This window comes from Taurulus bubalis, assembly GCF_910589615.1.
Source record: "Taurulus bubalis genome assembly, chromosome: 18".
NCBI classification, from domain to species: domain Eukaryota; kingdom Metazoa; phylum Chordata; class Actinopteri; order Perciformes; family Cottidae; genus Taurulus; species Taurulus bubalis.
This window is the reverse complement of record NC_136606.1, coordinates 13,768,819-13,912,997: the sequence shown is the minus strand read 5'-3', so window position 1 is coordinate 13,912,997 and position 144,179 is coordinate 13,768,819. Positions and strand designations below refer to the sequence as shown.

Genomic DNA, 144,179 nt, shown 5'->3' with positions numbered 1-144,179 from the left:
CCTGGGGGGTAGGCAGCATTAGCCGGGAATTAGACACACTCACGCTCAAACTGGCACACTGGCCATCACGACTGCTGCAATGGCCCCTTGGTTAGTCCACAGTGTAGCTGTGTGTGTGTGTGTGTGTGTGTGTGTGTGTGTGTGTGTGTGTGTGTGTGTGTGTGTGTGTGTGAGTGTGTGAGTGAGAATGAGTAAATGCTGCCAGTTGCCAGTGGTGTTTTTAGTGTCCCCAGTATCCTAACCAAAACCACAGCATCAAACTATGATGTGGCTTTCCACCTGGGTGAAGAGATATTTTCTGAGAATAGCAGAAGTCTGGCTTGTCCTCCTGAGACACACACACACACACACACACACACACACACACACACACACACACACACACACACACACACACACACACAAACACACGGATAGAGTATAATCCAGGAACTATTGATTTACCTTGTTTTATCATCAAAGACTTAAAATATAAGCTCTGTCTTATTGGCAAGCAAAAAAAAAGCGACCCACTTAACATACCTTTATGCTTATGATTCATCTGATCTTCATCTGTCTGTAGTCATGCAGGTAATACTTTGAGTTGCTCAGATGTCAAAATAAATCATGCACCTTTGAAGTAATTTGACCGTATTCAACGTTGTGTCGAGACATGTTTCTAATACACTACTCTGCACCACACTTATAATGAACCAACACCTGAAAAAGTGTTGAGAACATTGAGGTACTGATAGAGGATGTATGTCAATCCCTGCTGGGTATTTGTGAGTATTTAAGCTGTGTGCCCTTCATGCAGGATCACACTGTAGCACACATGTGGTGTAAAATACACTGATCTTTTCTTTAACAGTTGTTTAATTTATATTTCCATTGGCTCATAATCTGGTTAAAACATATATTGCAGACCTCAGCTCCCCCCATCTCTCCTCCCTGTCTTTTCTCTCTCCTGCCCTCCCTCCATATAGTATACAGTGTTAGAGAAACAGTGTGGAAACTGTTGTCCCACCTGATAATGGATTTGGTGGCCCCCCTGCAGGCATGCACCATTGGCAGATACTGAATGCCACCGAGAGATCAATGGGAGAACGGGAGGACAGAAAAGGAGGGAGTTACGGAAGGGAGGGTGAGAAAGACGATGAAGAAGGGATGGGGCGGATAAAAACAGAAATCCTGTGGCTTCTCCTGTTTGCGAGCGGTGTAGGGTAAAGCCGCCGCCGTAATCTGTTGTCAAGACACAAGGCCGCTGTAATGTCTACCATCAGCAAGTGGATTATGTGCAGGGGAATTGTAATTTACACCAGCTTCACTTTTATGTGTCGCTCGGCTTAAAAGTTAATAGCATTTAGCTCAACAATAGCCCAGCCACATGGAAACCGGTCTGCAGCGCACCAATCTACAAGTGAGGTGCCATTGAAGTGCCGTCGTCCCGAACCCGAGACAATAGGGGGTTCCCACTGAGCTAATTAGCTGAAGCCTGCCTATCTCCACGCCACACATGTCCATTGTTGCTGTCACTGCAAGAATCTCCGTCTTACTTTATCCGTACAGTCTATTGTCTGCTCAGGTTCTCTTCAATAATCCTATGTAACGCCTGCATGTTTTGTCTTTAGCTTGCTAGATCTGAGTCCTGAAATGACATGACCAGACATGGCTTTATAGACCATATTTGATTGCCTCTAAATTCCTCCGTTTTGTCTTTTGTCTCGAAGGAATTATAGGCCTTAAGAGGTAAAGCCTCATGTTCACAACTTCGCCTTATTGAAAATAACCTTCAAGGAAAATGCAGAATTGTGATTTAAAATAAGACGGTGGCATATCTTAAAGCCACGTCTGAAAGATTATCTTAAAAGCGCACCAGAAAAAAAAAAACTGTTTTGATTTGAAGCAGCGAGCTATATATACAAAGTGTTCCTATTTGACCCAGACAAGATGTAGGTCACCCTCTTAAAAATAGCGTCAATTTGGAGGGCAAGTCTGTTATTTTCAACATCCAATACTTTGCGTCAGACTATTGGCTGGGAAAATTAGTCGTGAGATCTTTAAAACAAAGTAGTTTCCAGGGTGCCGGGTTTGACCTCCGGACGAGTTGCATTCCAAAAACACACACCTCCTACAGAGTAGCAAGCTGAGAGAGAGAGAGAGAGAGAGAGAGAGAGAGAGAAAGTCAAGCCTACCGCAGATATTTTCCCAAGCCATGTTGCCCTTGGGGAAGGCAGGTGTGATGTTGCGAGGTGTCCTTGGTTTTCCTGGGAGCAGTTGAGAGGGAATTAAGAGTGGGGTGGGGGTTAACCTGTAGATGTGCAGATAATCTGATAGCATGAGTTATGAATATGGAAGAGTGTTGCTATTTGCTGGCTACAGTACCTGCACAGGTGACATACAAACCTGTCAATCACTGTGAAAGCTAATTGTGGCCTGTGGTTTTATTGCCAGAAATACTTCTCACAAGAGGACGCGCCTACATGCGAGCCAGGTGATACAGCTGAAGCCTCCCTTACTGTCATGTCATGAAGGTGGAAGGCTTACATATGCTCATCTACTATACAGTTTTCATATAAGAGAGATTGTTTGGCCTTTGCATGGCTGTCGGGACAGGGGTTTGACAACATGGCCCTGCCTGTAACACCCCCCAATTAAACTCTGTCTCCTCAAAATGACATTTGTATGTTTCTAATTTGTTTAACCGACTACTTTGTTTCATTTCGATGTAGGAAGTGATACTTTTTAGTACCACATGCACACCACACTGCAAGTGCACAGAGCTGTAACACTGGAGACTGAGTCCAGTGAGTGTGGTTCGGGTTAAGCAACAAAAACACTTCGGCTTAGAATAAGGAAAGCAAAAAAAAAAAAAATGCTCGTTAGCATTGTAATATATTGCACACGCAGCATGCTAAATCGAACATTGCAGTCTGTGTGGCTGCCTACTGTACAGGCCTCTGCTGGCTCTATTATCTACAGTCCCCCCTCCTGCCACACCCAGAGCCTAATATACTCTAAAGGTATACGAGGCGAATAAGTGCAGTCTTGAATAAGTAAAACTCCATTTCAGCTCTCTGCTCTATTATTAATACCGAGCAGGCTGATCTTTGATTAAGCTACTCAAGTGTTCTTCCTGTGTGGGATTTTGATTAAGACTGAGCTGTGTCTTGGAGCAGGAGAAAATGGCGTCTCTTTCCTCTCGATCCAACTTGTTCTTTCTTGTGTTTCTGTCTACGTTCGTCTCTGTGCATTACCAGTTCTCACTTCCCACGGATCTCAAGCTGGTTATGAAAGGGCCATCTCACTCGTCTTCTTCCCTCACCTTTTCATTTACTGTGAGTTTGTCTTTGCCAATGCAGCGACTAAGATACATACACTATAATAATAGCATCCTCAGCGACATCTCTGCAGATTGTTGTGATTGTTCTTTTGAATCATTTGCAGTGTCAGTCATTTTAAGGCCTCTCATCAATTTTTCTTTCTGGTATGCATCTTAATTTTGAAGTGACAGGTTAATTGGACAATGTTACACAACCAAACTGGTGCGGCATGTTTCACGTGTTCTGTCACATTCAGACAAAGCAATGACCAGTGATGTGTGTATTGCTTGCCAGGACACTGAACTAAAGTCACCTGTCTTTCTGTATGATGTTTTGAACTGTATCTGAACTTTGAAAGAAGCAGCATTTTTTTAATTTTTTATTCCTGTCATGGCACATCAGCAACTGAAACTCCAAGACAAACAGTTCAGTTTGTGAGCAAGCAGGCCGATGAGAGATTGTTGCAGAGATACGGTCAAACTTAAACAACGTACCTCCGGAGGAACTGTATGATCAACATTACATGTCTTATCCGTGTTTTCTTTTGCAGCTCAACTCAAATGCATTTGTTACTTTTATTTAGCATTGCTGAAAGATTGTCACAAGAAACCTGTTTGAATTCCTAAATCTGCGAAGAAACACCGGCTATAAGGAATTAACCAAATAATGCTCGTTCCTCTGCTCGTGCCCAACAGTAGAATATAAGGCATTGCAGAATCCTTTGCATATATATATAATTGGTAAATCTTCACAGGATGATTACAACATTAAAAGTTGTCATCTGAGTATACACCCAGAACAGAAGCTCAGTGATCTTTGGATGCTGCTACAGAGGATGTGAAAAATACATCGACATGCATGTGTGTGCTTAGAAAGCAGGCGTAACCGTTTTTTCTTCAGCTGTGATGCCAAGGTCTCTTGACATTCATCGTTGCATCTGTCGTTAATTTGAACGGCCTGTTTGTCGCACTGAGCCAACAGATCAATCCCTCCTCACGCATTACATGCAATGCACACACACACACACACACACACACACGATACGGATGCACAACTGGGGAGAGATGTCAGCTGTCTTCCAAAGTCTTTTTCTTTTCCTCGAGGTGCTTTGAACAACATCTCAGCGTGCTTTTGCTCTCCTTCTATCCTCTTGCACCCCGTTTTCCCATGATCCTTTTATGAACACCTCCTCATGCAAAGCTTCCTTCTCCACTTGGGGCTACTTCTGTTCCATTATGCATGGTGGCAGGATTAAAACTGTAGACGCGATGGCTTCCCCCTTCCTGTGTCACGTGCAGGCACCAGGCGTCCAATGGCGTTCGAGGGTGGCACGCAACAGGGCGCCCCGCTTGGCCACCCACACATCTAGGGAAGTGGGGAGTATGTGCGAGGAGCACGGTATCAAACGGGGAACATCTGTGGCCACTGGGCTGTGGAGACCGGGGACAATGGTGGCCCCGGGGCAGCCGCAGAGCCCTGGCCCGTGCCGCAAAGGCTAGACACAGGCTAGGGAGCCAACCATGCACACACAGACATTAACACACACACACACACACACACACACACACACACATGCACAGGGCTGGGAACCCATGCACACACACATCCCATTTGAGCACGAAGCAAACCAGGCCGGTGCAAACTAAAGCCTTTTTAAGGGCAAAACTAATGAAAAGTATGCCACCCTACTTTTTTCCACGAGCTGGTGTTTGTGTGTCAAAGATGATTCATTGTTTACAGCAGTTTAAAGGGATGATTCAGATTATTTGGAGTTGGCTTGTATGATGTACAAAGCCATAGTCAGTGTATTACCAACCGTAGATGGCGGTCGGCACACCTCTAGTTTGGAGAAACAGGCAGGAATACCGACAATGGGAGCAAAGCTGCTGTGGACAAGGGCAGCAGCAAAACGTATTAGCCACCTCACAGAAAGACAAAACAATCTGTATCAATTTAAGTGTTTAAGTATTTAGAATAGTTTCTGAACTGTATCAAACTGAAAGTGGAACTTATTCATAGTGGTTGAGCTAACGGAGTCTTGTGGCTTCGATGAGAACTTCGATAAGTTTTACTCTCAGTTCATCTCTGCCATCCACTGACGGTAATACACTGACTATGGCTAAGTAGTCCATTACCCACCTTCAAATAATCCGAACCATCCCTTTAGGGCTTCATTTCATCAGATCTACTCCCTATATGTACATAATGTCAAGTTTAACATGTGCAATTTAAACTATCCATCCAGACAGTGGAGAACCTGGAAGGACAGTTTACATTACTTTCCATTCAGGTTCTGACTACGGTGTCCTGTCGGGGCAAATCAGCCCTTGGCCATCCTCGCCACCTCCACTTGTCACATCACTCCCCTTGTATTTACTTTCTGAGGCCTAACCGCCATTATTATTCTTTTAACTCTGTGATTCCACTTATTGTTTCCTGTCCTGTCCTAACACTACGCAGAGTGAAGAACTGAGTCACTCATTGCCACGCTACAGCAAGAGCAGAGAGGTAAGTGATTCTCTATAAGCTCCCCGCAGAGACACATCAGTGCCGTTTATTCCTACAAGCAGAGATGATAACAGCACACACACACACATATTAATACCGTGACACACACACACAAACAGCCACACACCATTTGAATAACATATTCCACAGCTGCTGCAGCTCTCAATGGCCTCCCATGTGGCTTTTGTGTGTTGACACGTGTGAAAAGTGTGGGCACGGAGACAGACGCAGATGCACATGGACACACACTAACATAGCAGATCTCCTTATGCGCTGTGATGTCACCTTGTAGAAAAAGCCCGCTCCACCTTGTCATGTTGTGGTATCCCATGTCTACAGTCAAATGCCCACTGACATGAAATATGACGTGGGAGCAGTGTGCGGGTGTTTTGTGTGTGTGTGTGTGTGTGTGTGTGTGTATGTGTGTGTGTGTGTGTGTGTGTGTGTGTGTGTGTGTGTGTGTGTAGACCCAGGTGCATAGACCTCCCATTAGGGATCTGAAAGCTGGTGTGCTCCATCTCACTCTACCCAGTCCCTGATGTGCATACACACACGTGCACACACCTGCGTAGCACAAGCAGTAGCTGGAGCTATGCATGCTGGTCTCATCCAGCATTCGTAGCAATACCTTTTGAGATAAACAAATGCCATAATTCGTAGAAACCCCATGAATATTTTTCATTTGTTAGCCACGTAATCTAAAACAAGGAAGTATAAAGACTGCTGAATCACACAGTGGGCCGATGGCCGGGAGGGCATGTGGAAATTAAAATGTAATTGTAAATTTAATATGCTCCTATTTCTTGCATTGTGTTTATTGTTTAAATGTTATTCACCACCTGCCAAGACAAATTCCTTGTATGTAAAAACATACGTGGCAATAAATGGTTCTGATTCAGATTCTGACATAGTGCTCGTTTTGCCCGAGGACCGCAGTGGTTCCCCGTGTGTAAGGAGAAGGCAATGTTGATGTTTTTGTCGGGTTACTTGTATACTTCAATGACGGCACTTGTGTGGTTATTTCAACCCAAACGATGATCTATTCCTAAACCTAACTAAGTAGTTTTGTTGCTTCAATCAAAATAATTATTTCCTAATCTACTCCTAAGCTTAACTAAGTAGTGTTGTAGCCTTAACCTAACTGAGTTTCCTTTGAACGGAAGTTTATTTTCACCGGATGTATGTCATGAGCGGAAAACGCACAAAGAATGAGGAGTAACTTTTCCTTGGGTATCAAGGAACGGTTGTAGGAGGATATGTTGAGTTATCCCACGAGTGACAGCGCTTTACAGGGTTTGTGGAAATGTTCAATCCTTAAATGTTGAATAGATGTTGAAGAAAGCACAACATGTTCTGCATGTTTGATGTATCAGAATACACATTCAATGGTTTACCAAGGTTATTATAGTTATCAGAAAAATCCAGATACAAGGTTGCAGGCGATTATTTCTTGAAGTCTATCATTCAATAGGGTATGCAGCCTAGAAAATGATTATATCTGAATGTGTCAACTGAAGACATTTGTGCTTTCAATCATTTTGCAAGAGATGTCACGCTTTTCAGATCCTTACTGTGGAATATACGGCTCCCCGAGATATCCTGCATTGCAGTTTCTGATTAACTTGTAGTTCACCTCTGGATGTTTCCGCCCCGTTCTCACGCTTTAAATGAGTGGATCCTCTCACCACTCTGAGCCACACACCACCACAGTAATACAGGGTGATTCATTACACATGGAGACAACGGCACTGGCTGCAAGTCATTTGTTTGCACATCCTGTTTGAGTTTTGTATTTCACACCCCCACCTTAATCACACAGACACATACAAACAATAATCAGAGATGCACAAATACATTTTCTGCACACACACACAGACCCTTTTCAAACACAGTACAGTCATTTGGAGGGTTTTTGACAAGCGATTGCTTCAACTGGCCTATGGAAAGGAATAAGCATTGAGAAGGTGACCACAATATGTTGAAAAGAGAGAAAAAGCTCAATCAGGAGAAGATAACTGCGAGGCAGGATTGATGCAGGATGTTTGATTTTGTGTCAGTATTAGTTTTCAACACGTGATTGGGAGATTTGCCCAATTGACAGCTTTGTGAACAATTCACATGAGTAACATTTGACTGAAACTGTGTACAGAGTAACACAAGACCTCAATGGTATTTTAAAGAATGTGTCATAGTGGTGAACAGATGATTCTAGTGATCCGGTTGAAATGCAAATGTTTCCTGTAAAGTCCCGGTTTAGGTGTATCAAGTAAGTTAATACCGTGACCGACCCCGGATCAAGCAGATGAAAATGGATGGATGGAAGTAAGTTAATGTCTTAAATTTCATTTAATGTCCTCTTTTTTCACAGTTTTTGTCTAAACATTAGATATTAGAGGTGATGCTGCATGGTTCCAGTTTCATGGTTTGCTTCGCGGCAGAAAGTGAGGCTGATGGCACAAAACACAAAGAGGGGATCGTGCTTCGTAAACAAAGGGGAAAAAGTTTTCCAAATTCTTTTCAACTATGTGATGTGATTTGTGAAAGACTGATGGAAAAAAAACATTGTATAATTTATGAAGACATACACATTAGGAAGGAAAAAATGGAGCCCCTGAGCAAAGGTTTGCTGCCTCTGTACAGTAAATAACTCCCTGAATGTGGACCAGAAGTGCCATTTCATTTAACCGAGGCCCACAACTGATTGACGTTTGACCAATGCCATGTCTCTTTTGCCTTCTCCCCACATTAATCCCACTTCCTTGAACAAAATGCAATTCTGATCTGTTCATTTATACTGTCATTCACCGCGCAGCGCCAATAGTTCATAGATTTGAAAAAGAACAACAACAAAATGTCATTTTGCGGCTCTTTCTTTGACATCCCATAATGCGCGGCTCACCTGGAGAGTGACAGAGCGTGATGGATCGACTTACAGACGCACACTCGTGTGAACATATACACACACAGAGGAAAGACACTTCAGGAAACTCGAGGAGAGAGGGCGAAAGGGTGTAAATGTGGAGCGAAAGGGGGAGAAAGGAGAGAGGGAGGGATGGAAAGAGAGAGAGAGAGATTTGAGTGAGAGGGGTTTGATATTTCTGTGGCCGTACACTTGTAAGCTCAAGCAGTTTCTTCCCTCCGAGGGACAGGGTCCGTTAAGTAGCTCTCCAGTGCCTACAGTTTAGAAAAGGACCCAGGCAATGCTGGACTAATTTAATCAAAGGTTACAGGCCCGGCATAGAAACACAATATTATGGCAATTGTACAGGAAAAGGAAGGTGGGAGGGATGTGTCATTTCACCAGGCGAGGCTCAGGCCTGCTACTTTATCTCAACGGTGTGAAGGCTAAGTCCCTCCACAATCTCCAACTGCTGGCTCTTACGTGCATTTCCATTTTAGCTAGCGGGCCGGCTAGAGAGGTTGATATCGTACGACTGGCTGGCCAACACGCCGAGTAACTCACTGCCATGGCTGTAAGAAAGAAAAGCCTCAGTTTGAAGTAGAAATTGGGCTTCAATTTAAAAAAAAAGGTTTTATAAATAATATTTCTTAAATGCAGGTCTACAGCTTCAACACCCCCAAGTCATTAGGTATTTTCACATTAAATACTACATAAAATATATTAATATTACTGTTTTGATTAGTTACTATTTATATTTGTATTATGTTGATTTAAATGTCAAGGATTGTTCTGCTGTGTTGGAAATGCAAAATAAAAAGATCCACTAAAAGAAAATACAATATATAAAGTTTTTTTAAAGTGATTTACATTCAGGTTTGAATCTATAGAAATCCATCACGTTGTTGGTGGTTGGTCAACCCTTCATCCTTTACTTCTGGAATCATTGGATTCAAGAGTGGGCCTTTAGCAGCTGTGTGAATACTGGCAGCATTCAGAAAGATTGTAATCTGTTTAGCCCCGCTCACTGGTCGTGTCACTGTATAATAAACTGTCATAAGTGTCAGTGTTCTTCACCCCTAGGGATGTGTGTGTGTGTGTGTGTGTGTGTGTGTGTGTGTGTGTGTGTGTGTGTGTGTGTGTGTGTGTGTGTGTGTGTGTGTGTGTATGTATGTGAGAGAGAGAGAGAGAGAGGGGCTACACAACGACACACAGAGCTCACAAATCGTACAGACCAGACTACACTGGATTACCGAATCACCAGTTTGAATGTGCCGTACAGACAGACCACACATTCAGACATGTTATCCCCAACTTGATTACAACAATAATCATGTACCCAAAGCTCTGCTTACGGTACTAAATACTAAACAGATCAGCATTAATTCTTAATCATAAATCCCATAAGACCAAACCCGGCATGATAAGTTCCATTCACATTATCATGGAGAGCTGCCCACTGCTCACTGGAGAGACTTGTGTTTTGTATTACAGCCAGTGCTGGATCCATAGGCAGAATTAATACAATTGGTCTATTATGAGATTAGGCCCAATGTACACTCCATCCCAGTGCACACATCAAGCCATAAATACCTCTTGATTAAAACCCAACACGATTTGTCCCTAATCATTCTGCATGCAGGGAATAGAACTGAATAGTAAACACATGAGGTATATTTAGGCTTCGTTTCGTCATTTCAGCCATGCACCTAACGCTTTGGCTGTTTTGGCTTCTGGGCAGCGGTGGAGAGAGACGGCGAGTGAAAGAGATTATCTTGTGTGTGTGCAGTAAAGTGCTCACACAAACTGATGTGGTTTATGGGAAAAACACAAATAGACAGTATATAGCACGTTCAGTTTATGGGAGTGAATAGCGTTACACGTGCACTATAGAATATATTACAGCTAACGGATAGATAGCTGAAATGTGAACGACCAGGGCCGTGGCCTTGCTTGATGGTGATGTAGGGGTTGGGTGGGGGAGGGGGGTTGAGGTTGGGGGGTGGAGGTGTCAGGACTTTAGCCTATCAAAAAGAAATCAGCTCTCCAGCTCTCTGGGTGCAGAAAGGCGCATCTCGTCGGCTTTCACGGACCAAGATTGCTTTCACCTGCATTCCCCGGGGCGACGCGCAAAACACAGGCCTCAGCCGGCCTGCCAGTCACACACCCTCATGCATGGACACACACACACACACACACACACACACACACACGCACACACACATTCTCTCTATCTTCCATGCCTGACTACAATGGAATCATATTAACTCGCTCCATGCATTCCCAAACATACAGCATTACGTTGGTACGTCGGACGGTGCAGAAAATCACAATTATGAGCGCATACATTTAAAGTGCCTTTGTTCTGCTCGCATTTGTGAGTGTGGGTGTGTGTGTTTGTCAGCACGTATATGTGCGCTTTTTTGTGTGTGTATGTGGAGGAACATACATGTGCATACGAGTGTGTTTGCGTGTGTGTGCGTGTGTGTAACGTGTCTGATAGTCTAGTCTGAAATAGTCTGAAAGCTGCATTCAGTTGATCTTCCAGGAGGTGGAAGAATGATGTCAAAAAGGCAAATCTGTATTTACCGGCAGACAGGTATCCTTGACTTGACAGCTATACAGTCATTATCTGCCTGTCATGTGTCGCCCGGGGCCACCCTGCCTTCTCCCAAAGCCCACGGTTCCCATGCATCAGACGCAGCCCTATTAGCTTACCTGTTTCCAATTCAAAGGCCATCGCCAACCAAAAAGACGCCAGAAGGACAAAACAAGGTGTCATATTTATGAATGTGTCAGCACGGGCCCTACTGAAACCCAGGGCGCACCTTGAGCAATGGGCCTGACAACCCAACAGGGGCCTTTTCCAGTCAGGAGAAATGATACCTTCAAAAACTACTGGCGGAATGAAACCGGAATCTGTGCTGCAGCCGCCGTGACACAAGGGGGAAAAGCGCTCGTAAATGGTCTCGGTATTATTCAGCCCCAATTAGGGGAAACTCAACCTGTTACGTCGAATAGAAGACAGTGAATATCAAATGCTGGATAATGACTGGATGAGTTTTAGAAGTCGAACAGAAGACGACAGAGCTGGAGGGAGGGGGTTGTGATGGTGAGGATTACCTCAGCGCTGACAGTTCAGGTGTGTTTTCAGGTGTGTGTGCGTGCTGGGAAGTTGACATCTTCAACTCTTGAGCATATCCAGGTGCAGGCCGTGTTCTACGGTTTCTACATCTGCATTGTAAGGAAATGGTTGGGTAATTGCGGCCAATTAACTTATCGGATTGCAGATAAAAGACCCGGATTATGCCAGGGAGCCATGATTAGACAATGCTGTGGAGCATTTTAGCTGGTGATAGGTTCCCATTACTTGTCCATTGAAAACTACAACTTGAGAAATATTGACACATGGGTGGGATGTAACAGTTTGCGTGAGGCGGATGATGTTACCAAAGGACACAATGCTAATTTGTAAAGGGAGTATGGGGGTGGCAGTCCAGTTTCTGGGGCCAAAACTCCCTCTAGCTACACCCCCATGTCCGACATGACACCCAACCCTTTTCCAGTACCTGAGCACCCAGTGGAGGTTGACTGATGGAAGAGGACAACACATTCTCACTCCTAACTCGTCTATATAGCTTCAAACTATTACGTTTTAGGTACCCCTCTAGCGTCCTTTTTGGACTTGGCAGGGACGTGTCAACTTCCGTCTTCACAGTTAGGTTTTCGATAACAAAAGCACTTAGAAGAGCTTAGTTAACTTGACTAATGACAAATGACTGAAGTGACTAGTGAGTGACAATCCAGTCAGCGTCTCGCGGTTTACGTGACGAAATGTCAAGGCTTACTTTTAGTTTGGCTCAGTACGAAATTACTGTTTGTTTGTGTTTTCCCGTCGTGCCCCCTCCCTCTGGAAAAACACATATAATCAGCAGTAGCCCGATATGAAAAACAATATTAATCCTGTTTCTGGCACACCTGCACACGGTTTATTTTTTTTAAGCACAGACCCCTCATTCAGGTAAATCCTGAACATGCAGCGAATGTTAACATCTTTGGAACAAACTAGATTATCATGTATTTCTTTAGAAAGGGTCACACACCTCTGGAGCTCGTATTTCCTGAAGCCATCTAAATTGGGTTTAGAGAGTTCTTTATCCAAACTATAGATATGTAGGCCTACAATATTATTTCATTTTTTTCTTTGCTGGCTCCATCAGCCATCCTGAGAGCCAAAAGCATTACAGCAAGATCAATACAAACTGGCAGTTCAGAATTGATATCATCACCAGCGCCATTGATCTCTATCAGCAGTTAAAAGTTTCTGGGGCAAAAATAGGGCAACTATTTCCTACAGCTTCTTCCATTTATTTGAGCAACACAAGCAATACACAGACATGTAATGATCATTCAGGAACAGAAACTTTGCACATTGTTTCGTTTGGTTGCAAAACTTTATTTTATCTGCCCACATGTTGCTTTGTGTAAAACCAGAAATAATACTTCTTGTAAAAGACAAGTGGGTAGTCTACTTTTCTTAGTAGCTGCAGCATAACCAATCTGCTTAGATATTGTGTACAGTCGTCTTATGGCCACTGTATGATGCACTCACCATTAGACTTTTAGGTGTGCGCCTTTGCAAAAGATGTTCCGGAGGAGATTAACTTGCATATGAAACATGATCTGCGTTTTTTGCATCTTCAGTACGTCCCAGATTCAAATGCAGATTTTAAATAGTCAAACATGTAAATGATATATCTATCTGTCAAGTTCTCGCTAAATCAACAAAAACTCCCATAGTGCTGCTTTTGAAATGCTATCAAAATGCAGATTCAGCTACTTCTTACCACATTTCATAATGTGATTGTTGTACTGTTGTGAGTACTCACACAGCCTAGAAATTGCCTGGTGCACTTGGCTTGGTTTGATTTCTGCAACAAAAGATTTTGGTTTCAGCGACATTTCAAAGTGGCTCTTCGGTTTCATTTAACAGCATTTGAGAATGAACTGAAAGAAAACCCTCGATAAGTAGCATAAATGCTACCACTGTAGCCTACATACATGGCATCACATCCCTGAAGCGAGACTTGTTTGTTTTAACTGCATGTGTGCATATATGCACAGTTCAGTTCTGGTTGTTCCGTTCTTTATTGGCATGAAATACAACCGTGATTGTTGCCAAGGCAAAACACAAATCTCCTTCTCGCACTCTTTCCGTCTGCCTCTCTCAGTCGTGGGAGAATGACAGGTGTCCTGGTCCTGTACTGCGGCCCCTCTGGAAGACAAAGCAGCTGGTTAGGACCTCAGGCAGTGTGTGGGTGTGTGTGTGTGTGTGTGTGTGTGTGTGTGTGTGTGTGTGTGTGTGTGTGTGTGTGTGTGTGTGAGTGTGAGAGAGAGAGAGAGACAGAGAGAGAGAAAGAGAGAGAGAGACACACTTGGGACTTCCATATTTTACAATAAGATATAGGAGGCTTTTTGTGCCACAAAAAGACTCTGATGTTGTTAGTGGCACTGACTGACATAAACTGGCATTCACTTGCTAAGAACTTGGTCTGAGTGCTTCAAACATTAATTTTCATATTCAACATGTGTGTCGATACAGTACTAGGGTACTTTAACTTGACATTTTTCTGTAAAGTGAAGGATGTTTATTTGTGCATTACCAGTGTTTTTGCATGTATGTAGTCTTTCCATTAACGTTTGCACCACACTTTGATGTAAAAAGGTTCTCAATAAGCTCAGTAATGCTACTAATGCTAACATTGCTCATTAAAAGCAGTAGGGGATTGCTAGCCTCAAGCTAATGATCAATTTGCGGCCTAAGTCATCACATTACATTAGTGTTACATAATGTAATAACCTAAACAAAAAAGAAAATGTCTTTGTCTGTTACAGTAATATACCGAATGCATTTACATGACAAACTATAATTCACAGTCAAAGATGTTATGCTCCAAAAGGAAAGGAGATCGATCCATTCACATTACTCGACATAATACAGTTGAGTGAATTCCATATACTTAGCGCTGTCTTCTTCATTGATTCCCCAATAAAAGGCTTCACATTAAGTAATTAGGACTGATTAGTAAAATGGTATCTTTATTGTAGTACTCTCAGCGCCGTACATTTCATGTCCTTGCTCCAGCTCCACAATGTCTGTTTTGAACGTTTGTCTAATGGATTGGATTGTATCATAATCAATATTCAGAATGGCAATAATCACACCGCATATGAGGCAACAAAAGTTTCTCTGACGTAGATTCACTCCTGGGGGTTGAGTTATGGAGGACGTTACATACACTGGCATATGATGACTAAAACACAATGCCTCCTGGTAGGTTTCATGTGTGAGTAACTCTCCTGTCACCAGTGATGAAGGTCGCTGCTTTAGGCCCAGTCCCTTCCTTTTAAGCCCCGAATGGACCTATATAGGTCCTTTTTTTTAAATTTTAAATAAACTGTGTAAAACATTACAATAATCATGAACAAATATATTGATGCTACACATCAAATTAAACAAGAGAACCTGGGCTACAATAATTAAATAGTTATAATTTTGTCACGAGTCAGCCCACTCTGCATGTTTCCGGAACTAGCAGCCCGTAGCTTGGTGCTATCAGAAAAATATAAATATCAAAAAGCAAGACAATTCCACACAGATTCCAAATCTATTCACCAAATCCCTCTGCTGCAAAGCATCACCGAGATACGAACCAAAGAACAAAGCAACATAAATCGCTGAGTCAGCACATTTTGAAACTTTATTTTTTTGTTGTTGAAAGAATGCATTTCCCCCAGTAAATCCACACTGATACAAGTTTATTTAACACCATAAGTCATATGAAAGTGAAATATAAGGTTTGCTACATGAAAAAATTCAAATGTCACAGATGCGCGAAAATATACGCAAATGTGCCGAAATGCAAATTTTGGAAACCTCGCCTGAATTCTCTCTGTACTTTACCCAATCTGACTTTGTTCTGCTTCACTTTTTCAAGTGAAAACAGTGCAGAGAGACTGTTCACATATTGTGCTATGATTTGGGAGAGCTTCAGGGCTTAGTGAAGCATCATTTCAAGGAGATAATCATCCTGAAAGTGCTTTTTTCTATAGGCGGACCTGAAACTTCTATTTGTTCTGTGTTTCAATCTTTATTTACTCTTAGCCAGCAACATATATACTAATATTTACACATCTGACTAAAAGCTCACAAGGGTTGCCTTTATAATAACACCAAAATTATTCAAATAGCCCTTGTGGTTGCAGAGATACACCCTTTTTAGTTTGGGTATGCTATTTCGAGCTAAATCCTAAAAAATGCCTTGGTGCTTAACGGGGCTTAAAAGGTTAAAACAAACAAATGTCATTCATTAAGTCATGTTGTCCGTCCGTTTGCATTGCAGCTGGTCTGTCTATCTGCTCACGCTGCTGCCGTCATTTCCGCGTAGGTAGATAGATAGATAGATAGATAGATAGATAGATAGATAGATAGATAGATAGATAGATAGATAGATGCAGCATAGAGAAAGGGGAGACGCTAGCCTGTCAATCTGACAGCTCAGATCTCCCTGCAATCCCATTCAAGTAACAGATGCAGATTTTCCCAGGCCCTGCGTCAATATAGGGACACACACACACACACACACACACACACACACACACACACACACACACACACACACACACACACACACACACCGCTGCCTCAATGGGGACAGCCGCTCAACTGTTCTGGAACAGAACACATCACACGCTCTCCGCTCGCTGTCATTTCACTAACAGTAGTCCCAACAGCAGTTCCTCCCCATACTTGTCAACCAGCCAGCCAGCCAGCCAGCCAGTCGCTGATCGACTACCTCCTGCTACCCACTGTGGTGACAGCGAACAGTACATCCCAGTTTCCTAACGTGCAACATAATCATGTTGGACTGGTTTTTTTCTGTACCTTTTGCATTATTCTTCAGGGCCTCAAAGGCCGCTGGTTCACCCAGTGTAAATTGGTTTGTGGTTATTTGATTAAATTCAAATTTGCATGGGAATATGTAGCAGTCAAGCACAACAGTAACTGCAATGTATAATTAATATGTACAATGATAATTGCGTGGAAATGAAAAATGCCATCTTTTTCCGAACCCGGCTCTGATGATGGGTATAGGTTGTCGACACATTTTCCCGTCGAGGTATTAGACACAGTGTAGGAAAACGGTGCAATAAACTTTGCAGATATGACTGGTCACTTGTACAATGTGGCTATATTTGTAAATTACATTGTGGCGACCCTCTTCGCCCTGTCTGCCAGTTACTTTGTCTTAGCGGCAGCTTTCCTTGCAGGTGTTGGAGGAGGGCGTGCTAGAGGGTCATCAGCAGAGCGGAAACACCTGAGCTCCTGACAAACACAACGCATGGCCCTGTGTGCCAGCACACTCTGTTGAAACCCTCTCTGAGCTCAGTGGCTGCTTCTATCTCCTCCCTGAGACACCCATTTGTTTTTTGGTTGACGCTAAGTTTTGTGTTTCTACACCATACAACATTGCACACACACTTTTCCACTCTTACCCACTTACACCGTTGAACTTACTGACTCCACACGCCACTGTTAGTTTAAGCTTCCCTCTTGTGTTGCCTTTCAGTTAATAAATGATTTGTTAATTGGCTTGACTGTGTGGCTCTCCCTCTTTTGGCATGGCCGTGCAGTCCGGTTTGTGACATTTGTGACTTTTTTTTATGCAATAAAAGCATGATATCCAGAGTCAAATCCATTGAAATTAAAGGATAAAAGAGGACAATGTGACCCACTAGTATTTGGGACAAATTCAATGTGAACCGTATGGTCAGTTACAAAGAACAAAATGCTATAAATGAGCAAGAATAGCTATTATCACGGCAGTAATTTTGCCCAGAAAGAGAACACGTGTAGCGTCTCCTGCATGTGCTTTCTTACTTGCCTTTGATGTGTTTTTGGAAGATATTTTTTCACTTAAAATCCATGCGTCTGTTATAAGTGTGTCTGATTCTCAACAAAATAAATAAATAAATGACTTCATATTTAGCTGTTTGGAGTTAGCAGCTTAGAGAAATGAGGAACAGAACTAATGACCCTTTACAGCCCTATTTATGTATATGTGTGTGTGTGTGACTGTATCAGTGCAGCTATGTGTGTGACCGCGTGTGTGTTTATGTATTTGTGTGACTGTGTGTTTCTGTGTTTGTGTTGTGTGCTGAGCTTGGCACCTGTTAACGGTGCCAAATAATGTGCTCTGTTGAAATTTTAATCACCTGCAAGTGCAAAACAAGAGCAATGCAATCAGGACCTAATTAGCACAGCAATTAACACCTCTCTCTCACACTTTGTGTGTGCCAGAGCTCACACTCTCAGCTCATGAGATTGCAGGTTCTCGTTTCATTAGCATTTATGCTTTGATTGAATATGTTTTATTTATCAGCTAACATTTGTTTGTTGTTGTGGTGGCGGTGGCACTGCTAGCTCCCAGGCTCCCAGCTGCCTGTTACTTTTGACGTGTTTGATTTTGAAGTGAAATTGTGAAAATTAATTTCTTCTTTTTTCCCATTAATATATTCACATCTAGATATGCAACAGTTCACTTGATACATATTGGAAAAACATACATGCATACATAAACATACACATACATACATAGCGGCATTGTGGATCATTCTAATTTATTTTGTCAACTAAGGAATATGTACAATAATTAAATCCAAACCAGTGAAACTAATTAATATTGTCAATTAATTTGTTTCACTGGTTTGGATTTAATTATTGTATTGAATTAGATTCACTTTTATTTCAGTTACTACGAAGGCAGGTATAGAGTGAAACGATTATGCGTAGTACAAGTCTTAACTTAAGTCTGGATTCATGAATAGTCTTTACATATGTGATTGCCTCAAAAAAAAACAGTCTCAATGTGAAGTAAATCATATGGAGTCTCTGGATGAGTGAGCAGGTGGTGTCGTACATGCGCGCCTGACGGTCCATGCAATAACTGTGAAACATGAATAATTACATTTTGATTGTCATATGTGACAATTGATCAGTGGCCCAAGAAAACGATTGATTACTGTATTTTGACACCCTGTTAGTTTCCCTTTAAAAATGCATATTTAGCAATACTTTTGATTTGCAAACGCTCGCAAGCCCACACATTTTATTTCATTACATTTATGCATGAGACCTGACGAAGCACACGCGCAACTTTTAGATTTTGAAACATGTACAAGCATAACTATGTGTATTGTGCACTGGACACACATTCAGAGTGATTGCTGAGTTTGTGTCTTACAGTTTTGGTTTAAGTGGCGACCACGAGGACGAGGTCACTGATGACTATTGATCAGGCAGCTGCTCGGCCAGCCGGCCGGGTCTGTTGATGTGGGAATGGGGATAGATTTGTGTGTCACTGTCTGTCTGAATCTAGGCCTTTGCTGTGTGTGTGTGTGTGTGTGTGTGTGTGTGTGTGTGTGTGTGTGTGTGTGTGTGTGTGTGTGTGTGTGTGTGTGTGTGTGCGCGCGCATGTTGGCCTCACAAACACACTGGGTTATCCATTACAGCCTGTCCAGGAAACTAATAAGCTACACTTCAACTTGAGAAATATTAACTTTCTCCTGGATGGCAAGCTAATTATGGCCATGGAGTCCCCACACACACACACACACACACACACACACACACACACACACACACACACACACACACACCTAGCCCTGTCCTAGGTACACAGTGTCGCTGCCGGGCAGCCAAGTCAACCGAAATGACATCTGATCAATGCATTGAGCTACAGATGATCGAGGAAGGGATTTGACTTATCTGTTTGATGTCCCTGGCCTTTTGTAGCAGGACATGAGATATTTTTTGTTCAATCAATGTCAATGTTCAAAATGTTGCCTTTATTGGCTTTCGGTAATACGTACAGAATGATACAAATCCATCTTGTCATTATGAAGAAAATGTAGTTAGATTCCACAAGTTTAGGATGAGAGCGTTGTCCCTTTCATCGACAAACGAGGAAACGCCCTCTGACATTTTTGTCTCGTTCTGTTTTTAAAGCGATATCCTCATACCCATGGCATGTACAGTTGTTCAGACCCGGACAATGATGAAGGAAACCGTCTGCCGCTCCCTTCAGACAGGAAGTCTAGTTGCTTGACTCGCTCTCCGTGTAAGAGACTCTGTTAGCGCTCCATTTATTCTTGCAGATGTCAAATCATGGCAGCGACTTTGGTGGTATTCTGGGTAATTTAATGTGCCAGGGCGCCGCAGATCTAATTTGATTTGAACAGATACAGTTTTAGTAGGCAGCGGTGACATCACTTCCCTCTCAGTATGCATTCTTTAGCATCTGTGTCATCAGCCTAATTTGGGGATTCAACAGATGACTTATTGTGGTGGGATTGTGTGTCTTGAGTTGAGGATACGCGTCTCGGGGTCAACCATAACTTCTGTAACGTGAACCCCCGAAACCCCGAAACCCGAAACAAGTGTTAATGTAGGACAACGGTGCTGTTGAGTACTCAACCCCCTCGGCTACAATCCCTCAGTCTTTCTCAAAATATCTCATTATCTGTCATTGAAATGATCATTATGGCCACGAGTGATGAATGTATAGGATTCTATTATGTGAGGTAGAGCCGGAGCCTCTTCTTAAAAAGGCACGCGGACACCCACAAATTTATTTGCACACATGCACACAGAGAGCACAATTGTTCAATCCGGATTAAAGCACATTTAAAGCACATAACCACAGGAAGGGATGGAGTTAAAACAGTTCGGCGAGAGAAAAGTACCAGAGCGAGGGAGATGTTTACTTCACCGACAGTCATCTGATCTGATGCCATTATGCAAGAACCACGCTTATTTTCACGAAGAAAGGAGAGGGGAGGACAGCGAGACAGAGACTTGCGTATGCCATCAAACCCCCCGGGGGCGTCTGTGTTTTTTTGGCGTTCCAGAGCAATGCAGCGATCAGGGCCGCGTGTACAACCATGACTCCTCGACGCTGCCGCCCCTACTCGGCCACAGTTCAAGAGCAGAGGTTGGGAAGCTCCCCCACGCCCCCCGTCTTTGACACGATTTTCACAATTTTCTGCTTGACTGTGGTGGGAAACGTATGAAAGCACGCTCTGTGCGTTTTCCAAGGCTCGGTGCGTGGCTGAATCCCCCTCACAGATGGCTCTGTGTCGAGCGGCAACTGCTGCCCCACAGATGGAGGAGGCGAAGGAGAAAATGGCAGCGGCGTTTTGGACGAAGAGCCTCCACTCGCTCCCGGTTTTTGGGCTTGAAATGTCACACGGGAGATAGTCCAAATAAACAAAATCTGTTTCATGCGTCGGTGTCATTTCGACACACGGAATCTGGTGTTTGTTGTCTTTGTTCGGGCGCACGCATGTTGTGTGTCTGTTCACTTGTTGCTATCCCAACACTAATAACCAGTTTGAGGGCCGACATGGGAAAAAGAGACACAGCAGAGCAGTAAGAGGGGATGCAGGAGGAGAGAGTGAAAATATGAGTCATTGTCGTTATCAAACACATCTGTTGATGTATTTGCAGTTTATTTCCACTGAAAACAAACCTCTTGTTTTTTGGGTGATCCAGATTTAATTTAAGAGTGTTTTTATACTCAGCACTTCTGCACAGTTTTGAAATGAAAACGCACAATGAAATCTGACTCTGTTTCATTGTGATTGATGCTTTGCTGCCTTCAAGGTAAATTCCACCCTCGGATCCTTTTCCACTCATGAATCAACAATGTTCAGTGTCAGATTATTATGTCATCGAGTGCGGTGATTTACTTTGAATCTGAATCATCTATCTCAGCTGGTTATTTCCCAACAAACAACCAAATGTTCTGAATAGAGATTTGCAATAGGCTGAATACTGACCTTGATTTCCTCACTTTCCTTCATTAAAGTTATTGTACATTTAGAACCAAGGTGGTCATGTAATGATGAGGTTAAGTGTATCTAAACTATCTTTACCAACAAACTGTAAGATGTTTAATCTCTCTCTCTCTCTCTCTCTCCCTCTCTCTCTCTCTCTCTCTCCACTACGACACAGGAATAGATCTTTCCACAAACATGAGAGTTATGTAGGACTTTATTACGTCCAACACTCAAATTGAATCCACTGCAGTTATTATCTGCTTAATGACAAATTCATCTGACTTGCTATCAGATTTAGAGTGGAGGCACCAGAGACCTCTTTTTGTTTCTTAATTTGGAGCATATTTTCACTCGGGAAATCATACTTCCTTGTCTCGTTCTCACCAGAGACTTCGCTGCTGTTTTTTCTTTTTTCTTTACTAACATTAGAGCGGTACAACCGGGCCTACAAAGATGGTAGGCTTATTTGGGAGGATGACACAAGAAATGAATGGATGCAGATTATTTCATCATTTCACACACATGTTCTGCCCTGTGCGTGCTGGATGTGATTTCTGTAAATTTCTGGTAAAGAAAAACAAAAAATAATTTGGACATCAACGTGTGCATCGAGTGCTTTTAATGAGTTGATTTAGATTTTCAATTTGTCTTTCTTTTTCTTTTATTGCTTCCCTCTTTTTTACTTCCATGCTCTCTGACTATGTATATCACCGTCTCTCATCTGCAGTAAAGTCTGCCGCTTGTCTCACATTATTTCATCAACTAAACTTGTTCAGTGTATTTCCTGACCAACGCTTTTCTCCTCTCGACACCTTCTCCTGTGAGTATTGCCCAGAGACAAATATATCCTATGAGGCGGGGTTAAATCCTGGCAGAGGAACTTGGTGTGATCACCCTCATTGCTAAACCTGAATCTACACAGCACTCGTACCATTAACATATTAAAGATTTATACATATATAGAGAACTGTTCCAAAAATGCAAAAACGCAGATGCATTTTGTATTCCCTGAGTGCAGACAGTTTGACTTGTGTTGCTCACTTGCATGCACACGCACTAGCATACTGTACAGCGTCAATTAGTTTACAGTGCAATATGGAGGAAAGGAATGTGTCAAGTTTATTTAGATGCTTCCCCCGCCTCCCACACCATCTCTATCTCTCCCGCTCACTATTGGAGGTAGGTAATTAGGAGTGAGCGTGTGGGGGTCGGGGATTCGGGGGGAGGTCCTATAATCTTTTGCTGAGAAGGCACCTTGTCCTCTCCCCTGTTTATAACATCATCAAAGTTGTGCCTCTGGGGGCCCCCAGCTTCGTTAATAATTTAGGTGCACGCTGGCCTAGCTGGCTGAGGCAGGAAGCCCTTACTTATTGAGTTTGTAAACCATGTGATGATTTACGAGAACACCTTTGCGTTCGTCACGCTCATTAAATAAAATACTCTCTTTCTCTGTGGCCGTGTTTAATCAAGAACGTGGAGGTAAACAGTGCTTCTCTCCATCACATGCAGTTGTGCTTTGCAGGGTAACCAGGCTGGGACACGATGGGAAATGGAAGCAGACAGGTAGGCCTAGAGGACGAGGGTCAAAGGGGACATAGCAACAGTGGTAAGACGGCAAAAATGAGGAGGGATAATAAAAACAGATAAAAGAAAAAGCATATGCATGAGACTAATAGTGACCTTTTACTTAATGTTGTAATCAGCTGGTTTACATTTCACATTTCTGACCTGTTGAGTTTTCCCTCTTGAGCTGCATTAAAAGTTTGAAAACCGGCAATGAAATATAATTTTCTCACCACATTTTATCCAGTCATTTATTATTCAACAATGTCTTTTGTAAATTAATTCCTCATCTAAAGGCAATAATGTATCCCAGAGTTTCCCTTACGATTGAATAAATGGGGTGGGTCACCCTGCCTAAAGCAGCTGCTAACCTGCCTAAAATCATTTCATTAGTCTGCTGCGGTGGAAGGCGCTTTCACCCTGATGAGAATAACATTCTGCTGGATCCTATAATTGTTTGGCATCAAAAAGGTCAAATTTAATGATACACAAGATGAAAATCAAAACATAAATACACAGAGTATCTGCTTACAGGATCTGGCATTCAAAGAACCGGTGCTGGGTGAACCCTACAGAGCGAGGTAAGGTGCTGGAAGGTGGTATATTAAGGTTTTGCTTGGCAGCTAGCTTGGACATGGTGTGGAGGGTAAGTGCTTCACGCTCAGATGGCAGTCAAAGTGGGTTGTCTGACCTTCATACGGCACCTTACACCCCAGTTTAGCTTATGGAATTGATTGTGATATGGCATGGCAGAGCCCGGGCCAGGGGACTATACACAGCAAGGGGCCGTAGAAATGGAATATTTCTTCACCCCAGGATTTTGGGCTTTTAGAAAGTTGCTCGCTGCATGTGGAGTGGATGATTGGACTGTGTGTGTGTGTGTGTGTGTGTGTGTGTGTGTGTGTGTGTGTGTGTGTGTGTGTGTGTGTGTGTGAGAGAGAGAGAGAAGGAGAGGAGGAACAGGGAGATAATAGAAGAGGAGAGAAAATAGTGAAGTGAGTGATGAAGATAACAAAGATAAACACTTAACTAATAAGATTATTACACATTAAATTAGCGCTAGCAGTTACTTTAGGCGAAACTGCATGGGATGGTTGATGGCAAACGTTTTCCATTATTTATTTGAGTTTGAATTATGTTTTGAACCCCCCTAAAGGCAGGGCAGCTAAAGAGGTTTGTTTGTTTTACTGGCTTGGCTGTTGTTTTAGAGTCAGTTAGGCCAAATTAACACCATTACATCTCTTCTTTAAACACACATTATGTTGTTTAAACCACCTATAGCATGTTTGCTCAAGAAGCAACCATCCATCTAGCCAATTATTGCAAAAATGTCCCAGAAAATTTTGAGTGTAAACATGCAATCTTTCCTCTTCCACGCCACGTTTATAAATCCACTTGATAGGCGCCTGTCACAATTTAGAGGCCCACAAGGTTCACTTTCTTACCCTCTCGCTCTCTTTCTGTGAGGCATTAGATGGTGTCACTCTAATGGGTTTTACAGTTTTTAAAGAGATTATACTTTGGGATTACTACCTGAGCAGGAAGGGCTTGGAAAAGTTCAGCAATGCCTTTGATTTCCTGGAGTGTAAACACAACCTAAGGCTACCTTGCAAGGAGGGGCCCCTGTTTTGTTATTCAGAGCCGTGGCCCTTAATTGTGGTGGCCGGGACAAAAGGGGAAGAAAAAGGTAACATTTTTCTAAAAAGGCGACAGGGTAGGGGCTCAGCGAACGGTCAAGAAAGGCCGTCGCTTTGCATAATTGTGCAAACAAGAGATCGAAAATTCCACACTGAGGTCAATTAAGCGCATCACAGGTTAGTCGAAACTTTTGCGAATTTTCAAAATGTCTTGGAGACGGTTGTGTACAAAAGGCCAATAGCGGTAAATATATATTTACAAGTTCCCACTATCCGGGGCAGTGAGTCCTCTCAAGAGTAGAGTTAAGAAGAAACCTCATGCCGACAGTTAATATAGTGTTTTAAATCATCCAAAACAAGCTTTTGTGGGGACTCATTACTTCTTCTGTAAAAGAGTCAGGGAGCGTTCTCTGCTCTGCTTCCCTGCAATATTTAAAACTACGGCTCCACTGAGCCTAAGTGCAGAGATGGGGGTTCTCTGTTGGCGTTATGGACATGTAAATAGGCCTTAATGTGTCCACAAGGCCCTCTAAAGGCAAATACCTCCGCGCTCACTCACAGCGATGAGCTTCCTTCTGGTGCCGGCTGCACTGAGCTCTGTGTGCTTTCGAATTAAAGATAATGCCTGTTAACGTAGACTTGGGGGACATTTTATTGTTATTGATCATTGTGATGCGTTGGCACTAGATCTAAAGTAAGACAAGCCCAGACATGTACAGTAGATATTTAGTAGATGCTATCTTATACCTGAATTATTACACTGCTACTTCAGATGAACAAAACCATTTTGTGTCTCTCTCGCACACACAAAGTCCACATGTGACACATGATACTCTCTCCTCTCGACAGGAGTAAATGTGCTATCGAAAATGTATCACACCGTGGACCGAAGAAAAGGTAGATGCACACAAAGACATGGAAAAGAGTGGAAGGCAGAGGAGAGACAAGATAAACAGCGTGTTGTGACAGCTGCAATCCCCATTACTTCTGATTCTGAGTCGCTTTCCTGTCCTGTCAAAAAAGAAAAGGCAAATCAATATTGTCATTCACAACTTCAGATTAAACTCTCCTTGCTTTTACTGCCTCTATGTTCTTTTTTTGGGCCATTCAATCCGCCATAACAGTGACAAACACATCTCAATCGATTGCTGGTGAGATCAGCGAATTAACAAGTGGAATGTTTTTTTTTTCCCCTCCCTTTGTTTTTTCCTCCAAAATGGGCAGGGAGTGAAGCAATGGAGCAAAACACATAAAAAGACGGCAGTCATCAACAAACACAATAAAACCCTGATCTAGAAACTACTTTCTGAGGCGAGGGAGTATTGCCGTGCAAATGTTTTTGCAATTTAGAGTCAGTTGCCACAAACCACTAAATGCCCTTAAATAGTACTGTGCAGTTAACGTTTTCAACAGAAAAGTAGTTCCAGTGCTTTATGTGGGGCCAGACATGGGAATCATTAAAAAAAAAAGATGCGGGGTAAAAAAGCAAACACAGAGTAAGTATTGAAAATATCCTCCCCAGATTCATGCCAGACATTCGCATATATCGACAATGTGGTTTTAATAGATCCTCATTGTTCCTCACGGCATCGCCAGAGATGTAAACAAAAGTCAGCGGTGTCTCTTTGCCACATGGGCTATCCACATGTGTTTCCGTAACAGATCAAGTGCGCTGGCATCCCCGAGTTCTTTCCTAAATCCTCAGTAATGCTGATACAAAGACACAGCTTGCAACGGCAAAGAGAGGCACACTTGGCACGCACATGATTCGGTCCAGAACGGGTGAGGTAGGGGTGGGCGGGTGATTAAGAAGGCCCTTTTAAAGCCGTCAACTGCAACAACAACAAAAAAGTTGATGACTGGAGATGGAGGGCGGCTCGGCACTAAACTCTTTTAGACATAGTTGTTGTCTAAGGCCGCGCCAAGGTAGATTATAGCGCGGCTTTAGCGCATGAATGTGTCATGGGATAGGCTCGAAAAGGGAGGATGCTGCTTTTGGGTGTGAGAGGTGCAGGTCAGGGTCACGGGTTCACATTCTGAGTGGATCAGCATCATCGCACGCTCAAGTGCTGCAGTAATACTCTGGACCCATCTACCTTAGCCAGGTAAAGAAAGAAACGCAGATCCCCCTCCTCAGCACTAACTTAATGTCTCCAAACCCAATCTGCATCTACACGTCTTAGAGAAGAATGGAAGTATTTAGTTGTTGGATAGACGCTGATGACTGCCGCTTTGAAAGAGTCTTGCAGGGGGTTCAGAGGATAATTCCTGTTCTTTTTCATGCAGCAGTCATCTGACTTTTTGACCTTTGAGGGGTCAGAGAACCAGGTAAGACCGGAGAGAGCCGATAAGACACTCAGGTAGAATTGATTCTAAAGGACAAAGAGTCAAAGGGGCAACCGCAGCACATTTCAGACAAGGTTTTTGTTCATCATCTTTGTTATTAAAAGCAAGAGTTGTCTTTGATTTAAGGTGATTTGACCAGTTGCAAAACATGTCTAATTGCCCTTATTTGGCTCATGTTTGTGATTTAAAAGAATTAGCCACCCAGATTATTTTTAGGCCGATAAACCACCTGACTGAAGATATAAAAAAACTAGATTCTGTCAAGAGCAGGCAGAGCTGTGTGTGTGCGTGTCTGTGTGTGTATGCGATTACTTGCACATGCGTACATGGGATTGTACGAGCACGCGTTTGTATGTACGTGACTGTATATAATAACTGAGTGGATGCTGTTCACTTAAATGTGACACACTCTCTGAACTCAGCGAGCGCTTAATTTCTCCTCCTCCAGCATGAGGAGCAGGGGTCACACATCAAAGCGGCCAATGATGATTGAATGAGAAAGGTCTCCCGTCTTAAGAGCCTGCCCGAGCCTGCTCCCCGGGATTTAGACACTTATCAGGGGATAAACAAAAGGCACTGGATTTTACTTCCCGGACACGCAATCAAACACACACTCACACACACACACACACACACACACACACACACACACACACACACACACACACACACACACACACACACACCGTCATTCACACACCTAGACGTACACTCTTAGCTGCCCGTGTATGTATGTCACGGCATGTACACGTATGCACAAACCGCCTGCATTTCTATAAAAGAGAATGAAATACCAGTCAGCTTTGTATTGTCATCAATAACTAAAATTTGTTTCTATAAGCTTTTTTTCCCTTTATTTCATTCACAGCAACAGCCTGTGGAAAGATTGCGCTCCAACTCCCACCTGAGAGCTGCCCAGTATAACCGGTCATGCCCTACCCACCACAGAGCAGATCTGCAGTTTGGAGTGGAAGTGTCTTCACAGAGACAGAGTTGTTGAAAAAGCATGATGAGCATTTCTCATTCACCGCCACCTACGTGCAACACCACGCCGTAGTGCGTTTCCTATGCTAGCAACCACCCGCCCAGACATCGGGCTCCGTGAAGCGTCATCATGTTGAGCTATATGCTTAAAGTGTGTCAGTTGGTGACACTGAGAACACAGTTGCAGTGTAATAAGAAGCAAAATTGATATGCAGCAGAGGGATCCTGCTCACACGCTGCGTGTTGCAGGTGTGCTGTTATGGGGTCGCTGATGAGTATCAACCGCAGAACAAAAGACGATAGTTACAGGATCAAGTCAAATCTCTTACATGTTTCTCACACACACACACACACACACACACACACACACACACACACACACACACACACACACACCTTTTCTGCACCAATGTTGATGCAAAGTGCTGACACAGACTGAAATTATACAGATTAACACCAGTGCACACACACACACACACACACACACACACCACAAACACAACAAGGTGTGTCCTCCTTGCAGTGAAGTTAAAGTAGCCAGGTATTTACGCTCCTGCTTGGCTTATCAGATTTCAGTATCTCCCCTCAGGCACCGTAACACAAAAAGATAGCTAGATATCCAGGCATGACCTCAGACAGACACACAACGCGCGTGCGCACACACACACACACACACACACACACACACACACACAGTATATGCAAACCCAGGCATGACGTCAGACATCACCAGTGATTACCTTCTTACAAAAACTGAGATTAAACAGAAGCGTAAACAGAACAACTCTTGTGGTTGGGTGATGGATTTCAAAGCTGTCAAAGTGTGTGTGTGTGTGTGTGTGTGTGTGTGTGTTTGTTTGTTTGTTTGTTTGTGCAAGTGACTGTTTTGAACCATGAGCGGTTCAGAATGTGTTTATCGTTTGTAAGAATGTATTGCTTTTTTTTCCATCATACAAATTCCTTCCCTTGCTAGCAGTTGACATGGGAACGCTTGAGTTGCCTTTGCCGTGTCCTAATGCACCCGGACGTATAAACGGCTCTGCAGCCTGTCGGCTTGCGTGGCCTTTGTTGCTCCAGCAATCTCTGAATATCTCTACGTCAAACTGAGCTTGAGAAAAATAGAGTTTAGCAGCAGATTGATTGTTTTTAATCATGGTAATCTGTCCGCATACTTGGTCAGATGAGCGTGTGTGTGTGTGTGTGTGTGTGTGTGTGTGTGTGTGTGTGTGTGTGTGTGTGTGTGTGTGTGTGTGTGTGTGTGTGTGTGAAGGTGCAAGGTTAGAATGTAAGCAAAGACCCAGCTCTCCACTGGCTGTTTTTCGTTTTGTTTCAGTGGGAGGAGTTCAACTCCGAGCTGCTTCCCCGCATTTTTCTCACACTTTCTGGGTTGCCGGTCTCTGTCCCGGTTTAAAAAAAGAAATGTATGTAAATCCTGATAATTTAGCGGCGTGCGTGGCAGTTATTCATCTTGTTGTTGCAGAGCCAGGTGAGACAGGCTTAACCTGGCTGATAGCATCTGATTTCACATCAGCTCTGCCTCCAGGCCCTGAGGCCCCGCCACCGTTTATTTAACTCTAATCATTTTAAGGCATCTTCTCTTTACCACCGTCACTAGAAGATAGATAGAAGGAGATTGAGAGAGGGAGAGAAAATAGAGCAAAAGAAAAGCCCAGACTCAGAGAGAGAAAGAGATAAAGAAATGTAAATCTATAGAGGGATGAGGCACACCTTCAGATCCAAAACCCTGTCCTCTTCCTGTCCTCTAGTTATCTTCTTTGGTACAATTCCCTTTTCCTCAGAAGCAAATTTCTACAGCCGCTTTTGCCAGAAACTGGTTCAGACATCGAACACACTGGGACAATAATTTGATGATGGGGTTTGTATGGGGTGAAAGGTCAAATAATGTAGGTGACAGCTTGGACTTTGAAGTTTCGCAGCAGGTAGCCCTCCTCTTCCCCCTCCTTCCTCATCCTCCCTCAGGCTCTCTGTCCCCCCCACCGCTCTCCCCCTTCTCTGTCAGTCTGTCTATTTCAGTCTCACTCTCAACAGACATTTATCCCTCTTTTTTTCTCTTTTTCTCTCTGAACATCTACTCATCCTGCTTGAGTAACAAGCATGACTGGTGTTGCTTTCCATTGACAGATGAGAATAAGGTGCTGGCCTTTCAGTCCACAGCACATCCTTACATTTTTACTCCACATGGACCCAATTTCAAAACTCCTCATTTGTTTTCTATTCAAATTGCATTCTTCTTTAAAATGGATGAAAACAATATTGTTCTTTAAGGATTAAATGTGACATGACCTCTGGTTGTTGAACACTGGCTGCCAATCGCTTTTATTAAACTCTACCCATGTGTGGAGCATGTACGGGCCTCTAAAGTGCCACACAGCTTGCCATTAACACACTTCTACTCACTCACGACTGCTGCCTTGTCAACGTGTGCCATGATTCAAGCATGTACTACACCCTGTCAAATTTTAGCAGCAAAAAACAACACTTTTTAGGGGAGAGTTACAACCTAAGTGAGAAATAGATTGTTTTGTGAAAACAGTCTGGAAGAGCTTCTTTGCCTTAGGGATGGAACTGAGATGTGCCCCCACCCCCACCCCAACCATACACACACACACACACACACACACACACACACACACACACACACACACACACACACACAGTCAGTCCAAGGCACAAGTAGGCACATGCACACACCTTTATTCATGTGTCCATGTTCATGCATGGGCGTGAAAGCACACCAACATTGAAGACATCTGCGATATGCATGAATGTACTTGCACACTCCAGACTGCACACTTTCTCAAAGTCAAAAAAGCACGACAGTTTTCAGTTCCTTTGCCACACTTCCACAGTGTCCCGAGAGTGTCATCTAAAGAGCAGACATTTGCTCCCGTTACTCCCTCCCTCTGATGATAAGCTGCGAAGCACCGCCAGTAGTTCCCTGGATGTGAGTGAGAGAGAAAAGAGATGTGAATAGAAAAGAAGAGGAAGACAGACGATGGGTACAGACAGAGGGAGACAGAGAAAGGGGAAAAGAAGACCAGTGATTGGGCTCTAAAGATGAGTCTTCACATTATTAAGGGGAAACCCCTTATTTTACACAGATTTAAGTTATTTCACAGAAATATGAGAAATGTTGAAAAAGTACTGAGCACTGCAACAAAAGAACACACCTTTATATTGTATGTGTGAATGTGAAAGTGTTACACCAGCCAACAGTCTTTTTGTGTGTTTTCATTATTTTAGCCCTGAAATGTTGAAAATGTACTAGTTTATTGTTGGCACCCACTCAGTCAGCTCACTGCATGCACTCCAACACAAATAGGCCTTTGACCCCATATAAGCGATGTTTCCATCACAAAAGACAAAGAAACACATGACTGATGGTAATTTCTCACATTAGACTACTGTGAGACTTATTTTGATATATCTGGTATTATTGTGAAGAAAGATCTTTGACTTTCATTTTCCATGTGAATGTTACATACAGATATAATTTGCCCTCTGGGGATATTTTGCCGTGGTCTCTTTGGGGTCACGGCTGGAGGCGGACACGCTTTGCCTCAGGCTACATTTGTGTTCACCTCTTTATCTGAGTAAGCCTCAGGAGGAGGCCCACAGGGTTGTAGTGTTGTGAATTCATATTTTTTTTAATGGATTGTTGCAATTTTAGGGATCAAATTCATAATTAAACTCGTGAATTAGATTATTATTTTGAGGACCCTCATAAAGATGTGCATTGAATCAAAGATGTATTCTACAATCACCAGACCTGTGAATCCCAAGATGAAACTAGTTTTATTTTCATTTAAAAGTGAGCGTATGAAGGAATTACAGCTAAAAACATAAAACTTTTAATGGAAAATTCTCCTCTTTCTTCATCATCCAAATGCAGCAACTTGCTTGACCCCTCGCGGAAGAGCCTTCCCATTCATGTGTTTCAAGCTGCCCTCACATTGGACCCATTAATGGGTCCTCTCTCTCTCTCTCTTTCTCTGTGTCCCTCGCTCTCTCCTCACGCTGTGCTCTCACTAATGGACAGATGGCATCCCATTGTTTACTGGGCCAAGGTACAATGCCTTATCGGCCATAGCAGCGGAAACTGGGCTAGCGTTTCTGCTTGACCCAGCTTAAATCTGCTTCCTAAAAAAGGAGGAGGGGAAGGAGGGCGGGAAGAAAGAGACGGAGAAAGGGCCGGCCGATGAGAGATTGTTGAAAAAAATAAAAAAAAGTCATGCAATATGATTTCTGCCCTTCTGTTTACACCTCATTGACCCTGGATAGTGTGTGCATTTCTGTGTGTGTTGGGATGGTCAAACCCTCCCCCTCTACTCTCCTCCTCACCTTCAGTAATCGAGTGAGCTGCGACAGCCCCCATCATATATACTACTACACAAACAAAAACGCACACACACACACACACACACACACACACACACACACACACACACACACACACACACACACACACACACACACACACACATACACACACTCATAAACAAGCCCTGGGGCTAGAGGTGATTTCTCGATGGGACGCAATCAGCTCCGAGCCAATCAGTAATGAGGGTTAATCAGCTGATCGATCGGAGAAGAGGGACTCTGTGGCCACACTCCTTATAGCGTCACTATGACTTCACTGTGTTGGTGAGAGATGTTGAGGATTTTGTAAAAGAAATAATGTAAATAGTCAACAATATATTGGTCATAATGTAAATATAAAAATAACGCAGATAAGAGACGCTCAGATGTCACATAATGTCAGTACACACAAAAAGAGAAAAACAAAGAAATACAAAGCTCATTGTCTAAATGAAAGATCCAAAACAAAAATATTTAATTTTCATATTAGAGCCACAGACAGATTAACAATATCAGGGTTTAAAAGATAAGTGATATGCACATTAGCCAAAAGCCTGCAAGAACCAGGGGGTGCAAAACTGATAATCCATGAGATCTGTAATGTTTTGCTTTGTTGTTTTCATTTTATTGTGGGGATATCTCCGATGCGAACATCACTGGTGTTTGGTTTCAGTTTTGCTCATTATATCTTTTTCCATACACGATCTGCAGGTAGCGGATGGTTTTATGTGCAGCCTCAGTGGTCATGACTATTCATGCTAATGATCCAGTTCTTCCTATTTATAAACTGTAATGACATAAACTAAACATCAGAATTCAGCATGTTGTGAATTTAGATTGAATGGGGCTTGGTATACTAATCAGATGGATTCTCAGGTCTACTGGAGCAGCTACCCAAAAGAGCAACTTGTGCATCACTACCACGGAGGGCCCCTGCTTCAGCCCCTCAAACCCCCAGCACCTCCCCTCCTTTTAACCCCTGAGGGCCAGAGACCTGGGGAACTTTTAATTACCCACAGCCCCAGCTCTCCTCTCCACTGGCCACTGAATGGTCAACAGGCTTTTTACTACTTACAGAGGCATCAGTGCTTGAATAATAATAGAAAACAATGTAGTGTGCAGGGAGTAGTGTCTAAGGGGGGCCGAGGCTGAGAGAGAGAGAGAGACACGGAGAGAGAGAGATAGGGGTATCATTAGATAAGCCTGTTGGTTAATTAGCCCTGTCTCAGGAGGAGGGGACCCCCCTCCTGAGGCCAAGAATGGCCATCAGGCGTTATCCGTGGTCGCCTATTTTTATGGTCCTTTGCAGACTCCACTCACGAGGTTGTTAAGCAGCATGGAGGGCATATGGTGCCAGGATGGAAACACGCTGTTGTCAGTCAGTTGCACATTGACAAAGAGAAAAATACAAGTTTTTACGTAGTTGCAGAGGCGGGACTGAGGATGTTTCGCTCCAGCTGCTTGTTCGCCATGGACTTTAAAACCGGATCCCCCTCAGTGATGGAGGTGTTCATCAGGTCAACCATTCATCATAGCTGTGTGGGATGTCCTGACGACGCCGTCTGCTGGTTCACATGATTTACAGTACATTAGGAGAGGCAAAGACAACTGCCAGACACTGTGCTGTTGGAGATGTTGAAGGTTTATTTGGATAGGATTTCCCCTTTTTTAAAGGGTCACTTCAAATATCAAAAAGCATATTTTCCCACTTACTCCATACGGATAGTTTCAGTTTTATTTGGCTAGGTTTTCAGATCATTGGCAGCCGTACGAGAAACTATAGCTTCTATACTAATTGTATTAACCAAAAATGTTTGGCAGGTCTTATCATGTGTAACGACAATATTTCTTCTGGAAAGAGATGTAAGAGTTTTTTCAAAATGTAATTTGTGGGACGTTTTGAGCACCCAAAATCAAATAGCATCCAACCCCATAGTATTTGAATGGCAGCAGAAGTCTTACCGGTCAATGAGCAGTATTTGTCAGTTTGAGTCTGTGCAAAGATGTTCCCACAAGCCAGAATTTGTTTTAAGAAAACAAAAGTTGACCCATTGGACTTGCCCATGTTATGGATGTTATCAACGAGAAAAAATAAAAACTCCAAAGACAAAGGGAGAGAGCCATACATAATACATTAATTCAGCTGAACACACATTAAGAGCTTTGAACACTCCTCCCGTGTTTTTTAACTCCCTTGCCAGCTATTTGCATCACATTGTATGGCGCTCATTTAGTATTCATATTACTGTATGCACTGCCTTTTGTGCAGTCAGTTCATAATGGTCCCCTTTTTTTCAATTAATCACAAACGATTTTTATTTTGCCTACAGCATATTCAGGAGGACTGATTATACATCAAACACAACTTCCCTTTTCTTTCTTTCATTATTTCTATCTCTCTGTTTTTATTGCTCTCTTACACTCTCTTGTCCTTTACCTCTTTTCTAAGCTATTCAAACCCTTCATTTAATGTCTCATTCTTACTTACTGTCCACGTACTCGCTCACTCCCGCTACCCTTCCAGCCGCCCCTGTACATTTCCCCCATTTTCTACCTCCCTCTGTGAGTTTTACAGATTTTTACCCTTTACCGCCACCTTCTCCCCTGTTCACTCAATCAAATCCCTCACCATCCATCCCCCAAACCCTCTCTTTCTTTTTTTTGCCATCACCTCTCCATCCCTCCTCCCTCTCTCTCCCTCTCTCTCTCTCTCTCTCTCTCTCTCTCTCTCTCTCTCTCTCTCTCTCTCTCTCTCCCTCTCTCTCTCTGGCGTGGTGGCTGGGCAGGCCGAGCCCTGGGGCAAGAGAAGCAGCGCCCAGATCTGTTCTGTGTCGTGTGACTAGTTATTTTTATCTCAAGTCACTTTCTAGGCCCCAACAGCTCCCTCTCCATCCCTTTCTCCTCGCTCTCGCTCAATTTAATTTCTTCTTCTTCCTCTCTTCATTTTGATTTAGATTTTCTCATTTTTGGCAGGGGTCCTGGTTTACTCACTGTACTGTATGTACTTCTAACAAGCAGTGTAAGATAAGATGAGTGGGCAGAGTTTATGCGCATACAAGCCTGCGTGAGTGTGTGTGTGTGCATGTGCGTGTCCGTGTGTGTGTGAGTGTGTGTGTGTGGTAAGATGATTCAACTTGCTTTTTGTCATTGATGTTGACAGGCATAAACAGAAACCTGCTCTCTCTATTGGTAAATGTTCATGAAAATCACAGAAAAGAAACAACCTCAGGTGATGACTGCTGATCGTGAATTTTAAAAAAGTCGCTATATTTAAAATAAATAAATATGTGTCTCCACCATTTTCCATGTAGAGTTTCAGTCGAATATAATAATACAAAAAGTATATCAGCATGTTAGTACAACTTCTAAGCTGTTGCAACATTTTATGAACATCAGAATCAGCCTGGAAAACACCTTGGAGACTTGTCCCGGAGAATTCTGGGCATGCTGGTTAGAAAAAAAATATGTTGCCAGGAAAGAGGACATACACACACACACACACACACACACACACACACACACACACACACACACACACACACACACACGGCCTGCTCTTCAGGAGGAAGCCCATTGTGCGGAGAGGAGATCGATGGAGGGGTCAGGCCATGTCAGAAGAGGTAAAGCAGAAACAAGCAGAAGATTGTTTTCTGCGTCTCTCTCCTCCACTGTCTAGAGACCCCGCTGGTCAGTGCTTTGTGCCAGTGCACAACCTTTCAGCTCAGGGAGACAATTTCTTTCTGTGCAAATGCACTGTGCAAAAAATATTACTACTTAAATAGGAGACATTTTTAACTAAACTGACGCCAGAATGTACAGTATGTATTGAGTGCAATGTGATCAATTGAACCATCAACTGTACAGAATTATCAGCTGTGTGTGTGTGTGTGTGTGTGTGTGTGTGTGTGTGTGTGTGTGTGTGTGTGTGTGTGTGTGTGTGTGTGTGCGTGTGCGTCTGTTAGGGTAAGGATTAGGGAAGTAGAGGTTACGGTTGAGGTAAGGCTCCAAAAAAATGATGATTGAAGCCTAAAAATAGGTCAGGAGTCTCCAAAAAATACAACACAAAGAAAAATCTACTACATCTCCTTGATCTACTTGGGCGAGTATTTGCAAGAATGATGGTGTCAGTGCAGAAGAATGTAAAAAGTACAGAGTATTAGTCAGTAATAATAGGATTTAAACACAGAGAACAGTGGCATGCTCTCTTTATCAAAACTGTTAATTCCTGCTGTCCCTCGCTGTTATTAGCAATCAGCTGTTATTTTCAGACGCTGGCCCCAACTGATAAGTGTGGGAAAGGAGCATGTGGTTCTCCACACCAGTCCTCCAACCTCACCCACAATGGTGTGCTTTGTCTACCTCACCTCCCTCCTGCCCTGTTTTGGGCGCTACATAGGGTTGGCATTGTGCTTAATAATAAAGTTACAGTGGCCCTGGGACGTCTGACTTCCGTTGATAGCCAAAGCCGGCACATCTGGGGCGTTCTGAGTTGGGACAAAAGACCTCAACTGCCACTTTGCCACAGCCAGGCCAAAGGTAGCTCAGCAGGGCTATGCAAAGTGAGTAGTGAGGTTATAGCTAGCCATGAGATGCAATTATCATTAAGAAAAACAGCAGCATGGTGAATTTCTGATGTATTTAAGATAAAGGAGATTCTGTCTAGAGGGCAGATCATTGACATAGCTAATGAGTTAGCTGGCTGGCACCAAACCAAGCTAATGATTCATTTGGGCTTTTTCATGACCCTACATCCCTCACGTGCCCCGTGTCACATCTTTTCAGGGTGGGGGTTGAGGGGCTGCAGAGATGTTTGCGGAGTCCTTGTTTTCAGCAAATACAAGGTGTTGAAGGCTGGTAAACAAGGCAAATGAGTCTAAATGAAAGGGTGCCGGAGGAAATTCGTAACATTATAAATGTAGCTCCCAAGCAGTTGTTTCATTGACACTCTCAGTATAGGACAAGGGACGAAAGGGCACTGACATGTGGAGCATTGACGATGATGGATAGGGTGGAGGTTAGGGTGAGCAGATTGTTTCAAGACCAACCTGTGGCAAATTTACATAAATGTGCCGGAAAAAGTCTTTGTTGTGAGCGTCGCCTTCTTGTTAGACAGACAACCTCCAGAGATGAATGGACTGGGAATGGATTTCAATAGATTTATGATGTAAATGAAGTTTTAGTTATCCGACAAACCAAACTTCCGTACACAATGTAGGTATTATTGCAGCTTCCTTTAATATCACATAATCTGTAACATTTTCATTGCTACTGATCTGCTGAACTACTTACTTAATCGTACGTAGCTTTAACTGATTTGCTGGCATTAAACACATTATTCAGCTGGTTCAACTATTAGTCTCGTTTTTTATAGAAAATCAATTTACCTGAAAAAATAGCTGATCATAACACACTTTTTTTCTGTGTTGCTTGTTGCTACCGTTATCCTTGTGACTCATACCCAATGCTGATTACTGACAAAGTATTCCTACATGTATGACCCTCAGTATGTTTGCCTATATCTTGCCTGTGTAGCAGCAGCACGTGGCCAGCTCCTGACTGATGGCATGCTCTCTTTCCCCAGAGCGGCCGTTCCCCTGGTAGTCTCATTCCCCCCTTGCCACAACGCTCCCTCGGGGTGTCACAACCAGAGAGAGAGTGTGTGTGGTGTGTGTAAGTGCATTCATGTGTGTGTGTGCTGTATCTCCCCTGTGCAGGTAGCTAACTGTGACAGCTCAGTCCACAGGTAATAGTCAGGTGGCTTAAAGGAGGACCCCCTTGGGAAGATCTCCGTCCACCAGACCCCAAGGGACACAGAGAGAGAGAGAGGCCAAAAGATAGAGAGGTCAACCAGCGAGGGGTTTCACAGCTGAGCTGAGTGTTCCCCCGTGACTTGCTCTCAACCACCATTCACGCTACCTACCCAGGCTCTGTGCACTGACATACACAATTGTGTGTTTCTGTCTGTGTGAAAGTGTGTGTACATAACAACTGATTGGGCTTATTCTGAATCCACAGACAAAGTGCATATGAATGCTGGGCGGCATCTGCCTGCTAATGGTAAGAAGGTCAAGATCTGACAAGCGCCTGATAAATGGCTGCTTGAGCATCTATTTCCCGCTTCCAGTTGGTCTGTATGAAGCCCTGTGGTTGGCTGGCTGGGACCACGGCCATTTATTTGGTTTGGGAACACGGCCATTTATTTGGTTTGGGAACACGGCCATTTCTAATGATCTGATGTCAATAATCTGTAATGCAGTGCTGTGCACAGCAAGCATTGTGGCTGTATAATAACAATGCATCCTGATCACACTCATTAGACACAATTACCATTAAGATCATAGATATACGTTTTATTCTAAAAAAACGGAGCCTTGTCAATTACGTTAATTGACAAGGTTTACATCCAATACAATGATTCTTGTTTTCTGTTGTATCTGCACAAGGCAATCCTGGCATGGTTATGGTTAAGGAAAAACAATGATCATGTTACAGGAGACTGTCCTGCATGAAATCCCTCCTGGCTGCTCCAGACTATTGTTTTAGATGTTCAAGGTTAAGGCACTAAATATAGATCTAAATAAGACAGTAATAATATACTCCATCTCCAGGTAATTTAATAATGATATAATGATACTTAATTGCTCCCTGCAGAAGACAGGATTTCTTTTTACTTAGGTTCTTCAACCGCTGCTGCCCAACAACATATACACACATGTTTTATAGTAAGGGTATATCTTTCCTGTTACCTGTGCATAGACAGGTGGTGATTTGGTAGCCATACTCAAACTGTGGACAGGTGTTTGCAAGATTCTTAATAGCTCCTATGTGCCTGGACATGCCTTGGCTTACACTGACGGTAAGTGTGCATTCATGGACGGATCAAGGTGGATTTGCACGCATGCTCTTCAAAACTTTTTTATCTTTCCAGACAGACATACTTGGTGTGGATGTTGGAAAGGATGAGAGGGGAAGACACTATTGTGTTGTCTGTTCTTCTAGCCAACCACACAATTTGAGTCAGACAGTTTACTTGGTCATGGAAACATTCCTACTCATGTGTCACGAGACGGCAAGACCTCCCGAATCTTCCGCTGCATTGCCAACGAACCCCATTAAGAAAACTCTCCAACAAGGCAACATAAACAAGATTCTCTTCCTCTTGACTCTTCTTGTCAGGGCTGCCCTTTATCACCCTCGCCGTTTTTTATGAAGGGAGGCCTATCTTTGGAATATCATTTGACATCATGTACACATTCCTCCTACCAGATGCTCCCTTGTGATATGCTGTGTGTGTTCCCCCCCTTGCTATGTGACTCAATGGGCTGCTTTCTTCCTTTGTAGCTTCCCCCCTTCGTCCACACACAAACATATAGACCATGTCAGCCACAAAGTCCATTCAGCTGATGGAGACTGCTGGCTGAGGGGTAAAAAGCCACCACATGATAGTGGGTCCAGCCCCTTGCAGAAAACCACCTTTTCTGTCTGAGTGGGAAACAGACAATGCTTTGTGGACCATATAGAGGGAGTCTACCCCTTCTATTAAAGGCACTGACGCCCAGCTGCTTAAGCACGTCGGCCAAACTATGGACCATTGTTCCACGCCTGCCTGCTTTAGTCACATCCCTTCCTCGATAGGCCCCCAGTGATGATCAATGGTTAGGCCCTGCTGGAGTAGCTGAGGGTCTGTGGCACCCCACAGGTCTCCATACTGGGCCCACTCATCTTGTGACTGATCGCCTGTCACTCTCCACCCTCTCCACACCCATGGCCTGGAAGAGGCACTCGTACTGTCCCTTCAATTAAACCGACACAGCAGGTTATAGACTCCTTGTTACTGGTTGCTGGCTTTGTCAGACCACATAGAGCTTTTTTTATTCCTCCATGGTGAGGTACAGTTTTTATTAGCTGAGTTTGCAGGAGATAGGTGTGCACGTTCTTATGTTTTTCATCCCGTCTCCTTTTTTACGACAGCCTTTAAAAAGCTAATGTCTGTCATCTCATCTGTTTGGTGCAATTAAATTCTTCTTTTAGTGGGTTTGAGAGGAGGCCTCAGCTAACACGTCCATCAGAAGAGGAGCTGTGTATAGGAGACATGCTCAGTTAGACCGCATGGTCATAAAGGTTATATTAATGGTTTATGTACCCCACTGCAGCATTGTTAATGGCAAATGGCATTTACTGGGTGCTGCAGAGGAAGGCCATTCAATCCACTGTATGGTTTATCTATCATGTCAAGAGCTCAATAAAAAGCCTTCAGTAATATCAAAGAAGACTCAACACAAAGGCTCTACCCCTGGGCTAGGTTTAAACCTTCTCTTGTGTTCTATGCAACAAAATGAATAGTTTATTTTTCAAAATCCGTCTGAAATTAATCAAATTTAATTCCTCTTTGCGCCGTGCCTAAGTACATGCACACGGACACACAGAGACAAACACACACCACGGTATGTCTGTGTGTGCACACACAAGGCAACAAAGCGATCCCTACACAGTGAAACAAACCCTATTAAAAGAATTTCAGGGGTCGTTTCCAAACTGGCTCTGTGAAATAGCTCACGTCTGAACCAGAGACTGATTTCATGTGCCTATTTGATTGTTTGGTGTCCCTTTATCGGCGGTGATGTCATCAAAACGAGTCCTCGCGCCACAGCAGCACCTCTCTGGCTTTACAGTGAAGCAATCCCCACAATGCTGGCTGAATGCTGGAGAGGATAACGATAATGATGATGGAGGTTATCGTGGAGTAATTACTGTGCATGGAGGATTCCGTGTAGTGTGAATGAGTAAAACACCCAAGCGAGAGAGATTGAAAGAGGGAATAAGGAAGAAACATCGAAGGGGAGGGGGGTGTGGGGGAGTTGTATCTCTTAATGTGTCGCTTGATTGAAGTGCGTAAGGTTCTGAGCTAATTACATCCAGAACCGCAGCCTAGGAACAGATGCCACACTTGTGCATCAATAAATGCTTATAAGTAACTTATTTAGGGCTGCCTGCCATGCAAGGAAATGGCATGACTTAAAGCACAAGCGCCCGGGGGCTATTCCCCGGCTCTTTGTCTTGTCATCCTGCATCTTTTAAATCTATTCACCGCTTCAAAACAACACAGGCAGACAGCAGGGCACGCAGAGGAAAAAAGAGAGGAGAGGAAGAAAAAAAAAGATACAAATATTCACACTTTGTAGACAGTATTATGTTTGCTGTTTGGGTTGTCTAGCATCAAAGAAATGCTGTCTTCTCTTCGATTTGTGAGCGGTAAAGGAGTGGTGAGAGCGCTGTCTTTAAGGCCAAGCTCCCATTTGATGAAATGCGGCTGTTCTCTAAAGTTTTAAGATAAATATGTTTTGACTTGAGTGTCGAGAGATACATTAGCTTGACAAGTCGGTGCTATGTTTTATTTAGCGGCGTAATAAACAGTGAGGCCTAAAAGCCTGAAAGTTGTGTATTGTCAAAAAGTAAAGATACATTGCTGCTTTATGATTGTGTTAGGTGTGAACACAAGGGAAGCTTTTTGTGTTGTTGTTGTTGTTTTTCTGGTGGAGCACACGTTGACATGCCATCATCTTTACTGACCGCTGTGAGTGACAGATTCAGATTCAGGTTGACTGCCTCGACAATTCCACAATGGAGCGCTTATAGAACAGGGTATGTAATCAAAGACAGACCTTAGCTTTCTGCAAAGATAACAGGCAATTAGTGTTGCCACAGCCATGGAGCTTTGCTATTCAGTGCTTGCATTTGACAATTCATTTCAACATCAGTTGTGATTGTTTTTTCCTCGGAACAGCATTTGAGCCATTAGCGTGGTGCTGAACGTACCTTTTTTTGCGTTCTGTATTTATCTTTAATTGTTGCATCTGTTTTATGCCTCCTCTCCGGTGTTCAAACATTTTTAGCGAATACTTGATAGAAATGAGACAGATAAACCCAGCGACTGCGTGCAACGGTGCTCACACTCGAGTAACTCTCTGTGTATGTGCGTGCACTCATGCTCACAATCGTGCGTGTGCATGTTTCGGAGTATGTATAGTGAACCTTGCCCCTCTCGCGAAGCTATTTAAAGCAGTAAAGCTGGAAAATCATCTGTGTGTAACATTAAGGGCCCCTGCACATTCCCAAGGATTTGCATACAGGGAGAAAGAGCTTCTTCACTCATTACTGTCTCTGCTCCATGATGTAAGAGGGCGAAAGTCCCCAGGATTATGGTTCGCTTCGAGCAGCCTGCACGACTGACCAGTGCGAGAAACACTGCAGCGCTTAATACAAAAATGCTATTGAAAGCAGTTCCTCCTATTTGTTCTCCATTTTTTTATGCAAAAAACTGTTTTGCAATTGATGATTGTCCCAAAGAATAATTAGACAGGTTTGCATCTTTCATGAGATTAATTCATGGGTTTCTAATGTGCGTTTTGTAACCTCGCACTGCATATATTCCGCGCCATATTAACATATTTGAAATATGTATGATCTTTAAGGAATATGCCATATGTTAGTAGCAGGCCCTGCACCGTGGGTCTAACCATGTGAAAGCAGAATGCAAATTGCTAAGTTTGTTTTGTAATATTAATATTAGAAGCTTAGGAAAGGGTTTGCGATGGAATTCTCACATGGACTTGTCTGTTCACGCTCACCACAGGCACATCCTATCCACAACAATATCCACTGCCAAAGTCTGTACACGGACACGCATACATTGTAAATATAGGCGCAAGCACACTCAACTTTCTTTAAAATCACATGTCAAAAAATTTAATTGTGACAATTATTTCCAGACTACACCGAAATCTTCATAATTTCTATGCATATGTGTTTGTGTGCATTCACATTTGAGCACACAGGCTTGTTTGCGTTAGTGTGCATGCATATTTGCACACAAACAGTGCGTGCAGTTTGTCTGTGTACTTATGAACGGTCATCCCCTGCATGGATAAACAAGAGGGAGTGTGTAGTGAAAGGGGAGAAGCGATGAAGGACGAGGTGTTGGTAGAAGCTGCGACATTGACGATGATATTGCGTCGTCCGCCTCTCCTCTCCAGTGCCACCCAAATGAGAGGAATGTAGCAGAGAGACTGTATGTTTTATAGGGGCTCCAAGTGGCCTGCTGCCAAAACCTCTGCATTTCCTCCCAGGGCTTATTCATCACCTCCTTCTCTCCCCTCTTCCTCTCCAAGGGTGGAAGTTCTCCAGGAGTTCTACTGGGATGGACCAATGCACGAGTGTCCAGTGGTACACGGCAGTGCGCTGACACCTGCCTTCGTTTCACTTCACTTCAAAAGTAGCAAAGACTAGGCGTTGAGCTCCAAATTGTATCTCCTTAGAAAATAAGAGTGAATGCTGGACTCAAACATTTTAGTTTGATCTGCTATATTTGGTTACAGTACATCAATTCCATGTTTAATTAACACTTTGCACGTTCGTCCCTAATAACAAATAGTAAATACAGGATGTACAGTCTCGAGAAACAGCATCTGCATTTTCATTAACACTCCATTAAGTCAATTTATGAAATGAAAACCCGGTGTATAAAAACCTTTAAACTGTCAAGTAATCAGACCTGAGGCGTCTTTAGTACCAAAGCAGCTGGAACATACTTTCTCACAGTGTGGAGGGAGTCTTTATAACCAACCACAGTATGTGATGAATACGAAGAAAACTGTAATCCAAGGTGTCTGATTTCACCTCCAGGGCAGGAGGTGGGGGAGCAGCTCTGTGGAGAGGTACAATATTTTAATGCTTTAGAAATTACCACTCACTATTCGTCGACTTGTTTGGGCAGCGAACAAACACTGGTGGCAAATATACCTCGTAGCCCCACCCCTCTCCGGCACCCACAGCTGCAACCACCACCCCCGATCGTTTTGATCTAATTTCCTATTTTTTTTCTTCTTCCTTTACCTTTCCTGCTGAAATTGATTTCTGCTTGTTTGGTTTGGCAGTAATAAGATCAACAGTAGGATCATGTTTCAATGGCATACTACCTTGAACCCCAGGCAAATGATTTGTCCAAACTTAATAATGGAAATACTTAGGATGTATTGGGAGATGTAAACAGTAGTTGTAATAAAACAGTGCCGGAAGGTAAGGGCTCCTTTAAGTTGCAAAGCCTTTCCACTTATGTTGGCCGTACACACCTCGGGCTCTCCCCAAACACTACGAATAAAGCGTATCCCCATTTAGCCTGGCGAAAAGTCACCCAATAAAAGCTATTTAACTGGAGTGCGGTCTGCTGCGTGGCATGTTCAGCTCACTGCAAAGTTTGACCGCCAATGACAAAGCTGTCAACACAACAGGAAACAGCTAATGGTTCACTACACAGACAATTAGTTTAAGCCTGTCAAACACACATATAGGCACTTTATACTTGCTGCAATGCTGCAGTGCTGTTTTTCCTCTCCCAAAAGGAGTCCAAAAGGAAAAAAAAGGAGATTTGTACTAGTAGCATGTGTTGTAACTCTCAATATTGACGTTTCTCCTCTTTGTAAACTGTTACACCTGTAAGGAACATTACAAGGAGAACACGCATGGACATTTTTGAAATTGTTCTCTCTTGCCTCAGTGTGAATGCTGGTTTACAAGTCAACACGCCTTGTTCAGGACTGCAAGACCTATTGTATTGTTAAGACCTGTCTTAACCCTCAAACACATTACAGTAAAAGCTCAGCCATTTGTTAAAGTAGCCAAAGTAGCAATTTGAGGTTATATTTTGCCTTTCAAAAGGTATATTGTACGTGTGTCAGTTTCTAATTAAACCCTTGGAGAGTTTTGTTTACAGGCTGTCGCCTCACACCTTGTATGCATTGGCCCACTTACATTCCTCAAAGTGAATTAGATTAGTTTCACTCCATGCTGGATGGCAGAGTTACTCCCTGTCTTCTGCCGTAACCTGAGAATGTATCCAGGAAACGCTCCCTCTCCTTTCTCACAGGTTTCTCCTCCATTTAAAGAAGAAGAAGAAAAGATACCTTGGACACTCAAACATAACCTTAAATGTAAATGTACCTTGACTCTTGACGTCATTCCTTAAATCAATGAGTATCCTTAACTGTGCAGAGTGTGAGCAGATGTGAGTGGGGAACGTTCAGGCCTTCTCTTTGTGGCTCTATTGACCCAAAATAGACCGATTCATGCTGTGTTTAGTTCTGTGTCATACCGCATGGAGTCCTTGTGACCAGGCCACAGAATCAAGATATCAACGGCTGCAAAGACTTCTTGATAAGCTTTCTCGCTCAAACACACAAATCCTTCCGCTTAGAGAAACACAAGTTCAAACACAGACGGATTCAAAATTTGCTAATTAAACGCACATTTAAAAACGTAAGCTCATGTGAGGACAAAAAAAAGAATGCATTTAAAAAATAGCAATGTTCGAACGTACTGTACAATGTTTTTTTCCTTCTAAAACACACACACTGCCTGCTAGCTACCTGCCCGATGCTTGTGTGCAAGACATTTACGAAATGCTTGTTGTCACATGTAATGCTTGTTGTGATTGTGTGTTAGACCTTGGTGTGTTGGAAATGTTTGGATGTGTGCTCCGGTTTTTGTTTACTTTTGGATATTTTTTTCCCCTCAAGAGGCTTTGCCTTTTGCCAGGCCGCAAGCTGTTTCTAAGGATGTGCCTAGTTATATAAAGGTTAAATCAAAATAAAGTGCCATGCCCTGTGTGCCCTTCATAGCAGTGTTAATGCAGCTGCAATTCTTTGCAGCACTAATTCTTCTGATTAAAAGAGGCTCAGTCAGTGATCAGTCATGACAAAGAAAATATTCATCATTCAGCTGTTTCTTCGCCGGACTTATTTTTTCTCTCATCTCATATATGAGACCAAACCATGTGATCTGGAGCTGTCATCGAGTGACCCGTTTAAATGTTTTGAACCCTTGGTCGGGAGTCAAAATGGAAACTCTGAAAGTTGGTGGAAATAAACAGCAGGCGGACTCATAAAACACCTGTTTGCAGTATGGAGGCCTGAAAGCAGGAGTTGTTAACAGCCAGCCATAAATCGCTCACTCCATTGTTCTGTCACCAAGTTGCAGGCCTGCATCTCTCTGTGGGATTCATGAGGCAAAACTTTGTTGAAAGTATAACGCCTCCTCCTCCCCTCGTTTGCTACTTTGACATCAAACATTTTAAAGCATCAATCGCCAGGCACGCCATGCAAACCTTTGAAACCGTAAAATACAAACTCCTGAGCAGTGATCTTTCACAAACATGCAAATTGCCTTTTGAATTCCAACGCCTTTGCAAGTAATTTGGTTCCCTTCACATAATCTATGTGAAAAAAATTAAACATTTCATGAATTTGAATTAACAAATTAGCTGCCTTCTTTTGTGCAACACCATTTGATTCTACTGTAAATTAGTCACAGCTATTTAACAAGCGCTTTTTGGTGGAATGCTGATATTGTGATTAATGTTTGCACAGAAGAAGAAAAAAACATGCTGATTTATCAGAATTTAGCTGCTGTTGACCTTTTGGGAGGGCTTGGGAGCGCCAGCAGAGAGGGGCCTTTTTCCTAATCAGTCTTTTGACAACAAACACAAGCTGTTTGGGCTACAGAAAGCATTGAATGTGTGTGTGATGAGTGCATTCATGTCTGTGTCACCTGGACAGCCTGAGTAAATCCCCCACCCCTTTTATTTGAAAAATAAACCTGTGGACGCCTCGGTCGTCTCATTGATACAACGCACATGTCTGACAAACAAAGGAGGAGGCAGAGGAATTGCATGGGGGAAGGAGGGGCGGGGTCAAAAAGAGCAATCGCCACGGACAAGTCTGGACAGGACAGGAGGGAGACCTCTGGCCTTCCTCTGGTCCTCCCTTAGAGTCTCCTTGGATGGGATGGTGGTGGTGGTGGTGTTGGGGGGTGGGGGTCAGCTCACTGTAACAAGCTGCAAAAAGACAGCAGGAGGAGCAGAACACCTGAGATCAGATCTCTTGCCTGCAGTAAAGGGTCATCTCTGCATTCATTCTCCTTTTCAGGAGCCAAGCCTCCATTGTTAGGGAACGACATCAAGGGGTCAAAGAAAATAGAGAAAGAGACACATGGTGGCTCTCATGTTGAATAGTTGTCATGTTGTTGTTTTTTATTCTTGGTTGCAGTTCATGAGACAGGTGCCACTTTATTCAAAAGTCTATTTTATTTATTCTAGATCCGATTTTAAAAGTCTCTGTGTGACGACAGCGAGACCACCTTGAGCCCTGCTAAATGCTAGGTATGGTACACTTCTGCTTTAAATGGCGAGTAAAACCGAAAAGACGAGGGCCACACCAGCCTCTCTACATTCTCTGTCTAGTTTATGTCGGGAGGCTCTAATAAAAAGCCACCATGTGCCAATTGAGCGCCTACAATTAACAGATTAGAGTGATAAAGAGGTTGCAGGGCTGCAAGGCATGGGGCCGCCTCCACGGGCCCTCAGGGCTCCATGGTGGGCAGGAGCAGGAGGAGGAGGGGGCTGAACCACTGATGAAGGGCCCAGATAATCTCTTCCTCCCTCCCTCTCTCTCTCCCTCCTCCCCCTCTCGCTTCTCCTCCCCCCTCGCCGCCGACCCACCCCACCCAATCCCTCGCTCTCCGTGCCCTGGAGCACCTTTCGCAAATACCTGCTCAATATTCTAGTTGGGGGTGCAGCAGTGGTGGTGGCGGCGGCGGGGCATGTGGTGTGTCTGCAGAGGGGAGATACAACACACAAAAAAGCCTCTTGAAACAAAAAGCGGAACATCTGCTAAAGCGATTGCGAGGTAAATATGTTTGACAATTATTGTTTACAGTGACAGTGGTAACAGTTTCAACATCCAAATCAAAACCCCACCATTTCTCTATTTGCAGTGAAACAGATGGGCCTACAGCGATCCATTAGCAACCTGTCAAACGCTTTATTCTCAACTTACTTTTATGTCTTTGCTTCTTTGCTGTGTGACTGAGGAGAGGCACTATTTGGGCATAATGATTATTATCTATTTGCCCAGCATAAATCAGATACCTACAGCTCATTTGTGTATATTCTTTTTCTTTTTTTTTTGTCTTGCTCTTTCTTTACTTTCTTCTCCTGCCAGTGTTTACTGTTCTAGGAGAGCCGCTTGAATCCACATTTGTTTCTCCCTCCTCACATATTATTGTATTATTGATGGCGATACACTCCGCGTTGCACTTGAAAAGAACCTGCGTAACGATTTCTCACTGCTTGTTGTTTTTGTTTGTTCGCTGCAGCAGTTAAATCTAATACATTTGGGGCATTTCTCATTTGTGTGAGTGAGATTATTCAACAGTACAAATTATTAACAAGTCGTCTTTTTTTATCCTGCTGTCTGTATTCTCACACTACCTTGAGAGATCAACTCGAGCCGTTGCGAATGACTTTGAATGATGAGAGGATGCAAAACAAATCAATTGGCAGCCGTTTTGGATCAAGGACGTTGCAACTGGAGACCCCTTCCACCATTTTGATATTGTTTTACACAAGGCACAGAGCACTATGTACAACACAGAGTCAAATTAGGAAGACTTCATGCTACAGGAAGAGGAAGGAAGTTATTGCAGCTGCTTAGGAACAGGATTTGAATGTGTGTGTGTGTGTGTGTGTGTGTGTGTGTGTGTGTGTGTGTGTGTGTGTGTGTGTGTGTGTGTGTGTGTGTGTGTGTGTGTGTGTGTGTGTGTCTGTGTATGCGTGCACGTCTGTCACTGTCTGTAAGTGTACATCAACACAGACGGAGGCGTTATCTACTGCTACCCCTCTCACCATGCTCCCCTTGCACTGTACTGCTCTAAATACGCTCAATCAAATAATGTGTTGGGAATAATTAACCCCAGAGCCCCCATTGGTTCTAATTGGCACCTATTAGAGAGCTGTATGATTCCTTGATAAACACCGAGGAGAGCGAGCGAATGGCAGCAGTGGTGGTGGGCGGAGGTTTGATTGGTAAGCAAAGTGCGGGAGCGATGCATACCGGGGGTAACCAACATTTAATTATCAATGAGGTTTTCGCAACACTTTAGAGAGGCCCCGGGCATCGTTTCCTTCAGTAGTAGTAATGGGCTCTTTTTAATGGAACTTGTGTTAAACACGGTGCTGCCACTGCAAAGCTTTGGCGTTCAGCCCTTAGTTGTGGCTGCTTTAATTTAGGTGACTACTGAAAGAAGACAGAGCTCATTTGGGTTGCACAAAAAGTGTGTACCAGGGCCATGGACGGAGATAAAGAGGGCGCCCATGGTGAATTCACATATAGGCTTCATTTACATTTTCTCATTTGTATCTGCTGTGCGACTTCTTCGGGATGAGGGTTATGGGAATGATTCATCTCTTTCCAGATTGCATCTAAGAGCTTCAGACAGTCTGATACTAGAAATACTATACTATACTAGAAAATACCATATTTTGTTCTCCAATCAAACTACTACAAACTGTTGGATAACTTTTGTAACTTTCAAGCCACACCGCTGGAGCCACGCTGTTTTAAATTACTGGTGGTTGAATGTCACTCTGATGTCGAACTCCACTCGCTGTCACCACAGTCATTAATGTGGTTTCCCAATAAGACCAGTGAGAACTTTATGTCATTTGATTTCTCGACCGCACAAACTCGCCTCTATCCTACATTTGACCCATTTGTTTTCCCCGATTGTGTCCAAAATAGTTTTTGTTTTTTTCCCCTTTCCTTTTGAACGTGTGTTTTATAAACACTTTGGCTGGTCGTGAACTGTTTGTCACGAGGACTCAACATGTTACCAGACGCCATGTACTTGGGAGTACACATTGGGAGTTCAAAGCAAATTAACCTATACGTCTACTTTTTTTTGCTTCACGTCCATCATGTACAATCTGGAGACAGCCATAATGTGCTTTTTTCTAATGTGGAAACAAAATCAGGAACGTGTGGCCTTAATTGTGAAGGGAAGGGGGGGGGGGGGGGACAATATTATGAATATATATATATATATATATATATATATATATATATATATATATATATATATATATATATATATATATATATTTAAAACACAGACAATATTCTAGGAATAAATAAACACACTGAGAGTTAATTGTTTAATTTATTAAAAACCCAACTGCAGCTTGTTTGAAATAAGTGTGGGATGTATGGAGAACCATACAAAACAGCTGTTCACACTTAATGTCTTGTTTCAGGCCATTGCCTATGCACTGAATAAGGACAAAGCAATCACTGCTTCTAACCAAAGGTGACCTCAATTACAGTATCTGCGTTTAAGAAGGCTGTAATATATGATTCTGTTTTGAAGAGGAGCACGGTTTATAGGATTGCTGAGATACTGGCTTGGACTCCGGCCTCCGTTTGAGGCCTCAGGCTTGATCCTCCTCTTCCACAGCACTTGCATCGGGACTAACGCTGGGTTGAAGGGGCTCGGGGCAGAGCCAAGCCCAAGTCTGACCCAGTTTTCGGGGGTTCCTGGTAGCAGACGGCTGGGAGTCTGAGGGTGAGCCTCCATCAACACCAGCTCCTGTAATCCGGCCGAGCATGTGCCAATCAAGCCGAACGCGATGACAAGCTCATGATGACACGGCCATCGTCCTCTCTCTTCTCTTTGCTGCCTGGACATCTCAAACGCAGGAAAACATCCCAGTGATTATGGCATTTCAGTGTCAACTGGCATGTTGAGTTTGGCCAGAACCTTGAGATTGACAATGGAGAGACAACATGTTTGTGAGCTTCGCAAAGTTTATTGGGAAAGGTTGAGGTTTATGGCACACAAGTGTTCAATGGTATTAGATGAAACTTGTTTGTGGAAGCGAACCATCAGATCACATTTACATCCATTAAGCTTCCAAAAACCATGAACCGTGAGGGAAAGATACTTTCTCACAGATTTAAAAATATATATATAATCTCGCTCAAAAAAAGTAAGCACACATAAGAACTTGACCACAAACTTATACAAGATGCAAATATTGGCAGGAAATACATTTCATAATAAGAAAGCCTCATGCGAGTTTATACTTTTTTTTCTCCTCCATTTTGAAAATGTTCTTTTCCATTTTCCAGCTGTCAGTAGGGAATCCTTTTTCTGGACACTCACATGTAAGCATACTGGGAAAGAGAGAGAGAGCGAGAGAGAAAGAGAGATAGTGAGTATGAGACACAGAGGGAGAGAGAGCAGCACATCTGACAATCCACTGGCATGAAAGTGAGCCCCTCAAGCTAACAAATTCAGAGGGAAAATTACAGTTTTGCGCGTTTGTGTCAATATGCATGTCAAAAGGTAATTGGGAAATTGTTCTGCAATGTCAAGTCCTGTTGGCAGTGTTTAGCCTGTGGTAAGATCAAAACCATTTCTTCACAGGCTCCAAGAGGCCAGACCAAGCTCTCTAACTCTCTCAACCATATACAAGACTCTCCTTTAAGCTAATAACGTGGCTGTTTATCGTAAAGTATCCTACATTATTATCAGCTGCTCACAGGATCTGCTGAAAATGACACAAAACAAACTGTATTGCGTTTCTGCACTGCATGAACAGTAGTCATATGTGAGATTAAGTTAAGATAACAAGCAATATAGATGGACTCAGTGCAAAACAGGCTTTTTCCATCATATAACTCTCACAGAGGATCTGGTGACATTGCAGTGCTCTCCTGATCTGCCACGTTGTGCTCAAGGTCACATATGCACAACAGCTATAGGCAACTTAGCAAAACCTTTATAAAATGGTGAGAAAGGGAGTCTCAAAGATTGAAAATTATTGAAGTATATCTAATTATGTTGGTTATTGTTATTCTTTAGATTTTGAAACAAAAAAAAGTAATGTATAGCCTGAAATGGCAGATCAAAATGTTAAGACATAAATGTCATGTTATTTTTTCAAGCAATTGGATAATAAGTTATTCATTCAGTTCCAAATGCTGATTCATTATAAGATAATAAAAGGTATCTAACATTGGATGAGTGCACAAGGGTCACTTCCTTTTAATGATGTCTAAATGCTGTTTCGCAGGGTTTTCCACCCTATTATGCGTGGAATTGTATCTAAACAATGAAACCCTCTTTAGCATGACAGAAAGTAGAAAGATATGGAAGACAGGCAGAAGAAATACAGCTGAGAAGAAAAATAAAGGGTAATGATTCGGTTATGGTCCCGCCTGTTTAGTCACACTTCTTCATGCATAGATAAATAATTGTCATTTGAAGTCAAAGTGTTGAGCAGCAACCCCACATGGAGTATATCATCTCCACGGGTCCTAAAGAGTTCATTTCACATTATTTAGAGTGTTTAGTGGATTTGGATTTTTGATATGTCCACTTTTTATCAAACTAAAAGAACCAAAGGAAAAAAAGGGAAGAAAAAAATCCATTTCCAAATAATACAGAGTGCTATTTGTTGGAATTTAGCAGCCATCATCACTCTACTGACCCTTTACATTGAAGAATAAACTGCATAAGCGTTTCTCTCCTTGATGAAGTTGAAAGTGTCTGACCTGAAGGCAGACACATCCCCATATGGACAGAATGGGCCCTATCACCTGGCATTAGAGTTTTAGGACCCCATCAACCTGGAAGCTGCAGGGGAAGAGGGCCACATTATGTTCAGTGTGTCCCGTTTCTTTATGAATTTCTTCCACTTCTTTTATTATTTCGGGAAACAGATAGACATTTGTGTAGGAACAAAACAAAAATATACTTGTCCTCGGATTCTGAGAACAGACATTTAGTGGCTTAAGTTTTCCTCCTAAAATCGGTATTGTTTCTGAGCAGCTGGAGGAAAAAGTGCGTCCAACAAAATGCGTGGGAGTCAGAAAGTAAGAAAAAAATTGTCTGAATAACAACTTCGGGTGAGTAAAGTGACCTTATATATATATATATATATATATATATATATATATATATATATATATATATATATATATATATATATATATATATATATATAGTATGATTATCTCTCTCTCACTTTATCGCTCTCTCTCTCTCTCTCTCTCTCTCTCTCTCTATATATATATATATATATATATATATATATATATATATATATATATATATATACATATATATAAACAATGCTACTGCTATTAGTATATAATAATATCAATAATGTATATACATATGTATATTAGATAGTAATAGCAGTAGTATTGTTGTTATTAATAAAGTTTTGTTCGAAGCGTATAGGGTAAATAAATATTCAACAAAATGTGCAGTATAGCCACACAGACAGAGAAAAGGGAGACAGAAAGAGAAAAAGAGAGGGATGGAGAAAGAGAGACAGGGTGGGGGTGTATACCAATCGTTAAAGGGCCAAGCCAGTGAGTTGATTAGGTTCGGGAGAGAGAGAAGCTGCTGCGGCTTTCTTTGCGCAGACAGAGTATAAGTCCTTTATCATGGGGAGGCACCGGCGTGGCCTCGAGCTATTGCTGGCCCGAAGCGAAGTACCAGAGAGAAGGAAGAGAGAGAGAGGGAAAAAAGAAAGGAAGGGTGGGGGTCTATCATCAAACTTCATAATAACGCTCGGGCTTTGCCACAGCTGCGCAGTGACCCTTTTATTTTTGCTGTGATGGAACAGATAGCTCAGTATGAAATAGTGTGAAATTATCATGTCTATTAATTCAGTCAGACATCCACGCGGCTCTCCGCTGCTATCTGCCCCTCCCCCAACCCTGTCTCTCTTCTTATTCCGTCCCTTATCCGGGGAAATATGTGATTTCCTAGCAAATGCTCCATTTTACTAGAGTGAATGTAACATCGTCGATTCGCAGAAAATAAGGCAAAGGATGTCACGGGGTGTCAAAGCACCGGGTGTCTGTTTATGCGGCGCACAGCAACACAGGCCGATGTGCACGTGCGTCTGGCTGCTTTCCACACGTGCAGGAACAACTTTGTATGTTTGTAAATTCATCAGAAACAGACAAGTTTGTTTCCTGACCGAATCTCCTTTTTATAATGAGCCCAATCACCGTGGAGCAGAATGACATGAACATGTCTCAGATGTCCCAAATGTTCCATTCATATTCACTTAATCAATGAAGGTGAATTCAGAAGTCAGTCTTATTTTTTTATTTCATTTTGTATTATTTTGTATTCTTTGTTATTATTTTTTATTATTATTATTATTATTATTATTATTATTATTATTATTATTATTATTATTATTATTATTATTCTACGTATTATTATTACTCTTATTATTATTGTTGGTATTAGTAGTAGTATAAGTCGTAATATTATTCATATTATTATGACTGTTGTTATTAGTATCACTCTATTTATTATTACATCCTAATGCTTTTGCTAATTTACTACTGTAGAGTAGAGCTTACTTTAAATTAGCCCTCAGCATTTTAGATTCCATCCAACCGCCTCGAGGTCTCAGTAACATCTGTGAAACTCCGCATGTCGTGTCATTTGTCACTCCATTCTTGTCTGTCTCTGACGACACATCCCAGCCACTGCTCTCAGTAAACAATGCACGTTATAATCAGCTGTGTCAACTTGGTGGGATGACCAAGTATTTACCCTTCTTGCCTGAATAAGGCTGGTCCAAAATAGACCCCAACATTTTTCATTTTCATTCCTAGTCATTGCTCATGCGACCGTTTTGCCAATAAGGCCTGCCAACGTGCTGCACTGTCAATATTAATGAAGATGGCGCTCCAAATGAGATGACCTGACAGCAACAACAACATGAGGGGGAAATACAAATGCAAAACCTCTATGTGGCTGTGTGTTATGAAGCGTGAGGGTCTGGTTTGATAAAAGGTCTGGGGTTTGATACAGAGAGAGAGAGAGGGAGAGAGAGAGTAAGAGAGAGAGTTGATTGAAATGGCGTGTGCCTGGCTGACGGGAGCCAGTGAGGGACAAAGCCCCTGCGAAGCCACGGCCACTCGAGCAATTATTCCTCCACGCTGCATTTGGATTAGTGCAATGGAAAGAAGCATATGTTTGGCCCGGGGCGACACTCCCCTCCTGGCTGACTGCAGAGGATGCAGGGAGAGAGACACCGAGAGTGACACACAGCGAGAGAGAGAGAGAGAGAGAGAGAGAGAGAGAGAGAGAGAGAGAGAGAGAGAGAGAGAGAGAGAGACTGAAACTAGAATGTAAAACTGCAGAAACATAAACAGCATTTTAATCCGCCTTTTTGTTCATATATTTGAGGACACAAAAGCCCATGAAGTCCCAAACCTTAGGAGGACGACAATGATTCCTGTCAAAAAAACAACAACATTATGTATTGTTCATAACGCCTTTTCAAAGTGTCAAAAAATAAATAGGTGTGTGTGTGTGTTTGATAGAGAGAGAGTTTGTACGAGCGTGCTCGTGAAGAGGTGCAACGTGTTCTCCCTTGCAGACGTCAACCAATCAAACGCCTCTCCTTCTTTTTAGTTTTGTGAATGAGCCATATCGCCGTGGCGTTATTGAGCAGCGCCTCTTCACGAGCCCTTTTGTTTATTCAAAGTCACTTAATGTTTTCTAATCGATTACCTAATGTCTGAAGGAATCAGGTCTGATTTGATGATTTGATGGAGTCATTGACCTCTTGGCTTCTGAGCCCTGGCTCACAGAAGTGGGCAAGGGGCCCATAGGGGGTCAGCGCCGTGCACGCGGGGGAGGCGGAGGGGGGGGGGGGGGGGATGTCAGAGTTGAAGGACAATTAGCCATTTTGCGCTTCATTGCAAACTTTAAAGTCGCGTAATGCGATTGCACCAATACGCGTATCAAATGTCATGGAGGAACCTGCGTCTTGTCCAAGGCACTGACTATTAAAGCCGTTATAACACGCGTGAAACACGTTGTAATAGACGGGCCTGTGTGTGCAGAAACGGTATCGATAAAGTGACCATTTGCTCTCTATCATGTAGACTTCGTCAGGATTTCTGGAGCATCAACACGTGAAGTGAATTAAAATCCTCCATCAACAAAGCGTCTCTGTTCCATCAATAAGGAACAACTTGACAGCATTGTGTGGACTAATCCGTTTATTTTTTATGTTTAAAAAATGTTTCATCAAAGTGCTGTGGATCTTAGAACAACGACTTCCATCTCCATCGGATCCCTGTGTTTAAATGTCACGGGGGCATGCAGCTGGGCTTAAATCAAATTCCAATCACACCAATGTAACTCGGTGGCAGTGCTGCCCTACATCTTCCCTTGCAGGCCAGCGGCTCCGCATGGCCTCAGTCCGCTGCAGCGATGCTGCTGCAGCTCCGGGCTAATGAGGCCACGCAGACTCTCCTCTCGACCGAGCGATGACTTCAGCGGCGTCAACTAAATACTTTCTGACCCCGAACGTCACTGGCGGCGTGTGAAGCGCATGGGAAACATTACAGGACTGATGAGCGCAGCTGGTGGGAGAGGAAAAGTTATGTGCGTTGTGTGTGACAGACAGTGATCAATAGAAGCATATCGCCTGACAAAAAATAAAAAAAAATAGTAATACAGTATATTTGAATTCCACCTCTGAATTAATCCTCGATGCAAACGTCGGTGCATGCAGCTTTAGATTTAAAGTATTGGAGCCGGAAGGAAGTGTGCACACAGCTGAGTCTGTCTGTTCATTGCATCTCTGCTAAACTATAAATATCAACAGAGCTCCAGCCCACTGGCCCTGCCTTTACCAGCAGAGGGAAAGATGCACTGAATAGACAGCAATACACTTCTAGCGCATCATCATGTGCAGAAGACGCTTAATCACACAAAGTGTGGGCTATCACTCTAACCTCTAGCATATATTTCATTTCGCGTATCCAGCAGAATATTTGATAACAACAGGCCTAACACTTATTAATTACTATACGGGAATCAGCTGTAATTGCTTTAGTTGAGACAAGCAGCAGTTATGGATTGAATTATCCAAATTCAGCTGGGTATTGCTGACTGGCTCATCAAATTTCACCTCCTTGTTTCTTTTTTTTTTGTTTGTTTTGTTTTTTTCTCTTTTGCAAATGACTTCCACTGTGAGGCAAAACTAGAAAAAAAAGAAACTAGCTCTACCTGTTTAAAAGCAAATTAGGGTAAAATTACAATGTTGTATTAAAAAAGGTATGCAAATTATAGGCTGGTATCAGTGTAAACAAACAGCAGACAATGGGATTTGGAGTTTCTTTAACACTCCAATTCCATTACACAGAGACACAATTACAGGCCCTGCGATCCTCCTCATCTCGCACTAATAACACGCACAAATATCCACCATTGTCACAGACACCCCTATTTCTAATGCGTTCGTTTCACCCTCAAAAACCTGTTTTCATTCAAGCAAAACGCCGATAAATTTATTAAACAACATTAGCATTAATGACACACGTGAGGGGGCTTCCTTTTTTCCCGCTAATACCAATGAATGCTGTTTTAATACGATTGTTTTCCCTTAAAGTGACTATTTATGCCCCCACCCCCCTCACATCCACCATAGCAGGAGCAGCCGGGTAGTCTCTCCCCTTTATGAGTGAGCTATTGTGCCTGAGGACAGGATCCCACACACAATCTGAAGACTGAGCCAACAAAAACAGGGCCTGACAGACAATGCCTCGCTTCACCTGCTCCAGCACTGTGCATCGCAATTATGCCAAGGACATGTACAGTTAGGCTTCATTCACCCTCCTGCAAAACAACTGCCTCAGAATTAAACCAGGGATCGAAAGTCATGCAGATAATAAATATGGCTGCTGAGGAGATTGGAGAGAGGGAAGGAGGAGAGGAGGAGGAGGAGGAGGAGGAGGAGGAGGAGGAGAAGAGGGTCGCGCAGTGTTACAGTATTTTAAACTGCATGGTTACCAGACAGTGAAATGGGGGAAGCAGGAAACAACAGCAAAGATGCATACATCACCAGACTGATTCATGCGCCAGACGAGATGGATTTGGAGCTATAGGTGCCACGCCATCAATATACAATCAAACTCAACTCAAATGTTATGCAACGGCCGGCTCTCTGCAGCTCTGCACGCAAAATAAAGCAAAGGCCAGCATCAGATTTGCTATTACAGCCCGCGAGATGGCCACATTTATGGACTCACTCAGCCAAACACAACGGAATGAGACACAATACCAGCTATGAGAAGGGGGATTCTTTATGGAAGTGTTATAGGCCTAATTATATCACGGAATATGGATTAAAATACAGCATACTGAGCGCTGATTGTTCATTGATTACACGCAGAGGCAAACAACAAATATTTGATGCATGTCTTTGAATAAGGCTCCAGCACAGAATGAACGGGGGAGAGCCAAATATAGCCTATAACAACCAAACACTGCACACCAGGGCTATATGCATCTCGGAGGGTTTTAGCTGGAGGGGTGGCGCTGCACACTTCAAACGCGAGTATCCATTGTTGTGAGCCATTTGGCCTGCATGAGATCCTGTGCTCTGAACTAGGGAGTTTAAAGTAAGATATTTTTTTTATTATACTTGAGGGAAACAATGAGTTCAGCTGCTTATTGCAAGGAGCAATCGTCAGGGGAGACTTAAACTCAATTACTGTAGCCATTCAGAATGGGAGAAAAAAATGCTAAGACCAGAAGGAAAAAAGAAAAAAACAAGATCCATCTGGGCGTATCAAGCAGTGAATAAAAAATTAAAAGATACGAATAAATATCGAGATGAAGCGTATCAAATATTTATTTTTTTCATGGGCAACAAAGGACTATAATACATTGACAGGCATGGGAACTATTGCCAGCACATGTCTATACAATACAGCTAAAACCGCCTCCAATTTTGGACATTATCGGACATAACAAGATATCAGGTGGTCCCAAAAAAGTGTTTTTTGAATGTCTTTCAACAAAAAAAGACAATATTCCATTTATTGCTTTTATGGTGCTTCAAGGAGAGAACAAGAGGTGAAACGTATTCTGATTGGCACAACACATAAAAGCTTGTATAAAAACGAAAAGAGGAACACAAAAACAAACAGTTCTCCTCAGGGTCTCACCTATGCTCTGTCTCAAATAAAAAACTGAATAAGGATGATATATATAGAGAGAAATGGAAGTTTATTTCTATTCAATTTGTTCACTTGCTTCAATGTCGCCTCAACATGCTACAAGAGGGCTGAATTGAAATATCCCAGAGAAATAAAAAATACCCCAAACTTCTGTTTTCTAAGAACCATAAAATCACATGAAGAACTAACCGAATATTCAAACCCACTAAAACAGGAGGCACCAGATAAATAAAAATAAAAAAAGAAGTTTCAACAGACGCACCATATTTACAATTCCCATTAAATTACACATAAATAAATATATACATACATGAACACTGATTCCCTTATATAACCGCGAATCGTGTTGAAATTCAAAAAGTTCAAGTTGGTCGCTTGGAGAGAGTGAGAGTCTACAACTGAAGTCATGACATGGAGCTCTGTGGAATTTCTCTTTGTTTTTCAAGTTTATTATTCACAATACTGATAAGAATTCATCCTCTTTTCGCTTCGTTTTTGTCACAATCGTAAAATTGAGATATAGAGGGGTCGCTGGATTTCAGTCCATTCGTTGCAGCTCATAAAAAATAAGGGGAGTACATAAAAAGTCCTCTGGCTGAGGCAATACACCTTTTTCCTCGCCCTGGAGCTGTTCCTCTGCAGCTTTTTTTTCTTTTCTTTTCTTTTTTTAAAAATAACATTTCATATGGTTCAGCTGTTGGAAGAAGAAGAAGAAGATTCTTGCGTCGTTTCCTCGTGAATCCAAAGTGGGATGTAAAAACAAAACATGTAAAACCGCGCGAGATCAGGAAGTGGCACGTTTAACTTTATCAATAGTATTTATAAGGTATTTATAATATTTATATTGGATGAGTGGGCCGGAGTAGAGGAAGGGCCCTGGGGTTCGGCCCTCGGTGGGATGGAGACATCACTTTCTGTGCTTCTCGTCTTTGTCGCCTTTAGTGCCGTTATCTGAGTGACTGTTGGGGTTGTTGTTGAGGTACATTTTGTCCATGGCTTTGATAGCCTCGGTCAGATAGTTCTGCAGGGCCGTGACTGCCGCGCACAGTGCCGGGGTCCCGAAGCCGTGCGAAATTAGACTGAAGTGGGTCAAACAGCTCTGGATCCCCGGTTCAAGAATGGGCTGCGGCCGAGAGTTCCCAAGCGGCGTGCGGTCCTGGGACAGCAGGTCCGTGAACTCTTTGCACACTTGCCTAAAGGGAGGGAGAGAGCGGCGAGTTAATGACCAGAATAGCATCAATATATGCATGCATTTTAGTGTTGAAAAAGGAAGAATACATAAATAAATCAAACTGGGTACACTGCAACAAAAAAATCGCCATTTTATAATCAGTCAGTTTGGACATTCTGAATTGTCTGAAAGTGAGAAGTGAAAAGTGAGCCGCTGTGAGGTAAGAGAGCCTGTTTCTGCAAATTAACTTGTTTCAATCATTTCCTTTTTTTTGGACAACATTTATTAGTGGACTGAAACTGTGTTTCTTACTCTGCTTTGTTTTCAGAATTTATCACGTGGCTAAAGAAAATGTCCCGAGGCTACAAACAGGTGGAAGTTCATCTCTGAGCTCAGCGGCCGGAGATCTCACTTTTATTAAGAGGATTTTAAGAGTAAGCACGAGTCCAAATGACTTGTCGGTGTAAAAAGAACCTTTTTACAATGTAAACGTTCAATTTATAGCTGATTATCAAATAGGCCTGAACAGCAATAAAACGATACAATAATGATAATCCATGCTGTTATTCCCTCAAACCCCTTCCTCTATACATACACTGTGAATTTATGTAGAATATTTTCTATCGTATTAAACATTGTATTAAAAAGTTTCTATTATTGAACATTCCATTTCATAGTGTTGCCATTTTTTATAACACTCATAAAGCCTGTTTGATTATAGCAGGCCGTCATCAATATTACATTCCCATGTAAGCATAAAACAAGTAACATGTGAACCAGCTGGAGTCAAAGGAACACAGAGGCACTACATACAGCTGCGTGATGAGGGAAAGGCTCAGGCAACATAGCAGCACATGTATCTGCACGAGGCGTTTTATAATTATGATCTATGTTGTAATAATTAATCGCACGTGTTGCCCAAATAATAAGAAAATAAGTGTCCGAGTAAAATCCATAATTAGCAGAAATGTAACATTTAAAAGGTGTGTGTCTAAAAATAAAAAAGTGTATTAATTAATATTAGGCTAGCTAATAGTGGACTGATGTTGATTTTATCCAGAGCACACATCTGATATTTTTATTTGTTCAAAAAGCACTTTAAAAAAATTCTGTCAAATAAAATAAAATACAAATAATGAGATATCTGTGTGCATGTGTGCGCGAGTGTGAAATAAACACACACACACACACACACACACACACACACACACACACACACACACACACACACACACACACACACACACACACACACACACACACACACACACACAGTGGCTCAGACTGGGGTGCATGTGGCAGTGACGTGTGATAACAGCACTTACTTTGTGGCCAATAGCATGTTTTTTCTTTGGACTTGTTCGTTTGGGTCGGAATGCTGACGGTTTACATATTCAGCTACTGCCTTGGCTGGGAACTCGGTCTCGCATACATAACCAAAATCCCTGGCAAGATGAACCGCTTCGCCTGAGAAAGAAAGAAGAAGAAAAAAAGAGGTTGAGTGTTTTTGCTTATTAAATATGGTTACATCAAATTCAGAGCAGTTCACACACTCCCTGCTTGGACTAACACGTGATTAATCTGATCTGAGCAGCGCGTCCAGACAGCAGGGTTACAGCACAACAGCACTAATGATGAGAACACAAAAGGAGTAATAATTAAATAATAATAATAAAACAGGCCTGCGAGCTGTCGATACACGTCAAGCTCTCTCTCTCTCTCTCTCTCTCTCTCTCTCTCTCTCTCTCTCTCTCTCTCTCTCTCTCTCTCTCTCTCTCTCTCTTTCTCTCTCTCTCTCTCCCTCCCTCCATACCGTGAGAACGGTTAAAGATGGAGGGGGGAGAACACAAGTGGATATGAAATATAGACGGAGCGTCATGCTTAACACCATGTCATTGATTACCAATGCCTGCACATTATTGAAAGTGCAGCAGATCATAGAGGCATGGGGAAGCAATTTCAAACGGCTATCCCTAAATCTCACTTTGTCTTTAAGCATCACAACTCTCATTTTGTCCGAGCTCGCTCTTCTTGTTGGTTTGAAAATGTTTTCTTCTTCTTTTTTCTTCCCCCATGTCTTTTGCTTTTAATTTCCTGAAGCAGTTGACTTTTTTTTTTTTTTTTTTTTTTTTTACTGCGGGGCTTCCTGCCCATAAGCCTCCACTCCGGAAGAACGCATGCGCCAATTAGCATCAAAGCTCAAGTCCAGTAAACTCGTTTCCATAAAATGGAGCGGATCATAAACAATGACAGCACTTCTGCAAACGCAGTGTCCCTTCACTAAATAACCGGCTGGCTTCTCCCACCCTCTGCCGCCCACCAGCCCACGCGTGCCACCACCCCTCTATTACCCGGAATCAAACATTTCTGCAGGCTCATTACAATACAGCAGCACATTTCTACGAAGCGCAGTGAACGTTGCATTCGGGCCCTCTCCTGCAATAATGATTAACAGGGACCAATGAACCATCGCAGGCTTTCACCTTTGGAAAAACCCACACAGCACACAAAATACCACTGCACTGAATAATAAGGTTGCAAAATGGATTCATCCAGTCGCGTAAAATGCATCTTTTCAGCGACTAATTTATTCTTTAATCGGCCCCAAACACACAGCTCCCGATAGGTCAGCGCCCTTCCATTTGCATGCAACACAACTCTTCACGGACAACCAAAAGCATGGGAAGCTATAAACGAAAGAATTAAGTCACCATTAAAAAAAATCAGCCCTGCGCTGCCAAACCCATGGCTGTAATAATGTTTGAAACAATGCAGGGTTAATAAATCAATCGACTTCTCATCCATGAGGTGAAGCAACTCAGCGGCGCCCAATAAACAAGCAGCACTCAATAATTAACTGGACTTCAACACAAATTCATCCAGTGTATAAACTAGGCCAGCCGTGGACCTGCGAGTGGGCTCCTGGAAGCGGAGGCCATAGAATCACCAGCTCTCTCTCTCTCTCTCTCTCTCTCTCTCTCTCTCTCTCTCTCTCTCTCTCTCTCTCTCTCTCTCTCTCTCTACACACAGACACACACGCACATCCTTCATGCTTTATTACTTGCGAGGCAAAGTCGGTCCACATTACACGGATGAGCGCATATGCTGATTTCCAACACAGAGAGAGAAAGAAAGCGAGGGAGGAGAGAGAGAGAGAGAGAGAGAGAAAACATTTGAAGCACCTGGTATCGCGGGAGCAACAAGAGTGGGAGCGTGATTTACCTTCGACTAGTGACGTCAGCAAGGTGACGTTGGCTGCCTTGCGCCTGCCCGCAGGTAGATTCAAGCCGATTTTATCCAACTTCTCCCTTAAGGATCTTCCTCCATTCTTAGACTTGGCCCTGAGACAGAAGAGAGCAGACATTTAAATATATAACATATGCAATGCATTCTGAATTGATGGGAGACTGTGCTTTGGACTTACACGGAGAAAAAAGTAACATATACACGGTCAAATATTTGTAATGATTATGTGCTTTCATATTACAATTTTGAGGATACTCCCCACAACGCATACATGATATTTACACCACATGCCAGCCAGTAAATGTGGTTCAGCTCTGTCACAAATTAAAAGGTGAATGGACTGAATTTGGCTGGCTTTGCCCTCCTTTACTATACCTCATAAAAGCTATAAATAATACTAAAAGAGTCCAGCCTTTTCACCAGCAGACAAATACTGTACAAAATGAATAAATAAAGCCCTACTTAATAGGCAGTATTATTACTGGCTGCGTGTCTACAGCACTTCAGTAGACAGTTCACTGGAGACCAATGTTTTCATGTGTAATGCCTTCACTGGGCCTATAGAGCTGGGGTTGAAACAGACTAGGCCTACATTAATTTGAGAAAGAGAGAGAGAGAGAGAGAGAGAGAGAGAGAGAGCGCGCTAGGGAAGTTAATATGGAATTTAACAGACCCCTCCTGCTTTAAATGCAGGAGCTATGTGTCATGGTTGGTCGATTTTAATTATTCTTGGTACAGAGGAGAGAGAGAGAGAGATGCACGCTCACAGAGAGAATGGAAATGGATTGGAGTAGAGGGAGAGAGTTCACACTCACACACAGAGACACACACAGGTACAGAGAGAGGGGGGATTTTTGTTGTTGCAGCCTTCCAGTCGAACTCACCTCCTCAGCACCCCGCCCAGCAGAGAGGCGTTGAGGCACTCGGGCGGCGAGAGGCGTCTCTGCACCTCTGCCACCGTGACCTTGTACTTTGATGTGGAGCTGAGGAGGGACAGGCGACCCGGAACCGAGCAGAACACCTCGTTGGGGTTTACCACCCCTCCGAAAAGACCGTCCTTATTTACGGGGATGGAGGACAGGTTGTTGTTCTTGGATAAAGACACTGGACCTATAGCCAGGGAGAGAGGATGGAGAGAAGGAGGGAGGGGGTGAGACCGTGCTCAGTGAATTTCATGCAATGCAGAGCCTTAACTAAATGAGAAGGGGGGGATTTAGGCCCCGGATTTAGAGTTTAGCACCACATGTGTACACTTTCAGCAACAAGGACGTGCAGAGAAAGGCGCCTGATAGAGGCCTATATACAGCATGGCAATATACTAATATTAATATAGGACAAATATGTGCGCATTGGGGAATCAGTAACATCAGGAATTCGCTGACATAATTCACTCATAATTGTGTACACTATACGTGTACACAATTCTGAATATTTTCAACCCGTCTCTATTCTTTATCCACATCTATAGTGTCGAGATCTCGGAGGCAGACAGCGAGAATCTCCAGAATCTGAGCGCTCGTTCGTTCTATTTTTTTGCGCATCAAGAATCGACTGTGCACAAAGCAGCCACACACACACACACACACACACACACACACACACACACACACACACACACCAACCGAGAGATTTGGTTAAAGTCTACCTATTCTGACATATCCACGGTATCCAGCAAAATCGCCCGTGTGTGATTTCAAAGTGGGGGGAGGTGGGCTTTACACCGTTTTGGTGTGCAGTAACCGGAGACAAAGGGGACTGTGCGCCTTTGGATAGATCACTTGTGACATTAATGGCTCAGGGGAGCCTAATAGAGACAATAGGAGTTAAACGAACTCTTGAGATTACTAATATAAGAAGCCAATTATCATGTTGATGCGGAGATACACAGACTCAAAATAGAGAGAATGGGGGAAAAAGGGAACGAAAAATCGCCCCATATCTAGTGAGTTCTAATTTGACCTGACAAAATGCTTTTAAATCCGAAGATGACAAAAAAAAGGCCTCGTCGTGTTGTATAACTAAATCTTAACAGCACATATAATAAATGGTATTATTCGAAAACCTTCTCTTTATCACTCAGTTGTGATTCACTGCCCAAATGAGGGAATGAGCAGCATCCTGCACACTCAGACCTCCATCCAGCGCTACCAACTTCCATTTTAAATTAGAGCATGCAGCGTGATCGCAGCTATTGGCTTTCCCCACTGAAGAGCCAGGACCGTCTATAGGCCTGAATCTTTGTCCATCAATACCGCGGGCCCACTGAGCCCACCAGCTCCACTCATCTCCCCGCTGCTCGGAAACGCTGACAGTAAATTCCATCAGCGAGAAAAGAAGAGAAAAAAAAGGTGCAGCCAGTTTGATGCACTTGGAAACCATGTAATGAAAAATAGGCTACTGCGTATTAGGATCAGTCAGGCATTACCGCATTGCATCGGGGTCTCTCGAGCAGAATGGTGAATGGTGTGCGTGCGTGTGTGTGTGTGTGTGTGTGTGTGTGCGTGTGTGTGTGTGTGTGTGTGTGTGGGGGCGTGGGTGTGTGTGTGTGTGTGTGCGTAGTGGTGTGCAGCTTGCAGAAACATGCATGATACCTCGGAGGAAATTGCTTACCTTTTTTAATTACAGTCTGGTCGGGAATGTGAATTCCTTGATCATCAACAGACTATGCGAGAGAGAGAAAATGGAGCAAAAAAAAAAAAAAAGAGGACAATTTTAGCACAAAGGTAGGAAAAAATACCATCCTCAGTCTTGTGTAAGTGAACGCAACGCGCGGGGCTGAACGCACGAACAAAGCCTGACGCAATTAGCCAACACGGAGGCTCTCGAGGCCCATATACCTGTTATTATTGTCCACGGCTGCTTGCAGCGGGGTTACACTGACGGACGCATCACGCCGGATCACAAAGTCAGACTTAAATAACGGAGCTGTGTCGCCCCATAATCCTGACCTAATTCCGCCCTCACATTGGCTCTACTCACAAGGAAACTTCTAATCTAGATTGGGTAGTAATTACGGCGGCGCAGCCTATTAAAGGCCTATGAACTAATTAGAGGATTATTGGTGTTTGTTTCTGATTAAAAACTGGGGAGAGTCCTCTAAATAAGAATGAGGGTTATAGACAATTTTCTGCTGCTCGTTTATCATGCATCTTTAGTAATCGTACAGCTATTACCTTAAACTCAATCCAGCAAACTCGATTCTCCTGTTCGGGGATCATAATGTGATTGTTTGCAGCAGAGAACGGCGAATTCATCCGTTTTTAAACTGAAAAATCAAATAGAGTCAGGCGACACCATGGAGATCCGCGCGTGAATAATACGGACGCCTTTTTATTTATTTATCTATCTCATTTAATTAGATTCAAGCGATAGTGTGGAGCAAAGCCCCATCGAATTTGGCAGCTGAAAGCATTTTTCATGTGCAATGTTTTTGAAAACTATATTTCATAAGTGTGAATGATGAGGTTAAATTGTGCTGTTTTATTCGAAATAATGACAGTATGAAGAAGAAAAAAAATGTCATGCTATTTTTTTCAAGCATATAAAAAATAGCTCTGTGTAAAAACTTGAATGCGTGTCATCCTTTTAACATTAATAATAATAATAAAAAACAATAACACACATCATAATAATAATAATAAATAATAATAATAAAAACACTTTTGCCCATAATATACCCATATAGCATACACAATAAATAGTATATTAATTATAAAAGGCAGGGTGATTGAACAAATAGTACTAATAACAATTAATTTCAAATAAAAAAATATATCACTATTACTGTTATTATTATAAGTGATTATATAAATTCAAACCAGTGGTGGTAAACAACTGTTAACATTAACAATAGCCCCCTTTATTATATTTGTTAATAGAATAGGCAAAGCCCAGAAGGAGATCGGGTAAAAGCTGCCTCACCTGAACGTCGTCTAAAGAGTGAGGTATTCCATGGAGAGAGATAGAGTCCGACAGGCCCGAGTCGATGCCGTGGCCGGACGGGAGGAGCACCTCCCTGCGGTACTCCCGGCACAGCTGGTGGGGCAGGCCGCGGTGCTGGTGCAGCAGGCCGCTCTCCTGGCTCTGCCTCTGGCCGGGCCAGCCCGGGTGCTGCGGCTGCTGCTGCGCGTGCAGGGAGTTGAGGGAGTACGGGTCGTTGACGTGCGAGTAAGGGTCCTGAGACTGCGGGTAGATGGGCTGGTAGGGCGGAGGGAAGTACGGGGGCTGGAAGTCCGAGTTCGGCGTGTGGGAGAGCGGAGGGGCGCTCGTGTAGGGACTCTGGCCCACGCCGCCCAGCTGAGGTAGCCGGGCTGTCCCGTTGCTGGTGCCGTCGTGACGGTCCTGGCAGGGGGAGGACAGAGAGAAAAAGGGGTTAGCCTCAATACATTTGTTTTGGTTTTATGAAACAACACACACAAGCGTACATGATCGCATTTTGCCTCTTTGTTTTAACTGCAGAATGCTCTGGGCATTATCAAATATGGCCTGAGAGTATGAGGAATTAGACCAAGTGTGGAATCTGTAGCCTATTATTATGAAGAACTTGCTCTGGTGGATTTTAAACAATAAACACCACCAGTTCACTACTTTTTCACTACTTTTAGAAATTAAATAACGTGATAATAAACGAGTGTGAGTAAATTCTCAAATAAAACACAAATCGACAATTCCGGACATGGGGAATGCCCTCAAATAAACAACCGAGACATATTATTATTGCAACACTTCCCCATGTGTGTCCCACCGTTTTTTAAGCATGCACGATTCTCCAAAATAGCAAATAGAAGCAGCATCACACAATCTGATATGCAAAACAAGACGCGGAGGTTCAGCAACTTACCATCGCGGAAAAACTGTGCACTAACATTTTGAAAGGGTTATTTTGGTGCCACTCAAAGAAAGAATAATCAGTTCAAAAACACTTTGAGTGTTTTTTTTTTTTTTTAGGATGTGGAGAGGAGGCCTGGGGGGCGGGGGGCGAGCAAAAAAGGAATTAACCAGCAAAAAGAAAAAAAATGTAGCCCCCCGAAAAGACTCTTTCTCTCCTGAAAGATCTCGATGGCCCCGGCGATCAGATGCGTGCCACAGAAGCAGGACGATAATCCATCAGAAATAACCGGTTAGATCCCCGCTGCCCTTCACGTGGGTCTAAAAATGCAGATACTCGGCGTTGCTGGCGGATTCGGGTTGGAAAGTTTCTCTTGGTAAACCCTCTGCTCTCCCTGCTCTTCTACCACAGTGCTGCCGTCCCCTCGCTTGAGCTCATATTAGCCAAAGAGCCGCTTCTTCTTCTTCGTCTCCTTCTTGGACTCCTAATAGAACGCATTCATGACTATTAATATTGCAGGAATACTTAATAACAAGGAAAAGAATGGTCGGAAATCGGGCGTGAAGCGGAGGACGCAACTCAAGGCAGGAGTCTGCGCTTAAATGACGTCCATTGAAAGGAGGAATCAGTATATCTAATCAGAGATGGGGAGAGAGGGAGTGCGAGAGAGAGAGAGGGAGTGAGAGACTGTGGAGGGAGTGGAGAGAGAGAGAGACAAAAAGAGGGACACTCACTCCCGTCTGACGAATCAGCGAGAGAGAGGGAGGGGGGGTGGGAGGAGGGGGGCATTTTAAAAGGGTCCCAGGGCCAAAGCGCAAAAGTGAAAGAAATACATAGGAATGACGGGAGGTGGACCACAGACAGGGAGAAGCTGTGGAAGGAAGCACCGTGCACCTCTGAACTGAACATCCAGCACGCGCGTTATGGCCACTGCGAGCGGCTCGTTCCACCGCGCGCCTCTTTGTTGTCCTCCATGGCTCTCTTCTCTTCTCTTTTCTCTTTTCTCGTTTCTCGTTTCTTTTTTCTCTTCACTCTCCTCTGTCTGCGCCGAATTAATCCGCCGGTTCCTCCTCGACTCAAAAGGCAGAGTCGCACCGGCTATAACTTTAACATTTTGGCCCGGAAATAAATACTATATTATTTTTTTCTTCTTTTTTTTAAAGAGTCCATGACAGGCCCGCGCGGATCCGGCGCTCCGGCCAACTTTTACACACACGCTGCTTTAAAAAAAAAAGATAAATAACGAAACACCGGGCTGTGGCCGGATTTCGATTGCGTATTGTATTTGTCTTTGCATCCACCAGTGGAGAAACATGACCTGTAATATAATAATAATTAATTTAAAAAAACACCACAACATGAGCGCAGGAGGTGCCCAGCTTTTGTTGTCCCACTCCCGGCCGTCCCTGTCCTCTCGGGACGCGGAGTGGAAACACGCTCGACCGGCTTCTCCACTGCAAACAAGTCCCTGATATAACTGCTAAACTTTGTGTATGGACACAACAACGATCACTCCGCGCTCACACGCATATTCCAACGGCTTATGTTTCAAGTAAATTAAAAGTGAGGGGTATAACGTCCATGCCATTTGAGCTGTGTTACGCTTACATCTGCCATTTAGTCAACATATTTATTTTTAATTAAATGCATGGTGTATAATATTATTTTTCTAAATGTCCACGTGTCATTTCATATGAGGATATACTTTTTTATGGGAATTTAAAGAAGGAAAAAAAAGAAATAACTGCTGTGAATTTACTCATGCTATAACATTCTAAATAAAGCTGTTATTGCCATATTGCCAAATTATTATAATAATTATTTGTAGTAATATTGTCATTGTTCTAATTCTAATAATGTATCTATTCTATAATAATGTATTATTCTCATTTGTATTAATGTTATCTTGTAATTTTACTCTGCACAAATACACAAAAAGAAGCACCATAAGAAATTAATAAAAAATATGGATCTATTCCTTTTCTGCACTTTAATTAAATGTGTCCACTAACAGCTGTCAAAAAATGACACATTTGGATTAAAACAACACAACACACCCCTTAACATTGTCACCTTAATACATTTAAAAAAAAGTTAAATTGAATCAAAGAAATCAAAGAGGAGCCCCTTACCTCGCAATCTTCATATTTAATGTTATCAGTTAATTTCCAAAGCATTGTCATGGATTGTTGAGGTGGATATTGAGTGGTATCGCCTTAGTCTTGTTTTCACTCAGTGAATTGTGCTCCCCGCTCAGAAAAACTACTTTTATTGAAGCTGTGGGCTTCTGTCTGTCTTGCGCTCTGAGGTCTCCCTCTAATGGTGGAAGTGAAGGGCTGGAGCAGCTCTGTAATAACACTGGCACAGGGCCTCATTAGCATATCAACAGCCGTTTGATTCTCCCATCTGCTCACACAACACCAATGGACGGCGCACAGGTAAAAACTAAAGCAGCAAGACGCTGCACATGCTTAATATTCCTACTGTTCAGTGAGCTGTGTGTGCGTGTGTGCGTGTGTGCGTGTGTGTGTGTGTGTGTGTGTGTGTGTGTGTGTTGAGGATGAGGGTACAGCCATGCATGGGGATCTGCATGCACCTGGGACGGTTTATACAAGTCGAGGCTCGAGAAAAGCACGTTAACTCCAAAAATTATATTTTAACGTTAAATTTGCATGATTAAAAAAAAGAAAAGAAAAAAGAACAAATGTCTTTTCTGTAGAAAATCACTCTGTTTTTGCTGAAGTGTATACTGACTCAGCCCGGCTCATCCCAGTGTCTTATCCATTACTTTTCTATGGACAGCAGCAGGCCTATGCAAATATACAACCCTGCCACACACTTTGTTGCTACCCTTGATTTTTTTTTAACTCCCAAACTGTTATTTTAATCCCATTGAGAGTGGAGACCTTGAGAGACTATTCTTCCACTGTTATGTTAAAGAGGTGAGCCATTCGGAGCGGCTCCACAGGTCCATTGACTACCTGTAAGGGCGCAGGGTTTTGGGGGACTGTAAATAATTAACACAACAACATGGCCTTGTTTCATTTGAATGAGCGGTATGGCTCTGCCTGTCGCCGGCCGAGCCTCCACCTCAGCAGGTCGTGGGTCAGCAGACAGGTCGCCGGCTCTTTAAGGCGTTGGCTCCTCTCGTTTAAAACATGGATTACCATTTTTGGTGGAGTGCCTTTTTTTGTGTGTGTGTGTGTGTGTGTGTGTGTGTGTGTGTGTGTGTGTGTGTGTGTGTGTGTGTGTGTGTGTGTGTGTGTGTGTGTGTGTGTGTGTGTGTGCGTGTGTGTGTGTGTGTGCAAGCAGTTAGGCTATTAATGAGAATGGAGCGATGAAACTGGCTGACAATGACAGCGATGCATGCGGGTGTCTTTCTGGAGAACCGGCCTCCTTCTCTGTGGTCGCTTTTTCTGTTAAACGAGAGAAACTAAAGTTTTTCTCTTTAATCGTCTGCACCTCACAATAGAAGGCCAGGCTCTCTAAGTCCACTATGGGATGCTTTGTAACTTGTGAGTTGAAAACATGTAATCCCAATGTGGAACAGCTGTGAATATGACTGCATTTATGAAAAGTCAGATCTCACCTCGAAGACGCAACGACACGTTTAATATATATATATATATATATATATATATATATATATATATATATATATATATATATATATATATATATATATATATATATATATATATATAAACACTCCACTTCTGACGAACTCACGTCTCATGTCTGTTTCCACACACATCTCTAATGATTAAACACATGACCGTGTATCGGAGACGCGCGTGCAGTCATCACGACCCATAATAACATGCGAGCAACATCCTCAGGCTTCCACACGGCACACACACACACACACACACACACACACACACACACACACACACACACACACAACTACGCGATGGCTGTATTAAGGCGACAGAGTTTTCCAAAATAAAACAACTTCTCTGTATCTCCTGACGGATTAAACCCATACGCGTCTAAACTACCTGCACCAGCTCTCTTTACAACATATTTCTCCGGAGCCTCTTCCTACAACAAGTCGACACTTTGACAGTTTTCGTGGGTTTTCTCCGCCGTGTCTTTGTCTTAAAGTGAGCAGCACATACCTGCCATTCTCCCATTTTGCCCATAATTGACATTCTTTGTCTTCTGCTGCCTTTGGTGGGGTTTGTGGTCGATCCGGTGCCGAGTCTATCACATTGAGCCTTCGGTCCCACACTCAACCTTTACTTTGTTTTGTGTTTTTTTTTTTTACCTGACCGGATCGTCTCACCTGGCCATAAAAAAAGCGGCGCGGAGCAACCTGGTAACGCGCATGCGCAATGCTCCGCGGGTGTGGACGAGAAAGGAGACACTATCCCTGGGGAAAGTGAAATAGCTTATCTAGTCTGGGTGCTGGATATGTAGTTTGTCTTTAAAGACAATTAAATGAGTTTTTATGAAACAATACATTATGAATGATGATAAAAAATCTCGATGTTACTTATTGTTGAGGAAACTCTGAGATTCCAGTCAGCACTAGCCTAATCACAGCCATTGCTATTAATAAGAAACATATGTATAATATAATATACATATGTTAAAGGTATTTCCTGCAAATATAGTATATTGTAGGAAAGTGTCATTTTAAGTTTTTAACATATATCTGTCACTTTGATCTCTTCATTACATCAGGTGAATTTTCATAAAAAATGTATTTCGTTTATAAAAAGTGAGAAAAGGGTATTGTGCTGTTACAAGTGACTGATGTGGTTCATTTATGGAAATACTGAATTAATAAATACGACTAGAGAGTAAAACAAGATAATTAGTATGGACCAAAGCAAAGTTGTATTACAAGATATGGGTAATATGTTCACTGATATAAAAACTGAAAATGGCATATCGGTTAGTTATCTATCCTTTTGTCTTGTTCTTCTTTACTGTTTTGTCTAGAAAACATGAATGGTCACTGCAAATGAAACTGTGTCAAGTTAAAAACTTGAAGGTTAACTGCCAAAACCATTACTTCTTCACAGAAAGCTACCCTGCTATTGTGAGGGTCATTATTTATTAATCCACTGTTTATTTCTAATACATACTTATGTAGACCCCTCGGGCCAGGAGCGAATGAGCTCTCCCTCTCTCTGTCACACACACACACACACGCACAGACACACACACGCACACGCACACACACACACACAGACACACACACAAGGAGGGGAGCAACACGTGCGCTCACAGAGGTGATAATGGTCGAAGCTTTAGACCAAAACCCCTTTTCTGTCCTCTTTCAAGTCCCTGACGGAGCACACAGACAGCACGTCGCTGCAGCTGCACGTTGCTTCTATGCTTCTATACATCAAACACTTTATATTAAATATATTTAGTGCATGCATTGAGATTATTGGACAAACTTTTAACGGGAAAAATACACCTCATTTTGTATTTCCCCCTATAAATCCTTTATAGTTGAGTTTATATTTTTTTGCAAATGCTTAATTCGACGTTGGATCTATACTTTTTTTTTTTGCAGTGTTAATATTTAAAACAAGCCTTCATGTTTGACTTCAAAGGCGAAGACATTTTAACTGCACACACAATACCTGCAGCTATGAAGACCTCACCAGGCTGGACAAAGGAGAGGGAGGTGTGGGGGATCAGAAATATTGTTTGGGGCTCTGCGCACTGAGGGAGGAGTGAGTCTTAAAGCAGAGCTGTCTGAAAGCGGGGTCCCCTTTGGATATCCAGCCTGTTTGTCTTGGGCTGGGTTTCAACCACTTCCACCATCGCATCGCGCTGGGCCTCCGGCAACGTTCAGCTTCCTAAAACTGCGAGCTGTGTTTAATAGGCGTCGGCAACGGCTGCACCCGAGGCCATTTGTACAGCTCATTCATATTGAGACAAATTATAATACATTATTATTGTTGTAATTATTGTTGTAATTATTATTATTATAAGTTATATTTTCTGGTTTTATTTTGGTATTGGTGGTGATTGTGTGTGTGTGTGTGCGTGTGTGTGTGTGTGTGTGTGTGTGTGTGTGTGTGTGTGAGAGAGAGAGAGAGAGAGAGAGAGAGAGAGAAAGAGAGAGAGAGAGAGAGAGAGAAAGAGAGAGAGGAAGCATGTAAGAGATTTGACTTGATCGTAAACTGCGTAAAATTGCGCAGTTCTCCTCATTGACAAATATGTTGCAGGAAGTTTTTTTACTATATTTATTGTCTCTCTTCCTCCTTGTGTTGAATGGGGCAATGGGACCGATTATTTTGCCCCCAAGTTGTTATGAAGAAGTTGGAAAATTATCTTTAAAAAAAATACCCCGCTTGATTTTCAGCAGATTATTATTATTGATTTATTCTGATGATGACTCGCTCCAGCTGGACTTGTCCGCCTGCGTGAGGCCGGTGCTGTCCCGGTACATGTAGCTCGGTGAGATCATGCAAGTGATGTCCGTTGAGTGAAAAGGTTTCAGGCCCATTGTAGTAAACGCTGCTTCCCAGGGACGATAACTTGTATTACAGCGCCACCTTGCTTCCGGAGATGTTGAAGACAATAGTGCAGGTAATTCAAACCATATGAGAATGTGTGCGCAGCGAGCTTTCCACTGAGGGAAACTGCCAAACCGATGTCATTCACACACAACAACCAAAAAGCAGGTGGCCCAAAGGAACATGTTCATAGTGAAATGTAATAACATATAGCCATGGGGAATAATTCAGGCAAATGTCAGGTTTATTACCCATGTTTTAAAATAAGTAGATGAGATTATTTGGGCTATTTACGCGATATTCTTTTTCCTCACCTTTATCCACCTGTCTCTCTTCATGAACTCTCATTACTTCTAAGACCAAACCTGTTCATTTTCACGGTAAACACCCAACAAGGCTCCAATACTGAAAACACATATTATGGGACAGTTACAGGTGACATTGTGTGTGTTTTGTCCTCTTTTTTTCCAGATTTTTCTCTCTGAATGTTAAGCAAAATATATATATTTGAAAGAGGAACAAAAATTCAAGTCCCGTAAAAGCTTGGAGATGTTGGGATGTCTTAAACACAACTTAATATAATCCTGTGGCGCCATCTTGTGGTGGAATAAATAAAACAAGGTCCCAGTCCGTCTGACGACTATCAACGGTCCTCCAGGTCATGCAAGGCCTGTAGTTTAACTTCACTGTTATGTCATAAACTGGCTACCTGTTTGTTCTCCTCCTAACGCATATGCATAACAATTATGGAGACTCATCAAACAACAAAGGTCCTCTTAGATGAGATTCCTTCGAGCAAATGAATTTGAAATTGTGGTCGGTTGACTAATGCACATCGATGTGGAAACAGATGGGGACGCTTTGCTCAGGGGTGCATAATCAATCTCAAGAGGTGGCAGTGTCAAACGATATGCTACAAATGAATAGAATGAGTATGTCAAACATGTTAATGAATCACTAATCGTACACACACAGTGACGCTTGTTTCACATTGCTGTTATTTTCTGCCTGCAGAGACCAGCATAAAGCCATAATAATGGCATATGTACAATATATTATGTTCAATAAAGATTAGTAATGGAATGTATCTTAAACATATATATATATATATATATATATATATATATATATTATTTTTAAACGATATTACTGATATACAAAAACCTACATTTGGAGAAATGTACCTTTTTTCAACGTTGTCAAAGACTATATTCCATCAACTACACGTGGTTTGGTGAATGTCCTGCAAACTTTGGATACATTTTTGAATTTTTTAAAGAACAAATATAATCTTCATATCGAAAAAAACGCCATCTATTATTAATGTATCATCATTGCTTAGACAAATTCCGCTTTTATTGAACACAGCACTTTGCCTCCCAAGCAACATGCCTACATTTCCCATCAGGCACCGCTACGCGTGTTATGTGCACCACTCATTTGTGCTCGGTGGAAAACCAGCTGCCGTTGCTTGTGACAGAGGACAAACTGAGACAGCAAGGTTGTATATGTGGCTTCATTCGTGTTTTTAAGCTTTCTTTTGTGACAATCTCAGACGTTTAAAGCTCAAATAGTCTACAAAGAAAATGGCGTAGCTATATATATATATGTATGTATGTATGTATGTATATTATGTAAGAGTTCATGTAAGCGACGCACGCGTGTTGCTTGTTTGTGCACCTGGAGGCTTGCTAAAAACTGTACAGCAGCTAGTTAGCTTCATGTACAAATCCAGACACACACACACACACACACACACACACACACACTTTACCCTCGAGTGTGGCCACAATGTCACGATTTCTGGCCCCCCAAAAAACCGTGTGACAGCGGGGACACTTCCTCAGATGAAACAATGTTTCTATGTCTTCTCTTGCCTCAGCTAGTTTTTTTAACTGTGTTGGACTGTAGCATTTTTACATCTGTAAGTAACGTTTAGGTTTCGCAGCAGGAAGTCGTCTGAATTCCGTAGTTCCCATGAACACGACATGGGGTCTGTTTGCTCATGCACGCGCTGTGGCCCTTGCAGGTGTCCAACATGTCTGCGGATTGGATCGGATATGGATATGCAGCCCTGATCGCATCCGGGGGAGCCATTGGTTTTGTGAAAGCAGGTATGGAGAGCACCTTTTTTTATTTTTTAAGATTGTAATATTTGCTGTGGTCTTTGCTTGCTTGTTTGACTTTCTCTTACATCACATTGCATTCCTCCAGTTTACAAGTGCATGTGTTGTTTCTTTCAGGCAGTAAACCCTCCCTTGCTGCGGGTCTTCTCTTCGGTGGCCTCGCAGGTTTTGGCGCCTACCAGATCTCCAATGACCCCAAAAATATTTGGGTGTCCCTCGGTTGGTGTACTAAAACTGTACTGAATAGTGTGTGTGTGTGTTGCAAGGAGATGACCTATGTAACGCGTGTATACAGTGAATAAGTGACCAGTGATGTGTCTCTATGGTCGTAATTCATGCTGATTTCTCTGTCCACCACACGGTGTCTTCCAGCTACGTCAGGAGCTCTGACGGCTGTCATGGGAAAGCGGTTCTATGGGTCCAGGAAGTTCATGCCAGCTGGCTTGATGGCTGGAGCAAGGTATCCGTTTCATACCATTCATATGACTAAACCTGTTTTGCACACACAAACTTATTCAAGGTGAGGGAACAAAGATTTCTGGTGAGGATGACCTCCTGGTGAAGATGACCTTGTGGCGGTACTCGATGGATGTGTCTGTGATGGGATCCTTATATAGACATTTACTGTCGATCAATCTTACTGTAAAGCCATTTGAAGTCTCCACCTCCCAAAGCTAAAAGTCAAGAACAGGGATGTGACGTTTCCTTTTCTTTCTGGTTCCAGTCTTCTGATGGTGGCAAAGCTCGGTATGACATTGCTCCAGAAACCCCAGGAGTCCTGATGGAGTCGAGGTTCTGATGTGCCCCCCGTCTTCCGTTTCAGGAGTTTACTGTCAGCATTTGTCATTTACTGTTAATGTCATTTTATAAAGGATGAAATATAGAACCTTGTTTATATAATACAAATGGTCGTCTTGTCTTTTTTTGAAAGAATGCCTTGTGAACTTTCATGTATTTATTTCTATAAAACGTTTACAAAATGTTCAGTTAATGCATTGCATAATACAAAGTGGTTTGCAGTGGTACCCAGAATAAGTTAAAGTAATCATTTGTTATAGCCGTTGCACTGAAGATTTTGTTATGAGAATAAAAGCAGTGGGGAAATAGCATTGCAGGAGCTCTTAATAAATTACTGATTATGCTTTGTCATCAGTAGTTTAACAGCACTTGACAATGATAAATGAGTATAAAAATTTAAAGTTATGCAACATCACTAACAGCAGAATTGGCTCACACTGGCTCCTTCAGGAGCGCAGTGGGATTGTCAAGCAGACAGGATCTGTCTTGGTTAAGCATCATGGCAACCGTCATCCTCAAAACAGACACTCCATGCACACTTAGAGGCATCACTGGGAACAAAGTGACGCCATGTGACATGAAAACACTCTCCTCGAAGAAGGGGAAGAACGTCTCGTGGGACTACTTTTTGTCCCCTACCGGATACCTCCATATGTGTGCTTAGGGTTAACTTCCTGCCAAAGATGTGTACCACCAGGCAACAGTCCAGCAGGCCGTAGAAGCTGCATGACCTTTCTGAACTACCGATTCCCACCATACTTGGATGACCAGTCCACCCTGCTGTGGACGGGCTGCACGGGCGGAGCTCTGGTCAGCAGATTCCCGGACGTCTTCCCCAGGGCTGAGTAGCTGCTCCCCTTCATCTGAGTTCTGTCTCCCCTCCTCTTCCAGCCCTCGTAATCTGGAGGAACATGCCAGTCAGTCATTTTTGTCCATCTCCAATATAAACAGTATCTATATATTCGGGTATCTGTCTTTACACACCGACACCAGCTTGTAAAATAGTGTAAAAAGTAAATACAAAACCGGTATCGTTAGTAGCAGCAAATGCAACAGACAACGTTAACAATACAGGAGGACAGCTTTTTCCCCTCGATGTATCAACACAAGTAAGCATGCCAGTATAATAAATAAACAAACGCTTAATAGCACCCATTACAACGACAATACCTTCATTAGTTTCGCTCAAAGATGAGTTGGATATGGGCTTTGGCTTTGCAGATTTCGATTGGTCTTTTTTATTATCAGGAGAAGAGGATAGATTGACTGAAAGAGTGAGAGAAAAAGAGGAGAAACACAGTCTCAGTGAGTGAGAGTTTGGATGGAAACAGTGCAAACCAGAAACTAGAAACTGAACAGAGTAAAGGAGTAGGGATCGTCCGGCATGGCAGGATGGTCGAGTACTGGACGGCCACACAAAAGAGAGCGGTTATTCTTCCAGAACACAAACTGTTTAAGGTTTGATGAGGAGTTTGACCTTTTGAGACGGATAAGTGGGGGCGTTATCTGACCAAACCTCAAGAAGCATTTAGTCAGCGTCACATCGATGGAATTAAAGCTTACTTGTGTGCTGGCCAGCCAAAGGAGCAAGCTGGATTCTCTGCCCCACCGAGCCCACCTCCTTCTTTTGGAATGAAGGGATATAACCGCCAGAGAGGTTGTATTTGGTGCTTACAAAGTTGCCTAAAGGGGGAGAAAGACATAGTTCATGGGTCTTTATTTGTTATGCATGTTAATGTCACTGCCTCCATGTACCCAAGCAGCATGCTGCTTAGGGTCATGTTAGCTAAAATGATGTGCACCATTTAAAACACAAAAAAACATGAGGAAAACTTCTGTAAACACACCAAATAGATGTTTCTCACCCTTTGGCTTTACTGATACAAATGATTTGTGTGGACATGTGTGAAGTGGCTACTACATATGCAACAGCTACTGAGCACCCAAACCAATGACTAAGGCCATGTGATTGAAGTCATTCAGCTTTCCCGGCACCTCCATCGATCTGCTGCAGCCACACAAGGCCACCAGTATAATTAGTGGAAAGCCTCATTGTTCCCTTATGAAGATGTTGTGGTTGTAGTGCAATTTAACATCTATTTAGCCACTGGAGGTCTTAGTTCTCTGGTTAAACTGTGTATTTGTACCTGTGTCTCCTGCAGAGCCTTTAGCAGTCGCTTTCTTTCGCATGTTAAGTCGCTGGGTGAATACCTGGAGCTTGTTGTATCAACCAACACGCCAACTACAACTACAGTGCTTGTACAAAAAAGAGCTTCAGCACAGCAACTTAGAGTTAAGTCAATTCACAGCAGAGCTTCCAGCTGTGAGATGCAACAAAGCAGTTCCCGTGAAGTCATCTCATTGAAATACCTTTGGAGAGATCGATTTTCTCCAGTATTCTTTCTTTAACAACCGTTTTCTCAGGTGGGCTATCCTCACTTTTAGAGGCCCTCTCTTCTAGTCTCACACCAAATAGGAGAGTCGGAGGAGATGTGCATGCATGCAATCGGAGAGAAAGAGGAAGAAGAAAAATATCATGCACATGTTAGCACCGATGAAGCGGCATCTGAAGTGAACTGAAAGAGACCAAACTAAAAGAAAGCTAATACATTTTTGGGGATTTATATGAAGAAGAAAAAATATATTCATAAGATGTATTCATAAAGGCGTATCAAAACAAACGTTGGGGTGTGTGTGTGTGTGTGTGTGTGTGTGTGTGTGTGTGTGTGTGTGTGTGTGTGTGTGTGTTTGAGTGTAAGTGCTGGGAGGAGGGACACATGGGCAGTGGGTTGCAGTTGAAGGCCATTTAAGCAGCACTTGATCTTACACCGACAGCCTTAATCTCATGAATAAGCAATAGTGAGGGAGAGACAGTGAAAGAAAGAGACAGAGGAGGAGAGCACAGCGGGGATACATACTGTATTGTGTGTCTGTCTACATGACAAATGATTTATAGAAGTCTCCCTTCTCTCAAGCCGCAGACACTTCCGGCTCACCCCTAACCCTGCTTTGTCAATGGCTCCGTAACTACTGATCAGCAGACATTAGCCGCATCATTAGCATGTCGTGTCCTTTGTGGCACGAACAGGGCAGTGTCATATTATGTAACAGTACGTGACACTGACAGTCGCCAGGTTTCCACTGCATGGCAAAATGAGGCGAGTCGCAGTGTAGGCATTACCCTTATCTCTGAATGAGTGGTCGATGTTTATTTCTGTGGCCAAATATAAGGCGCCGGCTCTGTTATAGATGCCCAAAAAAGGGGTATTTCTTTACGAATTAAATATTCTCAAAAGCACGAGGACACAAACACTAGCCAACTTGCAGATCTCTATGAATCAGAAGATAACTCATGACAGTTGTTCTGTTCGATAGGATTTCTCTAACGTATTAGTGCTCCGTCCCACTGCACACTCCATCAAACCTCCTAACACCTCTACATTAGACATTAGTCCTTACCTGCGTTGTCTCTGGTCACAGATAATCCTCCTCCGATAGGAGCAAGCGGTTTATTTACAGTGTTTGAGGAGTTCTCCCACAAGTTCCGCAGCGTCAAACCACTCAAGTCCCTATCTCCAGAAGTCTGATTCTTGCCGATCAACCCTTAAAGCAACATACCTTTTGTTATGAAAAATAAGAGTACAAACACTAAAAACACCATGTTGCATTTCCATGAAACTGGCTGATCAGGTGGCTCCAGGTGAACGCAATGGTGCCTGCTTGGTATGAGGACGATGCCTGCTTTAATGACCAATATGTATTGACATTTGTGTTTGTGGACTATCTGATTTGAATTTCTGAGGTTTTATTAAGATAGTAATTTAAGATTTTTACAATTTGAAAAAAAAAATGTAGAGGCTGTTTTTAAAAAGGTAATTAAATCTACCAGCAGTCATGCATGACAATAAGTAACCATACGCAGATAAACAAAAGCCCATTAAAGATTCATGCAGTGTTCAGAATATTTAGATTGCTTGTAACACTATGTTCTGACGACCTCTTTCCAATGATGAAGATGACCCAATCGGCCGTTAGTCATGCAGTCCTACCTGGCAAGTATCGTGACTGGCTCAGGTAGTGCTGCCGGGCAGCAGATCCTGGGAGATTAGAGTCCATTTGGCCAGTCTTAACATTGTTGGGTATCTTAGTGACTGTGCTGAAGGAATACAGAGGTTTCTGCTCTTTGGGCCTGAAAACAGAAACCAGACATAGGTTAGGGCATCATATAACGTTTTATCAAATCATCCAATAATTAATGCAGAATAGGCATATCGTTTTTTTTAACTAAACCATTTGACAATCCTTCACAACTCATCGTCTCAAATAATTCATGATGCATGAGACAGCTACATTTAGCACATATTGTGGGGCTCTGCAATGCACTGCTACAGTGTCCATAATTACATTTATTTTTATAAATTGCAAATCCAGTCCTGTTCGGACACCAGAGCACCTACTGTGGGCGGTGCTCCTTCAGGCTCCCCTCCTCCTCTGCGTTCCCCAGGCTGGGTTTCTTGGAGTTGGAGGCAGCGGTTTCTGACGGGTCAAATTCATCCCAGCTGTCTTGGGAGGTCTTGGCCACCGTGTGGCCCCAGCGACGCCGGCCACTCTTCATCACCCCCATCCCACCACCACCACCACCACCGACGCTGTTCTCACTGCCCAGCAACGCTGCTTTCTGCGGATAAATACAATTGGCTTACAAGTCTTACTCCTTGGAAGAGGAGTCCAATAATAATTCAGGGGTCAGAAGGCTCTGATTTGCATGAAGGAACTCACTGCATGTCCACCTTGTTTACTCTCAGTTTGGGGAAGGGGAATCTGCTGAAGAGGCTGATGCTGTTGGTTTCTGGAGGAGGTTGTGGAGGCTTTGGACTCAGAGGAAGACTGCTGAGGATCAGCCTTGGACTCCGAGACCTGCTTCTGGGCCGGCGGCCTGGCCTGGACCTTCTTGACCTCCTGGCTCTGAGGGCGAGGCCCTAAGATCTGGCCTACCTGGAAGTACGGGTAACGCAGGACCTAGACAGGCAGAGAAGGGAAAACAGCATTGCTATTCAGAATAGTCTGCAACCTTATGCCATCCAGAACACAAGAGTCAAAGACTTTAAAGCCAGGACATAAACAACATGAATCAGACCATTGTGTTGACACACGTATGTTAGAATCATGGACATGCAGTGTAGATTTGATCCCATTCAAATAGTTATATTCTTTTTAAAGTGCAATTTAATTGTTTCCTTCGACCTGGCTAAAACTAGATGTGCCTCTTACACCTGGGTGCTTTGTAAGCAGGGAATGGAAAAGCATCGTCATTCCCTCTGGAAAGGTGTTTCCTACTAAGGGACCAAAGAGTGATCCAACAGTGGACTGATAATTATATCTACCCATGTAATGACCATGTGTTGTACATGATGTCATGATGCAGCACACAGGCAAGTGGGAGAACAGTATGGTGTAAACCCTACTTGAAATGACTGGGATTAAGATGCTAATGCAATCTAAGTATTGGGACAACAGATGAATGTGCATCCAAATAGGTATTTGGACCTCAGGTAATACTTCAGCCAGTCGCAGACATATGATGCTTCGTCCCCCTTTGTGCTAATGTATGGTACACAATGCTTTCACTCCCAATAAATGGTATTCACATTGACCAGACGTGGCAAATAAAGGCTTGACTTCTTACTGTAACCAGAGCTTTAGACTTAGGTAGGTTTGCCTACCTGTATAGCAGTAGGTCTTTTTTTGGGGTCCCACTGCAGCAGGTCCCTCATCAGGGTGATAGCCTCATTGCTGGCATTCGGGATGAGGGTCTTCAGGTGGGTCGGCACACATTGGGGAAAGCGAAAGTTCATAGCAGATGCTAGTTGGTGGCCCTCTGACCAATCCGTCTTAGGGAAGAAACAATCATATGTTATTCATTATTATATTCATCAGTCAGGTGTTTACAGATCTGAGTTGTGAAATACCACATTTTCACCACTGGAAATGTTTTAAATTTTCAATAAACCATGCCACTTTGCTTAAGTTCCTTTTTTCATGTAACGTGTATCATTTGCATGTCTACATAAACATTAGGAAACCTCAATTTATTGTTTCAGTGGTGGCAACTCTTTTTGTTTTAACAGTCTATGGCTGCCTCGATTTGTACATCTTGTATAACGATGCAGAAGAAATCCAACACCACCTAAACACACCTGGTCAGCACCAACTATGGAAAAGCTTCAAATACCTTTATACAATATATCATGAAATAGGCATGAATACAAACTTTTCCCCTCTTGTACCTGCCCTTGGTCATATACCATAAATTGACTTTGGCCGCTCCCTGCTTTTTTTTTTTTAGCACACTTAAAACCCTGAATAAAGTTGACTAATTTAGTTTTGTCTCACCTTTTTGACGGTGCCTAGGACTTGGCAAATCTTAAAGATCTCATCCACCTCACTGTTCCCCGGGAAAAGAGGTCTGAGAGTGTAGAGCTCAGCCATGATGCAGCCCAAAGCCCACAGGTCGATAGGAGAGCTGTAGGTAGCGGACCTGAGCAGGACCTCTGGAGCTCGGTACCTGGACAGAGGACACACTCAAATAAACATACAGCACCTCTACATGATCAGAGAGCATAATGTGCAGACTGTAATGGATGCATAGGCCCTTCTCTGTGTTTTAGAAGGCTACGGACGCCTGGGCAGTACTCTCACCATCTGGTAGATACGTAATCTGTGTAGGGGGGTTTGGAGCGGATCTCTCGGGCCAGTCCAAAGTCTGCTATTTTGACCAGTTCTGGACCCATGCACAGCAGATTCTCTGGCTTCATGTCTCGATGAAAGAAACCTGTGGAGAGGTTTACATCAAGTTGAACCACTGTGTATAGAGTCAACTCCAAATGACCAAATTGCAATCATGTGCAACTATTCTAAATGAGTATTTTACATTCATCGCAAATGCTGCACAAAACTCAGATAGCACAAGAAAGGGGAAACTGGGGATCTGCTGAATGGGTGTATATTGGCTTTCGACAGCGGTGGCCCAGATTTGAAGTATTTGAGTATTTGACATTGGCATCGTCAGTATTTAACCGTGGCAACAGTGTTTTCTCTAACCTTAACCAAGCTGTTTTAGTTCCCTAACATTGCTTGTCCAGTACTTCATTCACCACATATTCACATATTAAAGGAGGTATCTCTAAATAAAAGTGCATTTAGCGGTTTCAGTATTAACTGTCACGGCCTCGCTCCAGCTTATTCCCCAATGCTTCTTGTGTTTCCCTCTGTCATGTGTTTCCACCACCTGCCCACATCTGTATCTGTATGTGTGGAGGTGGTCCTCCTGGCCTCTGAGGGTCACACTAAATTACCAGACTTGTTTACAATATACACCCAAACCAACTACTGAAATGCCGTACTACTTCTGAACAGGTAAAGAGTAAGATAGAGTAAAGCCTCTTACCATGCTTATGTACAAAAGCCAACCCAGATACCACTTGAAACATGATGTTCCTAATTTCATTTTCTGATAACTTCTTATTCTCGCTGAACAGCAGACCAAAGAGATACAAAACAAGAAAGAAAGGAAAGAGAAATTCAAGAAAAGGAAAAAAGAAAGAAGAGAAATCCTGAAAAGCATGTGCGCTCTTGGATGTGTGGAAGCATGTACTGTAGGGAAAATGCAGGCTGGGAATGTGCTTGTTTGCATTTAAACATGCACACGTTTAAATGAATGAGTTTTCTGTAATATTCTTAAAACTTGCACACATCCATTAGTAATGCAGACCAATGAGTTAGACGAGGCAGTTATGAAGAGTTGACAAACTACAAGATTCTGATGAATGAATCACCAGTTTGACTCTGGTTGAAATGTTCCATGTATTTCATAGCTTTAACGTTTTCAGGTTTCTTCAAAGAATCTTGCAGTATGCTGCCACTCTCATGCAATTGCAAGGCACGAAGGGAACACAGTGCACCTACCATGTTTGTGAATAAATGACAGGCCTTGTAAAATCTGAAAGCTTATGTTTCTTATCACTGATTCAGGGAACAACCTTTTTCTGTAAACATAAAATTGACAGAATTCTCATGAGCCTGCTAATGTAAGCATCATTACATACACATTGTTGGACTTTTGTACCCACAAACTAAATGGGAAAACAATGCTGAAAAACAACGCAGATGACACACCCATGAGGGTAAGTGCGACGTACGCCTGGGGTTTCCAAACTAGCAAAAACATCAGGGCTTCCCCCAGAGAAGGTGTTAGCAGCTGTGTTTAAAGAAGAGCCCAATGCGCTCAAACTAGAGCGCTGTTATACACCTGCTAAAGACATCAGCCTGGCAAAGTGTGGTATTTCTCTTCTTACCTGTCCTTCATAAGCTGGTAGAGGTTCTCCTTCATGTACTCAAAGACAAAGTAGAGGTGATCGTTCTCTCTGATTACCTCCTTCAGTTTCACCACATTCGCATGGTTCAGCTTCTTCAGGGACTGGCGTGACAAATCGTGGAAAAACGGTAAGAATGATGGTACTCATGTGATCACACAAATACATGCAATTGTGAATCAGAAAATGCAAGCTCAGGGTAATTGAAGGTAGTTCGTGTGTGTAGAGCTTTAAGTGAACAATGTAATGTAATCATTGCCATTTCAGTGTGTGACATTTCAAAGTATGGGTTACAAAGTTGATTTGCAATATTCTAAATGCGGAGATACACAAAAAAAGCCAACTGTCCGCTGTGTTCGAGGAGCTGCCGTGCATTGTTGCTTAAATCACACAGTATTATCTTCGAAAAACAAATGTATTTTCATCTCTGGAAGCGGTCAAAAACTGTCCCACCATCCTTACCTTGACCTCTCTTAGGTTCATACATTCTTCCCAAGAATAAAACTTCCTCTTCATTCTGTGAAAGTCAAAACCAGACATTAGGTTTGGAGCACAGATCAGATATACAGCACTAAAGAATAAAGGGCATCACCTTTGTGAGGGCATATCATTTACACCCAACATACAGTAGAGACCCCGCCTTTACAAAACTCTTTTGTGTGTCACCATTAATAATTCAGCTTTTTTTTTATAGGTGTCTGTAATTTCAGCTCATTTCATTTCAAGAACAAAAACCAGTAAATGCTTGAGAATGTAAAGTGATGGACCATATAGGCTTCATTATTTGTTTCTTATCAACTTGAATTTAGTGTGAAATACATCTCTCTCAATGACTGTAATGTCAGTTGTTTCGAGTACAAGTTACTATGTAAATTAAAAAAACCACACGTCAGCTGTTACGGGACGCCTGTACGATATCTCCTCCAATCACCGTTAGCACTCCCTCCAAATGGAGTTATTTAAGGGTTACAGAATGTGTAGATATCTTTTTTCCTCTTCTCTGGGCACCTTCCAGTTTAATTGGTCCCTTTCACAATGTCAGCAACCTGACACACTCCCTCTACTTTCACTCCCTTTCACCGTCACCACGTGTATTGTCTTGCATGGTAACCAAATGATCAACCAGTGGACACATCTCCCCGGTTTCTCATCTATTATTGAACCCTGCTGCCATGCTGCTGAAACCAAGGCATGTAAGCTGGTTTGTTTGGCCTGGTGATGGCAGGAAACAAGACTTTTTTTGGGGGGTATGACGTTTATCCAGAGCAAAGTATGACAGATCATATTTTTTTATATTTAGTCAGACTAAATATACTTCTGTAGTAGTAAATATACATCTGCGTTGTAGAACTGTTAAGGTAGGTCAACATAACATTGGAGATACATTATTAAAAAAGGTTGTTGACTTCCTACATCTAAAATACCCTTGTGTTTATAATGAACATACTTGGAAAATGTGAACAACATTGGCCTTTTTGACATGTCATTGCAGAGTAAACATGTGTAATTAATAACATGAATTATGGTCCTGCTCATGTATGCCCTGGTGTTGTGCACTTTGGCTCACTGGAATGGCTTTTGACACACAAATGAGTGCGGCCTTAATTAATTTGTACCAATGAAACCTGTGTTTACCCTGCTATGACATGCCAACATGGCCGCAGCCTTTATAACTAGAGAGAGTCAATATTTAAGCTATGTGACTATATCCAAATTACCAAACTCCCACACAACATTCATGTTATATCAATATATTGCCCTGCTTAAACAGTGAGAAACTATGTTTACATTGAACATATGATCAACATCCTCACCTCTTGATAGCCACCAGTTCTCCCGACTCGTTGCTTCTCCCCATCACCACGCTGCCGTAGGTGCCATCGCCCAGCTGCTTCAGGGTGGTGTAGCGATTCATCATCTCTCAAGACGGTGTCATCAGCGAGTTAATTTTCCTTCTGCATAAAACACGTTGAGGAAACACACTGCCAATTCATTGATCAAATGTCTTTTCCCAAAGAGGAAGGGTCCGTCAGTTGGCCGGTATGTCAGGTTGCTCAGCAATTCTTGAAGATCCAAACTCATCTGGCAGTAACTGATCCTCTGTTAGAGAGGATGGACCCTGGTGATCAGCCAAGAGTCGACACCGGGCCTTTGGAATCCTTTGGTGACAGTAAAGAAAACAAACATGGGCAGCAACAGGTGGACACCAATCAACATATACAGAAAACCGCACAACAGTGAGAATCTTTACCCACTCCAGGATAATCCCCACTAGACAGGATGTTTAACAGATCTGAGGACAAAGAAAAGCGATGAACATTTCTTGTTTTCCTCTCAGTGAGGAGGATGAGGTGTGTCTCACTAGCAGGAGGCTCCGACATGACCACCCAAGGGAGACGACAAAGCCAGCCCTAGGCAGATTAGGCCAAGAGGGATGTAAATAGGATGTTACATCACCATCATGCTTACCGGCATCCACTACCTTTCCCCAAGCACCTTGCCTGTCAAGAGGATTTGATTGACGCCACAGTGATCACACTTGCGTTGTATATTCAGCCAAGGGACTAGGAAACACAGAATTTGATCACTTTGGTGACATGATGTGCTTCATTTTCCTTTTAAATGCATAGCTGGTCACTGGTCTGTGTCTTGACTGAAAAACATGCATACTCTGACATAATATGGGTAATGAAACGAAACCCAGGTATTTTTGGCTAAATTTGGCTAATCTGCTGTATCCGGTTAAAGGAAATGCAGTTGCAGCTAATCCAGGGACAGCTGAACAAAATTAGATATGTGTTTATTTCATTGGATGAGGCCAATGAGAATCCAAAGAGAATGCCCAAACTGTTCTCTACGACTCCTGATGATCACCTAATGAAGTGCAATTAAGAATATGTAAATGTTTAAAGATGTCATACTTTTTGCATGCCGTATAGTCTATATATACTCCTCAATGTATCCTATATGTTCCACTGCAAAGTAGAAATGACTTCTCTAAACAAAACCCTGCTTGATATTCCGGTCTCACTGGAACAATAAGCCACAAGACAAGCCGGGATGCCAGCCAGAGGACTGCTGGCTTGTGTTCAGCCTTCACATATGGCAATCTGTTGTAGAGGGATTTAAAGGGAATTAAGATGCAGCCTATCCAAGCCACAGGACATTAGGAATCTATTCAAGGTCAATTATATTGAAAACAAACGCATACACAAACCTGACAGTGGGAAGGAAACAGAGTTTTTATTATAACCTTTGTTATGTAATAAGGCCTACTTGGTAAATACATGTGTCCTTCATTGCTTCCCATGAGTAGCTCTGCTCGCATGCACACAGTCCACTTAACACACAGCAGGATATCCATAAAATAAAACGTCAGCCTAACTTGAACAAAATACCAGCTTTGATGAAGCAGCCTACACTATAATAAACAGTGTAACCTTATTTTGTGTAATCAGGAACACATAAAAAGCAGAGCAACATGTGTTATTGACATGCCAGCCTTGACGGTGCAACTCCCTGACCCTCTTTATTCAGGCGGAGGCTTCTGTCTGCAGTGTGCTGCTCCTTCTTCTGATCTCTACTCACCATCTAGGGATGCATGTCCTGTCCTCGGCCGTTGTCTGGGCCTGCCGATAACGCGACGAGTCTTCAGTTAAAACGCACGTAGTACCGAAACCAACTTCTTACGATAAGGGCGCGTGTGTGTGCGCGCGCGCGTGACAACTCCCCATGGAAACGCACACACAAACGCTTGGTTTAAGTTGCCAGGTGACGAGTGGCTTTGCGGGCGCAATGCATTGTGGGACTACCAGAAGTGTAAAACCTTGGCCACAACGAAATTGAGAATTGAATTTACTTTGAGTTGGATTGATAGTAATATTACATATGTAGTCATTGATGCAGACATATGTGAAATGGCCTCCACAAAACGGGAACCAGAGCCACAGGTTATTATTAGGTTTATATATGAACTCTGTGCTATTAACACAGTTCCAGACCGAAAAGGACATCAAAATATAGCTACTTGAACTGAGAAAAACACTAATGTTTGTGATGATTAAATAAAAAGTGATAAGCGTGAGAGCTCTTCACTCAAGCAGATCAGGACACAGTTGTAATACACGCGCTGCACCGGTAGATGGAGCCGTCGGGTCGTGGGTTTTCACATCGGCCAATCGAGAGCTGCGAAGGCACTTTAAGCAGTTTATAAATGACCTTTGTAGGCCAGTATGGCCTAATAATTAGGCTAGACCAAGCATACGTGCCATGTCCAACCCGACCGTTAAAAATAATGAATCCATGGGAGTCACGGGCTGCTGATTCTGGACCAGTACATTGGCCTACAATGGAGACAACTTTCGTGTTTGCGTGTGTCCAGGCGGAGGTCTTCTCTCCACACACACACGCACACACGCACACGCACACGCACACACACACACACACACGCACACACACACACACACACACACACACACACACACACACACACACACACACACACACACACGAGGCAGGTAAAGCCAAGAAGCAGGAGAAGGAGATAACAAGGAGAATGTTGCTCTAAGAGGATTATCATGATCGGTCTTGTTAACGGATGCCTGGTTCGCCGGTTGGAGAACAGCGCACCGAGACGCCAGGCAATAACCTGTATACCGAAAACCGGGCGAGGAAAAGGGTTATACTTGCTCTGGTGCGAGGCGAAAGACGTCTTGGACCGGTGCTATATGTTGCCTGGATTAACTGAGACAGTGCAGGATGATGCACGCTAGTTTTCACCTGGTGGGAGCGCACGGGAGTCCGTCACCGGGACTGCATGCGCACCGGAAAGCGGTTTCTTGAGGCGGGGGTTGTCGATAGGCTGATTCTGATATGAAGACCCGACCTGCGGGGATCGGCAATGTCCATGCCGACTGGATGGGTTCGCTCCCCTCCAAGCTCAGTGCCATGCCCCTCAAACACCTCGCGGTGCCAGGTGAGCCCGTCCTGCATGCGTAAAGATGTGTTGGCTTCTCTGCCTCTTTTCATGTGTCCATCAGTGTACACTTTGGGAAGATAACCACACAGATGCACTGTTGAAAACATATGAGGTCTGTTAATTTTGATTATCGATTTTCTCTGCAGGGTCTCATGATTCGTTTACCTACTGGGTAGATGTGCACGCTCCTGTGGGACCAGACCAGAAGGTGTTTGTGAAGTACCTCGCCACCATGTTCAGCGTCTTAGCCAAGAAAGTCATGGTGAAGTGGTCCATGACCCAGGTACAGAGTTCAGACCAGTGTCAGTAGACCTAACCATCTCTGGAGCTTGCAAATGACATATTACATGATATATTTTGGCCTGAGCATTTATATATTTTACAGCGTAACAGATGTGTTGGGTTTTGTTGTCATAATGCAATATATAATGCTTGTATTCCTAGAACCTGACGTTTAAAGAGCAGCTGGAGGCAGGAATTCGCTACTTTGATCTCCGGGTCTCATCCAAACCAGGAGAGTCTGGAAATGAGATATACTTCATCCACGGCCTGTTTGGCCACAAGGTGAGCAGTGGAGGACTGACATGCAAACGCTTCATCAATAGACTACAATGCACCTGCTCTTTCTTATTGTGATGCCACAGTCTAGTATTGATCAATGTGTAACGTTTCTGTCTTTCTTGATCAGATGACTCCAGTCCTCAAATAAACAAAAGTACATTTGAATGTTGCTTTCCAATATTTCAGCTTGTTCAGATGTTTGTCCTTTTATTTTGTCTAGCTGATGTCAGTAGTGGGATGGAGATGGCCTTGAACAGGGATCAAAGGTTGTGAGTTTAGTTGTAAGCATCCGTCTTCAGAAATGGGTGATTCTGACATCCTGTCCCCGTGTGACACAGGGACACTTTCAGGTTTGATGCAGTCAATGACCTCCGACCTCTCACTCTGTTCACAGGTGTGCGATGGCTTGTTAGAAATCAACACCTTCTTAAACCGGCACAGGAAAGAGGTGAGAAGCACTTTTAGTATAGTGTTCTTTATGAAATACAATTTGAAGAAAGCACAGATACATATACGCATGGCCATAGATGGAAGAAGTTGACACACTTATGTAGGTTTTTACATGTGATTGATTTAGGTCGTGTTTCTTGACTTCAACCACTACTATGCAATGGGAGCAGAGCATCACGTGTACCTCATCAAGATGCTCAAAGAAGTGTTTGGCTGCAAGCTCTGCAACGACTGTGCAGTAGAGAGCATCACTCTGGACTACCTCTGGCAAAAGAAATACCAGGTGAGATCATAATTCATATATTATATACAAGTACAGGTCAATTTACCATTTACTATATATGACAATGGACAACTGTCCTCGAAACATTTCAAAACAAATATTTTCCCACTTCCAGCCATGTCTATACTCCAGTGATCTCAGACCATTTAAAGCTCATTTACTGTTTAAGTAAAAGCGGCACGGATGCGTGGGTTTATTGGATGGCCCACTTAACCCCCGTGGACAGGTAATCCTTGCTGCCTGTGACTCTCCAGAGCAGAAATTAGTGGGGACATCATCCCATTAACTCTTCTTCCATCATCAACCTGCTATCTTCTTTCATGGTATTTAGCGTTGATCCCTTCTTCACACCATCTTTCCCTTTCTCTTTCCCTACATTTCTTCCTTAATTCCTTCATCTCACACTCTTCTACTAAGTCTGTCTTCATTCTCTTCTTTTTATATAAACACACCCTTACATCCGTACACATTCATCTGTGTGTGCTTCCTGTGTTAAGTGCAGTTTATTTATATTTCCTCATGGGTCTCCGTTCATGTCCGTCTCTCATTCCAATGCTATCACTTTAACTCCTGCTCGTATGACCCTAATCTGAGACTGGCTTAGTTGGCAAAGGAGAAGGAGAGAGAGTGTGTTCAGAGCAGACAGGAGAGAGACAGTAGAGGAGGACAGATTTGCACGATTACCAGCTCCAAAAGGGCAGCCGGCTGTCTTGTGAACAGTGTCATTGGAAAAGACCCCCAACCAGTGGAGCAGTCATTTAAACGTATATCTATTCACATCCTTACATTTACTTTTGTTCCTCAGGTGATTGTGTTCTACCATCATCCATCAGCTCAGGGAGTTCCTGTCATGTGGCCGGGAAACAAGATCCCCGCTCCCTGGGCGAACACCACCCAACCCAACAAGCTCACACAGGTCAGAAAACAACATGTGAAAACTATACCCACCGGCCCCACGTCTACTCCTTTCATCTCATTCAGCGGAATATACAGCTATACAATTCGCTACTTCTAAACTGCTAAAAAAATCATCATTTTAGACATAAAGTTACACACGTTATGTCCTCACTCCCCACACCGCTCACATCAAGGGGGTGCTTTAGTTTAGATGACATTTGCTGTGTTTCCCCTGTTACTCCCGTCTAGTTCCTGGAAAATACACTAAGGGAAAGAGCCAAGCAGGGCTCCTTCCACGTGTCTCAGGCCATCCTCACACCCAAGGTCAACACCGTGGCCAAGGGCCTGGTCTGGGGGCTACGCGAGTATCTGGTGGAAAGGTCAGTCACTATGGGTTTGAGGTGTTTTATGAAGGTCGCGGATGTGTGAATACATGCATGTCAACTTCTTTGGTTCGTTGAATATATTAGCTTTACACATACCTTGCTATTTCATTTAGCATGTGTCTACACATGTGTGAGCATGCACCTTTGGACCTTGTCTGCTTCTCTTTCACTCAACTCCATTTAATTACTTTGGTCTGTGGCCAGTAGAGGGCACTACAGTAAATGCTGCAGTCAAGTGGATTGTCATCTTGGCTCATGCCCTTGAAAAAGGGCAAACTAAACACTTGCAAATGCACAGTAATACGAGAATGATGTAAAACATATAAATAAACAATTTTAATGAATCACTCCCCAACCAGTCAGTGACTGTGTGTCATTACCTCCTTTACAACTTGTATCTTTCTCGTTAAAATGGCATTTCATGTCCTATTCTTGATGTTTGATGGTGCAAACGCTGTTTAACAATATGATGTGACAATTTATGGCATGAGATTCACTAGAATTAAAATAGATTAGGTGGCTTCTTCAACATTCTTTAATTTTACCTATCATCATTGTACAAATTAAATAGATAAAACTGTCCGTGTCTGGCTGCAGATTTGTGGTGCTGTGTGTTCACATCGTGTCGTGCTGCGTCCATCTAGACTACGACAGGATTTCCTGAAGAAGCCTCCGTACATTTGTTGAGCTCATGCTTCCCTGTGATTGGCACTGCTGTCTCAGAGCAACGAGACCAGTGATGAGCCTGCTGAGAGTGTGTCCGTTACTCACCACACCCTCTGATGGAGAATGCAGTGTAGTAGTAAAACCAATGCGGATGTTCCTTCTACGTTTAACAGGTTTTACCGCCTATAAAAAATCTGTCTGAGCATGCATCTTTAAGTCTGACGTCTCTGTTACAAAACTCTGCCACTTCACTTTATTTAACTAAGGATTTAACCAAGGATTAGCATTATCATCTAAATCCATTTCCAAACTATAGAAGATCAAACAGAAACATAATTCATCAGATAAGAGATCTTACTTCCGAAGCAAGGACTAAATTATCTGCACACCGTTAGCAGTCATCTAGCTCGCTGAGCCAAAGCTTTAAATGGGAATCCTGACTCAGAGTACCATCATGCCCTTAAAAGTGAGAGAAACTGCCACTGATGCTGGGGTATAAAACTCCTGCACGGACTCTCTGGCGAGACAGGAGGCGGCCTAATTTTGCACTTCCGAGGAAGTGGGATTGTTTATCACCGCTGGTTAAACATTCTGACTTCCTGGTTTTGTTCTGCTGGCGGCTCAAACAGTGGAGCGTTTTAGGGCGTTGGAAGTGATACAGCTACAGAGTCATGGCATGTGTTTATGTGCGTGTGTGTGCCTCTGACCAAGAACCATAACACAAAGTATTTGAATGCAAAGCAATGATTTTGAGACCATGGTGGAAAAGAACTCAAACAGACATCACTTCCTTTAACCCTTTTTCCATCTGTACCATTTTCTCCCATGTCAAGCTACGTTATCTCAAAACCTTATCAGCAGCTTTTCCTAAAATGTGGTGGACAGACTCAGACAGGGAACAACTGATTAGAGTCTGGCAACGTTACAGCCATAACGATAACCTGTAGAGACGGAAACTTGGCCCTAGATATTTTGAGTATGTTCGCAAGGCCAGTGAATCATGGTCAAAGTCAAGTGACAGCATGTTCAATGGAACACATAGGGGATGTCATTTTTCTTCTAACACAAACTCTCTTCTTTGGTGACTCCAGAAACCTGCCAACCATCATGTCCTGGGTTGAGGCTCAGAGGCCGGGGGTGGAGGGGGTCAACATCATCACCTCTGACTTTGTGGAGCTCACCGACTTTGCCAACATAGTCATCAAACTCAACAACCTGCTGTTGTCTGAACAGGACCGCAAACCATGACACAGATGACACATGTTTGCACAACAGGACTCATGTGTGTGGACCCCGCGGTGTGGTGGAGGTCGGACGACAGATTCCTCCATCATTGTTGGATAAACAGTTGTTCCATAATGCTACATTATTTTCAGTAATAATGTATGCTTTGATACATCACAGTTTGGGTTGCAGATGACTTTCTCACCCCCAACATCATCAAGTCCAAAAGAGGGAAAGAAGCATGGAGCTCAGATCACCATCATCATAATGTCAACCAAATTCTGTCATACCACATTTAGCTTCTTGATTCATTTCTCTACAATCCCTTTAGGAGGAAAACTGGACATACCACATTGGTACGACTTAAAAGCGATGCAGCACAGATCACCATGCAGAACAAGACTCTGAGTTACGAGTTGGACAATGATTGAAAGACTCAGGAATTCACTTATATGGTTTAACTTCTTAAATATTACAACCCTTGTCCTTTTGTTTTTGACATGTTCTGATCACACAGATTTTTTTTTACTATGGTGGAAACCAGGATCCTATTTTGCATAATTCTTTTGCTTATTGAAATACTGTAGTCATATAAGCTATCGACTGCATCAGAACTAGTGGAATTACACATCAGCTATTGGAATGCAAACCAATCTTGTTTACGGACTAAAATACATCCAACAATATGTTAGATTGTAGGACATTATAGCGGTGGATTAATTTACATTGCATTCACTGTTGTTAACACCTGGCCAGTAGATTGCAAAGGCAAAGCTAAATACCTGGGGAACTTGTGCCACAATACTCATAAAATGTGCACCCGCACAGCTTCAAATGTTTAAAGTATTTTTGCTCATCGGACATTAAAAGGCAGACCTTAAAGAAATAGCAAGGGGAAAAAAATGTCCAACGTTTTGTGGTCTGAAATGCATCTGTGTGTGTGTTACTGTCCGTGTTTTGTGTGTGTGCTCTGTGGGCCCTGTGATTATGCATGACATGAAGAGTACTGCAGTGACAGTCGCCGTGCATTCCTGTGGTCAGAGTAGGGAAGGAGAGGAGGAGGACAGACGGCCTGCAGAAGAGGACGCAAAGTGATTTACAAAGCAGAGGCAGTAAGACGGCAGAGAGGAAAGAAAGAGAAACAGAATAAATGGAGGATGCAGAGAGAGATATCTGAACAGCTGTTGTTTTTCCTTTCAGCAGCATCAGCATCATCTTACAGGAAAGTAAAATGTTTTCTTTTCATATCAACTCTGCCCCTCTTCTTCTTTCACTCCCTGACTCACTTGTGTGAAATAGCCTGTTCTGTCCAGGCCACATTGTTGACATTGTTGGTGGTCAGCAAGCGCTGCAAGTCTCTCTCTCTCTCTCACACACACACACACACACACACACGCACAGGCACTTTAATTGTGGAGTAATTACGCATACCATGGCAGGCAAGTGGGAGAGCAGAGAGCAGCAGCTCCAACTGATGGAGAGCATTCCATTTGTTGTTTGGATTGGTCCTCTCTTTTCTCTCTCCCTCTCTCTCTCTTTTTTCTCTCTCCCTCTCTCTCTCTTTTCTCTCTCCCTCTCTCCCTCGCTGGCTTCCCAGGTTTCAAAGGAGAGGACGACAACTCAAGCATGATCCCCCAATAAAGTCCTGAAGCAATCATACTGCATGTGTGTTTGTGTCCGTGTGTTTTGTAAGTCTGTTATATTCTCCAAACAGTCTTTGCCCAAAAGTGGCGCACACAGCTGTCCAAATGTATTTTGGGATTTGTACGGCACCACAGTCAAAGCAGATCTGTAACTACACTTTCTTTTTTTAATAACATTTAAGTCCCATAACGTAATTTCTCTCTCACATTTTCTCAACACTCTCCCCAAGTTATAGCAAACAGTTGTCACTTGGCTTCATCACAGCCAAATACATAGTAAGTTTCCAGCCTTTATAAGATTTAGTTTTTCGTTCTAATGCCACACTTGTGCTTTGGCTGCTTAGTGTGTCTGCGTTCAATAAAGATGTGCGACTATTCTTGGAAAGCCATTTATGTCGGCATCAGCATAAAAAAAGAGTACTCTGCAAATACACTCGTGAGTAAACGAGTTCTAGTTCCTTTAACCACTGCGATAATCCTGGTGTAAGTGATGTCAGTGCCCGGGGTCAGTGGCATTCATTGCATACACATTTGTTAGAGTTCCCTTTTAGACCGTGATGACGAGAGTATTGAACCAGCTGTGAAAACACATGACACTATCTTATGATGATCCTGCCTCTGACAGAATGTGGCGGGTGTAAAGAAAGAGAGAGACTTGTCAAGACGTGAAGAGCTGCACCACCAGACGACTGGACATACACCTGACTTACCCTTAAGGCCCAAGAGGTGTCAAAGTCATGCGATTATCTGTCATTAAAATGATATTAAAAAAGCGTGTGGTGAATAGTTGTACTCTCTCAGATCCTCAAAGCCCCACTTCAATGATTCCAGGGATGACCTGTCAGAGTATTAGTGTTAAGTAGTTCAGATACTGTTTCACAGGCTTTCTAGTATACAGTAGACTGGAATAAATAAGTTATGCCGTTAATAAAAAAGTAAGGTGCATTTGTCTAAATGACACTGTCTCCCCACAGCAGGGTCTCCGAACACCGGTTGGAATTCCTCTCCTAACAGCTCCAGAGTTCCTGCTCAGCCTCCTGGGATCACATGGGAGTTGTGGAATTCGCTCGGGAATGCTGTCAAACGTTCAGCTGGCACCGGGATGATGTCAGCGGGAAAGCTAAACAGCTCTCGTGCTAACAAAGCAACCATGGAGACATATTAGCTTTATAGCTTCTGGAAACACTTGACAACAGAGAAAGTTAAAAGGAACTGCAAGACCATTTTCAGGGAGCATTATCCTGTTAACATTTAGCTGTTCCAGACGCATCTGTTAATGTTGAGTCGAGACCTAAAGGGACCAAAAAGCAATGACGAGTGGCCATATGGAAGCACACTTTAGAAAAGTCTGGTGTTGGTTGCTTTGGTTGACAGACAAAAGCATGATGTATCATAACAGAAAGCATTTTTCCCAATAAACCTTTTCCATTTTTTTCATCCCATGTGGTCTCCTTCTTTCCTCTCCTTTATCCTTGGGATAGCAGAGTAAACACTGTTGGGTGTGAACTTGTGCATTGTAATTTGCAGATTCACACTTTGAGGGATATGTAATTCTGTGGGTTCCAACACTTTATTGACTCTCTCTTGGCCAGCAGATCTGTACACATAATGTGTGTCCTGAGGAGCTGTGGAGAAAGTGGAGCAGGGCCGGGTGTGCGCAAGCTCTCTTCCTGTTTATCCACAAAGAGATCCGTGCAGTGCCTGAGAGATAAGATAATCCTGCTGGGTGGGGGCTCCTTGCCCTCCTTGCCCTCAGCGTCGACTACTTTGAAGACTACATTTATCATTTCCCAACCATAACAACACACCAGGCATTACGCTTCACTTGTGATCCGTGTGTATAGCCTAAACAAGATTCTGCATGACTTTTGATCGTATTATAGTTCTGCATAATGCACGTTGTTGTTTTACGTAACCTCTGCTGTGAACCGTGCAGAATGCCCGAACCTCTGCCAAAGGAAATTACCTACCTCTGATACAGAACGGCTGGCTCCATGATGTCTTCAGACCGACGCATGATCGTACATGTAGCTTTTCAGAGGGTGCACATAACTTATACAAAGAGCAGCCAGCCCATGCTTAAATACTCACAGGTCCACATGTGCAACATACAACAGACCAAGGATCAAGGTTCAGGATAAATTGACCAATGCACTGCAGGGTTTTCCCGTGGAAACAGATATGTCATTATGACTACAATTTCATTTAGGATGTTTTACAATGTTAACTGGATAAATGCTAAATTATGAGTTTTAGTTGTTTTGTGTGTGTTTTATGTGTAGTGTGTTGTTCCTTCCTGCCATTTAACCATACTGTATTCATATGGATGTGTTTTGCCATCGCATTCCTCATAAACGAAGGACCGTTTTTATGTCCACCAATCTGGGTCTGTCTTCATACACTGAATGAATTAAATATATCTGTATATTCGGACTGCATTGTGTCATGTGAATGGAGACTAGACCGCATTCCTGTTGTAATATCCTTAGCTAAACATGCGTCTTATCTGGTCTTTTATCATTGCTGCCAAGTAGGTCTGAAGGAATGCTCTCTCTCTCTCGCTCTATCTCTCGCTCTCTCTTTGTCCCTCTCTTTTTCTCCCTCTCTCCCCTTTTCTCCCTCTCTTTGTCAGCCTAAAGGGTTCCCTATCTGAGCCAGTGAGAATGAGAGGTCAACTGAAGGTGGTCTGTTAACACCTGCACATTAGTCTGTGTGTCTGTGTCAGCGTGTTTGGGAGAGAGAGAGAGGGAGAGAGAGAGAGAGAGAGAGAGAGAGAGAGAGAGAGAGAGAGAGAGAGAGAGACTCCCTCCCCTTGCTGGCTCTCCAGCTTCACTTCCAGCTGTTGCTGCATTCCTCCGCACGTCGCGATTAGCTTCTTTCTTGTTTTAACGTTTGTGTACGTTCGGAGTGTGTGTTCGTGTGTGTGTGTGAATGTGACAGAGGATTACAAGTATCTCCCAGACATCTGGCGCATGCTGCACGGGGGATGTATTCGCTCTCGAGAAGGAGAGAGTGACCCCAGCATCGGAGGAAGTGACAGAATATCTTCGGGGTCTTGGAACAGTTTTGCGTCCTTCACGATGACAGAAGTGGCGAGTCCTGCTTCAATAATGGTGAGCACGATTTCATGTGGGCAGAATTACAAAATACCCCCCAAAAATATGGGGAGGGGGGGATTTAAATGTGTGTGCCTTAATGTATTCAGTCTCTTTCATGGCGTTCCAACAGCCACTGGTGTTTAATCACAGCTCAAGGAGTTCTTTTTATTGTGTGTTTATGAGCTGTGTAAAGATAAGCTCAATCTTATCCGACTTTAATTCCCTATTTTGTTCTTTGCAAAAAGAGAAAGTTTTATTTGTTTCTGGGCTACTGATTAAATGTCCCCAGTTTAGAATGTGTGAGTATCAGTAATACTGAGGATAAAGAAACACAATTAGAATGAATACGTTGATTCCTCTTCATATTTTTAAGTTGGAGCCCCTTCACAAAATTTGAAATACAGCAACATGTTAGTACACTTAACAAGTAAATGTAAAATAAACATTATATTGATTTACCTTGTTCAAGGCAAAAGCTAGATAACAGTACAAAGTTAGAACAATTTGTCAGATTACAGCACATGATGGCCTAGAGATGTTTATATTGGATTTTAAATACATTTAAATAAGGAGGCTATAAGAGGACAAGTCAGAGCAGTGACTGATTTTGACTGGTCATGAGTGGTTTGGGATGTTGTTAGTGTGTGAGTATAGCTCTATCCCACATTTGACACAAACAAACCAAAAGAATACCTTTGTGGATCAGACCATGGTACAAGCTAGTATTATTCTATGACTCACTTGTTCTAGCCATGAGTTCATCGAAGCACTACTTGTTGCTTCCCCTCTAATGCAGCCAATCATGTGGCCGGACTTGGAAATCAACCAGGAACTTTAAGAAATGTTAGTCTTATCACCACGTACCTCTTTAACATGGCAGACGTACTGTCTACGTATTAAGTATGGCTGAAGTGTGTGTGTACGAGGATGCTATTAAATCGGGCCGTGTGAGTCTAAATTGATCTGACACCGTATAACCTTTGACGACTTCCCAGTGAGGAAATTATATACAATGTTACACTTGAAGTCATGTTGATGTTCGGCTTGTCAAGTTTGTTGGAAACCAGTTATATGCTGCATATTATGGCTCTGGATCCCAGTGTAGTTATTAGGTTGTGGATTTGTCCAACCACAGCACTTTACAGCAACACATCTGTGTTTAGGATACTAAAAAAAAACCTTTTTACTTTAACATATAGAATGATAAGCTATGTTAAAACCATTATACCGGTCAAGCTGGCTCTGTCCATGAAGTGGAAACCAGGAGGATTGTCACACGGACTGAACAGACCAATAATGTTATGATCTCCTCACACTGTACCCAACCCAACCCTTAAGAACTGTGATAGAAGTGCACATACAGCATTTGTAAGGATATTTTGTGTGCTGAAGTGAAATAGTTTTCTACTGAGTGTTGTCAAGTTTCCCTCCACAGTATGTACTGCTTATGTGTTTAGGTATGTGCTTGGACTTTCGTCAGAGCAGAATGGGATCCCAGTTTGTTTGGAGGCCAGTGGAAACTTTTTTTGGTCCACCATTAATCTCTTTCCCTGCCTCTCTGGATTATTTAGCCTGTATTTTTATTTATTATTATTTATTTGTTTTCCCTGACAGACTCGGTTTGTTTTCGGCCTCCCTCTTTTCTTCTTCTTCAGCACTCACAGTAGATTTCAGCTTGTGAGCTATAAATGTGGGTTGTATGCCCCTCGACCAGTTCACCGTCCCTCCTCTGTCATATCCGGCCCTTCAGAAACCCAAACATCAGTCGATCCTCTCCATATGGCAGCAAAGGTAATCTGGGCTTTCCCAAAGACACACACACCCTCCATGGAAATTCAGGTTTCCTCCAACTTTGAGTCAGCTGCAATAACAATGACTTTCTTTCCTGTGAGGATCTTGCCTTTGGGTGAATGATAGAAAAGAAAAAGCTCATTTGAGTGTGAGAGAGTTGAGGTTGGAGAACAACGCAGCTGGATGTTTGTTGTGTTACAGCAGGGGTTCAAGGGTAAATTGTGTTAATCCAGAGTTTTCACTAAAACACACGCACGAAAAGTAAAAGCACACATGCATGTGTTTGTTGTGTGTGTGTGTGTGTGTGGGTGTGTTGACGTCTGTGGTGTGTTTGCATGCAAAGGGCATACTTAAAGTTTTGTTGAAGAAATGATTGTGCACAGAACACAGAGTGTAGTGAGAAGAAGGGAGGAAGATCACCCCGTTTAGCCCCACAAGCTGCTCTATAAGAAGGACACAGAGAGAGGGACTCCATGTTAAACAGCATCTGTGATACAATGCCGGCTTTGTCAGGTGGGCGGAGGAGAGGGTAATGCTGGAATGTAAGGGGAGGGGATGTTAGCGAGGGACAGAGGGATGGAGAAAGAGAGAGAGCAAGACAGAGAGAGGAGTACAGGCGAGGGTACAGGCAGCATTCAACGCTTAAAAAGCAGATGAAACACGTCAAGTGGAAACTAGGTGGGAAGACAGCGTTTTTTAAACAAATGAGCTACAAGTAATATTTCAAAATAAATGGACAGAGATGGAGCTAAGAGGAGAATAAAGAAGATGTGATATCCTTAACAGATTGGAAAATGGGTGTACTGATGAATCAAGGTGCTGACATGCACCATATGACACTCAAGCATGCACATGAACAATGCACAGATATTAAGCACATTAACTCAAGCTATGCATGCAATCACATAATTCACACTGCATCACACACTTGCTTCCAAAACCCAAAGACACAGAAAACATTTCCAAAACCAGCCATTGGTTGTCTTAATGCTCATGGAGTCATTTCGTTAGGAGGTTTGATGGGACAAAAGAGATACAAACAGGAAGTGACCATTCCTGTCATAGTCTTGCAAAGGGTGTTGCGACCAAATAAGTTAAACACTCAAAACTCAAATTGAAAACGTGTGTCGTTATTGGAAGCCTGCTGTAGCTCCCGGAAGAATTCAGTTCAACAACTTCTCTCGTTCTCTAAATGTATTTACTAAGTGATCACAAAAGTAACAGGCGCTGCAGTTGCAAAAGCAGTGAGTGGTGGAGAATCCCGTGTTCTCATCTTTTCTCACAAGACTAGAATGTGCAATGACCAGTCTGCTTCCCTAATTTCAATATACTGAGAAACAGGTATATGTGTGTACAACAGGAGTGTTGTAGTGCAAAGCGTGGAACTTTGAGGAACGTTTCTCACAGAAACTTCTCACAGACAGTATCTGTTAAACTGACCTCGCACAACCTGAACTCTAATAGACAGAAGAATAATGAAATGAAGAATATCTACAGAATATAACAATTTATATTGTCAACATGAAACTACCCAGATTCTATATCTGTAGCAAGTGCAAGCTTTACAGTCACCTTGACTGCAGCTAGATGTAGCGTTACCCGCCCCCCGTCTCCAATAGTTAGTTAATATATCATCCTGTGGAGCTGCCCGCCTCGAAACACCCTCTAGCCTAAGGACAATGTATAAGCTACTTAAATAAAGCAGGCACACACACTGAAGAAGCAGATGGCCAGCATGGAAATCTGCAGTTAAAGTATAATCCTGATTATATGTCTGTTGCACGTTGTACTTTTCTTCTATTTCGTCATTCAGAGTAACTGCCATATTCACGATTTAGTCCAAAACCATGCCCTTTGTGTTTTTGACTAAACCATCCCAACTAGTGCCCCAAAAAGTCTGTTCCAAATCAGGGTTATTCACAACATGCTGGGATGTCCTGAGAGAGGTTTTGAGAATGCAGTCTGCCACAGAAACAGACAGCAACAACAACAACAACAACGGAGAAGGTAATTGAAACCGAGAGAAAGAAAAAACAGATGTAGAGGAAATACAAACAGAAGGATAAAAGCAGAAGATGAAGAAAATAATGAAACAGAGAATATCCTCTGATTCCATTTCTTTCTTCCATCACTCTCTCTTTCTCCGTCACCCCATTGTTTCTGCCTCCAGCTGCAGGGCATGCTAAGCATTTGGGGAGACTCAGCTGTCCTACAGATGGGATCAAAGAGAGATGTGTATGTGCACTTTTTTACTTAAGTCTTAGGGATTTTAAAAACATTATATGTATGAAGTTGTTTAAGATGGTTTTAAATTATTTAAAGGGATAGTTCAGGTGTAAAACAGATTTGGGATTAAAGTTAGTATTAAAAGTGTGTCAGGGCTGTGAGGGATATTTTTCCATAAAATAATAAACCAATCTTTGAAAGTATTTCATTCAATTCAAGGAGTTAGTTTGGGATGAACTGTTGAAGTTTACTCTTCTGGTCTGCCTCATATGTTTCACGTTACCTTAACTTGATACTATTTATTCACATTGATAATATAATATTACTCCATCATCAAACTTTATTGTAGCTGTAATGGAAATGTTGAGCCAGAGACGTAACTGTACAGTGTACACCAGGTGTATACACCTGAGAAAGTGTAAGAACATTTAAACATTATAATATTAAGATTCGTCATGTGTTGAAAGTAGGATTTGGTCATTAAAAGTATATTATATGTAGTTGTTGCTTCACAATGATGGATGATCAATCATTATGTGTTTCATATACCATTAGTTTTCATCTTCCATGCTCAGGGGGCAGTGCAACAAGCTACACAACCGTGACATATGATCACATTATCTTATAGTTTTTATGGTGACGATGCTAGCAAGCATGTTGCCTACGTATCATCCAGCAAGCGGAGCAGCATTATCATTCATTTGAAGTCCTCTTTCTGGCCACCTGTTGAATGTCAGGCCAATATTAACTCTCTTTTAGCTTTTTATTGGTCTCCCCCACCTCCTTAAAATGATCTGTCTCTTTAGCAGCTAAATGCTCCACTATGTTCACAAGCTAGTTGCTATCTTCTATACAGTATATGCTCTTTGATGATGGGCAGGTGAGTTTATCAGAGCTCTTTTGCTTAAAAAACAGCAAAAGGTTGGACAGCTGCCTTATGTGGCAGGAAATGAGATTCATGAGAGCGGTGGGCCGTGACATCAAAAGAGGTGAAAAAACGCCTTGAAGCTCCATAGAGCTGAGTGGAACAGTAGAGTCTGTGGGTTCGCCACAACAAGCGATGTCTATCACATTATAGCATTCACTCTCAATGTTATTGACTGGAGCAGCTTTAAAGGGTAGGTATATAACAGCAAAGGTCGTAACAGGTATTCATCATTATATTGTGTATTCACATGTTTCTCGACAAATACCTCACCCATCCAGTAATCTTATAGCTCTCTAGTACAGGGGCCCAGATAGCATCAGTGTTGGTGATTGGAGATTGTGGAGACCCCTCAGAATGCCAGAGCTGAAATCTGGAAATCTGGAAGCGGGGTTGACACGCCTCACTGCTCGGCTGAAAGTAGAGTGCAACAAGGCCAAAAGCGTGTCCTGGCCTGTCCATGGGGCTCACCTGTTGAAGGAAGAAGAAAGGGGGGCATGGAAAAGAAGAATGACACTGAGGTGAAATGATGGAGTAAAGAATATAAGACAGAAGGGGAGAATCAAGGAGGCAGGAAAGGACGTACAAGAAGGAAGTGGGAGGAAAAGATAGAAAAAGAAGAGGGGAAACTCTTGTCATTATACTCAAAACAGTTCCTGTTGAACTTTAAATATCATCTCATCTATGTATGTGTCCAGCTGATTTTCTTGCCATCATACACCGTGTGTTTGCTTTGTCTACACCAGGAATGAAAAAAGAAATCAGTGGAATGTGGGGCCCCATGTCTATATGAGATAACAAAAAAAGGGCTGACTTTAGTTGTGGATGTGAGTGTGTGTATGTGTGTGTGTGTGTGTGTGCATAGGAGTTACAAGGGCGGCTGAATTAGCGAAGAAGAGCAAGTGTGTGTTTTTAAAGGCAATACGTGTGTCAAAGCAGCAAAGGAAGTGACCTCAGAGAGGAAGTCGCTGCTGAATTAGAGGAAGTGGTATGGAGCTGATTTGGATTTGCGCTTCCTATGCTGGGGATTGGAGGAAAGATTATACAAAAGAGGACAGTGAGATCCAAAAGACAGGAGGATGGGACATAGAAAGTAGAATTGAAGGAAGGGAGAGAAGACAAGAAGGTTGTAGAGTTGGAAAAACCATTGAAGAAATTGAAATTGAAAACAAATGAGATACTAATGGAGAAACCTGAGTGAGGTCGATAATGTATATTATCATAGGATTATTACAGGATAACATGGAGAGAGAAGAGGAAGAGAGGCGGGAGATGGCAGAAGGTGGAAACGGAGATGTGGTTGGGGTGGTTTCCCATGCTGTAATCATCTCTGCTTGGGTGAGAAACATTTCACTCATCCAGCTGGGTGTGTGTGTGTATGCACGCACACAAATAGAAGCAAGGTTTTCCTTTATTTAATTATAGGGTACTGCAGGGGTTGTCCTTGGCACTGGATCGTAGCATGTTCAATCCAACACCATTTTATCGCGCTCTGTTTTCATTCCTCTTTATAGTTTGACATTCTATTCCTTTTATGCCAGTCTAATCTTGCCCTGCTATTTCCAACTTTTCTCATGGCTTCCTACTTATTCTTACCCTTAAAAGGTGTTTGTGGCAGTGGCACAGGAGGAACGTCTATGGAGTCTCCAAAGGGTCCATCTTCTGGGGAGCATGAATGAACTCAACATCTGTTTGTTTGTTGTTATTCTGAAATGTTGGCCCTACCATGGCAATTTTGCCATACAGGTCATGCAACCGATGGGTATCGCTATCACTTGATTCTGTTGCTTGTTGGGTGAAACACATTTAAAATTCCTTTCATGTAGCAGCAGCTGGTCATGCAATGTTGTTTTTTCATTGTGTGTGTGTGTGCATATATTTGAGTGTAGCTACGTATGGGCATAATCATTTGTGCAGATAAGTAGAACTTGTGTGTACGTGTGTGACGCTGGTATGTCGTGTATACGTGTGGACTTATACACAATTTTCGTATATATTGAAAAGATGATGAACGAATGTCCATTTGAATATACAACGACGAAAGGAAAAGAAAACATAAAATACTGCCATGAATAAATGATAATCCAGTGTGCTCTCTCATCCATTCTGCAGGACTCTGAGATGATGTTTCAACCAGAGTCAGATCAAATTTCTCCAGTGGAACCCAAGGTGAGAGAATATATACGCAAACACACAAAAGCATTGTATGTCATCTATAAGTCAAATTAATATATATAAATGTATATTTAGCATTCTGTAGAATGATTTTAAGGGTCAATTGTAAGGGTGGTCCTTTTAGTTTTCCCAACAAGTGAAGAATATTTTAATGATGAATCCACCGTGAGTAAAAACTACCTTTCTGATCTGACTGATGCCTGTAGTCTCCGTCTCTGGACCTGATTGACACAGGGAAGGGGCTGAAGGTCCAGACAGCCACGCCTCATCTGGTGAGCCTGGGCAGTGGGAGGCTCAGTGTGGCAATCACCCTGCTGCCACTAAAAGAAGGTAACACACACACACACACACAAACAGCAGATAAACACATACTCCATGGGTTATGATTACTGAGTCATACAGTAGCCATTCCTCTTCCCGATGCCCAGAGTCATAGACTATTTTATAATGATTGTAATTTCTCACAAGTGATGTCAATCTGTCATCTATGGTGGAAGTAGACCTTCACAGTCCCCTCACCTCCCTCTTTTTCCCTCCTTCATTGCTCTGTTTCTCCGCCTTCCCCCGCTCTACTTCTCCCCTCTTTGTGCCCTCTCCTTGCCCAATGTGTGTGTGTGTGTGTGTGTGTGTGTGTGTGTGTGTGTGTGTGTGTGTGTGTGTGTGTTCAGAATTCAGAATTCAGAAACCGTTTATTGCCAGGAATGTTTACACAAACGAGGAATGTTGTTAGGCGGAAGGTGCATACTTTAGACAAGACAAACAACAATCAACAGCCAACGACAGCAACAGTGCAATGATATTTAAATCAATTATAAGAAAAGATAAAGATAAAGTGCTCAGACAAACAGATAACGTTAATGTAAGTGTATGTTAAAGTGACATGTGTGTTTAGGTTAAAGTTAAGTGTATGTTAAGTGGCATGAGTGTTTAAATATGAAGTGTGCAGTGGAGTGACCGGTAAGAAGAGAGAAAAGAAAGAAAAATAGACTGAGAAAATTGTCCAAAATAGTGTGCGTGTGTGTGTGTGTGTGTGTGTGTGTGTGTGTGTGTGTGTGTGTGTGTGTGTGTGTGTGTGTTCGTCAAGGGGGCGCTGTGATAGGGGAAAGTGATACTTTGCTGCCACATAATGTCAAAACAAGGAGCCAACACTACTTCCTCCCACAGGGCTCCTTGAGACTGAAAGCATGTATTTAAACAAACCACGACATCCACAGATTTATTTGTATTGTCATTGGGGACGAACATGACCCCACTGGATGGTTAGTGTGCAGACTGAATCCACATTTAACCGTACCAAAAACACTGCGCTAACAGACTGCAATCCAAACAGCTATAAAACACAGATGACTCAAACTACACGGTTTCACGGACAGTGTCTTCTAGAACAGAGAGGAAGCGCTCATTCCCTTATAATGAAAGACTGAAACACCACACGATTCCTTCGAGAAGCTTTTAAATCAGTGCAAGCATGACCGAATACACGTGAGTATTTATAGTGTCTCTTTCATCAACAATCCACAGGTGTCTTGCACTAATTTCCCCTTCAATGACTCCCCCCCTCTCTCTCATACACAGTCACACACACACACACACACACACACACACACACACACACACATACACACACACATGCAGATGACTACAGATTCATTGAATCGGCAAGCCACAGGTGCCATAGCTTAATTATTATTCCAGCAAGTTGGCTAAACGCATGACAGCGAAGAGATGGGAGCAAAGACGGTGAGACCTACAACATGACATCATGATAGACTGATTATAATTAAATAGCCTGCAGAACGGACATGAGATTGAAAGCGTTAAACTTAATTGAGAATCTGTCCGTAGATGACACTCGTGACTCACACATATATTTAGAGTTGACAGGTCTTGTGCGGATCACAAAGCTCTCAGTATATTCCTACAGAGAGACAGACTCTTTTTGTTTTGTCTCCTCAGCTCCAACTAAATGTTTTAATAATATTACACAGGGAATGGTATTAAAATGATACGTATGGGTAAAGTCAGCATTGTGACATTTAATATTTTACATCATTATGTGGTTCTTGCGTAACCTCTGCCACATTGCCACACACGTTCGCATTCTCCCAGCTCGGTGCGCCCTTCCCATTTCAGTGAGGAATGCCAACAATGTGAAAAAGCCATTTTCGGAGAACTGAGGGTCTATTTTTCTATTTAAGCAGTTGAAATTGATAACACTGACGTGCCCTTTTAAAGTGTGGCTCACAGACCACCCATGTGGTTGAAAAAGACAACTGAAAGACAATTTTTGCATTTCCATAATTTCTATTTGCATTTTGCTTGATGTTCCAGGAGTGACCCGCATTGGCCGAGAAGACGCTCTGATTCCTCAAGATATCACGATCCAGGGTGTCGGCATCGAGGCAGAGCACTGTCTCATCATCAATGAAGGTTGATGTCAGTTCACTCAGCACAAAATGAATTCATATTATAGCCAGGCCTCTGAATTAAACAGGACTGGCAAGTGTGTTCTTAGATTTATACCCAGTTTACATCTGTACATTGTGTTAGCAAATGACTCATATTTTTAACAAGGCTTTTTAATAAAAAATATACTGAATCTACTGAAAATAAATCTGCCTAAAAAGTTCATATCGTTATTTGAAACCTGTAAAGAGATGATCCGCTAAATATAGTAAGTAATGCAAGAATCATCTGTCTTGTTTTTAGAGGATTATTTTCACGAAACTGCAACAGCATAGAATCACCGGCACAGTCTTTAATTTGTTTCAATTTTAGTTTCAAGTTAAATATAGCATTGAGTGAAATATTAAGCTGGATGTCTTTCAATACTTAGTCATTGTATTGTGGGCATGAAAAGACAATTATCTTTGAGAGTGATTGATTGCACTGATGTTTGTTTTGTTTTGTTCCTGTGTGATACATCCTGTATAATTGCACGCTAAGCATTCAGACCAAAGCCCTGGCGTGACGATGGAAATATCATGGCTTTGTGTGTATGTTATAACTAAACCTGCTAGTGAGGCATCTTTCAACAGGGGAGAACTTCTGAGTAAAGGATGATGTAGAAACTGTAGTGGCTTTACTTTAAACCGAAACTGATCCCCTACCTTCTCATTATCACCTGTGACACAGGAGGGGTGGTGACACTGGACCCCTGTGGTCACCTCTGCAGTCTGGATGGAGCACAGGTCACTGTCCCCACACCACTCACACAAGGTAAGATACACACACACACACACACACACACACACACGTATACGCACACGCACGCGCACACACTCACAGATGACACAGTATAGCCCAGTCTACTTTCAGAGAGGGCCCATACCAGAGACATTATATCCGAAGGCCCATACACTCTAGTCTACACCAGGTGTTTCACTTGCTTGTGCAAAACCAGGCACATGCATGTACTGTACATGTTTGATATACTGCCACCTACTGGTTTAGTGAAATATTTGATAATTTCATTCAGTGTGCATACTTTCAGTGGTTAATAACCCCCGGTGTGTGAAAACGAGAGAGTGGTTGGTTTACGGTTTGGTTAACTTGCATTCCTTTCAGTATGTGTATGAGTCATATGGGCACAGTCAACATCGTGCTGACGTGAACATGGTGTATTTCACATACATCTATGGGCCTATGTGTGTGTGCGTGAGCATTTCCGTGTGTTTGTGGATGTGTTTTGAATGATGTAGTGGATGTGTGCGTACCTCTGGTTTGGTTTAATTCGTTGTGGTTTGGAACGGCTAGCTGCTACAGTGAGTCACAGCTTCCAGCAACGGCAGAGCATATGCCCTGCACATCAAATCCAGTCATAGGAGACTGCAGAAAACTTGCAGAACATACACACACAAACAGAGGATCCTCCCAAATTCTAACGCATTTCTGTTCTTATCACTCTGTCCACCCCTGCCCATGTGTCTGTGTCTGTTTTTTGTCGGCCAGTATCTTGATCTTTCTGTCTGTCCTCTCTCTCTTCTCCTCTCTTCCCCCAAATTCCCGTTTTATGGATTTACTGAGTTGCATAACACTCCTTGTTTGACTGTTTTTTCAGCTTTCCTTCTCCCTGTATTCATCCTTTCTGTGTATCCATATTATCCTTTTCATTGTGGCCTGTGTGGCCTGGCCTCTTCAAGTTAAATATTGACAGGCCTATTTATCTTCCCTCTGTGCCTGGCTGATTCAAATATTGACATCATGTTGGTGTGTCTACACACACACTCACACACAAGGCTAGGGCTTCGGGAAGTCGCAGGGGTGGAGAGAAGGACTGAAAGAGAAAAAGGGGTAAAAGAAAATAAGAAAGTCAAAAGGACATGGTTTGGAAAATTATGGAGAGAGAGAGAGAACGTCTTTCAGGAATATCCTCTGGCCTCAAATGTTCTGGGTTGAGTTGTCTAACCACACACACACACACACACACACACACACACACACACACACACACACACACACACACACACACACGCACACACATGCACGTGCACACTGTGTAGCAGCCTGGAGTTGATTAGCTATGTTTAGGATGTGATCTGTTCTGTATTTGGGACTTTGGCGCATGACCTGGAATCACATCAGCTTCACTTCTAACTAACATGAACATGAAAGTCCCTTGTTAATAAATGTGTTCATACAGCATTATAGCAGATTTCCAATGATAACACTATATCATCACACGGCAATAACAACGGTTACAAACGAGCAGTATAACTGCAGGCTTTCTTCTTCTACCAGAAACAGTTGGAGAGACTTGACTGAGGCTTTTTTTTCTTGCTGGCTTTACTCCCTTTCCAGAATCTTCCCACCCAAACTCTTCTCTGCCCCTTCTCCACTGTTGCTTTGTCTCAAGCCAAATTAATTAATTGCTAAATTAATTGGTTTGTCATTATAATCCAAGCAAGCCACCAGGTTGTTAAATCAGTCGCAATAGTCCAGCTGTCTCGGGGTTACACTGGTCCAAGGTATTTCAATGAAAGAGAGAGCAAATACTAGGTAGACAAAGAAAAGCTGAGGGGGCGTCCACCAAATACCTCACCGTCTAATAGCCTTTGAACCTACCAAATCTAGATTAGGGTGATATCGTATTACGCTGTTCGTTAACATGTGTTTTTACCACTCACAGTCGTGTTTTCTTCTCTTTTATTTGGCGTTGTGCATTTCTGAATCTTCCACGTTGCTAATGTGTTCCTCGACAGTATTTTAAATAGTTTTCTTTGGTAAATCCTGAACCGCTAAACCCTTTCTTTGCCGAGAGTTGGTACAGTCCCGTCCTCAGACTCGTGGATGGTAAATCAGTGAACTTTCTTACACACGGAGTGAAGACGGCTGAGGAGGCGTCCTGCAGGAGAGAGAGAGAGAGAGAGATAGAGAGAGGTAGAGATAGAGAGGCGGACAACAACATTGGCACCGTCTGGACTCGAGCTATCGCCTTTGTTTTACTTTTAATAGAAAAACAATTTAATTTGAAGTCTTGTCATTATAATTTGTGAGACGTTAAAAAAGAAAGAAAGAACTTTGTTGCTATTGTCGTGAAACGGGCTCACTGAATGGGACTCAAAAGGTATGTAACGGATTTTTATTTTGCGAGCTAAAGTTAACTTTCAACAAAAGTAACAAAGTCATGTGTCATGTTATCCGCACTGCACCTTTTTTAGTTAGGCTTATTTCATACTTTGTCTATATATATATGTATAGTATATGGCTACATACTCCACTCGTTTTCTTGAATGAACTATACGGTTAGTGTTTTGTTGGCTTTACTACTTTACGACACTTAGCCTTACAGGTGCAGTAGGATGGTTGTAGTTTATTTGGAGGTAATTTCTCTGTCTGTTGCCCATCTGTGGTGAGAGTGTTTGAATCAGGCTTTGGCTTAAGCACAGCTCTGTAGAGGACGGCTGATTCACATTCAAACTCTCATACTGACCGAACCGTGAAAACACTTGTTTGGAAACCAGCAGCCTCTCGTGCTCTCTCTGAGAAAGCTGTGCAAATGTTATTCCCATCAATCGATACTTTTGTTTATTTGAACCTGGTCGTATATGAGCAGAGATAGTTGGCTGCTTCTACCGGTCATGCGTGGCCTCATCAGCTGATATTATTGATTTACCGTTCTCCCTTCTGATTGGCTGCAGTGTGGAAGCCGTCACAGGCACAGATTGAGTCCCATCTGTCACCATAACCGCATACTACATTTTGCTTTTTCTAAAACTTCTATAAGACTGTATAGCCAGCTGAGTTATTGCTGCTTCTCCTGTGACCCAAGCCACTGAGTGGTGAAACATAGATATTTTTCAGCTATCTTTTGGAGGTGGTTCATCACAACCTGTTGGCTGTAGTGTGTATATCATAAATATGCTGGCAAGTTCAGAGACTGGTGTGGTGTGAGTGCATGTGACAAAGGGAACCGGCCTGTGGCTGTGAGGACAGGCTCAGCGGTCAGGATACCTGACACCTGGAAACAAAACCTGCCTCTTTGTCATGGATGTTATTGTGTTCACAAGTCTTTCTTCTGCCTGCCTAGAGCACATTTTGGGGGGGACTGAAAAGATAAGAACAGTCTTTAAACCAGATGATTAAGAAATAAGTCCTTGATTATTAGTTTGCATGGTGTTTGTGTTTACCTTTTTCTTTATTTTCTTTTGCTAGATTAGAGGTTGTTTATATGTATGCATGCTTGTCCCCTTTGCTTGGGAGAAGTGGGGTGGGTCGCTTTGTGGATGAGATTTGAGATGGAGCAGAGAAGATATCTACTGAGCCTCTAGTGAGGAGCGAGATTGTGTGTGTGTGTGTGTGTGTGTGTGTGTGTGTGTGTGTGTGTGTGTGTGTGTGTGTGTGTGTGTGTGTGTGTGTGTGTGTTGTCTGGACCGTGGTCTTGCCAGACACCTACTGCTTCTGTTATTATTACTAATTGCATTGCTATTACTATTACCGATACCATTACTGCTTTTAGTGATTATCATTATCAATCGACTACAGCCACTGCTGCTGTTATTTTTGGTAGTTGTAACTTTCTCCTCATGCATACTATTCTCATTACATGATAAATATGTCATATGCATTGAATGTGTTGTAACTGTTATTTGTTCATTCTGTAAACATGACATCTGTTGCACTTCTGTCCATCCGGGGAGAGGGATCGTCCTCTGTTGCTCTGAAATTGAATTGTGTGTGTGTGTGTGTGTGTGTGTGTGTGTGTGGTGTGTGTGTGTGTGTGTGTGTGTGTGTGTGTGTGTGTGTGTGTGCCTGTGACTGTGACTGTGAGTGACTGAGCGACTGAAATGTGAGTGAGTGTCTAAACTAATCTACACGGACTCCCCTGAGGATGACCAGTCTGTTTTTCTTATGATGTCACTGCTGGACCCGTGTGCCCCAGAGAGGGTTACTTTGTGGTTTTGAGGCCGATTAACACTCCCACTGGGACCTTGTGTGTGTATGCATCTTTTCATGAGTGAGTAAATTCAGTTTGAGTTCAGTGCCATACAGATTTAAGGGATTATAGCAACATTTTGAAGGCAACCAGTTTGCAAAAATGCATGCTGAGTGCATTTGACATTTTTTTTGTGATTAATTAGCATGTTATCCAAGAAATAGTTTGACATGGGATCTCCATATTTATTTATTTTTTCATTCTAACCTAATGGGTCCCAATTTAGCAATTCCTCCACTTACGTTAACCATAGAGAAACTGTTTTGAGTTTCCCCTTCCATAACACTGTGGTGAGATTGTAGTTTGGGTCGTTCAGATCTACATGGAAACAAAAATTGGCTCCAGACGCGATACAGCTCCTACATCTGTGCCCTCAAAGACTCTGAGGTCTGCCTTTGTAGATCGCAAACTTTAAATTACGCTATAAATGTATGTAAAGACAAATTTCCAGTTTCTTGTCGTTGGAGAGGGTCTGTCCATGTGTGTGTGTGTGTGTGTGTGTGTGTGTGTGTGTGTGTGTGTGTGTGCGTGTGTGTGTGTGTGTGTGTGTGTCTGTGTGGGGGGCATGCTTTGACATGGGAGGCAAACTCAATTTGCTGGTAAACAAGTAAGCACGTAAATGAGATTAAACGTGTTTTGTTATGGATGGTGTGTGTGTGTGTGTGTGGGGGGGGGGCATGTGCAATCTATTTAGGACAGCAGACTTAAATTTAGTCTGTGTGCAAGCAGTTAAGATTAGCATTTTTGGATTGAATGTGGCGGATGCTGTGTGTTCCCTTGTAATCTTATCACAGATGGATTTTGAGGGTTAGAAAAAGTTTTCTTTTCCACAGTAATCCAGTGTTTGTTTGAAAAAGCAAGAAGTGATATAAAGGTTAAATCATCAGGTTGTTTAAATATACAAGTCATTTCTGAGTTTCTCATCCTTTCTTTGCTTTTCTCTGTCACAAACACACGAGTACTGCTTGTATTTGTTCATGCTGGAGGAGGACGGGATTAGTTAGTAGTTATGTGTTAGCTAAGAAGTACTGGGAGGAAATTAGATCAACAGGAGGAGTGGGGGCTGTGAACAAATCATGGCGACACACTTTACCCCCACTTTAAAGGTGGCACATGGTGAGGCTATTGAGAGGAGGAAATTAGATTTTTACAAGAGCTGACTGCTGTGTGTGTGTGTGTGTGTGTGTGTGTGTGTGTGTGTGTGCGTGTGCGTGTGCGTGTGCGTGTGTGTTTTCTTCTCTGCTAAATACCGAGGTGTACTGTGAGTCATTAGGCAGACACTGTTAAGAGACATTATTATATCATTCATGACTCGTGTGTGTGTGTGTGTCTGTTTTTCTCTCATTTTAATTACAAAACACACATCTTTTGATCTCGCTGGCATGATGCCACTGCTTCACAGTTTGCGTCCCAACCTGTAAGGATTGTGTTAACATGTATTTGAGAAGTTCACAGTCAAGCTGTGTAGACTAAACATTTCTTACACTGTTTTCATGTGTGGTGTTAGCTCCACGGTCCTCACCACAGCGCTCAGCCCCCCCTCTGTGCGTAAAAATTACAGTTTAGAAGTCTGCCAAGGCAACGTCTAGACATATATGACCTAGCTAACCTGTAATCGCAAATTTGGCAAATTCAGTGGAGGTGTTTGTGAAACTGGACATAAGGCTGCAGAGTGAGAAAGAACAGAACAAAAGAGGGATGAGAATTAGAGAAGGGAAAAGAAAGAAAAACAACATGGACATTTTTCCATTCAGTCTTTTTCCATTCGCCCTTTCGCCATCCCCCCCTCTTGCCTCAGTGGCTGTGTCTGACTTCAGGTCCAAGGAATCTGATGTAACTGAAATGGAGCTATTAAGGAGGTGCTTTTTTAGCCTTTTACACACATGCTAACATTGTGGGGGTTTACTGTTGCTTATCTGAACCTTCTACCCTCAGGGGTGGAGGTGGAAAGAATGGGGAGAGCACATATGTGTGTGTGTGTGTGTGTGTGTGTGTGTGTGTGTGTGTGTGTGTGTGTGTGTGTGTGTGTGTGTGTGTGTGTGTGTGTGTGTGTGTGTGTGAAGACAGACAAATGAGAGGGGAACTCTTTGTTTATTAGCCAGTCTTGTGATCTTCTCTCCTCTTTGTTGTCTCCTCCTCTTTACATCAATGTAGTCTTTTCATTTGTTTTTGCCTGTCTTTCGTCTTTTACACTTTTCAAAGATCTTGAGTGTGTGTGTGTGTGTGTGTGTGTTTGAGCACTGCTGTCTCCCTCCCTTCCCTTCTGAGGTATTTGGACAGCTGTGGCTGTCTGTGTGTATTACAGAGGTTGTGACCCTGACATCGTGTTTAATACCTGGCCCTTTCGGCCTAATTGATGGCCAGAGCAAACACTGTGGTCTGGAATGGCTGGCTGTGCATGAGAGCGTGCAAGTGAGTTTCTGGCTGTGAATTAAAAATAAAGCCGTACTTACGACTTCATCTTCATACATACAATACAGTGTTGGATGTATTCCCCATGTGTGTGTTTGTGCCACACTAACACAAAAGACATTATTTTTATTGTCACATGCTTACAATTACTTTATGATCCATGAACTGTACTATTGTTCCTTATACCACACTCTACCTGTATGTTTCAGTAAACATGATTTAACTCACGTGTCTGTGTGTTTCCTCTCCAGGTTATTCCCTGTGTCTGGGTAAGTCCTATTTCTTCCGGTTCAACCATCCTGAGGAGGCAAGCAGAATGAAGAGCATGCTTCCACAAAAGAGCCCTGTGTCGGCTTTAGCCTACAACACAGGTACACACACACACACACACACACACACACACACACACACGCACACACACACACACACACACACACACACACACACACACACACACACACACACACACACACAGGGGGCATAAACCCCTTCTCTGACCCGTGACCTGTACTTGATCCCTGCTCTTCTTCCTTTGTTTCTCCTCTCTTTGTTCTGCCACATCACTATCTCCTCTTCTCCCTCCCTCCTTCATCGCCTCGCTCATCTATTGCATCTGCTTTTCACCTGTGCAACATCTGTCCCCACACATATATTTGCTCCTATGCTCTGACCGGGATCTCAAGGCAAAGTTACAGGTACACACGAGCTAGACAGGTGTGTGTGAGATTGGCATGTTAGTCTTGAGTATGTTTCTTTCACTCTTGTGACATACTGAATGGTAGAAAGGGGGCAGCTACTTATTTCAACCCTTCTTCTCAGTATATTCCCTAAACATGTACTCTCACTGTCACACACATGCTAAAACGTAAATGCAAAGCGTATAGGAATGTCACTGTCATCTGGTGCCTCTCCATTTCCATGGTGATACAGCTGGACTCCGCTGTCTCCCTTGGTGATTGATCGGGCTTGGAGCAAGGTGTGTGTGCGCGTGTGTGTGTGTGTGTGTGTGTGTGTGTGTGTATGCGTGCCCGCCATAATCAGAGGAATCCTTGCTCTTTAAACTCCTAGATGTGAGGAATGCACTCCTCTCTCCTCTCGCCCCTGCTTCTCTGATGTTTCTGTCGAGAAGACTTACATCTCTCTCTCACACACACACACACACACTTTGGAAAGTTGTTTTAACAGGCAGCCAAAATCTTGACCTTTATCCTCCAGATTGCCAAGACTCACACTCTGCAGCGTGCACCTAAAGTGAAGGCTCTCGCACAAAGCAAAACGAGCTGGGCAGTGAGGGGAATAGTCACGATAGAACGGACCTGATGCACGCCAGGCCCCCAGTATAAATCTGCCCATGTATGGACACAAACACCCTGTGTGTGTGTGTGTGTGTGTGTGTGTGTGTGTGCGTGTGCGTGTGTGTCTGTCTGTGTGTGTGTCTCTAGATCTTATGATGTCTTTCATTTTCTGCCCCATTTCTCTGCACCTTTTAAGGTTTGACATTTTCTCACACAGGCTGTTATTCAGGTGTGAGCTGCACTTACGGTGCTCCAGTTTCTCGAACAATAGAACTAAACTAAGCAGTCATAGTTGAATATTACCAACACGTATCTACAGTACACTCTTAGCACATGCACACATGGGAAGTACACGTGTGTGTTTCTCTCAGGCCGAGCCACAGTTGTGAGTTGTAGGAAAGCTTCTTTTTTTGTGTGCGCGTGGGCGTGTGTGACAGTTAAACGCTGGGTGGTCTAAGCATGAACATTATAATGGCTCCCTTTCCACATAAAGCCACAGATGAATTCAAAACACTCTTCAGGTTTCTCCCACATTGCTTTCTACTCCCCTCTCCCTAGTGTTTTACCTGCATTTCTGATGACAGGAGTTTAAAAAGTAAAAGCAGTGCTATTAATCAACAATACTCCTGCTGACCTCAGCAATATTTTACCCAGTAAAAATAACTTTTTCTCAGATTTTTGTTTTAGTTTGAACTTCCTTCCTGCTAAATCTTACTGCCTCAGTTGAGGTTTGGAAAAAAGACCCCCTCTCTGCTGAAGCAGTTTTAAATAAAAGGCTTTAGGAAGGGCGGGGGCCACTTGAGGGTATTCCAGAATATTTTGTGGTTTCTTTTTTCGTTTCCTATTCTAAGGAACAGAAGTCGAGTTAGATTTAAAATGTTTGTCTTGGATCTAATGGATGGTTTAGTGCAAGTGTGTGTGTGTGTGTGTGTGTGTGTGTGTGTGTGTGTGTGTGTGTGTGTGTGTGTGTGTGTGTGTGTGTGTTTGAGAGGGAGTCAACTCCTACTCTGGGTGATCTGCTGCCAATTACAGATTGTTTGGTTTGGGTTTGTTCTTCCATCAGCCCCCCCTCTATGAATAGCTGCAGCTTCAGGTACATACACAGCCTCTCTCTCTCTCTCTCGCTCTCTCTCTCTCTCTCTTCTTTCTTCTCCCATCTTGTTTTCTTGTTACTCCATAGCGCCTTTTCTCTTGTTTTGTATCTGCCTTTTTGTTTTTCATTCCCTCTTCACTCCATTTCCCTCCAGCTTCTCTCTGCTTCCCCATTTATATATTTATTTAACTCACTCATCGTTTCTCATACTCCTGAATGTTCGCCTGTATTTGTGTATCTACGCATTCCCTATATTATTAATTTAATTAGTTTACCATTATGTCTCTTTCCCACCTGCAGACTATTTGAAGTTTAGCAGTGACTATAGCCATGCGGTGGTGGGCGGCACCAACAGTGCTCGGGGCATGCGATCAGCCTCTGAGCTCCGGGACTTGATGGACACCCTGCAGCGCAAGAAGATTGCCCTGGAGAACAGCCTGAGAGCCAACGGGAATGCAAACCCCTCCTACTTCAGCGTGACACAGGTCAGACATCATTTAGCTGCACTGCGGGATTTATTATTCCACCTTCTACGTCATACTCCAACAGGGCTTGTGGAGTTTATTTGGTTGGCCTGCGTGTTTGTCTTGGGCTAAATGGAGCTAACCGGGCTTTACTCATTATCTACAAGACCAAACATGGATAACCAGGGATTACACATTACCCTGGGCTATACTACTAAGATGTGTTCATCTGTCACAGCTTTAGGAAGAGTGGCTGCATTAGATATTATGATGGGATAGCATTTTCTCCAGTTATAATATATATATTTTTCATTCTATCTCTCAGTCTCCCCCCACCACACCTATCACAAGTCCTGCCACATCCTCATCAGCCTATCAGGACCAGGCCAAGCGGTTCTATGGCTCGGATCGTGCACCCATGTCTTTGAAATCTGCTCCCTCTCTTTCTCCGGGACGGCGATCCGACCCTCCTTCTTCTCTGGCCTCCCGCACCTCAGCCAGTCGCAACCAGGACAACCTCGGCACAAGCGATGGCCAGCGGCTGCACAACCTGGGCTCCCCTTCTTTACTGTCCACATGGAATGGTGGCGGCTCCTCCATCTCTGTTGATGGTAGCAATAGCTATCTCCTCTCTCTTCCTCCCCCCTCCTCCTCCTCCTCATCCCGCACTCCCTCAACAGGAGGAGCAGCCAGCATGCCCTCAAGCCCCCGTCTCGGCCGCCGCAGCTACGGCAACCCGGAGCCAGTGCCCAGTAGTAGAACCAGGAAGTACTCAGCGGGCTCACTGAACGGGATGACAGGAGGAGCGCAAAGTCGCTCGATGCCACGCCTCTGCCCCTCCCAATCTCCCCGAGACAACAACAACGGAGCCCTGACCTTGTCAACGCTGCCGCCGCGTCGATCCGATGGCGCTGGCGGTTACAAACTGAGCAAAGACTATTACAACTACAGTCAGAATGCCAGCCCTGACCTTAACCACAACTCCAGCCAGCTTTCCTCCAACAGGAATCACATTCAGACCAAAAATCAGGGAGAAAGCGTTGTGTCTATCTCCCTCTCCTCCCCGAAGAGCTTGCCCTCCACTGCGGCCACTATCTCTTCCAGAACCACCCCACCTGATGTGACCATCCCATCCAGGACAGGGGGCTCCACTTCTCCACGTGTGGCCAAAAAACTTAGCCTGACCTCCACGAGCTCTGTGGGCTCCATAGGCTCCACGAGTTCCAGCCCTACAGAACTGGAGCGGCTGGCCAGCCGTGGAGTGTCCGCAGGAGTGGGTCTGTCTTTGGGGGAGAGGCGAGGGGTCGGCCTGGAGCTCGCTGGTTCCCCCGGGCTTGGACTTGGAGAGAGGAGGTCTTCATTTGGGAAGGCAGGGTTGGAACATGGGATGGGGCTGGGCGAGAGGAGGCAGTCGTTTGGAAAGGCAGGAGTGACCCCACCAGGAGGTTTTAGGGAAAGAAGGGGGAGCATCAGCTCGCTGAGCGGGAAGGAGGAACTGACCGACTACCATCAGCACCAAAAAGAGGAGAGACTGCGTGAGCAGGAGGTGGAACGACTGGTGAGTTTGAGTGTGTTTGCACATGTGGCTTTCTCATGTTGTCATTCAGATCAGATGCCACTGTCTAGATATGTCGATATAACCTGTGACACATACCATATGTGGTGTAATGTGTAAAATAGCTTCCAGACTTCCAGATCTTTGACAGGTGAACAGTGTGTTGCAGTTGCGGACACTGACAGAAGATGGGGATATCAGGTTTACATTTACAGTGTACGGTTGCTAATTGTTTTGCAAACAACATGCTATCACACAAAGGTGCGCAAGAAATGGAATGAGTAAAGGAGAACGAATCCCTCCACACCAAACTCCTCCTTGTCCCCTCAAACATACTCTCCCAGGGAGCTTAACACACACACACACACACACACACACATGCACACACACACACACACACACGGAGTGAGGTTCACCACTCGACGGATGCCTCTAGCAGTTAGCCCATACTAACAGGACTATTCTTAACCCCGTGCTTGGGTCGTGTGTGTGTGTGTGTGTGTGTGTGTGTGTGTGTGTGTGTGTGTGTGTGTGTGTGTGTGTGTGTGTGTGTGCGTGTGTGTTTGTGTATGTGCGGTGCGTGTTTATGTCAGTCATCTGGAGGTCCACCCATGTGGTTCGGACCACTGAAGAGCCACAGAACACATCAGTTAGATGTTGGTTAGAGAAACCAAGAAGATTACAGAGTGGAGTTGTAGTGTAGCAGGTGGATAAACACACAGATGCTCAACATGTAATGACAAGTGGACTCATGATTCCTCTCCCATTCCCTCTTCAAATGTCTTTCTCATCCACATATTCTGCTAAGTGAGCTGGTGTCTCTTAAACTGTGAGAAATGGTTTTCTGGATGATGTACAAACCCAACTGTGTTTCACAAGCTTCTCAGTGGCTTTAACCTCACTGGTTTGCCAGATAGAACATTAAACCCAGCCACGCCTCATATGATGTGCATCGATTTCAAACCATTCGTTTTTAGTTTGTGCCCCAGTGTATGAGATAGCAGTTAGGCTACCACGAGGGACTTTAATTTTGTGTTGACTTTGGCGGTCCCTGTGGACTAAAGTGGTAGTGTTTCCGAGCACTAGAGTCCCTTTAGAAAACCCCTTATTTTACCGCAGCAGGGTTCTTACAGTCTGCTCCACTCAGTCCTGGTCCTGGTTCTCCAGTGCCTCCCTTCTCTCAAGCGGGCCCAGCGATACGGCCTGGGTCTCCGGCAGCAAGGTGTCAGTGTTGGCTCCTCATGCTACAGCAGACCCGGTCTGGGTCTGGGTCCTGGTCTGGTTCTGGGTCTGGGTCTGGGTCTAGTTCTGGTTCTGGTTCTGGGTCTGGGTCTGGGTCTGTCCGCGTCGGGCTGGTTGCTGCTGGAGGCCCCACTGGAGTCAAGTTTCTGGTTTACTTGCATGATTTCATCTGAACGTGTGGAATACGACCGGTGGCACCAATGACGAGTATTAAGAAACTAAGAAATAGTAATAAATGCATAATTTGAGACTGTTTCAGAAAGGTTCATCACCGTAACTTCAATAAATGTTTGGGATTATAGCTCTGAATAGCATTTCTGATCGATTATGCTACTAGGCATTGAAAGACAGTTCATGGCTGAGCTCAGGAAAGCGTTGCCTTGATCGTGTCTGCCCTCTAGTGGTAGTACAGGAAACCTGCATTCATGCCGTACTGAGATGTTATTAGGCTGTGTACATAAATGGCTATTATTTGTATTTTGCCAGCAATAAACAGAAGAGAAATGCAAACATATTTGCTGAAAAGCTAAGATAATTGCCTATTATGTCAGTTAAGATACAGGGTTAAGATGTATGTGTTGAGGTTTGGATACATTTAGCAAGTGGCTTGTTTTGTCAGCGTGAATAGTTTAGAATTGACAGAATAAAAAAGTGCGGAACAGTAAGGGTTGCTACTAATAAGAGAGTAGAGGAAGGTGATCGTGAGGAATAAGTGAAAAACAGGAAAAGGAGAAAGAGAGAGAGATCAAGAACTTACCACTGCAAAATACTTTATTTCACCTAAAAAGCACCGCAGGTTAGAGAGGCCAAAATACGTACATTCCAGCGTTCCTCTTTTTGACCAGTATGTGTCGGGCCAAAGCTCCAGCTTATTTCCTCACGTTTTCCTCTCTTTTTATTTCCTTTAAATGAGGTGTGTATGTTTTTTTTCTATGCACTCACCCACACATAAATACAAACGATTATTCCACTGGTAAACCATTTGTAATGTGATCACTTATTCATACTATTCATACTTCTATTGATTAGAGTAAACTACTTTTTATATTTCTTTTCTAAAATAATGGGATAAATGAAGCGCAATATAACATAAGTGTAGCGCTATATGTTTTTCCTGAATGTCTCTTCTAATCAGACCGACTGTATCAAGACAGAGAGAGAGAGAGTCCAAACTTCACCTGGTTCAGATTCCTTCCTAGAGCACATTTCCCTGGAAATGTGTCCCGTTTCTTCCGGGGCAGTACACACAGACACATTCCTGTATTTGAAGTCATGGCCCATTCTCGTGCACACTTCCGATCATAGTTGACAGCTGTCCACCTTCTCATTAGCTCTCTCTCTCTCTCTCTCTCTCTCTATCTCTCTCTCTCTCTCTCTCTCTCTCTCTCTCTCCCACACACACACATAAACACATTCGCACACCTCTGGCTCACATTCTTTTTTTCTAACCTCCCTCTTTCCGCCTCTAATATTACTGACACAGGCTTGCTGTGTGGGTTTATATTTCTCTCTCCAGAGAAGCTACTGCTGAACCTATGAGGCTATATTTTGACCCTCTGCAGCCTCTGTAGCTCCCCATATAGCAGTGTTCGGGGAGACAGAACTGTGGAAAACTTCTGCTCCTGAGATTCCCAATGAGAGGAAATATTCTTTCTAGACTGTACAAATGATATACTAAAGTAGAGTATGTAAGTTACAAACAAAAGAGGATGGTTCCGAGTGTATTTTGGACTTAACAAGGACATTTTAACTGCAGCGCTTCACTTCTGAGATGCTTCCCCAGGTAACTTAGCATTGGAAACTTGATTTTATGATGGAAAGACCAGCTGAACTGTTGTGACTTCTTTCTAGTTTTGAATGTACCTGAACGTTCAATTTGTGCTTTTTCTTTTAACCAATTTAAAAACACTCATGCATGTATTTGAAGAGATAAAATTTCAGAATCAGTATCACAAAATGTGTTGTTTACTGGTATTGAGTTAACATCTGACTAATGGAGCATGTTATTTCATATAATACCGAAATTGAAGTTACATTTCCGTTTTTCCTCGTTTGATATATCTCACCTTGTAAACCAGCACCACAATAGGTCTCTATATAAAATGTGTAAATATGTTATTGTGTAGCACCCAAAAACTCTGTGTGGAAGATGCCGTAGATAAAAAATTTGGGGACTTTTGGGGTTTGTTACTCAAGGTAGCTACCATTTAGCCATTTTTTAAGTAAAATGATCAAAACTTGAATGCAGGCCTATTAACTTTTAGCTCCTTTTTGAATAATCATAATAATAATATCATAAAGAACAAAAGTAATGATTTTTTACCGCCATATTTGCACATTTACTGTAACTCATGCACTGTGTGTGTGTGTGTGTGTGTGCTCATCCCAGGAGCGACAGCGGCTGGAGACCATCCTGTCTCTGTGTTCGGAGCTGGGCCGGTCTGCGGGAGATGAAGATGAAGGAGGCACAGCTGCAAGTCCCACTTCAGCTGTGGCGGATCTCCGGAAGATCAACCAGGAGCTTGAGAAGCTTCAACTGAACGACGACGACGATGACGACGACACACCATCGGTCTTCTCAGACTCTTTCTCTACTAACGGAACAACGGGGAATGGACACATGGCCTCTCCTGGATCAGAGAACGGTTACTATGATGAGGATCTGCAGGTACGACGGAGGCGCAGCAGCGGCCACCGAGACAACAGAGCAGAATCCCCCGCTGTCAGTCTGCGAAGCTTCGCCCCTTCACCTTCTCCACGTGCACAGAGGACCAATGAGGTACTGGGGATTTATTTTCTGCACATTCATATGCACTCGTACAATATCACATCTGTAGCTGTAGCTCAACTCCCTGAACCACTTTAACATGCACAGAGCTGTTTTAAACATACATTTATGCCGTGTCCTCTTGGTTTTAATAAGAATGTGAAGCCTAGAGCAGAGCACTCACCACCTTCCTTCAAAAATGAGCCATTCAAACGAGGTCATCTGACCTTATGACCCTCTTGTCCAGGGCTGAACATGGGTTGTAGGCTGCACAGCACTGACGAACAGGCCTTTTTTTTAAAGGGTTAGGACTGTGTTTTCATGTCATTGGTGATTTTAATTAATTTCAACAGACCACCTGACCCATCAAAAGGTCTAGTAGTGTGTAGTATCTGGCGACATCTAGCAGTGAGGTTGCAGACAGCAACCAACTGAAACTTCTACTATATGCTAAGTGTGTACGAGAAATGTGGTTGCCCAATCTAGAGCCAGTGTTTTTGGTTTGTCCCGCTCCATATGTAAATATAAATGGCACGTACTAAGGAAAAAAAAATCTTTATATTATATTCCATTCATGCCCATAGCTCCCTCTAAATGCTACATAGCGTAAAATAATTTGAAAAAAGCAAGAGCGACATGAAGCAAGACAGACCTGAGATTTCTATATATTTATTCTGTGGTTAAGCATAGAGCATATGGATTTACAGTCGCAGACTCAACATGCACGTCCTTCACGTACACAGATGGGAGATATTTACACACCATGTATTAGGTGAGAGCAGGCTGAGTGTTAAAATGCAGAATGGACAGCTGGTGTTTGTATGTGTGATTGTGACTTCCCACGTTTTTTTTAATGCTTCACAAGAACTGACATTTTTGGTGCCCAAAGGAAGTACTGCTTCACCACAGCAAACCAGTGTTCAGTGCTCAGAATGTAAACATTATGGAGCCATAATATAAGTTATAGATTATTTTGTCCTGTAGTTACTAATACTGTTTGTTCCCCTATTTCCACTTTTGTCACCACATTATTTAATTTGTGGTGTCAGCGATCCTTATTACAACACATTACAATGAAACCCCAATATTGTTAATAAGTTTGAACTACTTCCTAAAAATGGTTACATCTGGTATTGATGTTTCATACCAGGCTCTAGAGGATGCAGCTCGTCGCCGCGGACAGGAAATTAGGCCTTCAGAGGAGGATGTGAGGCGTGTGGAAGAGGAGAGGATCCAGGTGCTGAACAACATGGAGGAGCTGGAGCAAAAGATCAAAGAGCTGGACAACCAAATAGATGAATCTGCCCAAGAGGTAAAGAGAAAAATGACCATCTCAACAAATCATGGTTTAATAATAAGTCTAGAAGTCCTATTTTTAAAGAGAAATTAGGGATTCTACTTCTTTACATCAGTAACACGTTCACACAATATGAGGTAGTGTTACATACAGGTTTAAATAACAGTAAGGATGAACCCAATATCACTATAAATGGCTACTTACTGGTGTGTATTGATCCAAGGTGGAGCTGGAGCGAGCTCTGGTGGAGGCTGAGCAGGAGTCGGAGGTAGCTGCTTTCCAGCAGGAGAAATATGCTCTGGAAGCACTTCACACCAAGATGGCCGACCTGGAGACCAAGTCACAACAGGACAAAGAAAAGGTATGTGACAGGCTATGCTTTATTGTAAAACAATGAGAGACCAAACAAAGATTCACAATTCACACAGAGACCAGGAGCAGAGAGCATTCATCAGCAGACTCGACGTTTGATGATGCATCATCTGCAAATCGATTGTATTTCTTTGCTGAAGGGCTGGAAAGTGATTTTCAGGAGAGAAACACGAGCGTTCACTCCAAACATGGTTCGTAACAAGCAACATTTCCCTCCCTATGATGTTTGGTTATGAAAATACACACACTACTCTGAGACTCTCATACATTTAGGGGTCATGTGACGAACTGGTAGGCGTTAATCCCTCTCATGCTGTCTCCGGTCCAAATATATATCTGCTAATACTGCCCAGGGTATAGCGTACACCAAATGATCCTGTCTTACACACATTCCTGCGGGACGCCCATGGGTGTGTGTGTGAGTCTACTTCTACCAGTATATGGTAACATTGACAGAGTGGGGAGTGTAAGTGCATATACGAATTGAATTTGTTGTCGGTGTGTGTGGGTCTGCGAGTACAGGCCTTGGTTTAGCGTTTGGACGTTCTCCTCTGTCGGATTGAATCCTCGCCTGTTCGGCATATTTCCTCGGACCACACAGCTGGTAGATACTGTATATGTTCAAAAGCTCGTCATGATACGCGTGAGACGGAGGGAAAGCGAGACAGGACGATTGGATAGAGAAGTGTTGACGAGCTGGTGAAGCTCATACAGATGTCCGTGTGTATATGTAGGTGTTATTTATAGAGAGGATTGTTAATCTACTGAGCCGTTCCTTCTCATTCATTCCATCAGTCCTTTCCATTCAGACAAACATTCAGAAAAATGGCAAGAGACAGAGCTCATGGCGCTATTCATACTACCTTCATTTCTACGCAATACCTCCCAGTTCTCCATCTCTTTGGTAGATGTTTGTTTCCTCCAGCTTCCCGGCCCCTCCCCTCCCTCTAGGCGAATCTTGCTGACCTGGTCGCCGTAGTGACTAACTGTGGCTCCCCAGTCCCACTAACGCTGTCATCCTCTCTCTGTCCTGTGTGTGTGTGTGCGTGTGTGCTTGTTGTGCACATAAACGTGTGTGTACGTTTGTGCGGGCATGTCTGTGCGTCTGTACATGTGTGTATGCCAGGCGTGCGAGTTGCTACAGGTAGAGAGGGGCAGAGTAGAGAGGTTGGCTCAGATTGTGTGTGAGCAGCGCTCCCAGCTGGACAGCTGCCCTGAGGCCACCAAGGAGCCCCTGCAGGAGCAGCTGGCCAGGGTCAGTACGAACACACACACACACACACACACACACACACACACACACACACACACACACACACACACACACACACACACACACACACAGACAGGAAGATAAGGACTAAAGTGTGTAAACCGATGGAGATCCACCACACAGACTCCATAATAGTGGGAAGTGCAACAGCTGTGCATGCATACACCGATAGGCTGAAACAGAACAAAACAAATGGATGTACACATATGCATATTAACACTCAAAACATGCAGAATGTGTAGAGCGGTGTTCACACGAACATATTCCAGACAGAGACACTTGACCTTGCATGTGAATATGACACGTTTTCTTTCCTGACCCAACTTACCCTCCACCCCACGGCCTCCTTTGATCTGAGTCACGTTCTTGTTCTCGTTCTCTTCTCACTCACTAACTCTTTAGGTTTCTATGTTTACACTATTGCAGAAATACACTGACATTTGGGGATGCGTTCTACGGCTTCACTTTTTTTGTTTGACGCATTACCAATATCCAACCATCCACGGCTGCACAATTAATTGAGTATTAATGGAGATCCAAATTTGGCTTCCCACAATTAAATGAACATGATCGACTGCAGTATTGATGTTTTTTTAAATGTGCTATAAACTCATATCAAGTCAAGTGCTTCCTAGACAGCCATCCACCAGGGGGCAATGCAGTGTTTTTATATATAGCTTCACTTATTAGGGAGCTGTCATGACACTGTGTCCCTACTGATGCAGCAAGAGCGACACACTGTATATTCAGAGGGCTGATGAGCAAAATGAAATGCACTGAATTCAGGCAAAGACATAGCTTATTTTAATTTGTTTTTTAATGCAAAGATTTATCAATTAGCGGCAATGTAACACAACACATTTATTGAAAGCAGTGCTCTGTTTATTGAAGTGTGAATGAGCAATATAAATATTTCGTCCCAGAAACATTGTGATTACTTTGGCCATAATCGTGCAGCCCGACATCCATTCATCCATCATTCATCCAACCCAGCTGACACTGAGTGAGAGGCAGGGTGCGCCCTTCACAGGCTGCCAGTCAATCACAGGCTGACACACAGAGAAGGACAAGCATTCACGCTCACGTTCACACCGACGGGCAGCTTAGAGTCGCCACTCGCGTGCGAATACAAGTCATTTGGTCTCGTTGGTGGTAACTTCGTCTTGCATGTTTTATCAAGTGTATGTGCTTTAACAGTATGTATCGTTTAGTCTGTCCTTTGCACGTGTTTTTCCTCCGTCTCGCCTGTTTACCTGTGCGGTATTTCTTGTGTGTGTGTGTGTGTGTGTGTGTGTGTGTGTGTCAGGACTGTGAGGTGCTCGATGCAGAATCAAAGCGTTTTGAGGACCTGGAGTTTCAGCAACTGGAGAGCGAGAGCAGGCAGGACGAGGAGAAGGAGACTCACACTCAACAGCTTCTCCGGGAGATCGCAGACTACCAGCGGATCACTGTCACTCGCAAGGTAACAGCTGTTTGTGTGTTTTGAATTAGTCCTGTGGAAGATATCTAAGATTTGATCTCCTGCCCAAGTTAAATCTCTGTTTAAAACTTTTTGAAAAAGCATGTCAACTTATTTTGTTTAGTAGCTTTGGCTCTAGTGTTAGTGAAATGCTTTGTAAGTGAGCTAGAAACTTGTAACAAGCTGGTTTTGTTTTTCTGTCAGGAACGACTGTTAACTCTGAAGAAGCAGGCAACACAGATTACCCAGCAGGCTCAGCGAGAGAAGGAGAGCTTCTTGAAGGAGAGGAGCACCCTCGAAGCAATGCTGCAAAGGGTACGAAGATATCCAATGTTTGCATGTGTATGCATCTGGATGCATGTGGCCATTCTTGCCTCTGTGTGAATGAAAAGCAGAAGCAATCAAGAAGAGGTTCATTTTGTTTCCTTGTTCCATCTATTAGGAGAAAGAAAACCTCTCCATCCTGGAAAGAAAATATGCTGACCTCACTGGTGGCCGAGGTTTCACGCTGAGGGAGGTAGGTTTGAGAGGCAGCGGTGAGACAAGAAAAATGAAGATTGTCCTCTTCGAACTCCTTAAGGCTATTTAAGAGGGCAGGACTTCCTTCATTTTTAATCGTTGGGGTTTCCTTCTCTGCTAGGGTTCAGCCTCTCTGGCTGACGTGTGTCAGTCTTTTAGTAATCGCTGCTGTGACACCACCTCTGCCGCAATTTCCCCTCTTCCAGTCAACTTGTGCGCCCTCGCATCGCTCCTCTCCTCTATTTCTCTCAAGAATGTGGAGGTACTTTTGGATTATTTCACTAATATATTCTTTCTCTTTTCTTCTCTATCCAGATCAGTCTGTTTTAATTCTTTTCATCCTTCCTTTGTTCCTTTATTCTGTTTGTCTCCTTACGGTTTCTCTGCAAGTCCCTGCAACTAAGGAAGGGGAAAGTGAGACTTCTTTCATTAATTCTATGCACAGCTTATACTCGCATGTAGTAATACCAAGGTGACCTTGTTATAATGCCTGTTGCCTTGTGTAAACCACTGAATGAATGTTGCCCGTACAGTGTCTTGAACTTACTTCCAAGTGACAAGACGTGTTGTTCCATTTTTGCTTTGAAATTGCTAAAATTGCCACCAAATTCTGCATCATTCTAAAAACTAATTAACTAATACAAGTTTGTCATTAATATGGCTGACTCACATCATGCTCTGCCTCACCCCTTCTTTCTCCCCCCTTTCTCCACATGACACTTTCCAGGGCTATGTCACAGTCAGTGAAATCAATGAGCTTTACTCACAGCTTGGGGCGGAGCTTAAACCCGCCCTTGCCCCCACTCTGGCCAATGCTTCTCCTGAGTCCGAGGGAAACTCCTCCCCTGACGACGACACCCCTAAACCACCGGAGGATGAGGTGTGTGTAGTGGTGTTAAGGGCTCCCGTATGTAGTTATAAACAGATGTAGATTATGCAAAGTGTGTGGGTGAGTGAGTGAAAGTGGTTTCCCCAATTCCCTTCCTCCTTTTGCTCCATTTCCGTTTTTCTTACAATATTGCTTTCTTCTCTTCAAAGCTCTGCCAATCATCCTCAACTGCCGACTGTCACTCCTCTTCCTCCTCTTCTTCCTCTTCCCATCTTTATCCCCGTCCCCTCCCCAAAACGCCCTCTGTGCATTGGCCAGAGAATATGGTGTCATATAGAGACCCCTCTCCCCTCCCCGACTCTCCCCCACCTCCCCTCCCTCTCAAAAAACACCACCACCGACACAGGCAGGTAATGCGCGCGTGTGTGTGTGTGTGTGTGTGTGTGTTAGCAACTTTTTGTTTGTCTGTTTTTACGTGACAAACACAATGTGTTATAAATAAATAATTGATTATTGTTCAGGTAAATTTGGTTATAGTGCACAATTAATAAAGTTGATCCTCCCTCCTATCCCATCTCATACTCATATGAATAAATTCAAATTTATTTATATAGCTGAAATGAATAAATATGGATTAAAGAATTGGAGTATGCATTGTTGTTTTCCACAGTGGGATTATATGGCCTAAAATTAAATTGGATCATTTTGCTTATTCATTAAATTGATTTGAATGACAATGACAAATAATCGATAGTCAATTAACTGTGTACATCCCTTCCCTTCTGTTGTGATGTGTTTTTGTGTGTGTGTGTGTGTGTGTGTGTGTGTGTGTGTGTGTGTGTGTTCACAGTCAACCCCCGCCCCCTGGTTCAGATGAACTGAGCAAACCAGTATGAGTGTGGAGGTGGATTCAGACTAAACCCATGTGTGCTTGCTTTGCTTCTCGCCGCTTTACAGTGGTTACATCCGTCTTTTGTCTCCCCTCCTCTTATGTGTTATCAGCATTTCCGTATGCTGGAAGAGAAGAAGAGGTCAGACAGAGAAGGGGGTTCCCATCTAAGTGACACGTTACCCAGGAAGAGAACCACACCCACCATGAGCCCCCAGTTCATGTGTGCTACACTGGGACGCAGCTACCCAACCAAGGTACACATACACATAGATGTTCATGTACGCACAAATGACACAAATTAATACAAATGATTCGATGTCATGCTCTTGCTTGGTCTATCTGTGGCTTAGTTTCACACATTAAAGATGTAAACAAGATTGTTTTTTAATGACTAAAACATTAAAGTAAAAACAGATTTGGTCTCTTCTTGTTTTTTTTTTTAGTCCCATCATCCCCTGGTGCAGAGCACAAGTTGCGGCAGCATTCTCCCAAGAATTTTCTCCTTAACCAACAAGGAAACTGAATCTCGTCGTCTGCATAAAGGTACACAAACATATGCTTACACACTTACTTAGAAACTATAAAAACGGATAAAGAGACTACTTGTACATGGGAATACATGTAACTTCACTGACAGACTTGTTGTGGGTTTTGTTTGTGTGCGTGCGCGTCATTGTGTTGAGTTGGATCACAAAGTTTCTCATTTGTTTATGTGTCAAAGGAGATAGTGCAGGAATGTAAGTAGAGGAAGGCTGCTCCATCAAGTGGTGTGTGTGTGTGTGTGTGTGTGAGTGTGTGTGTGAGAGTACAAAAGAGGTTACCGGTTTGAGTAAACACTGATAGTTATTATGTTAGTTAGTAAAAGGGTTGTTACAAAACAAGCTGCTTAGATGTAGATTTTTTCTCAGTCAATTACCTGCCATAAACGTCAGTCAGCCATTTCCCATCATTAAGAAAATGTGCCTTTCATTCAGCACAAAGTATAGTCCCTTTGCTCTCTGTTTGGATGTATGCTGACAATGTAGTTTTAAATGCAGATTTAACTGTTGAAAGATGAAGGATGGTCTGTTTCCTCGAGGACCCTGTGCTCCCCCTCATGTCAAGTTTGATGTGTATATGTAGTCTTACTATTTTGAATGAAAAAGTAATTACTCAAGTGCAAACTAACCTTTCATTAGAAAGTTTTTTTCCCGGCCACTGCTACGTGTGTATCTGGCCCCTCGGCCCCTTTGGTCCCTTGATCCGGCTCATCAGATGGGTGTGTCTGCTGCATGGGGCAGATGGTATCAGGGATGGTATTGTGTTTCTTCCTGTACCCAGAGGCAGAGTTAGCCTATCTTTAAAGTATCTGCACCACAATTATCGCCATCATTCCTCCTTCTACTTCTGAGGACATCTCATTTCTTTCCAGACATCTTTGGACTGCTGAAACTACTTTTTGGACTCTGCTGCACTGTGGTCACTTTGCAGGCCGTTTGTTTGTTCGGAAGTCTTACTATTTGGACACATTTGATCAGGATTAGTTCCTCCAATAGCGTGTGAATTTATTTTTCACTGAGCGTACAAGAGCGTCTCACAGTGGCGGGGCAGTGTGATCCAAAATTGAAGCCGCCTGGGCAAACGGTGGTCCCAGATGAAGTGACAGAGACGGGTACAACACCAGAGTGCACACATGCATGGGGAGAGTAACTAAAGTCAGTCACTGCTAATGTCGTTGTTTATTTTTCTCGTTCTGTGTGTGTGTGTGTCTCCAGGTCAGCCCGGCTCGCGAGCAGCTTCCCAGAACAACGTCTACCTCGATGCCTTTGGGTACCGCGACAACCAGGCCTTTGACACAATGAGTGTGGATAGCACGGACTCCATTGAAACCAGCATCTCTGCTTGTTCACCGGATAATGTCTCCAGGTACGTGACTCCAGATTGTGTGTGTGTGTGTGTGTCTGTGTGTGTGTGTACACACGTGTTTGTATGTCTGTAACTATCAGTAGAAGGAACGGAAACAAAACAGTGTTTGGCTGGAATATTTCTATGAGAAGTATGTGCCGATAAATATTACTCACTGCTACTTTCTTCTCTCTCTGAGAATGATTTGAAAAATCTGGCAGAAGTTAGTTAGAGAAAAGTTGAAATATGACAACTGCCTTGAAAATTGCAAACTGGACAACGCAACAATGTTCCTTTTGTGTTTATAATATGGAACATTGACTGTAGAAATGTGTGTGTGGGGGGGGGGGCAACAAAGAGAGCAGAAAATGAGTTAATGTAAAAAGTGTGTGGAGCTGCAGTGCAAAAGGTTTCCTGCCTTTCATGGTCCCTCCTTGGAGAATAAGATGTGTAGAACTGAGCGTGTTCTGTGAGTTAAGGGGGACTCTTGATTAGTGCTCTATGGGTCAGGTTACGGAAGACGGAGAAAACATGAAGGTGTGTGTGTGTGTGTGTGTGTGTGTGTGTGTGTGTGTGTGTGTGAGTATGTGTGTGTGTCAACCACCCCCCCTGGTTCAGATGAACTGAACAAACCAGTATGAGTGTGGAGGTGGATATTTAGGGGTCCACCCCCATCCAGACTAAACCCATGTGTGCTTGCTTTGCTTCTCGCCGCTTTACAGTGGTTACATCCGTCTTTTGTCTCCCCTCCTCTTGTTGCTCTGAATGGTATGGCCTTGTTTCTGTAGATAGAATGTGCACAGCCCCAAACCATTTGCAGATCGACCTCTCTGCAAGTTTCCCTGGAACAGGCTGCCTCTGTGATCCTCGGGATGGTTCCAGTTGGATTGTGTAGTACTGGATTATTTTGGATTAGAAGACGCTTGTGTTGAAACCTGGATCGGTGCTGGAGAAAAAAAATTTTGTTTTATGAGACTGGAATTTCTGTCAGCGATGTGTTCTGTTTTTTGGAGATACAACTGTTGGAGCAAGATAAATAACGTTCTTCTCAAGTAGTCCAATACTTGAATAGATAGAACTGGGCTGGCCTACAATGACTATGAGTGTGATCACCTCTCGTCGATTGAGGTAAGCAAATGTCCAAGGGGATGGGAGGAAGAGAGGAGAGGGTGGATGTTACAGTGAGGTTGGATTAACGAGATGAGTGCTGGGAGATTATTTTGAGTCTAAATGCATGTAGGAAACTAAAGTATGGCACAAAATGCAATCACAGATACTGATCTGCCCATCTGCCCATCATATTTTTATGATGGGCAGACTTCATAAGTTGGGATGGCATTTTCATTTCCTATCTCTGCATAAGTAGTTTTTGTATTCACATCCAAAATTCAATAGCTTGTAAATTGGTTGTATTCAGTTAAAATTATGGCTAAAAATAAAGCTGTGATGATTTTATATGAAACTGGCAGCTGATTATGAAAGACATACATGAGAGCGGGAAAGCATTTTCTTTTCCCCGCTGTCTCTTATTGTTTCTTCATTTTTTCATACCCTCCCTCCAAATCCTTTCTTCCCCTTTTACCCAAAAGGGTAACCTCTCGTTCTCTCTCTCTCTCTCTCTCTCTCTCTCTCTCTCTCTCTCTCTCTCTCTCTCTCTCTCTAAAACCCTCCCTTCCATCCTGATTTGTTTAGACTGAGTCTAATGTGTACCATTCGTCTTAACGATGTTGTGACATCATCACAGATCAACACTGGGTATCCATTTTCATTCTGGCTCCTGATAAGAGAGGAAGTGTGTTTGCATCAATGGAGAAATGGAAAAATATGGTTTAACATGACAAACATAGACACAAATCCCTTCCTGATGTCAGTCAAGAATGCATGTCATGTGTAGACCATGTGCAGTCTGGGAGACCTGAAAGCTATAGACTCGGCCTGCTGCTCTAAACGGAAGACAGCGACACAGCAGAGAGTCAGAAAGTCTTCGAAAGACACAGAGAGGGAAAAAAGAGATGGTCTGATCCTCAGATTGACTTGACATCAGCCGTGTGCTGAATTAAACAGTATTCTCAAGAGAGTGTAGCCTTTTTTTCTCTCAGAAAAACTCTCAGTAAATCTAACCCCTGAAATGAAAAGGATGGAAAAGTCTGAATGGGGGTCAGAATAGAATAGAAAATATGTGAAGAAAATACAGAATAAATTGCTGCTGGGTCTTTGTGGTAATCACATGCAGGTGCTCTTTGGATACTGCAGTTGTTCTGATCTTAGTTAATCTTGTGAACAGCTCATTGCATGGGTGGAATATAAAATGCAAGTCTCTTGCAGTGTAGGTTTTTTATTATTATAATGTAATCATTAATAATTACAAGTATTTAAAGTGACCAACAGGTTCGAAGTATGTTTTGCCATGTAGAATAAAGGCACAAACTCTATACTGTGCCTTGGACTATTTCTTTAATGGGATTTGCATTTTATACTTTTTTGACACCGTATTATAGTCATGCAATGAGCCGCTCACAAGACTAATTAAAATTGAAATACATCTGGGTGGAAATTTCTCTTTGGCTCACCAAACATAACAGGGTTATTGTTTGCCAACAATTTGTCATGCCGCTGACACTCCTGGGGAGTTTATCCTTTGATCTACAGTTTATATGTCTTACCAAGCAGGAAGGAAACAGGTTAAAAGACTCAACAATAGTTTTGTACAATAGTTCTAAAATCTAGAGATTAACACCAAGGCATCTACATTTCCTGTTTTCAGATCTTGTGCAGATACAGGATACTGCCCATTGATTTCTAGCTAGCTAATGTGACAAGTTATGATCAATGAGAAACATTTTAGATTGGTTAGGTGTGAGAATAGCAGAGGGGAAAGAACACAGCCTGAGCTGCCAGGTTTATTTCATTATCTTGGAAGCTGCTCAGTTTCATTACTTTGTGTCTTTTGCTTTGATTTGGTGTTTGTTTTCCCATGACTGTTAGTGAAGAAAATTGATGTGTATTGTATGTGCTTGTTTGCTGCAGTGCCAGTACTTCAAATATGGCCAAGCTAGAGGAGATGGAGCGTCTGCTGAGAGAAGCCCAGCAGGAGAAGAGCCGCCTACTCGAATACAAGGTTACTACGAGATACAATACTCCTTTTGTTTTCACTGTTTTACACTTTATTATTGGTAGAGACAAGCCATGTGTATATAAACATACATGTTGTCCCTTTTATTTATCAGCACAATTTCCATTATTCCTCAGGAGCAAGAGATGGAGGTGCGCAAGCAGGCTCTGGATGAGGAGAGGAAAAGGAGGGAGGACCTGGAGAAAAGGCTCCAGGACGAGACCAGCAGACGGCAGAAACTCATCGACCGGGAGGTGAAGCTGAGAGAAAAGCAGAGGGCACAGGTAGGAAGGAGAAACTACACAACAGATGTGTGTTCATTTGTCATTGGAAAAGGTTTCTCAATATGCGATTGTTCTTTGGTACGGCATGTCGTTTAATCACCTGTAGGCCCGCATCTCAAACTGTATGACCCGTATTGCAACCAGTGAAGCAAGTAGAGCTCCTCCCAACAGTAAACACATATTTGTCATGCTGTAATTATACACAAACGATCCTTTTGAACTTTCTGACAGTTCTTAGCACGAGCTCCATTCATCATCTTTTTTTCTTTTGCATGGACCATCAACTGTTGGCAGCAGTTTTAAGAATCTTGTACTTTAATCTACCTCACATATGATATACATCTGCATGACTTGCATGAATTACCCAAACACATAGGAAGTTATAAATACAGTTTAACCGGTTCCCGCGCCTTTTCAATGAACCGGTTCACTCTTTTCTCTCCAGTCCCGCCCGCTGACGCGGTACCTGCCGGTGAGAAAGGACGATTTTGACTTGCGAGCTCACATTGAGTCGGCGGGCCACAGCCCAGACACATGCTTCCACTTATCCATCTCTGAAAAGACGTGCCGGGGCTACTTGATCAAAATGGGAGGCAAAATCAAAACCTGGAAGAAGCGCTGGTTCGTCTTTGACCGCAACCGACGTACGCTCACCTACTACTCAGGTACTGAGAAAATAGAAAAATAGACCAATACTGAATGAATAGAAGCGGACACGTTACAATACATTTACACACATTTTGTCTTCTGCAGACAAGCATGAAGCCAAGCTGAAAGGAGTCATCTACTTCCAAGCTATTGAAGAAGTGTATTACGATCACTTGAAGAATGCACATAAGGTATGTGTGTATGTTTAGCTGCAAAAGCAATGAATGCAATTTACTTCTGTCCTGAAAAGTATGATTTTAGTATCTTCTCATTTATTTGTAAAACGTATTGTGTCTCCGTCTCCCTCCATCTCACCCGTCGTCATTCCTCATCTCCCATCTCGCTCCCTCACTTTTCCTCCCACTGTTCTCGTTTCATCCTCTCCCTCAGAGCCCAAATCCTTCCCTGACCTTCAGCGTGAAGACTCATGACAGAGTCTACTACATGGTCGCTCCCTCTCCTGAGGCCATGAGGATCTGGATGGACGTGATTGTCACGGGCGCTGAGGGTTACACCCAGTTCATGGTGTAGTGAAGGAGCAGGATGTGCCAATGGGCTTTTTAAGACTACGTTTTCAATTATTTTTTCCCCTTGGACTTTTCACCTTATTCTCCTCTTTTGTTGGAGAATGAACACGGTTTCTGTTGTGTAGAGACGGCCGGCCTGAGTTACTCAAGATCTGTTTGCTGGGTTTTTATCCGCCTCATTGGCCTCAGAGGCTTATTTTTTAGCTATATGAAGCTTTTTACAAAAGCTTTTTAATGAGGAGATACTATTGTAAACCGTGATGCTGAGTCAGCCAGTTTGAACTCTATAGTGTATTATCACCATGTCATCGTTGACATCAATACACAACAGTATTGTGTTTGTGCCTTACAAAGCCTAAACAAGTTGAACATGTCATGAAATAACGTGTGGTCTATTGTGAGAATGGGTTTGATCGATTTTAAACTGTTTCAATTGTGTTTTAATCATTTTAGACCATTTCCTGTGTACAAAATAAATATCACATATTCATTTAGTAAATGTAGATGAGGAAATGTATTTACATTTTTTGCTTTTTTTCTGCATCTGATTTCATGTATCATTACTGTGGCATTCTCAGGTCTTAACCGTGTGCATGGATGTGCATGCATGCATCACATGATAACGTGTGAGTTTATACACACGCGTGCTTAGAAGTGCCTGTTGTTGTTTTGCGTGCATACTCTCCATACACTTCTATTTACTGCGAGCATCTAATGCAGCTCCAAGGTGCTATTCTTACATGTGTATCACACATATAATCCACACCATGACATACAATATTTCAATTGGAGTGTAATTATACACTCAACGTGGTGATTGTTGTTTTTTATTTTTTATATGGATTGCTGTGACCAAGTTTACAATAGTGTCACCACAGGCTCAGAAGTGAAGCTCTATTGAAATGGTCAGTCTTGTTATTTTCTAATGTAAGGACTTGGTTAATAAGCATGAAGAATTGTGATATTTGTACATTTGGTTTCTAAGTTGTAGTTGGTTGACAATAATAAGGACACGATCTGTTAACTCAGAACTTAAAAAAAATCATATTTTGTGTGACAGTATTTTGACATGCAATATTATCTATATTTTTATGAGCTGCCTGTATCTATGCACAATGCCGAACTGTCTCTGGTGAGGAATCTACACCAGTGTGGAAGTGGCCCTCAGTGGTTTTGTGAGTTAGGAGCCCCTGTAGGTGTCGGGCAGAAAGAATCCACGGTACACACACCTAAGAGGTGCTTAGTCATCCAAACGGAGGGATTATCACGCTGCTTTGCTCCACTAGCTTTCATCGCATTGCTCTTATTACCACTAATTCAATGTTTTCGTGAAACTGACTATTCCACATTGATCACCAAAGCTGCTTTTACATTTCACAGTATACTCCATATACGTCTGAATGATTCAGTCTACTGATGGATGCATGTATCGTCCGGCCTCTTGGCATAGCTTTTTGTTTAATTGACCAAAGTACTCGTTTATGTGGTATAATGTATATGTGGTTACTCTGCTTTGACTTCTCTTTGTTCAGTACAATAAGATCAAAAGGATAAATGTTTGTTCCATGACGAGCACGTGGTTGTTTTCCACCAACTAAAGGAACTGTTACAGTGGAAGCTTCCATGAGCTGTTTTCTTATTTTTTATAACTAATTGTTACATTGATCCTACTGTATTTATACTATTACCAATGCATGTTTCTTAATTTTTTATTTCCATATGAATAATAAAAATGATATATTTTACCTTTTTTATGATTTTTAAGAAGTTACTTTCTGAGAGCACACATTGTCCCCCAAAATAAACTACACTGCCACTTTTTGCAGGGATGAAAGTATGGCTTTGCCAACATCAGGTTGCCAACAGCAGCCACATAGTACTTGGTAATTATGGAATGACATAATTCAAAGAAATGGTTGATGAATAAATCAGCTGTGTAATATATCCTCTGCTTGCTTTCCTCTGATTGAATGTATCGTTATGTGCCATCTTATGAATCCATAATATTTCTGTTTAAATGTGCACTCCTCTATGTTAACCTTCGCGTTTTCTCAAGCCGAGTGCCGTCTAGTTTCATTGTATTGGAGAGAAGGCAGACGTCACAAATGGCGCCAGGAAAATGTGTTTTCCTGGCGCCATTTGATTTTTAGGGTCCTTTAAATGTGCAACATCTCTTCAACACCAGAACCAGTCTGCCAACTCTTGGGTAGCTACAACTTTACAACTGTAACTTCAAATAAATTACTAAAATGTTCTGGAAGAAAAAAGCAACCATAACCAGTGTGTCAAACAACAATAACATGGAAAACAATTGAAAAGGCAACATGGTGATGGAGCCTCTCTATGTGGCCAAAGTGTGTTCTGTCAGAGAGTCGGCTCAGTTACAGTAAACAGAGTATGTTATAACTGTCTATGTTATAACATACTGTAGCCTACATTGCTTCAGTGCAATGCAGGGATACTGTGGCACGTCCCCATGAAGAGAATGAAAAAGGCACTCTATTCAAATAAGTATTAATCCTCCGTGGATTGGGCGGACTCATATTCTGGCTGGTATATCCCATTATCCTAGCATCCACAATACAATACTGCCCTGTAGTTTCAGATTGGAAACATTTGGCCAAGTAAAGCCGAGAGGAAGCTCAGCACATTGTTCACATCCACCGCCGAGTTGATCAGGATGTCCTGGGAAAGTAAAGGGTGTGGGAAAGTCTCTTAAGACGCTGCTTCAGATCAAAAGACGGCCCACACCAAGCCAGCGGTCTTTGCCATACGGAACTGTAGCCTGTGATTTCTCCCAAGGCCAGGATGTCGGCCTTGACTGCGATTGGTTCGTCCATTTGAGTTGTTGCATATAGAGGAACTGTCAGGAAGTGACATCGTCCTGGAGTCCTGAGCAAAGACGCACGATTGATATCAAGTCTGTATTTGGCCCTGAAGTGTGCTCATCGCACCTGAAAAAACTGCCTGTTTTAAACCACCAACACTGTGAGAGCCGTCTTATTCTGCTCACTGTTTAATCTAACCTCACGTTTGCTTGGATGCAAGAGTTCATGTTTTCCAGCAGCAGAAAGGACAAGGATATGAGCGTAATGGCTGGCACTTCTTTAACAGCAAAACCTGTGAATAGTGAATTCCTATTAATCGCAACCTTCACATGGCCTGTTTTTCCTGGCTCTGTTGATTGTGACTGAGGCGTACCTCCATGCTGTAAATACACTGGCTTAGCTCATTCGATCTAGAGGAGATATCTTTTGAAACTGCTGCCGTCGGTCATTCAATCTGTCGCCTGCCCTCTGGCAATGTGTGCGGGTGGACTGTGGCTGACACCTGAGAAGGGACCACAACACCAGGGGCTTCACGACACGCTGGGCGTTGAAACTCTTGATTCGGTCTCACCAGTTCTCTCTCACACGTGGACCGCCACTTACTGCAGGAGTGTTTGTGACACGTTTATGACAAAATAAAAGATGACTGTCAAATATTGAGTGGGGGTCAGAGGAGGTGCCCGGGATTTGAGGGGCCTTCACTGGAGGAATCATTCAAAGTCAAAGTCAAAGTCAGCTTCAAAATATCAATTTCCATTTGTGCAAACATACAGAAGATAGAAAGTACTAGCAGCATTCAGACATGAGTCTAAAAGACCGGTTGGTGCCCATGGCTGCAGTTCCTTGTATGTATACTGCCTTGTCTTGTTTGATTTACCCCGGATCAGTTCAACAAGCCCGGGCTATAAATAGACACAGCGAGTGTTCTTGGGCAGACCACTGTGGTAGAGAGCATGGGAGTGTGTCTTTAAGAATTCGGCTGTAACTCGAGCCCTATAGGAGGGAGAGCAACACCCTCCATCCTGCACTACAATCGAGCGTCGAGCTGCACGATCCTGCAACCACTACAAGCATGCACGTTTCGCGTCGGATGGGATTCTCGGTAAACAACGCAGAGCTGTCACACTCACGGAGCTCCATCCCAGGCGCGCACCCCACGAGCTGTTAGCGTGCGCGCGGAGCGGGAGGCGGGCTCGTGTTGTTTATCACCTAAAAAAAACAAAAACAAAAATGGCTCGACATGGCTGTGGCTTCGACTCAACGTACGCGGCTTCGCGAACGAGCCTGGACATCATAAGCAGTTGAGAGAGCTCGGCGCTAGATCCTCTTCATGAGCGTCACAAGGTAGGCCCGTGTCATATTCCCACTCTTTACATCATCGGTGGCGGCTGCACGGACACGCCACCGGCCCGGGGTTGTTTTTTTTCCTCAATATATTTCTACAGCAGCTGGCCAAGCAATGCGCCGCGAGTTGGCCTGGAGCGTGCAGTCGTGCGCCTTTTGGCTTTGGAAAGACCCCCAGAATACCTCCGCGGGACGCGCTTCGGTTGGTCACGTGTTCGCCTCCGGGGCGATCGATTGTGCCCGAGCATCTCTGAAATGCGACGTGAGGCACATAGCGAAGTTATTTTCGGTAAAGGAGGCTATCGTTTCCGCTTAAAAAAAAAAATGTCTTACGCAAGCGCATGTTCACCCTTCCCTGGTTTTAAGGACACGTGAAGCGCGCGGAAAACAACCCTTTCAAGCAAAACCTGTTTCAGTCCTCTAAAATTAACATAAATGCCAGTTCCCAGGAAAATGTCTGTCAGGCCTAAACATGCCACACTCCATCTTAATGGTTGTCAATAACACATCAGTGACGGTCTGTCTGAATAACACTAACACGGAAGTCGTCACTTCCACCGTGTTATAGTCAAATACATGTACATTACATTACGTCTGCGTTGTGCCTCAGTCCTACAGTATGTTCTGAGTCTTGATTGGCGGTTATGGTTTCTGCCCCTATTTATTTATTGTACTTATCACTACTAGTTTATCTTGAATCAAGAGCAATACACTTGCTAAGCGTGTCATGAGCTCGTTGCAACTTGACCTTAGTCGCTGTTCATGTCAGGGACTTAAAATGTGTAAGTCTTCGCTTAAGAAAAACACACTCGACTAATATACCCAGAAGTCAAAAGGTAGGTTTATTTTTTAGCTGGCAGTGGTACTTTTTATGTTTTCTTCTTTTGTTTGTAT

The 144,179-nt window shown here is 43.0% G+C and overlaps 5 protein-coding genes across 7 annotated transcripts; 3 read left to right on the top strand and 2 right to left on the bottom strand.

The window, feature by feature from the left end:
• Positions 1–59,073: 59,073 nt before the first annotated feature.
• On the bottom strand, positions 59,074–72,824 carry tfap2a (transcription factor AP-2 alpha; the record flags this gene model as incomplete). Of its 3 annotated transcripts, none has more annotated exons than XM_079233885.1 (7): positions 59,074–60,618; positions 61,922–62,063; positions 63,819–63,937; positions 64,727–64,952; positions 66,453–66,504; positions 67,764–68,183; positions 72,792–72,824. In XM_079233885.1, the coding sequence occupies 7 exons, from the start codon at positions 72,822–72,824 to the stop codon at positions 60,333–60,335; spliced, it is 1,278 nt and encodes a 425-aa protein (XP_079090011.1). In that variant the 3' UTR covers positions 59,074–60,332. The 3 variants fall into 3 exon arrangements, with proteins under 3 accessions (XP_079090011.1, XP_079090010.1, XP_079090009.1); XM_079233884.1 differs by lacking the exon at positions 72,792–72,824 and adding an exon at positions 70,803–70,853; XM_079233883.1 differs by lacking the exon at positions 72,792–72,824 and adding an exon at positions 68,683–68,709.
• A 3,780-nt stretch (positions 72,825–76,604) lies between these two features.
• Positions 76,605–78,181, top strand: tmem14ca (transmembrane protein 14Ca). Its single transcript, XM_079234023.1, has 5 exons — positions 76,605–76,656; positions 77,185–77,269; positions 77,399–77,500; positions 77,654–77,741; positions 78,006–78,181. The coding sequence occupies exons 2-5, from the start codon at positions 77,194–77,196 to the stop codon at positions 78,061–78,063; spliced, it is 324 nt and encodes a 107-aa protein (XP_079090149.1). The 5' UTR covers positions 76,605–76,656; positions 77,185–77,193; the 3' UTR covers positions 78,064–78,181.
• Positions 78,182–78,372: 191 nt separating this feature from the next.
• On the bottom strand, positions 78,373–88,369 carry mak (male germ cell-associated kinase; the record flags this gene model as incomplete). Its single annotated transcript, XM_079233933.1, has 15 exons — positions 78,373–78,980; positions 79,250–79,345; positions 79,643–79,762; positions 80,450–80,536; positions 81,539–81,682; positions 82,129–82,268; positions 82,537–82,757; positions 82,859–83,098; positions 83,803–83,970; positions 84,473–84,644; positions 84,779–84,911; positions 85,527–85,609; positions 86,434–86,555; positions 86,914–86,968; positions 88,266–88,369. 15 exons carry the CDS (start codon positions 88,367–88,369, stop codon positions 78,820–78,822), a joined length of 2,046 nt encoding a protein of 681 aa, XP_079090059.1. The 3' UTR covers positions 78,373–78,819.
• Positions 88,370–91,323: 2,954 nt separating this feature from the next.
• On the top strand, positions 91,324–95,920 carry plcxd2 (phosphatidylinositol-specific phospholipase C, X domain containing 2; the record flags this gene model as incomplete). The annotated part of the gene is made up of 8 exons (XM_079234101.1): positions 91,324–91,426; positions 91,576–91,712; positions 91,874–91,993; positions 92,385–92,438; positions 92,568–92,723; positions 93,529–93,639; positions 93,870–94,000; positions 95,764–95,920. The coding sequence occupies 8 exons, from the start codon at positions 91,324–91,326 to the stop codon at positions 95,918–95,920; spliced, it is 969 nt and encodes a 322-aa protein (XP_079090227.1).
• Positions 95,921–100,619: 4,699 nt separating this feature from the next.
• Positions 100,620–140,865, top strand: phldb2b (pleckstrin homology-like domain, family B, member 2b; the record flags this gene model as incomplete). The annotated part of the gene is made up of 25 exons (XM_079234549.1): positions 100,620–100,652; positions 107,692–107,748; positions 107,961–108,084; positions 110,086–110,184; positions 110,890–110,973; positions 117,853–117,972; positions 120,290–120,474; positions 120,779–122,011; positions 125,640–126,029; positions 127,168–127,329; positions 127,538–127,675; positions 128,813–128,941; positions 130,266–130,421; positions 130,623–130,733; positions 130,861–130,935; positions 131,059–131,199; positions 131,665–131,817; positions 132,769–132,912; positions 133,102–133,201; positions 134,413–134,563; positions 137,570–137,660; positions 137,792–137,938; positions 138,384–138,603; positions 138,692–138,777; positions 138,977–140,865. The coding sequence occupies 25 exons, from the start codon at positions 100,620–100,622 to the stop codon at positions 139,115–139,117; spliced, it is 4,470 nt and encodes a 1,489-aa protein (XP_079090675.1). The 3' UTR covers positions 139,118–140,865.
• Between the last annotated feature and the right edge of the window lie 3,314 nt (positions 140,866–144,179).

What these genes read in the sequence shown, in the direction of transcription:
- tmem14ca (XM_079234023.1), top strand. Translation starts at nt 77,194, where the DNA reads ATGTCTGCGGATTGGATCGGATATGGATATGCAGCCCTGATCGCATCC. An exon ending in CATTGGTTTTGTGAAAGCAG is followed by an intron (nt 77,270 to 77,398) that starts GTATGGAGAGCA and finishes TGTTTCTTTCAG; the next exon opens with GCAGTAAACCCTCCCTTGCT. An exon ending in GGCTTGATGGCTGGAGCAAG is followed by an intron (nt 77,742 to 78,005) that starts GTATCCGTTTCA and finishes TTCTGGTTCCAG; the next exon opens with TCTTCTGATGGTGGCAAAGC.